We start from the raw sequence: 144179 nt of genomic DNA, 5'->3' as shown, positions 1-144179 counted from the left end.
AAATATATATAGTAGAGGAGATAAAACCCTTGTTGTGAAAAAATAGAAAAAATAATTATGAAATATGTCAAATTTTATCAATAAATTTTTGAAATCTAGATGAAATAGATGATTTTTCTAGCACAACATAAATTACCAAAATTGGCTTAAGAAAAAGTAGGCTATCTGAGTACATTAACCACTATGCAATACACTACCAAGGTTTTTTATCAATCCTCACTTTAAAAAGTCAACATACAAAAAAGCATTAGAACCTGGTTGTTTTAAAGGGAAGATCTAACTAAACTACCCATCAAGGAACATATAAACCTACTTAAACTACTCACACTGTTCCAGAATATATAAGTGGAAAGTTTCCCAAGTCGTTTTATAAATCTAACATAAGCTTAGTAACAAAACCTAATAAACAGTGTCCAAAGAAAATAAGCCATTTTTGTGAATGTCTATGAAAATTCTAAAGTAAATAATTTCAGTTGGCCTATTAAAAGAATAGTATGCATGATCAATGACAATTTATACCTCAATGAAGTACTATTAGCATTATAGTATAGTTAGTAATTTCACACACACACACACACACACACATACCTCTGCTACATTTTTTCCCATCAAGTTGAAATGTGTGTAGAACCAAGGGAATGTGTATATTTGGAGTCTCTGCCAAATGTCCTCAAAACATCTTACCTGGCCTGCACAAGCCTATTCCCCTGTCTGATTTCCCAAGGGTAGACTGTGTTGTTAGAGTGTCCATGCCTAGGCCTGAAGTGTGGTCAAGGATGGCTTCTTGTCAGGGGAATAAATGACGCTGAGCTCATGAGCTACAATGTGTGTGAAGATAAGAGGAACAGGCCATGGGCCAGGGACTAGCTGCTGCCATACTATACTTCTGGTCCAGAACTCTGAGGGATATAAAAGTTCTAAATCTGAACCTGGCCTTCCAGGTTATAATGAAGATAGAATCATTAGGGTGAAATGATAGGACATAATTTTTAAAACAGATTATTAGCTTGATTTATAGCTTTTAAATATTTAGTCATCAGTAAGTAAGCTTTCATTTTTACTCTTGCCTCAGGTCCCACAAAATTCAGCGTGAGGCAGCCTAACACTTCCATATTTGGCACAGGTGAAAAAACAATATCAGACTAATAAATATAGCATGAATAATATTAGTGGGTTATAGCATGTGTGTATATATATACCTGTGTGCGCACATACATGTACACACATGTATATATACACATGTCTATTGAGAGACAGAATATACATATGCATGCCTGTGTGCGAACAGACACACAAATATTCACACATTGCACACACATACATCAGTACAAACATGAGAAAAATTGAAACATCCTGTTACAGGCAAGATAGAAAACTAAGAAGTGCTGCTGTACCCCTTCCTCTTTACCAAACTTGGAAATGCCAGAAGAGATGTAAGGAGACCAACCAAATACAGAGCCAGTCCCCAAAATCTCATTCTTCACAGATTGGAGGTGGTCACATTTTCACATAGGACGGGAACAACATCCTGAAGTTAGCGTGGTCCAAAATCATGGGTGAATATTGGGGCAGATATAAAAGCGCTGCCCACTAGTAGAAGTTTCTAATTGCACATTCCAGCCCACACTGTGCTGGGCAATCCTGGCAGAAAACTGAGACTCATCAGGTTCTGCCCCACATCCCCAGTGCTGCTGCCTCTCCTCAAACATCTGTGCACTCTCTGGGCAGATGTGGCACCCAGGATGCCTCAACCTTTTGTATAGGGATTGTGTCAGGACAACTCCACAAGCACACTTACCAGGCTGACGCCCTAACTGATATCCACTGTCATTGTGCCAAGGGAAGAAAAGTAATGGCAGCAGCTGGAAGTGAGGGGACATAGGCCAGGCCAAGAGATCAGGAAAGCCTGTTGGAATATGTACAGACCAGCTGGCTAGGCCTTGGGCATCCATTCAATCATCGTCACAGAGAGTGGCTGTATTACTTAGTTCATGTTGTGTAAGAAATTCTTCAACACTATTGGGACCTTAAAACAATGGTTTATTTTTTATCATAGATCTGGAGTTGACTAGACTTTTGCTGATTAAGGCTAAGCTCTACTCCCTGCATTTTTCACTGGCCCCCTGAGCCAGCAGTCTATGCTGGCATGTTCTTTTCATGGGAATGATAAAAGTCTCCAGAAAGCAATTGGGAATATACAAGGACTTTTATGCCTACCACCTTGAAACTAGCATGCCATTGTTTCCACCTCATTCTATTGGCCACTGCAAGTCACGTAGTCAACTTGCAAGTCAAACAGTGGGCAAATGTGTTCTATCTCTTTTGCAGGAAAAATGGTGGAGTCACATGGCAAGACCAAAAAATAATTAGTAATAAATGTCAAAAGACTAGAATCTTACAGAGTGTGGTCTGTGGCCACAACAAACAAAACTGAATAGAAATCACCAACAATAAAATATCCAGAAAATTCCCCCAAATATTTGCAAATTAAATAACATACTTCTGAATAATCCATGTATAATGAAAGAAATCACAAGAGAAATTGGAAAATGCTTCAATGAATGAAAATGAAATCACAACAAGTTAAAATGTGTGGAGTGCACCAAAAAAGGATGCTTAGAGTCAAATTTATAGCTTTAATAACTAGAGTAAAAGAGGGAAAAGGCTTAAAATCAAAGATCAGAATTTTCACCTAAAAAACTAAATGAAAAAACAAACCCAAAGAAAGAATAAGGAAAGATATAATAAAGATTAAAGCAGAAAAAATAAAATAGAAAACAGATATTAGATAAAATTTTAAAAGCCAAAAGTTGATTTTTCTAAATATTATCAAAATTGATAAATGTATGGTAAGAGTAAAATGGAAAGAGAAAGTATTCAAATTGCCAATGAAAGAAAAAGGACTGATGAACATGGACAACAGGGTGATGATTGCTGGGGGGAGGGGGACATAAGGGGACTAACTGGAATGGAAAAAATATAATAAAGATTATATATATATAAAATATACAATATAATAATGAAACATTATGAACACATTTATGACAATAAATTTAGTAGCTTAGATAACATGGACAAATTACTTACAAAACACAACATACTAAAAGTGACTCAAGATGAAATTAAAAAATTGAATGGCCACATTTCTTCTAGGGAAATAGAATTTGTAATTTAAAATCTTCTAACAAAGAAAATTCTAATTCCAGAGGCTTCGCTGGGGACTTCTACCAAACATTTAAGGAAGATGTGTGCACTACCCACCTTGCACAAATTCTTCCAGAAAATAGAAGAGAACACTTATTAACTCATCTTATGAGGACAGCATTATTCTGATAACAAAACCAACAAAGATATTGTAAAAAAAATAACAATATAACCCATAAACACAGACATACAAACTCTTCAACTAAGTATGAGCAAATTACATTCAGGAATACATAAAAGGATAATACATTATGACTGAGTGGAGTTTATCCCAGGAATTCGAAGTGATTCAACATTTGAAAATCAGTTAATATAATCCACCGCATTAACCAAGTATATGGGAGAAATTATGATGATTGCAAAAGGTACAGAAAAACATTGAAAAAATCCAACATTTTGGTAGAATGTACATTTGACGTGATGTGATGAGAATAGTACTTTATCTGTATGATCTTCTTCTCCAAAATCTATAACCCTAATATCAGTCACATCCAACAGAGAGATACTTCCACAAAATATCTGACCGCTTCTCCTCAAAACTGTCAAAGTCATAAAAAGCAAAGTAGGTCGCAGAAACTGTCATAGCCAAGAGGAGCCTAAGGAGATATGGTGACTAGATGTACAGAGTATCCTGGATGGCGTGCTGGACAGTAAAAGCACACCAGGCAAAATGGAGGAAATCAGAATAAAGCAGAGACTTTAGATGATAATAATGTGTCAGTATTGGTTCATTAATTATGACATGTGCATGATACCAATATAAGATGTTAATAACTGAGGAAACTGAATGCGTAATACATAGGAACTCTCTGTATTATCTGTACAGTATTTCTGTGCATCTAAAACTCTTCTCAAATAAAAAGTTTATTTTAAAAAGAGCTGTATCTGGATATTCATCTCAACTTTACTCATAATAGCAAAAACTGGTAACAACCCAAAGGTCCATCAACAAATTAATAGCTAAACAAAACATGCCATATTCATATGATAGCATGATATCCTATAGTAAAGACTGTACTACTGACACATAAAACATGGAGGATAGAAAGTGATATTTAAAAAGATATATCAGAAGTCTCTAGAACCTTCTCAAAGGAGATAACACACTGTCAAGGACCATTATCTCAGTTACTATCTCCCTCCTGTCCTCAGGTGTCAAGCCATGGACTGGGAGCGAACAAAATAAGGTCCCTTCTCAGACACCCCCACTCACCACCACTGCCAGCAATGACCTTGGTTTCCTTCCTGAGTTGCTTCCTCAACACTTCAGCCCAGATACTTCTAGCTCCCTATGTGGAACAGAAGCCAATTTACTCTGTAAGTGTTTTTCCAAACTTATTATTGAAGTGCAAACTCAGCTTTAAAACTCTAAAGCCAAAAACAAAACAGATTTATTTTTATTTGTTTATGCATTTCTGCTGCAACCACCCAACAGTGAGAGTTGGGAATGTTGAGGTCTAATTTGAGATAAGTTAGGAAATAAAACAGGATGAGACTTCAAGGGTGGGGGGAGGAGTATTATTTAGTATTTTAAAATATTAACCCACCCCATTTACTTCTTGGAATACAACGTTTCTTTAACAGAGGCTTACAAAATAAATAATCGATGTTAGAAAGGAAATGTCTTTCTAAATGCTTTCCATTTTATGGCCAGACGTCAGTGGGAGATCCGTGGTCAGCACTCTGTGGGTCCCTACATGGTGCTGTCAGCACTTCCCATTAACCGTATTGGCTTCTCTTTCCCCCAAGAAATGCTGTGGCTCTGGGAACAGTCTCCTGGGCAGCCTCATGGTAACAGAAAAAGGCAGCAATGAAGTGTTGTTAATTGCTTCCCATAAACATCCCCCTGACCCTGAATATGTCAGACTTCTTAGGCATCCTAAGCAGTCAGGCCCTGATGGTAAGAAAGGGTGATGTCATTTCAAATAGTTCTCATTAAAAATATGGAAATCATTCTAGAACCAAAACAATCCAACACCTGAAACTAATTTTTTTGACATCCATGGGCTTTAATGACAGCTTCATTAAATGAAGGGAGTCTGGGGACAAAATCATGTTTTCCTTAATGACCTGCCAGATGATGGATTTGGGGGAGTTACATACTTTACTCTGAAAAACTTCAGAGGAAAGAAGGTTATTTCACAACTGAGATTGACCAAGAGGCCTCCTGGGGTCTTGATGGGGAGACAACATGAAAACGATGAGGTGAGCTTGGCGGGATAGGGAAGCACTATGGTATCATTGTTAGGAGCCTTACTTCTCAAAGTGAGGTTCATGGACCAGTAGCATTCGCATCACGGGGAAGCTTATTAGAAATGTAGCATCTCAGGCCCCACCCAGTTTTACTGAATAGGAATCAGCACTTAACAGGATCCCCTGATGATCCTCAGGGACATTAGAGTTTGGGAAGCGGTGGTTGGGGGCACAAGATTTGGAGTCCAATGAACTTAGGTGAGGATGCCAACTCCACTTACTGCTGACTGCGAATAGGATATATTATTTAGCCTGTCTCAGCCTCAATTTTTCATATGTAAAATAGATGTAATGGTTTCTACCTCATAAAATTGTGAGAATTAAACAAAAAAAGCAATTAGCATATGAGGTCTGTCCAGAAAAAGTCCAGCCATTGTTAATATAACAGGAATAGTTTGCACCACATTAATATATGGCAGCCAACCCTGATAAAACAGAGAACGGACTGGAATGCACATGTGTGTGAACAACGATGACTTCACTGTCCTAGTCGGTGGGGGCAGTAGACGCCCTTGGGTGAGCACGTGTGCTGTGTGGCCTGTGCATTCAAAATGACTGAGCAAGTAGGGCAAGGAATCTGCATCGAATTTTGCATTAAGTGTGAACATTCCTCTGTGCAAACTATTCGGATGATTCCAAAGGCTGCAGCTGTGGGCAACTGGTGATTGGCAGCTTCATCACGACAACATGCCCGCTCAAGTATCACCTCTCCTGCAGAGTTTTGTGGCGAAACATCAAATCATCCAGGTGACTCAGCCCCCCTACAGCCCAGACTTCTGGCTTTTCCCAAAACTAAAATCACCTTTGAAAGGGAAGAGATCTCAGAGTACGTAATTTCTAGGTATGTAATATGTGGTGGAAAATAACAGATAATAGTGCTATTATAGCTGCTCCCATCCATTCCATTTTGGAGAGGAAGTATTTTAGATCAGAACTGAGTTCAAATCCAAGTTTTACAACTTAATAGCTATGTGATCTAGGTCATGTTATCTAACTTTCTCAGCCTCAAATTCTCTGTAAAACGGGTATAATTTAAATGTCAGCTAGAGCCTCCCAAGTCTTTTTTCTTTTAAATATATTTTATTGATTATGCTATTACAGTTGTCCCATTTCCCCCCTTCATTCCCCTCCACCCTGCACACCCCCTCCGACCCACATTCTCCCCTTTTAGTTCATGTCCATAGGTCATAAGTTTTGTAGGTGTGGTCGTTAATAATTGTGAGTTTGCTGTCTTTTTACCGTTCATATTTTTTATCTTCTTTTTCTTAGGTAAGTCCCTTTAACATTTCATATAATAAGAGCTTGGTGATGATGAACTCCTTTAACTAGATCTTATCTGAGAAGCACTTTATCTGTCCTTCCATTCTAAATGAAAGCTTTGCTGAATAGAGCAATCTTGGATATAGGTCTTTGGATTTCATGACTTGGAATACTTCTCTCCAGCCCCTTCTTGCCTGTAAGGTCTCTTTTGAGAAGTCATCTGACACTCTGATAGGAACTCCTTTGTAGGTGACTGTCCCCTTATCTCTTACTGCTTCTAGAATTCTCTCCTTCATTTTAATCTTGGCTAATATAATGATGATGTGCCTTGGTGTGTTCCCTCTTGGGTCGAACTTCTTTGGGACTCTCTGAGTTTCCTGAACTTCCTGGAAGTCTATTTCCTTTTCCAGATTGGGGAAGTTCTCCTTTATTATTTGTTTTAATAAGTTTTCCACTTGTTGCTCCTCCTCTTCCCCTTCTGGTACCCCTATAATTTGGATGTTGGAACTTTTAGAGGTGTCCTGGAGGTTCCTAAGCCTCTCCTCATTTTTAAAAAATTCTTGTTTCTTCCTTCTTTTGTGTTTGGTTGTTTCTTTCTTCCTTTTGGTTCACTCACTCCATTGATTTGAGTCCAAGTTTTCTTCCCATCACTATTGGTTCCCTGTGCATTTTCCTTCATTTTTTTCATCTAATTTGCCACCAAAGTCAACCAATTCTGTGAGCATCCTGATTACCAGTGCTTTGAACTGTGTATCTGATAGGTTAGCTATCTCTTGGTCACTTAGATATATTGGCTCTAGGGCTTTGATCTGTTCTTCCATTTGAGCCAATTTTTTTTTTTTGGTCTGGTTGAGTGTGTTATGTATGAGGGGCGGAGCCTTAGATGTTCACCAGGGTGGGGAAACCTAGTTGCTAGGTTGTGAAGCTGTATGTGGGGGTGGGGTCAGGGAGGGAACAGTGGTGCTTGCTCCTCTCTCTCTTGGATTTCAGTCCCTTCTGCTGCTTCCTGCAAGCAAATTGGGCCATTCTGATGCTGGTTCCCAGGTGGGTGGACTTGTGTATGTTCTAGGACCCTGTGGGTCTCTCCATTGAATTCTCCTGTGAGGCTGGGAGTCTCTCCCAGCACCTCAACCTCCACAAGTGTTTTCAACTGGTGCTTTTAGGCTTTATTTCCCAGTGCTGGGGCCCTGGGTTGCATGGTCTGTCTCACTCCATTTTTGCCTGGTTTATCTGCACACAAATGTGTGACTGTGGTCAGCCAGCTGCCTTGCATGACTCTCTGGGTCTGCTCGTTGCCACCTCATGCCCATGGTCTGCCAACTGCCGCCTGTGTGCCTGGGTCACCAGCCACCACTTTTTCCTGCCACAAGCCTTCTCTGCAGGCTGCCGACTCCGTCCCTCTTACCGGTCTGGGTGAATGGTTGTCAGACTCTGTACAGTTAAATTTTCTGTCAGTTCTGGGTTTTTGTTTCTAAATTTTTGTTGTCCTTAATTTTGGTTGTGCGAGGAAGCACAGTGTGTCTACCTACACCTCTATCTTGGTCAGAAGTCCCCAAGTCTTAAGATATGGAGCAAACTGCATAGCCTAGAAAAGTCATAAAAGTTCCCAATATTTCTGCTACCAAAGGGCTTCCCCTCACTTACACTTGTGCTGCATCTACAGATGCTGTCCTTGTTCCTCTCCAAGTCTCTCCTGGTGCAAAGTTTGAACCCTTCAACAGTCTCTACAAGAAATCCACTTATTCCATATGTTTTGTGAGTTTGGTGGAATTTTCTAAAGATTGGGGGTGTGGGTCACAAGGAAGAATCATATCACATATAGCACAGCCTTATGCCACCTCCTGGCTTTTGCCTTTCCTCTCTCTTCTCTCCTCTCCTCACTGCCCCCCTCAGGAATAAGAAAGGGTGTCCCCCTGCCATCCAGGAGAAAGCTTAGCTTCAGCAGCTACAGTGGAACAGCCGTGAATGTGAAGTGAGATGTGCTCTCATCCCAGTACCATGGGTTCTATTTACTCTTCCTGGGCCCCTATTCCTCATCCATAAAATAGGCCAAGAATTCTTCAATTACAGGGGTGACACAAGAACCGAAGGAGATCTCATGTTTGAAAATATAGAGTGCTGGTTATTATTAAGCCATGGTGTCTTGGCTCTAATTTTCCCCTCCTCACCACTCTACTTTCTGATGCTGGGGCTGAGGCTCTGCAAACAGCAATTTTCCTGTGCCAGCTGTCTCCTTGTTAGGCTCTGCCTATCAGGGTTGCCACAGGAAGCTGGAAGGCTGAGGGAGGGCAGAGAGACTTTCTCCTTTGTTTGCTTTCTGTTCTATCAGCATTGCACCAGCAACATTCTTTACCTTGGCAGCAGCTGGTGGTTCCAGCAGTGCAGGTGGTTCTAGTTTGCTGTCCTTCCACAATCTTAGAACTGATCTCACTGAGCCCTGCAGACACACAGCATTAGCCTCTGACACCTCCTCCTCCCTGGAGCTCAGAGCCTCAGCTCCCAGGAGCCTCATCTCCAGGCTCCAAGCCCCCAGCACAAGTACCATTTGAGCAGCTCCTCCTCCTCAGGGGGGCTGAGTCCCAGCTCTGCAGGCCTCTTCTCCATGCTTCTAAATTTCAGTAATCCTGACATCTTCCCTCTGTTCCTCCGTCCCTAGGGGAGGCAGCTGCTTCCTGCAGCTAATACTTTTGTGATACCTTGGCACCTCTTTATGCCTCTTCAGTTCTATTTGGGAAACAGTTCTCTTGACATTAAATTCTCTCTGCTGAAGTAATAGCATGTTTCCTGGCCCCTGATAGAATCCTGTCTGATATGAAAAGTATGTAAAAGATACTAGTCTCCTCCCAAAACAAAATATAAATCTACCTTCTAAATAACAAGTTTTGCCACCAATAAAGAAATTGAAAAGAACATGCCAATGGCTTTGAAAACAATTTCCAAAGAAAAATTTCCAAATTATTTTGGGACCTGAGAACCTTATTAGAATAGAACACGAATCCTGAGCAGTTGGAACAAAGAATCAAAACATGTTTCTAGGGAAAAAAAGGCAGCCAGACACAACTCGTGGCAGAGCTGATGCCCAGTGTGGAGAGGGGTCACTGTGTGGATCCCAGGGTAGGCAAGGAAAGGAGGGAGGGGACAGGAGACAGGGAAGCGCCCCCTGAACCAGGTGCAGGATGTCACATGTCCAGAGAACAGGGAGGTCTCGAACCACAGTCGAAATAAATGGGATTTTAAAGAACTTGGAAAAAGCACTTTAGTTAATGGTGCTTGAAAAGTCTGAGCTTAGTTCTTAGTGCTTAAAAAAATCTGAGCTGATCATGCTTTAATAAGAAGTTGTACATTGAAGGTGTTGCCATGACTTAAATACAAATTGAAATGGCGGTGAAAATAGTACTTTATTTAATTAGTAAAGATAAATTGAAAGTCACAGCCCCGGAGTGGGTGATGTTGCCCCCCAAAAAGCACTACATGGAGTTGCTGCAGTGTATAGAACAGGAAAATAATAGCTCGAAGTCGTCATAGTGATACTCATCTCCTCTGACCCAGTCATTCCATACTGAAAATTAATCCTAAGGAAGTCAAAAGAACTTTTAAAAATCTATCTCTGTGAAACTATTCATTGAGGCTTTATGTACAAGACAGAAAAAACATCATATAAAGGGAGAATAATTAATTTGTATTTATATTCATTTGTTGAAATATTGTTATAACAATTGTGAAGATCATGTAAAAAATGAGAGATTTCTGTAGTGTGATCGTAATTGGGATAAAATCAGAATGCATAATGTAGAAGAGACTGTTGGAAAGAGTGGAAGAAAGGCATTCAGCAATGTTACTTTTGTTAGCGAAGGGATGAGCATGTGGAGCACTCTGGGAGTCTCACGCCAGCACAGTGTCAGGGAGAGATGGTTGGGGCAAGTCAGACGGGGTAAGAGCCATAAATGAGCCTTCGCTGCCCTGTGGATTCTGGACTGGAATGGATATCTTGATCCTAAAATGAAGAACCATTTTAATAATCCTCAGGATTGCATGTGTGTTTGACTAAAGATTAGACGATTTTGTTATAGTCTGCAGTCCCTCTGTTGTGTAATAAAGCAACAGAGTTTTAAGATCAGCACTGAGGATGGTTTTGCTCCAGAAGCAGGAGGAAGGAGAGAGGATAAAGGGCAGAATCGGAGCCAGACAGAGAAGACATCTGTGGAAGATTCGGTAGATCTGAAGTAGGGAAGGAAGAGATAGACCACTGAGTTAAACAAACAGCTGGTCAGTGAGGGAAAAACTGTAACAGTGGCCAGCCAATTAGTTCAAGAGACAATTGGCTGCAGGTGGTAAGCGAAGCGCCAAGGCTGGCCTCCGACCAAAGGGATTTTTCCAGGTCTTGTTACTTGACCTTCCAGGGGCCTTGGCTTGCTGTAGAAAGGCTTGGAGGACTGACTTCCTAGGAGCCTCAGAGACCCCAGAGTTGTAGAGGACATGTGGAGCTGGGTTGCTATATAATAAGGCATAGAAGGAGTTATTGCAGATAGAGGAAGGAATGAAGTGACGGCTTCCAAGAATAGAGAGAAGTGAGTTTTCCTGGGGATAGTTGCTATTACTGCAGAAAATCTATGGAAGTCAGTTTGTATCAGCCTGTATAGAGAGAGAACGACCAGGGTTGGAAGGCCCCAGAGGAATGGGCTGGCTTTCTTGATTGCTGAAGGATTAAGAAGATGAAGAGACCCAAATGAGTGAGGGACCTGCCACACAAAAAACAGTGGTTTGTTCAGCAAGTATTTGCTAAACTTCTGTCCTACCCGAGACCCACATTCCATTAGGGAAGATGAAAATGGAGACAATTCCGACAGAAGGTAACTGCCTTTTCTAATCACATTATCATGGCTTCACAAAGAAAAGAGGCAAATTTGTTTTAGCAGGGGTTTCTGGGGAAGATTCCTAGAAGAGCTACCATTTGAGCTGACTTTGGAAATAAGAATAGATATTTTCTCAATCAATATTGAAGTTTCGTGTAGCTGAAATGTTCAGTATGAGGAGAATAGAACAGGAGATGATGTTAGAGATGTGGTCCTGTCCAAGGCCATGAAGACTCTTAAATGCAGAGTTAAGAATTTGGACTTTATCTAGATGTTGAGAAACACTGAAGAGTTTTCAGACAGTAAACAGGTGATTAGACTTGCATTTTAGAAAAAGGACTCTGCTGCCTGTTCGTAGGATGGAATGGAGTGGGACTAAGCTAGAGGCAGAAAAAGTAACTGGTGGACTCCTGCGAGAGTCAAGACCAGAGCTAAGGAGCACCTACATTAGACGATGGCCATGGCGAGGGAAAACCTGCCTCCCCCACCCACCTCCGGACCTTCCTCCCCTGCTGCAGCTGCTCCGTACCTTCCTCCCAATTCTAGCAGTCACCCCAGGATCAGACACCTGCCTGCCTGCTCCAGGCTTTCTGCCAGTGGTCTGGCCCTGGCTCATGAGATGGATGCCAACACATCGAGGGTTGCGTGATGAGACCAAGAGAGACAGGCTTGTGAGTGAGAGGAGAGGAAGTCAAATCTCAGTACCACCATGTTAAAGACTGAATTGTTAAAGAGTCATACTTGTTGCCAATGTAGCTCTGTTTGGAGATAGGACCTGTAGGGAAGTAATTAAAGTTAAATGAAGTGCTTTGAAAAGGAAGGAAACATTGGAGAGACAACTGTGCTTATTCAATAAAGAAATTGCACAGAAGGACAAAAGGAAAGGGGACATTAAAAAAAAAAAAGGTCCGCCCTGGCTGGTGTGGCTCAGTGGATTGAGCGCTGGCCTGCAAACCAAAAGGTCGCTGGTTAGAGTCCCAGTCAGGGCACAAGCCTGGGTTGTGGGCCAGGTCCCCAGCTGCAGGTGTACAAGAGGCAACCAATCACTGCATCTCTCACACATTGATGTTTCTCTCCCTCTTTCTCCCTTCCTTCTCCTCTCTCTAAAAATAAATAAAATCTTTTTTATAAAAAGTTAAATGAGGTCAAGGGTGGGGCCCTAGTTTGATAGGATTAATGACCTTATAAGAAGAGGAAGGGTCACCAGAGATCTCTTCTTTCCCCACAAGTGCATGAAAGAAAGGCCATGTAAGGACGAAGTGAGAAGGTGGCCATCTGCCAGCCAGGAAGAGCAGCCTCACCAGGTACCAACCTGATAGCGCCTTGTTCTTGCACTTCTAGCCCCCAGAACTGTGAAAAGATAAATTTCTGTTGTTTAAGCCACTGTGGGTGGAAGAACATGTCACCCCAAAATACACCACTTTGGCATAAGGAGAGCTGAAGGCAATTGAGAAGAAGCAAATGTAAGACAAGATCTATCTGCTACCCCTATTTGCCTAAAAATAGGACATACATTTCCTCCCTTCTCCACCAGGAAACACAAAAGTTAATCACTGGAAACAGCTTTAGACCCTTATCAGCCTGGCAATGGCACCAGAGGAATCTATATAACATACTTAACTAACCAGCCTTTACCTACCGTTAGTTTCCCATATATTTGCCTTCCTCTTGCTGCCCCCAGAGACTCCAGGTGTTTTCCTTTGTCTTGCCATTTCTCTAGAAATGTGTTGTTTTCCCTTTGCTGCAATGCTATCTAAGCCCATGTTCTAATCAATACCTTGAGTTACTCATTTCTGAGTGCTCCCATGTGTAAGTGCACGTGACAATAAACTTCTGTTTTTCTCTTGTTAACCTGCCTTTGGGCAGCCCAATTATAGTCCCCAGGGAAGAGGACTAGGAGGGCAAAGGGAAAAACATTTCTCCTTCCCTACACCACCCAGTCTACAGTAATTTGTTCTGGTCACCTGAGCTAATATACACTGTTTGCAGCTAAGTCTTGAGCAAATCATTTAAACTGATGGAGCCTCAGTGCCCTCATCTCCAAAAGGAAAACAGTAAAATAACAATAATCCCTCCTTCACCCTGGTGAGGATCAAATAAGCTATGTAATTAGCAAATGGAGCTCGTTCGAATGCTCTTTTTAAATTGTGCTTGTAAAATAAAATAATAAATATTCCTTCCATGAATACCCTGGACCCATAAAAAGATTAAAATATTTTCAATCATAATATTAGTTTAATTATTACACTTAACTATAATATCTGTCTCTTGGATACATTTGAACGTGTATAATTAGGCAATAATCAAAAGCTAATTGGTCACAGATGTCTCAAGGGCTCTCAAATCCAGTTCAATTCAATGTTGGCAACCAGTGCCAATAAAACCATTTGGAGAATGTCTATGTTTTCATTTTTTAAAAACCCATAGAGTTCCAAATATATGAAGTACCCCAAATACAGCCTGTTTTAGAGACTTCCTTGAGATGTTTAGCATCTGTAGACATATTCAGAAAGAGGAATCTTGAACATTAATTTAGTTTTACTAATATTTCTGTTACATGGAAATCTATTAATCAGCATGGACAGAAAGATAATCACACAGAAAGTATATTTGTAATCAATATGAATATTCCTTTTATCTTAGGCTCAAAAGAGTAGCTTAAAAAAGTAGCCTTTTAGTTAATTTTTTATACCTCCATGAAATTTTAATACCATAGATATACTATAAAACACACAACCAAGAACTAATTATCATCCCCTCGGGGTGGCATTGCTCCTGTTGAGAATGGCCTTAAGGTGACTCATATAATAAAATGTCTAATTGTCTCCACAATAAAGCTGATGGAGAATGCATTCAACCTGAGAAATGAGCCTATTTCTCAGAGGGAAAACCTGGACATAAAGAAAAATGTGGCTGAAGGAGTCCAGCATGAGACCCAGCTCTGGTTACCCAAGGACAAGGCTAAACTTAGAGGGACGGTCTACTGAGGATTTATTTGCATGAGGAGCCCAGGAATCTTCTGGGAAGAAATCTACCCTGAAGGTAAAGAGCACAAGTTTGCTTCAGAGCCAGTGAGCCAGTAGCAGAGGCAAATAGAAGTCTGTTCATAGTGGGGGGTTTGTTGTATAAATTGTCTCTCTTCTCAGTGGACTCAGGCAGATTTCTAAGGTAAGATGCTGCAGTACTGCCAGAGAAAAGCTGACCTATCCTCCATGCTGCCCACTTGTTGTCTTCCGAGCTCACTTAGAAGCAAAGCAATAGCAGAAGCACCTGCACAAGGACCACACGTGTGCAACTCAGGTAGGCAAGAGTGACTTGCAGCTGTTGCCCTCACGTCAGTCTCCAACTCTTAGCTGTATGGCCTGGGAGCAATGGGTCAGAACCATACTACAGTGGGGGTTGTTATGCTGGCCCAACAGCACCCAAACATTTTAGCACATCATTCAGGGCTCTTTATGAGAGGGGCTGGGCCTAACTTTTGAGCTCTGGTTTTAGAATCAGTTAGACCCAGATGTGACTCCTTTTTCTCCCATCACCAAGTAGGCACATTGCTTAGCCTGAGTTCAGTGTTCACCTCTGTAAAATGGGGATAATAATAGTATGGAGAAGATCAAATTGCAATGTGCCCTGTGCACAAGGCTCAGCACACAGTAAGCGCTCAACAAATGTTATCTATTTTCAGCCCTTGACCATGATCATTCCACTCACTCTTCTAGCTGCGTGAAAATGGTGAAAAATTCTCAAATATGCTTCTGCGGCTTTATACATGTTTCTCCTGCCTGGAATGATTTTTAACGACATTTATCTGTCTAGAGAGTGCCTAGCCTCCCTTGAAGTCCCAACTCAAATGTCATCTCCTCTGAGAAGGAGATTTCAGAAAAATCAATGAGGCTCTCAGCAGCTCTTTACTAATCCTCGGTTAGAGCCCTAATCACACTGTAGGTTAATTCCCTTCTTCCCCTCCCCTCTACTGGACTGTGAGGCCCTTGAGAGAGCGAGTCTGCCTCATTCACTTTCACATCTCCAGGGCCCGGCACAAAGTCTGGACCAAGAAATAGTGCACAAGAATGCATGATGTTAATTCTATTTCTAGAGCAATACCAGACTCTGCTGCCCTCTCTTTGCATAGCCCACTTTTGGCTTCTCTCTGAAGCTTCATAGAGCCTAAGTCACTGGATTTTCTACTGACTTGAAGTCTTCTAGCCCATTTAAATGTTTCTCTTCTTTCAAACCAGGATGATACGCAGCCGCATGCTGCAGAAACAAGTCTGTGAATGTTAGACCGTGCCTTGACATAAACAGAGTGCAAATGCTGTATCTGATTTCTCAGACACTTACTAACCACTTGCTACAGTCCAGACCAGACACTGTGCCTTTTCAGAGTCCAGTTCAGAGCGCTGAGGCTCAGAGAGGTGAAGCAACTTCCCCAAGATCACTCCGCAGCAGAGTGGGGATTCACATCCTAGATCCTTGCCCTTCTGTTATGTCGCACTGTCTGCCTCTGACACTGAGGCCAACGTGAGGGCCGAGGAATGGTTGTGCCTCGCAGTTTTAGGAAGGCCTTTGAGGGGACGGCAGAGATGTTTTCTGCTCACAGGACTGGTGTTAGGGAGTGAAGACGTCATGGGGAGTTCCCCTCCGCGTGTCAGGAGAGCTGCCGTCCTTTCCAGAGGCAGGGGCCCCAAGATCTCCTTTGATCTCTCCCCACCAGCGTCCGCATCCTCCCCAGCCCCAGTGCAACATACACAAAATTCAGGTAAAACCAAAGAAAGAGCATACCTTTGAGCAAACACCAGCTATCAACTTGAATAGAGCAGAATGCACTTCCTAGCACAGGTCGTAAGGGTCCTACTTCCGTGAAAAGACCGGGTTTGTGATGAACAACAGACGTGTGTGTGATCAGGGGTGTCCTGAGAGTGAGGGAAGCAGTTTGGAAGCGGGGGCTCTCTGAAGCAGATCAGAGATCTTCCCACTTACTTCTCCTAGCGTATTTAATCAGTCCGGCAGTACCTTTAGCCAGAAGACACACCCAGTGGAGAGCCACTCTTTCCTGGTCAGTGGAGGCCCACAGTGATGGAGTGTGCGGGCGCCTCTCACAGTGATTCTGAAAGGGCCACCGCAGCTGTGAGATGCGAACCAGAGGGCTTCTCACAAAGCAGGCAGAGTGAGGCTAGCTGCACCCTCCAAGCCTCCCCACCCCCCCACCCCCTGGGCCCCTTTTCAGGCCGCTTAGCTCACAACCATATGCCTCTGGGAACTTCAGCTTTCTCTGTGGGCCTCAGATGGGCTGCTGATAAGACCTGGAATGGAGAACAGGCAGACCAAACCCCAAATCCTGGCAATGCTACTTACTAGCTGTGTGAGGTTGGCAAGTTACTTTACCCTCTGAGTCAGTTTTCTTGTGTCTAGAATAGGGATATTAATAGTATCAACTACTTGTAGTTATTATGACAAGGGCATGCTCTTTTATATGTGAAATTGCATAACACCCAGCGTGGCACATGGCAGCTGAAATTAAATAACATTAAAACCAGTGCAGTGCACTGTGAACATCTCCCGGCCTTCGTGACTCACCCACTCCACGTCAGTCCACAGGTCAGGAAGGCCTCAGTCTCCTCTGCCTGTGTGTGACTGTCCCCACACTGACACCGGAGGTCATTGCTCACAGGATTGGGATAAATTTCCACAAGCAGATGCTTTGTCCTGTGCTGTGGGCTTTGTCCTGTGCCCCTGGCTCAGGAGGGCTTGGCTTCCCCTGACTCCTCCGCTCCCCTCTGAGGAGTGAACATCAGACTCCACTGCAGCAGGAAAAACTGATGAGGAAGGAGGTGTCACTGAGCCACACCAGGGCCCCTAGGGAGGCCAGCATCCCCTTGAGACAGAGGCAGCAGCACAAACCACCCAGCCCTCCCATCCTAAGAACTCATGTACCTAGTGCCCACCACCTTCCAAGAACAGCTACCTTTCAGATCACCTCATTGTTTGCAGAAAACCTGGGAGGCGTTTCTGAAAAGGCTTCCCAGCTTATGATGCATGTCTTCGGCAAAGCATCTACCCTGAGCCGGGAGGATGCTGTTTTATTTGTTTGTTTAACTGTGGTAAAATATATGTAACACAAAATTTACCACCTTAGCCATTTTGAAGTGCACCATGCAGCGACACCAAGTGCATTCCCACTGTTTGCAACCATCACCACCACCACCTCCAGGACGCTTCCGTCTTCCCCTTAGGAAGCTCTGTGCACGTTAAACAGCAGCTCTCCACCCCTCCTGTTCCCAGGACCCTGCCAACCACATTCTACCTCCTGCCCTCCCTGGGTACCTGGGATAAGTGGAATCGTGTGGTATTTGCCCTTTGTGACCGGCTTATTTCACTCAGCATAGTGTTCTCAAGGTTCGTCCATGCTTGTGTGAGAAAGTCCTTCCATTAAGGAAGACTTCCGGAAAGACCTTCCGTTAAGGCGGAAGTGCACTCAGTCCCGTGCACATGCCACATTTTGTTTATCCAGCAGCCCATCACAGGACACTTGGGTTGTGTCCTCCTTTTGGCTATTGTGAATAATGCTGCTGTGAGCATCAGATTCCTGCTTTCAGTTCAATTCCAAAAGTGGAATGGTTGGATCAAATGGTAAGTCTATGTTTAATTGTTTGAGGAACCACCATACTGTTTTCTGAGGTTACTTTTTTCCCTCCTCATTTAGAAATTGTACCCTTTTATGCCTCTATCCTCTATGCCTGTCCCACACCTCAACGGGGCTTTCGGCGATGTCTGACAATACGCACAGGCGCATCCTCTCCATTGTGACCCAGCCCCTTGCATTTTGAGGATCCTAATCTCTAAGCCAGTTGCTTTTCTGCCCTTGGGCCACACCACCTACTTCATGTAAGTGAGCCCCAGGACTCCAACCCTAGACTTTCTGTGGAGAATAACACCCAGTACCTTCAGATTGGTGAACACACAGGTTTGGGGAGGTATTACTCAAATCCATGGCACAAACAAGGGCCCAATAAGAGCAGCTCCAAAGAAGCAACCATCCTGTTTGTCTCATTTGGGGAATGATGGGCAGTGACTTTTGAACTTCCCAAAAAATTTTTAAAAACTGAGTGTAAAGTAAATTTAGTCTATGTATTTTTTATAGAACTAGGTTCATTTATATTTGTTCTTTTTCATGATGATCCTTTTGCTTATCTTGGATTTCAAATGCCTTGCCTTTTTCGCACTGGTAATGTCCCCACCACCAGAATCTGCCTCCATTCTGGAGCAGCGATTAATTAAGAATTGACATAAATTCAGTGTTCAGGGAACTCAGCCTCAATTCCATCAAGTCAGACTAAAGCAAACCGAAAAGAGAAATGCACTTGGGGGAAGGAGCTTCTGACTGTGAAAAAGAAAGCATATTTCTTAACAAATGTCACAAAATAATGACCCAAGGCATGGAGCGCTTGTGCAAAGTGTGTCTTTGGAGACTTGGTAGGAAATGCTGACACCGCTCTAATACCAGCGGCAGGAATGGAAGCCCAGCGGTATTTCCTCCTGGAACAATTATCCACTTTCTTTGGATTTGTAGGAGACAGTTAAGCAAGAGCAGCAGAGAATGCCATCCTCAAGGGCTTCAAGATGGAAGAAATGGGGTCGAGGAAAGTCCCATGTGGAGTTTGTGTCAAAGGGGACGCCACCCCTAGTGGGCACAGACTGGTTAGACGCCCCTCTCTAGGAGAGTAGATGCTTCCGTTTGCCCCTCTGGGGCACCCAGAGTGTGATCCTACAGAGATACTGTGTTGTTCTTCTTAATGACACTTCTGTCAGTCATTGATTCAATAAGCACTTACCAAACATCTGCTCTGGGCCAGGGGCTGAGGCAGTCAGGGCCCGGCTAGTGTGTTCGTTAAAGCCAGGCCCTGGGTCCACACCTCACATTACCCAGTTAATCCTCAGGGCAACTCTGATTGGTTTCCATTGTCCCCATTTTACAGACAAGGTCTTTGAAGCCGGGAGAGTCTATGTAATTTGCTCAAGGTCACCGTGAGAGTAGAAGAGAGAATTTAACCCAGGTACCCACCTGGAGAACCCATGTTTTTAACTACTTTGCCAGCATGAGGACAACCATTTACCCTGCCCCCTGCCAGGGTGCTCAGGATACCATCAGGAAGAATCGAGCCATAGTATTTCAGTGCTGTCTGGTTGTTCAAGATACATGGTAGACACCAAAAGCACAACATAAGGAAAAAAGCAATCAGTTGGACTTCATCAACATTTCAGGCTTTTATACTTCAAAGGACACCATCAGGAAAGTAAAAAGACAATCTATAGAATGGGAGAAAAAATGCAGATCACGTATATTTGGAACTCATATCTAGATTATGGGAAGAACTCTTTATACCTGGAGTCCATACAGCCTAATGATTAAAATCATATATCAAGTAACAACAAGACGACCCAAGCAAAGTAGCGGATCAGGCAATTCTCCAAAGAAGGCACACAAATGGCAAAATAAACACATGAAACGAAGCTCGCCATCATTAGCCATCAAGGAAGTATGAACAAAACCGCAATGACACACCACTTCACACCCACCGGGATGGCTATAATAAAAAGGACCGAGGCCCCCGAGAAGTGTGGCTCAGTCGGTTGAGTGTCATCCCACAGATTGAAAGGTTGCTGGTTTGATTCCTGGTCAGGGCACATGCAACAGGCAGCTGATTGATGTTTCTCTCTCGCATCGATGTTTCTCTCCCTCTCTCCCTCCCTCTCTCTAAAAACAAACAAATAAATAAATTTTAAAAAATGGAACGAGTGATTGTGAGGATGTCGGGAAACTGGAGCCCTCCTACCCTGCTGGCAGGAATGTGAAGTGGGGCTGCTGCTTTGGGAAGCCATTTGGCAGTTTCTTGGAAGATTAAACTCGGAGCTGCCATCTGACCTGGTGGTCAGGCACGGAAACACTTAAACATGGATGTTCACAGCATGTGAACATTCATATTTATATGTTAATCTTCATGGAGCCCCAAAAGGGGAACAACCTAAATTTCCATCAAGCATCGAATAAATAAAATGTGTTTCATCCATAAAATGGAATATTATTTGGCAATAAAAAGAAATGAAGTACTGATACATGCTACAGCATGGATGAAATTTGAAAACATTATGCTAAGTGAAAGAAACCTGCCGTGCGCATCGTATAATTCCATTTGCTGCGAGAGGAACAGAAGAGGCAGGTCCGCGGGGTGCAAGGCAGGCTAGTGGTGGTGAGAGCTGGCGCCCGCTGGGAGGACTGGAGAGGCTGAGAACACGTAGAGTGCCTCTTTCTGGGGCGATGAAATGTTCTAAAATTAATTGTGGTGATGACTGCAAAACTCTGTGACGATACTAAAACTGGTCAAATTATATACTTTAATTAGGTACATGTATGGTTTGTGAGTTATTTCTCAACCAAGCTGTCATTTTAAAAATGTTGGTGACAAATGGAAGAGAGCAATTGGGAGAAGGCACATCCACTGGGAACATCTTTGTTCGGCAAATGTACTAAGGGGCGCCAGGGGCTGTGCTGGGCGACACACAAAGGAAGCAGATGCCGCGTCTGCCCTCTGGGTGGTCACATTCTGGCCAGAGGGCAAGGGGACTTCAGGGAGCTGTGAGAGGCTTTGTATTTGGCGGGGCAAAGGGTGCATGAGGGCACAGAGGATCCCGGGAGAGGCAAGCCCGACCCTGAGAGTTTGGAGTGAGGCGTGCAAGGTCGCCTCCTGGGACTGAAACTGGAGGTAGGCAACCACGTCCGAGAGCAGAGAGATGCCTTGGGGGCGTGGGGAGGGGGTGAGTCCGTGCCCCCGAGCCTCAGCTGGAGCTCAGTTCAGTGTGTTGCCATGTCCACAGCAGTGGTTCTCCAGGGGGTGAAATGGCTCCCCAGGGCACGTTTGGCAATGTCTGAAGACATTTTTGATTGTCACAACTCCAGGGGGAGGGCGGGGCAGAGTGCTACTGCCAGGGAGTGACAAGACACAGGACGGCGTCCCCACAAAAATGAATTATCTGGTCCAAAATGTCAGCGGTGCCAAGAGCTTTAGAAATCCTGGTCGAGAGCAAGTAAGCATTGATCAGTGGGGGATGGTCAGCCATACAAAAGCTTAGAAAATGGAGAAGCACAGCAGCCACCTTCAGGGAGACCATTTGTTACGGGTCGAATAGTTCCTCCTGCCAACCAGACATGTCCAAACCCTAATCCCCAGTACTTCAGAATATAATCTAAGTCATAAACAGAGTCATTGAAGGTGTATTTAGTTACTATGAGGTCACACTCAAGTAGGGTGGGCCCCTGACCCAACAAGACCTGCATCCTTGTAAAAAGAACGTCACGTGAAGAGACATGCGCAAATGAGGACGTCCTGTAAAGACAATAGTGGTTATCAGGGTGATGCATTGATGAGCCAGGGAAGGCTGAAGATTGGCAGCAAACCATCAGCCGCTAGACAGGAGCCACGCAATAGGGTTTTCTCATATCCTCAGGAACCGACACCTTGATCTCAGACTCCTGGCCTCCAGAAGTACGAGATAATAAATTTCTGCTGTCTAAGCCACCAAGCACGTGGGGCTTCCTTAGGTAGCCCGAGCAAACTGACACAGCATCTGAGCCAGCAGTGTTTGTTATGATTCTACTCTACAATATCACTCTCTGGGACAGCATGGCTCAGTGTCAGGTTCAGACCTCAAACAGCCACATTCTAGAACCAGCTCTTCAAGTATAGGTGGGAGCTGCCTAAAAAAGCAGTATTTGAAGATACAGAAAGGCTTTGGCTGCAAAAACTCCTGGTTTACTCAGCCCTGGGTATAATAGCTTTGGAGGCCTCTGATAACCTGCAAAGGCATGTCTGGGAGGGACAAGCCATTATACGTGGCCTTTCTGTACAAGATTTAAGTCCAGGCCTACCACACTGCAGTGCTTACTAAGCTGTCTTTTTTTCTAATGTGGTAAGCTTTAAATCTAGTTCCTCCTTAAACGCCTTATTTACTTATTTATTTATTTATTTATTTACTTATTTATTTATACTTCAAAGTATTATTACTTCTTGGCTTAACATCACAGCCTTGGGCCTGTGCCTGCCCCCATTGCTAATCAGCATTAATTGGATTTTGAAATCCAAATGAAAAAAAAATGGCAGGTAGTGTTATGTTTTTCACCACTCGACTTCTAGCAGGTTTGAAAATTGCTTCCCTCCCCACCTCAGAAAATCCAAAAGTCCTTTTCCCCAATTAGGAAGGAAGTGTGTGCAGGTGCTAAATTTGCTCTTGTAGCTGCGCCAAATTACATTCAAGGTCGCCATCTCCTGGACAAAGTTGAAAATGAAAAGGAAAGAATCAGCAGGTGCCTAAATGGTCTTGTGCATTTAATCAGGGGCTTAACTACTTAACCATGAAAATGAGCTTCCCAGGGTGAATGAGAGTTGCCCGATTTGCAGAAACTGGGTGTTTATTTTCGTAGCACAGTCTTCCAGATGCCTGCATCCTACGTCTTTTACCGTGTGTAGCATCTGCTTATACTGCATTGCTGGTGCATATGATTTGCTTAAAGACCCCTCTTGGATGCTGAGTGGTATGGCAAGGGCTAGGTCTCCCAGATTTGAAAATTGGATTCAGAAATCTAGGAAAGCTTCTGGGTCCAACCTATTAAGACACAGGAATCAGATACAAGTATGTTTTTATTTCAAAAATATACCCCCCAAAAAAAACAATCATAAAAAGACAAGTTTAACTTTGATGATACCATATAAAAGCAAGAAAATGAGTGAGAACTGAAGCAGTGTGGTCAGCACATCTATGGCTATCTATCACTATGCTATTTTTTTTTGTAACGCCAGTGTTTCTGCAATAATGAGATGTATGTGTTCCTGGGAGACTGGGGAAAAACACACGTTCTGCAAAGTGGAAAACTAAAAATAATAAGATTTATGGAGAAAGTATGATTTAGACAGACAATTCAAAGCATTGCAACTTTGTAACCACGGCACTAACAAAAGGAATAACAACCTTCATTTAAAAATACCAGCAGAGTTTCAAAAGACCGCTCAGCTCCTAATAAATAAAAATTCTGCAGCACACGAAAGCTTTGCTTTAACAAGAAAAAAAGAAGGAAAGGCTGATTGATGGGAGGCAATGTAAGAGAATCTGTGGTCCTGACTTGTGTGGGTGAGGAACCCAGGGAAGGTTCCGGAGCCCCGCCCAGCAGGAAGCACTCCTACCCTGGAGTTTACAGGGTTTAAGGCTCAGCTAAGGCAGCAAGGAGAAAGTGAGTGCTGTGACCGCTCTGCCTCCCTCCTCAGCCTGCTGTGTTCCTGCACTTCACCTTCACCTTCGGACAGGCTGGGAGCATCACACATGAGCCAGCGCAACTTCCACATCTCACTGACATTGTTCCCTCAGTTTTCAACCACATCTGAGCTAATTTACAGTAAAAATCACTCACAAACACACAAGTGTGACAGCAAAGCAGACTGAATGTGGGATGCGTCCCTGGCACACATTGAATGCCAACCCCTACTGAAAGGATGGATCTGTCAGCCCTGCTTCTTCCTCTGGCCTGCCTACCTGCAGCCTCAGTGTTGGATTCACAGACGTCCCCACCTCCCAGCCACAGAGGCCCTGTTAAGGCTCTGGGCTCCCAGGCCTCAGTTACCTCCAAGGTGCAACCAGGTAGTTAAGAAGACAGTATATATTTGACAAGCTTATTTGGGTTACTAGTGAGTGAGCCTAAATCAAAATTGTCTTAAGAAAAAACAATATTTTGCTAACCTACTAAGGCCAGATGTAGATGTGACTTGAGGCTTTGTGGAGTTGGGGGCCCCAGTTTAGTCCCTGTCTGTTTTTGCCACCTTCACTCTCCCCATTCTCTGCTTCCCTGGGTAATGGTGTAGTTCTTCGCCAGGCCCTCTCCCACTGAGGGCACCCGATTCCTCCCACTGCATAATCCGTGTAGCTAGCTAGCAATCCCAGAGGAAGGAGAGATTCTCTTTCCCAAGAATTTTTGGAAACAAACAAACAAAAACTCACAACCCAGGAATTGTCTCCTTTGCATGGCTTGACGCCCGTGCTCCCCACCCCCGACCTTGTCCACTGTGGTTAGAGGATGAAACCTCTGACTGGCCAGGCCAGGGCTGTGGGCTGACCTCAGGGGCAGAGTCTGCCCCATCCAAATGCAGGTAAGTGGAAAGAGAAGTCCCCAAAGGAGATGCCAGCCTGGCACCTGGAAAGGGGGAGCAGGGCAACCCAGACACCAGCCAGGCACCCATCTAGTAGCTTGAGAGGTTCAGAGAATCTGGTTTCTGACGAACATGACATCTGAGCAACACTATTTACCTTGGACTTAAAGGAACAGAAAGGGGTGGATCTGGCCTGCTTGTCCATTTTGTTTGGCTCAGTGGTGCCTTTTTTTTTTTAACTCGCTGCTAACAGTTTAGAACCTGGGAAATTTAGGACTTCTCTGAAATTGGAGCCACACTGCGTCCATATCCCACATGGCAACAATAGGCTGAGCTGAGTAGAGGCTTCCCCTTTACTGAATGGTCCTCTCCTGTTCCCAACCGGCCCCACTATTCCCTGTGCTCTTCCTTCCACCCCCAGTTCAGTCTTTTGTCCCCCACCTGGCCCCTGGACCCTTCTGAATTTGCAGTCAGCCATGTGAGTTTAGCTCCGGCCACCCAGGCTCTGCTATGGCACTTACTCTTGGCGAGTGTTCCCTGGTCAGGAAGAGCTGGGTGAGGTGCCTTCTGTCCTGCCAGGCTGTCCTATCATTACCATGCTTCTCACAGGCTTGAAAGTGAGCCGATGGCCAGGAAGTGAACTAGCAGGTAATTTATGGAGATAGTTATTCTAGATAGTCCCCCAGCTACAGGCAAATGAAGAAGTAAATTTTTCTCTCCCCTATTCCTGGAAGAACAGCTGAGCGTTTGTGCCCAAGAGATCTAAGGGACCTTCACTTGTGGGAGAATTAACAGGCTTTTGTTTTCAAGGGCCTCATCACATAGAACCTAGAGCTGGATTGTTCCAGAAAGTATTCCAAGGGCTGCCAAGAGGATCAATGCCCGAACCAGAAAATAATTACATTCTTTGAGACTCAAGGATAAAGGAAAAGAAGCTGGATTCATAAATGACCTTGACCTTCACCTCACCTAAAGTCCCCCGAGAGGAGCAGGATTCAGTATCTGTTAGTTTCCTTCTACTTCGAAAGACAGAAGACACAGCCAAACAGGCTTAAGGTGGTGAAAAAAGATGAAGAAAGTTGGGTAATTTATTGGTTAGGTACTAATTTCAGGTATGGTTTGATCTAGGGGTCTAACGTATATCCCAGGGACTATTTCTATCCATTTTCCACATTTCATGCCCCTCGCTCTGTTGGTTTCATTGTCAGGAGCTGCGTACTCTTCCCGTAGCAGCTGTCTCAAACTACAGCAAAACAGCGTCATGGCTTCGCGATAGAATGCACAGGGCGGAGCAAAAGTAGCTTTACAGCTGTTCATATGGAAAATCATACAATAATTAATAAGTAATACAAAAATAAACTCTACATTTTATATACTCACGACTGTAAACGTACTCTTGCCCTGCCCTGGATGTCAATTACTGACCGAGCCAGTCACTAAGGCCTTGAGACACAGAGCTCTGCTCCTTCTCTACATGCTCCTTTGAAACTGGGAGAGTCAGGCACTAGAACTAGAAGAGGAGGGGACAGATGCCGAATAGCAGAAACCTATTAGAGACTCCAAGGACACTAGGCACCAGGAACCAGAGCTTAGGAATCTTGGCAAAGATTTCTGTGTCTGAACTTGTTACAACATGCCTGGGGCCACTGCTTCTGAATGGATCCAGCAGAACGTGGACAAGGCCTGCCAAAAGCTGCATCCACCTGCAAAGAGCCTTCTCTGGGGGATGTCTTAGACAGTCAGTAGGCAGGAGAGGGGTGCATGCAGGCATCTGTACGTGCACACACGTGTGCAACACATGGGCACCGGCAATGATAGTCTTTGCTTTTCTTATAAATTTTTGCAGATCAAGAACTAAGCCGAATCTCTTTGTTTGGGAAAGTGATGTTTGTAACACCCAAATGACCATAGTCAATTCATTTCATCATACAGACTTTTTGCCTCTGATCTACTGTTTCCGTCCTGCAGTTTCTTAACACCCACAACTGTATTCCATTACAATCTCCTCTGACTTCTTTCATCTGCTCTACATCAACTCTCCCCAGGGCTCCTTCATCACCAGGCACTACATTTCACTGGCCACATCTGTCTTTGTTCTGCTGGCATTAAAGCTCGTACCCCATGCAGTCCTGGCTGATTTACAATCTCACCCTAACCCACAAAGTCAAAGGAGATAGTTATAGCCCTTCAAAAAGCCTCTTCATTTAGGTTAGAAAGAATTATGTTCATACTATGTTCATTTATGTTGGCCCCCTAACCAACACTATCTCCAATCAGAGAATTTTAATATGATAATAAATAAATATATGACAATTTCTGCAATGTGACACTTAAGAACAGTATTTTTAACTTTTTTTTTTTTTTTTTTTTTTTTTTTTTTGCTAAACCCCCAAATACCATGTCCTCTTGTTCTAAGTTAGTTTGACATTGTAAACCAAATATTTTGCCCTGGCTGGTGTGGCTCAGTGGATTGAGCACCAGCCTGTGAACCAAAGGGTCACCCATTGGATTCCCAGTCAGGGCACATGCCTGGGTTGCAGGCCAGGTTCCCAGTAGGGGGCAAGATGCAACCACACCTTGATGTTTCTCTTCCTCTCTTTCTCCCCCCTTCCCCTCCCTAAAAATAAATAAATAAAATTTTAAAAATAAATAAGAAAACCAAATATTTGACAAAAATTAAACCAAAGAAAAGATACTTTTAGTATCACACTCTCCCCAGAAAGATTCTGTACCAGTGGGCTGGAAGTACATGCCCAGCCCTTGCACTGGAGGCTTCAAAGCATCCCCTGGCTAGGAGGGAAATAGCACAGACTTCACATCAGGGCACACAAAGGTTTTATGGGTTTAACACTTTTTTAAGTCCTTTATGTACTTCAGTAAAATTCTACTGGCCAATCTTACATTAGAAAAACAAGGGTGGACACGGATCAGCTAAAGCCTCAGCCTTGGGCATATCCACATGTAGGTTGCATGTATGTCTGTAAATATACACCCACATGCATATGTACATATTCATATAATTTGTTCATTCATTCATTCATTCAACAGGTATGTATCCAGCACCTACTTGTGTCTGACACTGCTGAGTCAAACAGCAAAAACCTTTTAAATTCATCTCTTGGAAAGGAAGAAAACACTCACTCTGCAAGTTTGCACTGGAATATTCCATCGTGTGCTTAGACCAGCAACATTTTCTTTGCTTACAGTTGAATATCTGCAGGCTTTGTCCCCAGCTCCACAGTGGGGCTTTCTATCTAGAGCTTCAGACCTGGCAGGGAAGAGACCCGCAGGGTCCAGTGGAGGAAGTCAGTGAACACGGAGGAGGGTGGGGAGAAACACGCTCGGGAGCATTTGGAAACAAACATTAGGAAGGCCAGGATGGTGTAGGAGACCCAGTAATGGGAGACTCGTTTATGGGGAGTTAAGTGGGATTAAGTGGACTAACCCTGGAAGAGAGGATACCAGTTAGGTCATTAATGAGAGACCAGCAGTGCTGGGTGGATGGATCTGGGCTACATTTTGCAAGCAGCAGGATGGAGACTGATCCCTTGATTTCCACGGTGAGCACGCTGAGTGGGGAGCGGCGTCATTTGCTGAGATAAGCGATGCACAGAGAAGAACAAATCGGGGTGAGAGGGAAATGAAAGAGTGTTGACTTGAAGCAGCTGATTTCAGTATTTGATTTCTATCTGCTCATGGTCGCAGTGTGTGCTGTTAGAGGGAAGTGCAAAGGCAGGTCAGAATTTCAATCCTGGCTCTACCACATGCTACTTGTTGACCTTAAGCAAAGTGAGTGACCCCTTGGGATAATGCCTGCTTAATTTAAAGGGTTAAATGAAAGAAAGTGAACTGGATTGCTTGGCTGGGTCCACAGCCAGTACTTAGCAAGTGAAATTAGCTAACACTCTACCCCAGTATTTGTGTGCTGGAATCAATAATCCTTAGAAAATGAGAGCGTGTAGGTGGGGTACAGAGGCCCCTAGGGGTGGGGAGAGAGGACAGGGAAGATGAGGAGCAGGTGAGAGAAGAAAATGCTGGCAGGTCCCTGGTCAGTTTGAGGGACAAGTTTTGAGTCATCCCCAACTGGGGGTGGGGGATGGAGGGTAGGAAGTGGTGGGTGGGAAGGGGCAATAGAGTCACCTTGGGTGAGAAGAGGGTGAGGGTGGAGATAGGGAAAGGGTAGGATAAGACGTTGAGGACACTCTGTCCTCAAAGACCTGTGTGCTGCTACAGGAGCCAGGTGACCCAACATGACCCAGCACTGGGGCGGGGGACATTCACACCACACCTGAGCCCCCACTGAGGGTGTAGGGCACCACCAGTGGAGGACAGACAGCTGCACCTGACAGAGCAGCATATTCAGTCAAGGGCACCATTAGCAGGGACACGCAGGTTTGCAGGCACTGCACTGCATCAGGGATTAGAAAATCATGAATGGACTCATCCTGAGCACAGGTGAGCAGAAGTACCTGGGGTGACTTTGAGACCATCTGGAACTCCTTGGTGAACAGATGGGACTCACAGCAATCAAGTGTGAGTTTCAGTGCTAATTTGGTCGTATTTTAAACTCTCAGGCTGGCACAGCCAGAAGATTTGAGTGGCCAGCAAATAATAGGTATGGCCTCTGTGGTTCCCCCCACTCATTCCTTTGTCCTTTTTATAATAAAAGCCCCTCTAGCCCAGATTCTACACTTTGTGCACTTCAATAAGAGCCCTCATTATTTTGCCGATTGACATTATCTTGCCTATGGCTCCTCCACGTTACACTATGTATAATGTGCACATATGTACTCCGTTGCCTGGCAACATGAGGAAAAGATGATCTATGAGACCGAGTGAATGAGCAGATATAATGATGCACATTCGTTCATTCAGCAGGTATTTGTCAGATATGTGCCAGGCATTGTGTTGGTTCCAAATCAAAGGGTATATTTATTTCAAAATAAATCTAATAATAGAACTGGCACATCTAGAATACATTGTTCCTTCTGTATTATACTTTTTACCTCCTTTCCTATGAGATTTTACTGTTGGAATAACTAATATTTACCACTGACATTCCAGCACTCCCCCCCCCCCCCGCAAACCTTAGCCACTGCTGGCAATAGCAGGCTTTCCTACTTTCAAATGTCATTCACTCTTAAAATCATGGTTGGACAGGCGGTCCCTCGAGTGGGTAACTGAGGAGCAGGGTCTAGGTTCAGACACAATCCTGGGCTGAAGTGGTGCAAAAGTAACTCTTTCCCAGGACAGCTTTACCCCAGTCGGGAAGGTGAGAGATATACCTGAAATAACTACATTTCCCCAAAAGAGTCGGACCCCTCCCTGGCACTCAGTAGGACTACCCTTCTGGCCCCCTTGTGGAGAGGTGGGGCCTTGTGATCAGTTTGGTGTCAGTTTCAGCCCAACCACTTCGTTGTCCACACAAGACCTTCCAGAACCCTCTCTCCCTTTGGCACAATGACCAGCACTTTTGGGCTGTGGTAGCTCCACCGTTTTGGGTCCCTGAGTGTTCACCACGAGCAGAGACCCTGCCGACCCATCATGGACACGCAGCAGGAATGAGAAATAAACCTGTTTTTATTTTAAGCCACTGAGTGTTGGAGGTTGTTTCTTACCACAACGTAACCTGGGTCATTCTGACTGGGACACTGAAGGGATGAAATGGCCTAACCTCTGCAGCACTTTAGCGCGTGGGGGAGGGTAGTAAAGAACCTCTGAGACTAACAAACGCAGTGGTGGTTTTTTTTTTCATGGCATTCCCCAAACTATAGGCTGCCAAGCTTGACATTGACTCTCTACAAGAGTCTAAAAGGAATAGCTGAAGAGAGTGGTCTGCGAACACTTCAGAAAGAAAGAAGAGACCCTAAGGAGTCAGTGTGGTTCAATGACAATCGCAACCAACTCATTTTCAGTTGCTTTACAGACAGGTTTTGTATCAGTCAGGGTGTTGACAGGTAGCTGTGTACTCAAAAGCTGCCTTGGAAAGACGATGTCTTTCCAAGAGAGCTTTATAGAGAGACTATGCACAAAGACTATGCACGGGATGTAGGAAAACCACAGGGGATTGTACAGTGCCTGGGCTAGAGGATTGGAGACGTCACCACCCCTAAGCTTGAAGGGGTGAGAATGGAAACCTGGAGGCGGAGTGGCTGTATGCAAACCACACCTTCTTTGATGGAGGCCTGGGGCCAGTCTGAGGTAATCTTGTGTTAAGGGGCTTGGAAAATAAATATCCAGCTGAGGATTGTAAGAGAAATTAAATATGCATGATGTACCTGGATTTGGGTGGGGTATTTGACAAAGGTTGTTTGGAATTTCTTAAGGAAACAATATAGGTCACGGCCTCTCCTGTGCTCCCAAGGCACCTGGCGCAGGTGACCTGGAGTGGGCAGTGGTCAATGTAGTTTCCTTCGCATGCTTCTCCACCTCGCGTCTGGCTACAGCACCTTCACATTCTACCAGGAACATGCCCCACTCCTTGTGTTGGGGGTGTGGTCAATTGCCTTACCTCGTCTTCCCCAATGCCCAACTCTGAAGGGTGGGCACCTGACATAGTTAGACCAGAGCCCTGGGAACAGTATTACTGAAACTAGTGAAAAGATGCAATTTTGCCTTTGGTTTAAAGTGCTGAAAAGATGCAAGTTTGGAGCAACAGACAGCCATCTCCCCTAGCCCAGCAGAAGAAGCTATGTACAGTAGGAGTATTTGTGTTGGTCGTACAAATGGGAGCAGAAACAAGAGAAATCTAAAAGATGAAGACAGACTGGATAATACTGTGAGTTTCTGGATTAAACTGTTCCTGAGGTCAATCACCTCTAAATTTCTCACTTACGCCACTAGCTTTCTCACATTTGCTAGTTAGAACTAGGTTTCTTTTGCTTACAGCAGAGACCTCTGATTAATCTACCTGTATTATCAAGCTTCCAACATTAACCCCATAGTGTTACCAAGAGTTACTTGTTGTAATACATTTCAGTCTCATTAATAAAGGCTAGTATAGTGATAACATCAACTACTATTGTTGAGTGCTCAGTAAATGTCCATGAGATGAATGATTGTCACCAAAGTAAATGAGAGCCTTGTCAAAGGCAGGGCAGGGCCCAGCTGAGGCTACCTAGTCCTGTGTCCTCTGTAGCAATTTCAGTTCCTGCCTGCACCAGCCCCCCACATAACATCTGCCACCAGAGGAGAAAGGGCAGGAGGAACCCAAAGGTCATGTCGCTGTGTTCCCTTTGCCTCGCTCCATTGCCTCCTGCTCCTTCAAGCTGCAGTCATGGGCTTTCCTCCAGGTCCCATGCAGGGAGGAGCTATGAATATGAAGAAAAGGGCAAGGCTTTCCATAGATAAGGTTTTAATACAGCCTTAGGGACCCTCTGGGTTGCAGGGACCAAAGTACTGGTTCTTCCTTTCATGGAGTACTCTTGTGGGTTTCTCAAAAAGCAACCCTTCAGGGGGTCTCTCCCACTGCACACCCTCTTCTGTAAGTGATGCAGGCTCTGGCAGACTGCTCCCCACTGGCCCCTCGGCCCCTGCTCCTTCGGTACATTTCATGTGACCTCTCTGTACTGGAACGAGGTCCTCTGTGTTGGCTCCTTCAGGGTAATGAGTGTCCCTGGACAACATGCCCCTTGCCCTGCCCTAAGCACAACCCACCTTATTCACACTGCGGCCCTCACTCCTTGCTGTCTGACACCAGGCTCACTCCTTGGCTTCTCCAGGCCCTAGTCCAGCATCACAAGCTACCCTTACGTTGGCTCAAATTGGAGGAAGGAAACTACCCTCCTCTCCTCCATAGGTAGGGAAAGAATCACATGGCACTTCAATAACTCTTTTCCAAGAAATTCCCACCCCCAGTTCTTTTCCTCCAAACCCTACCTCCTCCCCAAAATGCTCTAGACATTGATAGTGGTCTAAGACTCACAAGCTGGTGGGAGACCCCCAGTTAGCAAGACCCACCTACACGGCCAAATTGCTGTCTGTAGAACCTCAGCACCCAGTGGGGCAGCCACTGGCCACACCTGGCTCTGGAGCACACAGAGCATGGCTGGTCTAAGCTGAGGTGTCAACGTCTTAGCATGAATAAAAGAACGTAGAATAGCTCAGTAACACTGATTTCACCTCTTCTTCCTTGTTTTAAAATGTGACTACTAGAAAATTTGAATTGCACGTGTGACTCATACTCCATTTCTTTATTTTAGTTTTAATTATTTTATTACGCTATTACAGTTGTCCCAATTTTTCCCCTTTGCCCCCCTCCACATAGCACATACCTTTCCCTTGAGCAATCGCCACACCATTGTTCATGTCCATGGGTCAACTCATACTCCATTTCTGATAGACAGGGATGCATTAAACAGCGCACGTGGCCTGAGGGCCTGGCCCAAACTCTGAGACAGGAAAAGTTCACTCAAGAGTGTTGAGTAATGTTTGTAAATCCCTTGGGCTTCTGCCTGGAACATGTCAAGCCCTTAAAGGTTAACGAGAGACTGGGGATGGAAGAAAAACTGATCCAATTCATCTCCCTTCACCCATCTGCACAATGAAAATAACTGCTGCTCTGCTGACATCACAAGATTGCAATGCAGTTTAAGTGCATTAGTGTGATTTAGAAGCTCTTTAAACTGTAAAGAGCCGCATAAACAGCGGTTGTCACGGTGGCAATAACCATGGTGGCTGCAGTAATATCCTTGGCTCATGCCAGGAGTGCCGCCAAAACCGGCCTCAGGAGCCCAGGTATCAAGGCCGAGCGCTGGGTCGCCGCCAGGTGGCAGTAGAAGCCAAGCTGCGGTCTCTGCCGGGTCCCCTGAAGCGCAGCCCCGCCCTGCCAAGGAAACGCTTTGCTTCCCTGAGGAGCTCCGGCAAAGCTCCTTTTGCATCTCAAGCTCGATGTTAGGCACCCGGATGCATACAAAAAAGCTTCTTAGACATAGTCCACCCCTTCGGGAGCTGCAACTTAAAGGAAAGAAATCGATTCCCAGACAACCTAATGGTGGAGATCCCTGCTTGCTGGAGAAAGGGATGGCTGCCCCGCTGGGCCAGAGATGTTTGAGCTGGGTTTTCTTGACCGAGGACTTCACATGGGGGAGTTGGGGTGGAGAGGGGCATTTCGGACAGAGGACCCAGCAAGTGCAAAGAGCACCAGTTTGGAAATGGATGGTGAGGGTGTGCCTGCTACTGGCATTTAGAGAGTGAGAGCCAGCGAGGTCGGATGTTCAGCAGTGTGCAGGACATAGTGGTCCTGTGTGATGAAGAATTGTCCTGCCCTGAAATGGCAGTAGCAGTCCCACTGAGGACTGACAGTCTGGGTGCGGCAGGGCAAGTGTGGATGTGAGATGTAAGGGGAAAGATAAAGTTGAGAAAGGCCTCATGGCTAGATGGCCTAGAACCCTCCTGCAGAAGACTCAAAGAGCCACTGAATGTCTTACCATCTGCAAGGAAAGAGCTCGCAGTTTCCGAAGCCCAGCAGGCTCCCCATGCAGGGCTCTGGAGGGAGAAGCTGGGTGGATGTGCTCGCACAGTGGCCAGGTGTGCTCTTGAGGCTCACTGCCTGGCCCCCCTTAGCCAGGGGCTCTCACTCAGATCCCAGCTGTCCTGTCCCTGGCCACAGCATGATGCCGTCCTCCTCAAGAAACTCCAGACTAGGTGTGGACACAAGCAGGTGCTTCCAAAACATGAGCCAAATTGTTTTCGCTTTCAAGACCTGGTGCATCGGCTCCCTGAAGGCCAACCCTCATTCCATGGTGCACTTGTATGTTAAGTAAAGGTGGTACCACTGGACTGTCAGAATCTTTGCTCTGAGTCTGGATGGGGCTCTTCATCCCAGGAGGGGACTGAAGACTTGTCTGTGAATGATTATAAGAGCTAGCATTTATTAAGCAAACTACTTTGAGTTGGGCACTGTCCTGGATACTTTATACCCCTGATTATACTTCATCTTCACAGTGAGTCATTTTACAGGTGAGAGAACGGAGGTCCCAGGGAGGGTAAATGAGCTGCCTAATGTGCCCAAGTGGCAGAGCCAGACTTTGAACCCAGATCTGTCTGACTGTAAAGGCCTTTGCTCTTGCCCCTACACCAGCCCGTTCCTCTCAGTCATGAGGACATGGTGGTCTCTGGAAAGGGGCCCAAGGCCAGGTAACCCCCAAGCAATAAAGACAGGCACCTCCTTTCAGCAACCTCGGCAGGGTGTCATCTGCAGAGGGCTGCAGTGGGTTCTCTACAGATGGCATGGGGGCTCCCACTCACTGGTCTCCAGGCCTCGGTTCAGATGGGGCCCAGGAGAGCTGTGGAATGGAGACAGGAAGTGGAAGAAAGTTTGGGCAAGGTGTCCTCCAAGGCTGCCCAAAGCTGCCTCTGGCCATTCCTAGCTTTGGGCTGGTGCCTTGGCCACAAGAGCGTGCATTGATTTATTGACCTTTCCACGGGGAAGAAGAGGTCCCCTGTGGAGGGAGGCAGCACCTCAGAGAGCTACTCTTCTCTCCTGGGGTACCAAAGAGGCCCATAGCTCACAGCCGTCAGAGCCATCGCACAAGCCAGATCCACCACTGGGGTGTGTGTGTGTGTGTGTGTGTGTGTGTGTGTGTCTGGGTGAGGGTCAAGTCTTTTGCTGTCAGAGGGCTAGTTCCCTGCAAAAAGAAACAACAGAGATCAATTGCTGTTGGGACTGGCCTGTGCACGTCTGCCGTGGCCCCTCAAATCCCCTGGACTTGGGCCGAGGAATCTACCAGTCTTTTCATGCATCCACCCACCCACCCATCCATCCATTTATCATCTGCTATGTCCAGGCACTGTGCTTAACCTCAGGGAGAAAAAAAGGAGTAACAATAGTCTCTGAAATTTTGGGGTTCAGTCATGGACAGACTGGAAATATAAACTCCATGTCCTCAGTCCTCTGCAGCTTGTGAATAAAAATGGGGACTCATTAATGTAGTTAACTTACTCAGAACATTGTACTCCCTGCACTGAGGGCCTGCAGTGTCCCTAAGTATTTCTTGAAGTTCCCAAGGAGTACTTGACATATAGTAATGATCCCATCCATCCATTTAACCACCCGTGACCCCTGCTCTACAGCTCGCCTTGGTTGTCCCTTGTTCTGTTCTCGTAACAATGAGGGAGCCTCCAATGCCCAGCAATGGTGGTGCCCTTTCTGAAAAAGCCATGGCCACCCACACAGCACTGCCACAAGACCATACACCTTCTGAGCAAAGCAGAGACAACTCTCCCTTGCTATGGGTGGACTTGAGTCCCACTCCCAGCCCTTTGTCCTGGTTCCCATGTGCAGATCACAGTCTGTGCAACCAGACATGGTAGGGCTGGTGCCAAGGAGGCCTCCCAAACCTCTAGGCCTTAGGGTGCCAGAGTGACACTGGGTGCCATGCCCAGGAGGACACAAAGGCCTTGCCTCAAAGTGCATTGGACTTTTGTCACCCAGGGACACTGAACTAGTGCTGCTTCAGTCCAGAGTCTCACAAAGTCTGTGACTCACCACATTTCAAAGGGCTTGGCAGAGAATGAACAGATGCCTCCTGTGAACAGCTGCAATGTTCTCCCATCTCCCATTTTGCTGTCTTCTAATCTTCTATTACTTCTCCCAAAACTACCAGCTCATGCAAATAGAATCAAAGAGGGTGCCCAGTCCTCCAATTCTGACTCCCTTTCCAGGCTCACCTAGAACACTCTCTTACATAAGTAACTACCATGCAGCAGTGAAAAAGCTATCATACTTGCAAGCATAGAGGAGGAACATGTAAACCAGACAAGTGTATCGTGGAGAAAGAACATCAGAATCGAGCCTCAAAGAGTGAGTAGGGAAAACTGAAGTATAGGGATGACATTCCAGACAGAAGAAACTGCATGAGCCAGATTTCAGAAGTGTCAGCTAGATGCTACTGGAGCGGGAAATGCAAGGGAGGAAGAGGGGGACCCAGAGGAGTCAGTGGGAACCAGGTCAAAGGTGGTTTGACAGACTATGCTGAGGAGACTGTACTTTACCTTAAGGCAATAGGGAGCCATTGAAGGAGTCTAGCTGAGGAGGGAGATGATCAGCTGGGTGCTCTGGAAAGATTGTTCTGGTTACATAGAATGAATATGAGGAGTCCCAGAAAGGAGGGAGTTGACCTACTCGAGCAAATGTTGGGGTGATTGGGCTAAGAGGTCAGAAGGACCAGAGTTCAGCAGTGGAAGAAGAGGAGGAGAGGGCAGAGGTAAAAGGGAGCCAAGGAGGAGGAGGACTGAAGCAACTTCATGAGTGGAGCAAAGATGCCCCAGGTTTGACTTGGGCAACCTCATGCATTGAGGTCGTTAGCTAAGCCAGGAGAAGGAAAAATTGGAAGTTGGGAAGGTGACCAGTTCCTTTTCTGAACTACGCACATCTTTGAGGGTTGACAGGCAGACCTGGAGATAGGGATCTGAAGCTCGGGAGAGGTGTCTGAGCTGAAGATGTAGATTTGGAATCAGAAGAGAGGAACCCATGCTTGTGTATGGATTGCTGCCAGAGAGCACCTGAAGGCAAGGAGTGCTGAAACAGAGCTTATGTAAAGAGAAGATAAAGAAAACACCAACTGTAAAGGAGATCAGGAAAACCCGGAGTGTGATTGTGTTAGGGAGAGCCAAGGGAGGGGAAGAGAGTGAAGGAGAGTGAGCAGTCAACAGTGCCAACTGGTGCAGAGAGGTTAAATGAGATAAGGACTTGTTGACGGGAATCCACCGGCTGTGACGAGCTGGAGTGCAACATGCTGATGTGTGGGTAACAGGGGAGATCACCGAGAGGGACAAGGACTCCTTTTTCCAGACTGGAGGGGACAGGAGAGAAACAAGAAGGCATTAGTGTGAGGAGCCAGTGAAGGGAGTTTCCCATCTCTGGATGGGGTGCATTTGAGCAGGTGACTAGGGGAGAGGGGAGGCAGAGCAAGAGGTTAGAGAGAATTATTGATAAATAGGCAACCTGGAACAGTCAAGGAGAGAAGGGGGTTGTTGAGGAGAGGTCCTTGCACGGGGGTATGAAGGGGGGAGATGTAGCTCCTGAGGCTCAAGGAAGGGGGGCAGCACCGAGGGGGAATCTAAGTAGAGGGCTTCCTGCTGGAGGCACCCCATTATTTGGGGGGAAGGAGTCCATACTTCTCTTTTCCCATGCAGGAACATGTGGGAAGAGAAGGCACCAGGTAACCACAGCAGGAATGGCCAAAGCAGTTCACCAGGGGTGCTCACAGGACTTGTGCTTTGATGTTTTTTCTCTGCAGCCTAAGTGCAAGCAAGTTTGCTGCGGGGAAATGCACCAGCCTGAGCAATCACACTAAGCCCTCCACTTTCTTTTTCCTTTCGCTTTTCTCCAAAAGGCAAGTATCTTGATGAACCTTAAACTGCCTTTTTCATATTCAGCAAGTGCTGGGGCTTTAATGGAAAACCTGCAATTAGCCGGAAATAATATTACTGCTGAGGCTTCCAAAACACCTGCTCAAAGGCCACCTTCTGCTCCACCTCCCTAGGCCTGTCAGGCAACGCCTACTGGAATACTGGCTGGAGACACTGGGCTTTCTGATGACTGTCTTTCCTCACAGCATGACCGGATCCACTTGCATGAGGTGGTGGCATAAGCAGGTATGTTTCAGAGATGGGAACTGTGTTCTACAACAAGCAGAAAAGGTTATTTCCAGGTTAAAGAGCTCTGTAGAAGAGTTTGGGGCTTGACTCAAGCTCCCAAAATAGCAGAGGCCTGGAAAACCATGGCTGCAGCCGCCTGGAAGGTCTGGGGCAGCTCCCTTCATTGGAAGCTGGTCGTTGGCTCTGCCAGCATCCCCTCTGTTGGCCAGACCAGCTGGATCACAGTTGTTCAAGTGAGAGCCTCCAGGGCAGATGCCCATTTCCCACTTATCTCCCTTTTTCTCATTTGGTGTGATTTTCTCTTTGAAGATACTGATGGGCAAGCCCCCAAGTCCATCCACCCCTTAATGCAGCTTCCTCCTGGGTTGGTAGGGGGGAGAGGGCAGGGGGCCATAGGAGCACAAGGGAATAAGGAACCACGAAGTAAGTTCGAAGTAAGTTCACCTGAGAAAGAACAGTTAGCAACAGTACCCTCGCACCCCAGGAGGAAGTCGATCTTCCCTCTCCACTGTCTGAATTCATGCCCCTCCTGACCTACCAGACACCCTCACCCCACTACACACCCAGCCTGTTTACTCTCCCCACCCCCATTTCTGCATTCACTTCGTTTTCTCCAGTCTCTCAAAGCTCCGCTGGAGCCTGTACTCAAACATCTCAGGACTTTGAACCAACAGGACTCCCACAAAGCCCCCTGCCTCACTTTCCTCTGCCCACCCAAACACCCCAGGCCCAGGCCCAGACTCTTCCTTTGGCAGCTATTGCTAGCCCGTTTTGCTCATGGCCTTGGGGCTGGTGCTTCCCCGAGGGGTTGACTTCTCAATGCCCCCCACTTGCCTGACATTGGCTCTGTGCCCAAAAGCAGTGGGAATGACTGGGCTACTAGTGGAAGCCCTCTTGCTGTGGGTCCAATCACCTGTGTCACACTGAGGGCTGCTGTACCCCCTGGATGTCATCCCCACTGACTCGAAGGTCCTTGAGGACAGAGGATGTTGGAGCCATAGTTACTTTCCCAACACCTGACCAGGAGCCTGGCACAAGGAGCATTTGGGAGTAGACACCAGGAGAGAGGACCAGATGGAAAGATATATGGGTCAATGCCCTTCCTGCCCACTGGAGTCCCCCCAGGTGAACCCTGCCTGGCTTGATGCCAGTGAGGCTCCATCACAGTCTGGGCCTCACTACTGTTATTTCAAAAGATGAATCCAGTTTGGTGCCAGAATTTCTAACTAGGAGCAGCCTAGGAAGGTGTTTATGCAAATCCTTGAGGGGTAACAGGTATACTCTTGAAATATAGATCTGAAGCTCAGGAGGTGTCTGAGGATAGGGATTTGGGATCATCATAGGTGAACTTGTGCTTGTGGATGGGTCGCTGCCAGCAAGTGCCTCCTGACTTCTTACATGACAAAAATCAGCTGCCACCTGGGTTTTGGGTATATGCAGGTTGAAAGCATTCCTGATACAAACCTCATGCCTGAACTGAAATGTGCAAGATGGGTGAGGGCAGACAAGAGTTTTGCAGGTAGAGGGACAGGGTGGTAAAGAGATTAGAATGATGGTAGAATAGCCAATGGTTGGGGCATGGGGAGTAGGAGAAATGTGAGGGATGGACAGTATAGACTGGATGCTGGAGACGGTGTGCAAGTGCGACGTCATTAAGGGGTTTGAAGTGTGGGGGCCTCACACAAGCAGGTGTGTGATTTAGGAAGGTCACCCTGGCTGCTGAAAAGGGCATGCTTTGGAGATTAACCAGACTGAAGCACGGGAATGAATTAGATGTCATCAAAATCCAGCCAAGAGTTGGTCTCAAGACCATAGTGGGAACCAACAAGGACGGAATTTAGTATATACCATTACTGATGGGATACGGGAAGAAAATTGGGGGGGGGTCGGTGAGAAAAGGGGGTGCGGGAATGAGATGATTTCAATTTTTGCAGTGTTGAACATTCTTTTCAAGCTGGTCTTAAGGAATGAATGCATTATATTAAAGTAGCACAACTTCACTCCACTATCTGACATACAACAGAACTATGTGTGATTTTTGGGCTGGGATGTACAAATAGAGGAAGACAGACTGGGCAGAAATGAGTGGAGTTTTGGGAGGCAAAGAATTTGCCTTCTGGATGTTAGTGAGCTGATTAAACCCATGAAGTGAACCACCTGCTCCATAGTGACACACATGTGAAAAGGCAGGATGATTCCCCTGGAGTAACGAACAGTGTGTCCACACCAGGTACCAGTGCAAGTAGCAGCCACCTTGCAAGAGAGAAAGGCATGCGTATTTTTCCAGGACCAGTCAACAGGCTTAACTCCACCACAGTTGGAGTCCTGAATTCTACCTGTGGAAGGTAGCAGCCTGCCAAGTTCTAGATAAGGAGCTGTATCTAAGTCCAGTTTCAGGAAGGGACTGCAAAAGCACAAGCAGGGCTGCGGTAGCCAAGAGACAGTGCAGCCCAGGCACGAGCAACAGTGGAGAGCTGCAGGTGAAGGGAGGAAGCAGATGCGAGGGCTCTGAGAAACGTGGAGCTGTCAGAGTGAGACCCATCTACAGAAGCAGTGCCATGTGGTAGATGGACACTATCACCATGTAACCAGAGCCCAGGACTAAGAAATAAATGCTCCAGCCTCATCCTCTTCCCTCCGGTCCTTGGGGCCTGCCAGTGCCTCTCACTGGCTGAACCCACCTGGAAACCAGAGCATCAGAACCAAATGTGTTATCCACAAAGGTCAGCTTGCTGTGGCAAAGAGCGGTGTGAAGAGAGGAGAGCGGGTCTGCAGGGGCAAAAGAGGTGCATTCAACACAGGAACCTCCCTCTTAGGGAGAATTGGGGAGGGGCACCTCCAAAGGGCAGGCTGAGTCAGAATTAGAAACTCAATTTAAATGGCACTAGAAAGTTCTAGCCAATGACAATTTTTTAAAGTATTTATTTTGTGAATGTATTGGCTTAAACTGCAATGGGAAAAATAATTTAAGCCTGGAAGAGCAGGAACCAGCAACTGAATGTGGAAACATTGTATGTTCTTTGAAAATAAGGGGGATGAAGCTGTGTGGAATGTTTGGAGCCACAAAGACCAGAATCTAGAGCTAAGAACCTGTGATTTAACAATTTTTCCAAACACATGTGGTTACTTACTACTTTGCAGTTTCTAGCTGTGAGACTCTTCTGAAGATTTTTGATCGTAGGAGCCTCGTTCATATAGGAAGATTTAAAATAAAAATGTATTGCATGTGAGGGTGAAATGGCTTCCCTTCCATTTCAGTTGAGTTTGTTCCTGGGCAGTTTAAAGCTCTTGTTACAGGTCACTGAGCGTCCTTGTGCCTTCACTTTGTCAGGGCTGAGAACTACAGCATAGGGCTAATGGAATGTGAAATGTTCTAGGAGTCAAGTTATAGAGTTAGAAAAACCAAGTCATACACTCATCTTTTAAGTACAAGCCAAGAAGAGGGAAACTTGCAAAATGTTCTTGGAACAAAAATGGAACCCGTCAAATGCTACAAATCTCTCAATGCCCTAAAGACAAACTAGTGTTTGCTTAACAACCAACTGAATGCAGATCACTGGGGTAGAGAAAGAGGGTGAGTTGTCTCAAGGTGTGGCTAACAAAAAGGTCTGTGAGGACGGATGATTTGGGAACTGGCCATCTTTAAAGAATTCTGCCCATGGGTGAAGTGAGAAAGAGGGGATTTTGTTCTTGGATGGGGAAGGTTTGAAGAATCCTCACTCCATCCTGGTGAGTAAGAGCTGTTGGTTGCAGAAAAGCCACAGTGGAGATGATGCTCAATTTAAGTGATAAATACTAGCATTGCAAGGGGAGAGAACTGATTTGTTTTATTCAAAATACTTAGAATTTGTACTTCTTGACAGAAATGTGATAGAAATATTAGAAATGGGAAATCACAGTGCAAAATCAGAGAATATAAATTGAGTCACATTAATATAATTCTAACGTAATTCACTGCACAGTTTGGGACTTATTGATTTTGAGGGCAGAGTTACTTAACATTTACTGTGTGCCACTCTTTGTATTCATTTCATCATTTAATCCTTACAACCGCCCTCACAGGTAGGCATTTTTTACAGACGTGGAACCTGAGGCTGAGAGGTTAACCGACTCATTCATGGTCACACTGCTGGTTAAGTGGCAGTCAGTTCATTCCTAGTCTCACAGAAAAACTAATGTTCTGCTTCTTTGTCCTTATGGACGAGTTTTGTTAAAATAGTATTTTTTCATTTTAGAAGTGACCAGGTCCTTGGGCTCTACAGTTACCATGGAATAGTATGTCAGAGCTGCAGATATGGAGTACTCACTAACAAAAACAATCAGAATATGCTTGTACTGTCAGTGGAATTTGCTGAAAATTGCTAAATTGCAATTTTGCACATTTCTGTCATCTACTTTTGTCTTATTGGGTAAAAATTCTAGGATGTTTTCTTCCAAGAGGTGCCCCGAGTTTGTCAAATCACCCATAAAGTTTGTTCATAAACGAGCCTTTGTTCATAAACACGTACCTGGTCCTCATCTCAGACCTCTGCTATTAAAAGGCCGTTGGGTGGGGCCCAGGCCTGCGTGTACAGAGCTCCTCAGATGATCCCGCTGCATACTACTGGCTTAGGGGAAAGAAAAGCAAACCTCAGTCATCATTAGAATCACTGGGGAGTGAATTTTCAAATCCTGATCCCCAGTCTTCTGAAATCTTAACTAATCAGAAAGTCTGGGGTTGGGTCCTGAGAATCTCTGTGTTTAAGTTACCCAGTTAATTTTGGTCACAGGCCAGACATGAAGGCTCTAGTTTGGAGGTTAGCAGAAATGAACTCTGCAGGTTATTTGCCAAGGGATATGCATCATCCAGGGAGAAACAGGATTTTCAGTTTGCTCGTGATTTATGACTCGATTCTTTGAAAACTCTAGCAAGACTCCAAAGAATGTGAGCTCACCTGAGAACTCATCTAATTTAAATAAGCATGTTTGACAATTTCTTCCTGATTACTTTTTTAACATTATTTATATTTCAGGTAAGGCTCTGCCCTCCCCCCACCCCCACCCCCCAAATATTCTTTCTCTAGTAGCAACCTTTACTTGCTGAATTACCTGGCTATATATAATATAAAAGATAAGCTAACTGAGATATTATTTACTATACACATCACTGTATGACATTTTCCTCATAAGTTCAGTTCATTTAGGGAAAAATGTAAGTGGTCAGGTCATTTACAGTTCAAAATCTACTCAAATCTAATAGGAATTGTGGGCACTTTTAGTTTTTGACAAGTGACTCCACAGCCTATAGTGCATTCTGAGCATGCAAAGGCCCAACTGTCCCCCAAACCTCATCTTTCCTTAGTCATTTTAGCTTTGAGCACCAAAAACTTTCCTTCCTAGGTGCCCCTCACGCCTCTTGGCCCTCACACGTCCTGTGGCTGGAACACTTCCCTATCCCCTCCCTCCTCCCAATCAGACATCAAACCACAACTCAGGTGTCATGTTTCTACAAGCCCTTCCCTGAAACACTAACGAGTAAATCAGTCCTCTCTGCTTTCAGTATGTTTTTAAAAATGTTTTATTAAAATTATATTTCCTTACCTACATTAAGTCATAAAATCCCAGTGGGTAGGCAGTTTCATATTTGGTTCTGGACCACCGAGAAGGTTAGTGTGGCGAGTGATAGAAACACACAGATCTTTGCAATACAAAAACACAGTGCCTAACCCATAATAGGTAGTATTTGTTGAATGGATGAATGATAGATTTTAGAAATGAAAAAACCAAATAAAGACATTTTAGAATATTTCAGAGAACAACTTGGAATAGTCCAGAAACAACTCTGTTTCCAAGTGAAATGCAGTACAGTGTGGTAGACAAGTGTAGCTTTGGAGTTAGGCTAATTTCAAATCTTGACTCTGCCACCGTAACATGGGTTAAATTATGTCATTTGAAGTTACCAACCTATTAAATACGGATAACAGAAGTACCCTCTTCAAAGGATTGCTGTAAGGCCTGAATGAGTGAATACACACAAAATGCTTACGTGGTGTCTGGCACATAAGTACTAAACAAAAGGTCTGTTAATGTTATTTCTACAGTGTACAAGGTACAAGGCTGGTTTTCCTCTCAAGAAACCCAAAACCAAGTGGGGAGAAGTAACAGAAATCTGTGAAAGATGTAACATACAGCAGAAAATTAGGTATTAAATGTCAAACAATTAAAAACTGATTAAATAAATACACAATCTCCTGGGACAACTATTTTAAATAAAAGTACATTCATCTGTATGTTTAAGTTCATGTGTTTGTTCAAAAATAAAGCTAAAACTGGGGGGTAGGAAATGGGAGGGAGGTGGGGAGCACGGGGCAGAGGGGGCTGGGATAGGAGAAATAGATGAAAAACTGTACTTGAAAAATAACTAAATAAATTTTTTTAAAAAAGAACAAAAATAAAGCTAAAAAAGCTGCTCTACCCCTAGCTGGTGTGGCTTAGTTGGTTGGAGCATCACCCAAAAGGTCATAGGTTCGATCCCCAGTCAGGGCACATACCCTGGTTGTGGGTTTGATCCCCTATCAGGGCCTATAGGAGAGGATACCCAATTGATGTTTCTTGCTCACATTGAAGTTTCTCTCCCTCCCCACTTCCCCTGTAAAAGCAATGAAAAAAAATGTCCTCAGATGAGGATAAAAAATAAAAACCAAAAAAGCAACTTTAACACTAGGTTGAGTTATATGGAACTGTCTACAGGTTAAAGACTATCAAATATTAGCACTTTCATTTGGTTCAAACCTAACATTTTCTAATCACACCTTGCTCACAAAAACCCAAGGTAAACTCTCCAAAGATGTATGAGAGAAAGAGAGAGGAGGAGGAGAGGGGCTGAGAGGGGCTGAGAGGGGAGGAGACCCTATCCCTCTCTTTTCTTTTATAAAATTACAGGTACTGTCTGTGATCTGTGACCAAAAAAAAGAGGAGGAGACACAGATTTATTCATTTGAGTTCAAGCCTACAGTCAAGATATTAAATTCATACTTACCACTTTGTTTTTCTAAATAAATTTATTTGAGAACCATCAACTTGCAAAGGAGCACGTCAAACTTAACTAATGTTACTCAAATATTTCTTTAATTAAGAAAAATCAAAGAAATTAGTTAACAATTTTGCACATCTATGCTCAATTGACAAAGATGATTTGTTTAAGAATCTTAAGGATAGCAGAGATTTTTTTTAAAAAGACAAATTCACTCTAAGCCTAGAAAATACTTGAAGATAAAAATATTAATTCAATAAGAAAATATTTCATACTTATTTTATCAGGATATTAATTTAATTAACCCATTCCTATATCAAATTATGCAGTACACATTTCTGTCTCTAGTCTTCCATGCAAAGAATTAGAGAGTTTTTCTCAAAATAGAGCAAGTCAGTACTACTGGTTTTAAGTCAGGGCTTGGAGTCAGCCCAGAAAAGCAAGCTGGCCATTTACACTCACCTGAACCTCAGCCTGATGCTTTCTCCTTTTATATGGGCTATCTCTATTCCTAATGAATGATCCTTACACTTACTCAATAGATAAATTGCTATTAAGTATATCTAAAAATTAAAAGGATATTCAATGTAGAGGAGAGTAGCTGGAGCCTAACAATATACTGGTAATCTCCCCATCTCAGCAAATACATAAAAATAATACTTCAACAAAAAGTATTCATCCTAACTATGTGTTTCCCCTAAAATGCTATGTAAGAAATTTGGGATTAAATGAAATTAGGATATAAGAAGTAATGAGTACACCTGAAAAGAGGTAAGAACTATAAGTGAGGACTGCTTCCTGTAATCCTAATCACATTATCTCACTGGTAATTTTCAGGATAATTATTGTAAAAACACCATAAGTATTATAATGAAAATATAGGGATTCATTTATTACTTTTTGGTTTACAAATAAAGGCACCCAATAATGCTACTATTTACTTCTTATAAAATCAATTTACATTTAAAACAAAAAGCAAACAAAGCCCTGAACCAGTTCCTATAGACAAACACAAAAAAAGGAGGGTGGGAGAAATAAGATTTTTTCCTCCCTGCTTCCAAGTTTTATTATACAGATTCAAAAAGCATTTATTTTATGCCATCCTTAAATCAAAGAATGTATTGCCATGCTTCTTGTGCTGAGTTTTAGGACACATTAATGTTGCCAAGTCACATTTAAATACAGTCACAATTGACAAATGCATGTGACAGAATTATAAGAATCAAAGTTAATGGGGTAAAAACAAATGTTTTACAACACAGCTTTATCAAGTAAGTTAAAGAAATACTGAATTTATTTAACTTAATAAGCTATCTTGTTAAAAATTGAGTAGGTCTAGAAATTATAATCAAATTGAACTGAAAGCCACTTCTGACAAATGACAATTATAAATAATTCCCAAAATCTTTTAAAATTTGAGTTAAGCTTGACGTCTAGTTAGTGGGAATTAACGATCTATGTGTGCTTTATACTAATTTTAGAACTTTAACTTCTGGAATGACATGTCAATTATTCATTAGCTTTCTTTGGACAACAGAATTTTGTTAAACACATACACAAAATTAATGCAGTGGCCTCAGCACCCTCCCAGATAGCATTTAAGTTAGACTGTAAGAACCAGGACTCAGTTCAAAAGACATACACCTCAAATGTATTATGTCACATGCCTGTTGAAGTTGTACCTGATTTTTTTCAAGATATAAAGACAATTCATCTGATTCTCAGTATATTTGGCAGGAGTATAAAAATCATACAACTGTGAGCATGTATTCAACACATTATGGAAACGTACTTAGGGAGATGGAGCACTCAATGTACAGAGCATCTATACGTGGGCCACTTTAAATCAAAGGCATCATCATTTATTCCATCTTTAGATGCTGTCATGGTCTCTCACACCTTAAACAAGGTATGGTCCTAGACCAGAGACTTCAGTGTCATTCCAAAGAATTCATGTGTGTGTGTATGTTCTCTCTCTCTCTCTCTCTCACACACACACACACACACACACACACACATACACCCATACTTCTTTTAAAATAATAATGCTTAGAAGTTTTACTACAGAAAAGCTCACTTCAACATGGAAGCATTTTTTCTTTTTAAGACTACACACCTGCATGTGAGAAGGTGATTTCCTTTACGCTTAGTTTTTTCACAACAAAATAAACTTATACGTTACATTCAAATTGACAAAGAAAATTAAGATGTAAAGTCCTATATAACTTTTTGTATTGTGAACTGACCTCATTAAATACATTCAAGATATACTGTTGATAATTTAAATATAGAGCAACTTGATCAGCTAAATTAAAACATGTTATAGTGATCAACCTGTTAAACCAACTATATGTTAAAACAGTAAGGAGAGTTAATTATATTAAGGTTTAAAGGGAATCATAATGTATCATTAAAATATACATTAATTTTCTTGCTATTACTTGTTTCTATAATGCATCTCTTTTAAAGCTAAAACTGCATGCAGAAAAAAATAAATGATTATCTTCAAACTAATTCAACAGCTTGCTACTTTATGTGGTATGTAAATAAAATCCTTTATTTAATTTTATACATGTTATTTTATGCATTTTATTTTTCTTGAATGAATTCAGCTCTCCAGGTCAAAAGTTAGTATGTGTTTACACACATGTGAAAACATTTTCTTAACACTATGTCTGTCTGCAAATATAGTCTTCCATAATAATGCAGTTTTCAGTTTTCACTGGAAAGACAGCATAAGCCTTTTGAAACTCTTATTAATTAATAAAATTATAAAGGAAGGAGAGTACAAGTATGGTGAATCCCTTTCCAACCCCTCATTTGCCCAAGTCTCAAGAAATCCTTCAGCTTCAAAACATGAATGACATCTCACACAGGACTGATTTCTATTTGGTTAAAACGTGGACAAGAATAATGTATTCTTATTTTTGGATGCTAATAGTCTTATTTAGTTCATTTTCATTTCCTTTTCCTTCAAAAAACACATAGCATACATTGTTATGGATTTATAAACCCATTTAGATCCAGCAGGATCTTTAGAATAATATATAGCCTTCTGATTATGAAAGCAACTGATTGCTTATAAAAAATGATATGCATCAGAACTTTAATCATAGAAAGAAAAATGGTAACATGTCTTTCGTGTCTGAGACCACTCAGTAACTTACAGGATGACGTGAAAATAATTTGGCTATAATTTTAACAAAACTTCGACTGATGAAAAAAAACACTGAAGAATCAAATACCTACCAACTTAGCTAGTATTCCTGTCCAAATAAATGCTTTCCATTGCACTAATTATTAAAATTAGAAATTCACTATATGTTAAGGCATATTTTAATTAATGTGTTCCAGAATTGCACAGTTATACTGGTCAGTGTTCCCATATCCCCACTCCTACCCTCACCCCACCCCTTTCCCAAGGGATCAAAATATTAAGTCATGGTTTTTGGTGGCTATTGCAGATCTGAGCTGGCATACCACAGTGTGTTCACTAGATTTTTATGAGCATAAACATTAAAATGTTACATAAAATGTACTATAATTTACTCCACACTCTGATCTAAGATGGTTTAATGTCTTGACAAAAGGTGAGATGACTTAAGTACATTTTACATTTTGTGCATTCAGACCACCATATATGCATAGATGTTCTAATGCTAAATTCTTTTCTTCAGTATCTCATAGTACTGGATGCTCGGAAGTATGACAGAAACTTGTAACACAGACTAACCACAAAGTACCAGATGTTTCTTGCCATTTGTGATCTTGCAATAAAAATGCGCCAGATCAGGATCACAAGGATAGTATTGAAACCATAACGTATGTTCCTCAACCTGAAAGCAAATCAAGAAATGTATTAGGCAATATTTTCTAGAATAAAATATTGTTAAATGGCACATAATGAATGCTCCATTTTTAACATAATCAAAGTTCAAATCCAAATTAATTTGAAATTTATTTAAAAACTATAAATCTTTAAGTTATAAAGTTAGCAAAAGTCACACCTGACTGCCCATACTCTGGACTGCAGTCCATTAAACAATATATTTCCCCTTTTAACAATAAATAACACAGAGCTTTTTTATCACAGCATATTTGAGATGCAAATTTGTTCATTCAGCAAGTACCAAACATCCATTCGTGTGCCCAGTACCGTGCTAGGCAGCAAGCACACTGCAGGTAAAACAGACATGTCCCTCAAATACTTGGAGCTTTTTCTTCCTAAAAATGTTTGTTCATTATGTACATCATCCTACAGACAAAATAAACATCTCTGTGACATCTGCTTACAAGTTGTCAAACAAGTGAACTTACTCCTCCTATTATAGCTGACAGTTACATGATCCAAGACCAACTGGACAAGAATACATTCATGAATGAAACATGGCACTAGCTCTATACAGGTTGACACTTCCATTCTCTAAGTAACATGTGTTTTATTTATCTCACTTGTGTTTCAAAACACTTTATGTTTTTTAATGGTGTTAGAAAAGAATGCAAACCTTGAGATATGCAGTAATGTTACATACAGTCCATTAACTTCAACAGGTGGTATAAGATAGGACTACAATATATGGACAACTGGTATAGACAAAAGAGCTTTGAATTACATGTCAAAGGCCACTGGTTTGTTTTGTCACTTAATACAATTCACTAGGCAAACACAACTTCCCTAAACCTCAATTCCTTACCTATACACACACCTAAGTGCCCTACAAAATCTCATAGGGTTGCAGACACAAGAATAATGTTGAAAGTCTTAAAAACTGTCATAAAAATCATATTATTAAACTATTAATAAAATAGATTACCACTAAAATTTAAATGGCATTTCTGAATGATAAATTAACAATGATTTTGCCTCTTCTATTTTCTGTGTTTTTTTAAATAATCCAAATGTATTACTTTTATAAGATACTAACAGAAATAATTATAACTCTTATAAACAAAGAAAAACTCCATATTAAATAATGTATTATTATATCTCTTTTCCTTTCAAAGATATATCAGATAGGGCAAAAAAAAACCCTTTAAATAAATAAATTACCTCCAGTTTAAAATATATATATATTTTTCCTAATATCTTTACTTCTTCAGGAACACTATAACGGAAGATAATGGTGATTTTTAAAACTGAATTATACCTGCACACTGTGCTAAGGAAGAGTGTAAGTTGATGAGGATATCAAGTTTCAATAATAGTAGGCTAAATCAATATTACCAAAGTTCTACTCCAAAGGTAAGCACTCTTCCCAAATGTAAGACATTATTAGCAGTATCTTTCATTCACTATAGCAGCTTATAAAAAAACCCTCTACTATTTCATTAGGAAGAAAAGAGAAAATCAAATCCATGTAAAACTTACTTGTTCAGATGTTTCCTAGCTGCAGGGAGGCCAGACATTTCTTCATTCAAAACATATTTCTTAGTTCCCATACAGTAGTTCTCTATGTACTCTGCCCAATGTAACTGCCGCACATCAATATTAAAGGTCTACATAAACAAAAATATTATTGGTTACTTTTTGAAATTTTTAACACTAGTCAAAACTTCATGTTTCTTCTAAAGGCTAATTTCAAAGGACATAACTATAAAATGTTTATTACTAATTTTTAAAATCTTACCGCTATTCACAAAAAAGTTTTTCTCCTATTCCACACCTTCCATTAAACCCAGAAACATCTGAGAAGATAATCTGAGAACTCATATTAGCATTTAAAGAGTACATGAAGTGTGAAGAAAAAGAAGCCTGCACCATCCAAGAAAGAACAAAATACAAAAGACAAAATCCCATTATCCAAATAGACCTATGTGTTCCTGACTACTTTATACATGTATTAATGCACTTATTTCCACTTTGTGTCTGCAGTATCTCCTCTCTTCTTGAACATCCTGTGTACCAGATAGATTAATTTTCCTACAGAATAGTATTGACATCAAGAGAAAGGATGTTATAAAGCTGGCGTAGAAGTTTAGACAACAGTAACTAGGCCATCTGCTGAAAAGGATAGACAAATCTAGAAATAAAAAGCCTTAACAAATGCTATTTCATGACAAAATAAGAGGGCCATGCACTACTCAGTGTTCCTCCACACATTTGGGTAAACAGATTACTCACTATATACCATCACTTATTTAAGCACAGTAAAGTTCTAGACACCCCCCAAAAAGCTGCCACAAATCAATCATTAAAGTTGTATCACCCTAAAATGGAGACTTAAAAAAGAACATATGAAGGGGACATACACATGTATGATTGGATCCCCACAGAAGAGTGAAAAAGAATGCAACGGAAGCAATATCTGAGAAGACTGGCTGGAAATTTTCAAAAATAATGAGACATCAAGGCATAAATTCAAAACTCACGTATACTCACACATGCACACACACATCTAGGAATATCAAATTGTCGAAAGTCAGTGAGAGGAATTTTAGAGGACTTCCAGCCAAGGTGGAGGCACAGGTAGATAGACTTGGCCTCTTCACACAACCAAAAAGAGGACAACAATAAATTTAAAAACAAGAAATAACCAGAAAGGCCAGAAAATCAAGCTCTATGGACATCGGACAACCAAAGAGTTGAAGAAGAAACATTCATCCAGACAGGTAAGAGGGGCAGAGACAGGCAGTGGAGGTGGGGAGAACTCAAGACAAGGTGGCAGCCAGAGGACCAGGCAGTCCCGTACTTGGGTATGGATAAGACTGAAGGAACAACCAGGGAGCCAGACAGACCATGCAACCTGAGGTACCAGCGTGAGAAAATAAAGCCTTAAAACCTCTGACCAAAAAAAAAAAATCCGTGTGGGCTGTGGTGGGAGAAACTCCCAGCCTCACAGGAAAGTTCACTGGAGAGACCCACAGGGTCCTAGAATGTACACAAACCCGCCCACCCAGGTATCAGCACCAGAAGGGCCCAACTTGCTTGTGGTTAACTGAGGAAGTGACTGAAAGCCCACTGAGAGCTGGGCATTGTTCCCTTTCGGACCCATCCCCTATATACAGCGCCACAGCATAGTGACAAGGGTTGCCCCACCCTAAAGAACATCTAAGGCTCTGTCCCGTACTATATACCCAGCAAAGCTATCATTTAGAATGGAAGGGCAAATAAAATGCTTCCCAGATAAGGTAAAGCTAAAGGAGTTCATCATCACCAAGCCCTTATTATATGAAATGTTAAAGGGACTTATCTAAGAAAAAGAAGATAAAAAATACAAAGAGTAAAATGTCAACAAACTCACAACTCAACAACCGAACCTAAAAAAACAAAAACAAAACAAACTAAGCAAACAACTAGAATTGGAACAGATTCACAGAAATGGAGATCACATGGAGGGTTATCAGTGGGGAGGGGGAGAGGGGAGAGTGGGGGAAAAGATAGAGGGAATAAGAAGCATAAATGGTAGGTACAAAATAGACAGGGGGCAGTTAAGATTAGTATGGGAAATGGAGAAGCCAAAGCACTTGTATGTATGACCCATGAACATGAACTAAGCTGGGGGAATGGTGGTGGAAGGGGGCGGTCAGGGCAGAGGGGAATAAAGGGAGAAAAAAATGGGACAAGTGTAATAGTATAATCAATATAATATATTTTTTAAAAGAAGAAAAGTTTGAAAGTCATCAGAAAAATACCACATAGATTACCTCCAAAGGAACTAAGTTGACTGCTCAAAAAAAGCAATGGGAAGTCAAAGATTACAAGATCTTCCAGTACTTGAAGAAACCAGCTGACACAGAATTCTACACCAGCACAAGTATCTTTGAAGAGTAATGATGTTTCCAGAAAAATAAAAACTGAGATGATCTAACATCAGTGGAAGACCCACACTAAAGAAATTATGCTAAAAGGCATTCTTTAGGCATAATAAAAATGATTCCATATTGAAGTCTGAGATTGAGAAGGCAAAAAGAATGACAATTATGCAGGTACATCTATATGAATACTTATTGCATAGACTGCAATTAGAATAATGGTTATGAGGCACATACACATACAGAATTAAATATGTAAAAACAATACAGATAGTTGTTAGCCCTTGTATTTTCCAGGAAAAGGTGGAATTTTCAATATTATACTTGATGCTGATAAATTAAGGAAAGATAGTATAATCTCTAGAGAAAACTACTAAAACAGAAAAAATATTTCTATGCAACTAATACATATGGGAAAATATGAAACTGCAAAAATAACCAAAGAAACCAAAAAAGAACTTAAAACAGGAGGAACCAATACGAAGCACTGAGTCAGATTTCAATCCCAAATTATCAGGAATTGTATTATGAATTAAATCCTCCAATTAAGGGTCAAAAATTGTGAGAATGAAAAAATCCATATGCTATTTATAAGAGGAATAACTAAAAGATAAGAAAACAGAAAAGGTGCAAATAAAAAAATGGGGCAAGATACACATTTCTAACAGCACTGTAAGAAAAAGCCCCTTTGCCCAAGGCCCCACCAGAGTATGCTGACAGTTTGCATTTTTTGCAAATCTGCTAAGTAGTAAATATCTCACTCCAGTTTTAATTTGTATTTCCCTTTTCATGAGTGTTGCTGATATCTTTTCACATGGTTAAGAATCATTTATGAATTATTTTTCTGTAAACTGTTCATTTCTCTACCACTTTTTCAATAGGATTATTGACATTTTGGCTATTTCTATACATTTTCATGTAATATGAAATGCACTGAGATACCATGACACACCACTAAAGTGGCTAAAATTAAAATGCCAAATGCTGGGGAGGATGTAGATTAAGAGTAAGTCTCATATACTGCCACCTGGAAGGTAAATTAAAACAACCGCTTTTGAAAATTGTTTGGCGTTATCTACTAAATTGAACATATAAATACCCTTTGATTCATCTACTCTATTCCTAGATATATATCCTACACAAATGTGTGCATATAGTTCACAGAATTATCCGCAATAACCAGAAACTGAAAATAACTCAAAATGTCTATCAACAAAAGAATTTTTTAAAATACTGTATGTATCATTTGTGTAAAGTCAAAAATGAGTAAAACAGTATTAGAATTCAAGACAGATTAGGAGAGACGAGGTAATGATTGGAGGGGTTATGAGGTGAATCTTTTCTGCAGGTAATGTCTATTTCTTCAGGTATTAATTTTCTAATCATCCATTGAGTAGTATACATTGTGCAGTAAAATGCAGGATGGGAGGGCAAAAGGGGTGGTGGAGGAAAGTATGGAATCAGCAGAAGCCATAAATCTTTCAACCTCAAATGATCTTCAAGACCCTGGTAATTAACTTAGACCTTCTGCTTTGAAGGCTACAGACAGGAAAGAAGACTGGTTATAAAGCCCCGTAAGTTAAGGAGTCATATCGAATATTCATGAAAAAAGCTTAGAATCCAAAGTTACATCCTCAGTGCAAGGTAAAACAAAAATAAGCCCACCACACACAGAGTGGGCAGAGGAACAGTACACTTGAGAACTTTTGCTATGCGGAACCAGAATGGTTATCTGCACTATCCAATACATTACCCACAAAATGCCATATCACCTCGTGGACACTTGAAATGTGGCCAGCCCCAAACTGACATTGCTGTGAAAATGCACACTGACTATCAAAGGTTCAGTGTGAAAACTACGAAGTCAAATATCCTTTAAATAATTTTTAAATTTTTAAGTAACTTTTAAATTTCTGCTCAAATTATATATTGTTATGGATATACTGGGTTAAATAAGACATATTATTTTAAAATGTTTTAAATGGGGAGAAAAAGGAAGCTGATATTAAAAAGATTTTTAAAAATCTCCTTTGAGAAACTGTAATCATGAGCCAGCCCTAGAGTCTATTTAAGGCCTGTATTTGCCTGAGTTATGCTAGAAATCTAATAGATATTTTAAAATCATCTTGGCTTGTTAATATCACCTACCTTGTTAATGCTAATAGTCACTAGGCTATTGGTGGAAACAAAGGTAAATCCTTACTGGAAAACTGCAATTTCAATGTAGGCCTCAAAAAATTCCCACAGAAATTTTTAAAGAATATGAATGTACAGTCAAACACCAAAAAAAAAAAAGAAACAAGGTGCCATGAGTAAGACCAGGCTTAAACAGCAGATCATAGACTGTACTGCCTGTAGATGTTTGAATGATCTGAAATCCAATTTAAAACAATGCTTAAGATGTTTCAAAAAAAAATTCTAAAAATTATTTAAGAAATATCTGTAAGATTTAAAATATAAATTGAACCTCTAAAAATAAAAATAAACTAAAAATTCAATTGGGTGGTTTAGACACAGCTGACAGACTGCGACAGAACTTTAATAAATAATAACTTTAGTAAATAATAAGTAATCTAGATTTAGGGCCAGAAACAAAAAGATAAAAATATGAAATTACAGGTATAAGACCCAGAGGAATGATCTAACATACACTAAAATTTCACAAGATAAAAAACAATGGTTAAGTATTTTCCTGAATTGCTAAAAAACATCAAACTTCAGATCTAGGAAGACCAACCACAAGATAAAATTTTTAAGTCTTTTCTTTTTATTTTGTTTATTTTTATTTTATTGTTGTTCAAGTAAAGTTAGTTGTCTGCATTTCCCTCCTACCCCAACCATCCTCACCTCCCTCCTCATTCCACCTCCGCCTTGGTTTTGTCCATGTGTCCTTTATGATTGCACAACAAGATAAAATTTTTAAAATTATACCCATATTCATAGTAAAACTGCAGAACATTAAGCACAGAGAAAAAAAAATCTCTTGAAAAAGAGCTAGGTTTGACAGATGACCTGAAAGGCAGCAGCAATTTAGACTGACTTTTCAACAGCAACAACATAAGACAGAATATGAAAAGAAAATTACCTTTAATGCTTAAATCATTTACAAAAACAAGGGTAAAATAAACATGTCATACAATCAAAAACCTAGAGTTCACTATTAACAGACACCCTGCTACACCATATTCTGTCACTCTGGGTATATACACATATGTTTTAAGATTTTATTTTTTTATTTTTACAGAGAATGTAAGGGAAGGAGAAAGGGAGAGAAACATCAATGTGTGGTTGCCTCTCAGGTGCCTCCCACTGGAAACCTGGCCCACAACCCAGGCATGTGGCCTGACTGGGAATTGAACCAGCCACCCTTTGGTTTGCAGACCCGTGCTCAATCCACTGGGCCACACCAGCCAGGGCTGATGTAGCTGCAGCCAGAGCTACTCTGGGTATATTCTTAAGGCAGAAAGAAAATGATCCAAAAGAGATCTGACAGCAAAGACATTGGTAACCATATAGTTAAATCTAAAGAAAACTGAACAAAAATAATCATTTAGTAGAAAACTAATGTATAACCATATAACTTAATGGAGGTTATAATCACACCTAAAACACTTTAAGGTCCTGAATATCACTGAGGAAGAGGCTACAGAAATTGCTTAATTTAGACTTTGTTAGGTATACACATTAAAATATATTAAGGTAAACTCAAAAAGAACACACACAAAAAGTTCAAGTTTCAAATTAACAGGAGAAATGTAGAATGATAAAAAGTAAAAGAGCATACAAAAAATAATTTCTGAGAAGAGGTTTTTCTCAAAACTCAAAGAAACCAAAGTATTTGGGGGGGGGAGTAATGCTAAAGAAGCTAACATTCTCTTTCAACCTGACATTAAAATAAATAAGAAAAACTGAACATTTCAATCATACTTTAAAAATAGCTCTGCCAGAGCCAAATACTTGCACCTTATAAATTCTAAGGTAAAGCAATTTTATTTCATCACCAACAATTATGATTGAAGCTCTTAATGAGAGACTATAAAAAGATCAATGACTTTCTTATTGCATAATGGTTGTGGAAAATATGCAATTACTTCTCAGCTTGTGGATGATTGTCTAATTAGTAAGCTATTTATTTACTAATATAAACCAGAAAATACTTGCCTTTTTATCTTCAGGATTTAGTTGATTCATTAACATAATGACATTGTCAGTATTCCAAACCCAAGAATTACTTGTGAAATATTCAAGAAACACCATAGCTTTGTGAAGACGAGTTATTGTTTTCATCATCCTGTATTGTAAGAAAATGAGATTCGTATTTTGCAAATATTAGAAAAAAGTCTCATCACCACCTGTGGCACCAGTTTCTAAACTGGAACATTAACAGTAAAATCATAATACATAATTCAACAAATGCACCAAACTGACAGGTAATGAGAATATTTCTGTATTTGGGAGAATATTACATAAGCACAAAATCTGAAAAAATTTTGAAGCGATGGTAAATGAATTTAATACCACCAAAATAAAGGTCTTTTGATATATGAAACTAATTTTGAAAGGAAATACAATGTTTTAAGATCAATTTTCTTAAAGCACATTATACTAAAATTTCCTGTGAATTTATAACATTGTATTACATTATACAGAAATATTCATTCTTTCTATCTATATACATATTAAGTAACTTTCTCTTTAACATTGACAAATACGAATCTTGGACTCTGGTTGTGTCCTGAAATCAATGACTCATCCTGAAAACTTTCTGAAATAGACATTTACTCATTTTCCCAAATCCCCAATATTCATCCTTATAGAAATAAGGGCACCTGATACTATCTTGTTCCTTTCTGAAAGGATGAAGGACCTTAATCTTTCAATTTGTCATTTTATATATCGCTGCTCACTGTAAGTCATTGATATCATAACACTAACCTGAGCAGTAACATCCATGTAATGATTACCTATGATAAGTAGCTAAAGAGGAAGAATTTTTTATAACAAAGCACACAGTAGAAATTCCTAACCTCTGATAAACAGAAAAATAATTTGTGAAGAAATACTCCCCAAGAAACCCTCAATTTATAGTCCCCCAATATGGATTAGCATTATATATAATTTAGAGAGTCCCAAAATCAAGAACTTTAGAAATGGAGAAAAACCAGACATTAGAAATGGGGGGCAAGGGGAGAATCAAAATAGTAACATAGTTAGATAAGCAAATCTTTTGACACATTCAGTACATCTACAAAGATACCCTTAATCCAGAAAATTGAGAAAAATGAGGTAACACAGAGTATGTAAAAAAAAAACAACCCTAACTTTATACAAGAAAGCAAGTACAAAACAAAACCTCCATTAAACATGAAAAGAATTATTGGGCCTCAAAAGGCTTTATTTGAACAAAATAGTTCATATGGACAGAAAGCCTTGGTGGAAAAATATAAGACATGCTACTTTTAGAAAAGAGATTAAATAATTTTTTCTAAAACAATGACAGAAAGATACAAGAAATTTGTTATTAAATCAATTATCAAATGTCACAGCCAGTGTAGGAGAAATTAATCACACATATACACATATTTGGCTAACATGGCTTTCCAACATACATCTTACTTAAGCTTTTCTTTTTAACTCCTTTTTCACTGACAATTCTCACCTAGTCTTCAGATTCAGTCATGTGACATAACTACCCTAAAACCAATCACTGTTTCAGCCATTCAATAACAATTACAGTAAAAAATTAGAATAGGAAAAGGAAATTTAAAAGGCCACATATGTGTCAAGTTCACAGACTATCAAACCTAAGAAGATAAAAAGAAACAAAACTTTGCACCATTATTCTTTAGTTAAATATGACGTAAGAGCAAATGCCTGGGATGATATTGCCATATATGTGTATATTTAAGTATTTATTTATTCTTTATTATGGCAACCCACAAAAATAATCAATCACAATCCTCTAAAGTAGGGCAAGATCTCAGTGGTCATCCAGTCCACGGTTTCTCAACCTCATCACCAGAGACATTTTGTGCCAGATTAATTCTTCATGGTGAGGGCTGTCCTGTGCATTCTAAGATACTTCACAGCATCGCTGGTCTCTACCAACTCAATGCCAGTAGCATTTCCCCAAGCTGTTGTGATAACTAAAAATATCTCCAAATATTGTCAAATGTCCCCTGAGGGGGCCAAAATTGTCCCCTGTTGAGAACCACACAAATTTAAAAAATATTAGGGCCATAGAATTTAAACTAGAAAGAGTTAAGCTAAATAACTAGAAAAACAAGACTATGGAATGATTTCTTATATGTCATTTTTGACAGTGATGAAATATCTACTATATTTTAAGAGCTGGAGTAAATAATTTATACTGTTTCTACATGTAATATCATGCATCCCAGTCCCTAAAGAGTATTACCCAGGAATCTGTATGATGCATATGGGTTGTACTTACAAATTTAGAATTATATTAAGATATAAAGCAAGCCAGATTTTTATCTAGCTGACACTCAGAACAAAGTAAATGAGTAAAATGGACACCATGAATGACTGACATTAGCTTAATGTAGAAGTAGGCATTATACTACAGCCCCAATATAAGGTATAAAGCCCAGTACCTTGCTCAGTAAATATCTGAATAATATAAATTATACAACTTTGTATTTAACATTTATAAAATTGACTAAACAAAAAACATTTATGTTTCTTTTTGCTTTTGGACTATAAACTCCCAGAGGTCAAAGATAATTCCTGATTTGAAAACCTCACTCAGGGCAAACCTCAGATAAGATTCTTTATTTAATGCTTCCTATTTGGAGTATATTTTAATTTCAAAGGTGGCTGCAGTATTATGATCCCATTCTACATATTCACCTATAATATCACCTTGACTATCTTCCCAACAAGAAGTGAAATGTAACTTACACCCAATAGAATGAGGTAGAAATGACACTGATTTTCAAGGGTAGGTAAAAAAAAGTGAAAGAGCTTTCTGCCTTGCTTACTGTAAGACTCACCCTTGAATCCTTCAGTAGCCATGTATGTTGTCCAACTCCCCTAGAAGCTGTAACATTGTGAGGAAGCCCAAGCTAATCCACGTGGAGAGAGCACATGAAGAGGCTCTGACACTACATGAAGAGAAAGGCCACCCCAGCTACTCCCTTCTTCTCCTTTTCCCTTCCCTCCAGTGTACTTTCTCCAGTTCCTATCTGACTACAAACACTTGAAAGACTCTGGGACAGAACCGCACAGCCAAATCTTTCTAGAATTCCTGTCCCACAGAAATCATAAGAGATAAAGAAAATGATTGCTGTTTTAAGATACTAAGTTTGAGTGATTTGCCACGCAGCACAGATAAAAGGAACAGATCTTAGTACTGGGAGTGTGGGGATGCTATAATAAAAATCTAAAACATGTAGTATTGGCTTTAGGATCAGGTGGTAGACAGAATCTAAAAGGTTGTTGAGGAGACCACTGGCAAAACCTAGTAAACCAAGAAAAGAATTTTAGTAGAAGTCTTAAAGGGCTTTAATGAACCTGTTGGTAAGGCCTTAAAGAAAATTGACAAAAAAATGTACGGAGTTGGAAGAACAAAAACTGTCACCTGTGGTAACATGAAAAATAGAAACTGCACTAACTTGATGATCTAGCCAAAAAGATTTCCTCAAAGAGGATGAATTTGAAGAAGATCTTTAAAAGTTGAACTATTTGTCTAAGTCGAATTTAGAGACAATGTAAAACATCAGCTGGGAATTCTTTTAAAAAGTGTCTTCTGTGCATAGGTCAAATCCAGAATGGATTTGTAAGACTGGAGATGGAGATTTGTAAGAATGGAGATGTAAGACTTTTGGCTTAAGACCTCAAAAAGATCTAAGGTAGTATCTGAAGAAAACAGAAGAAATAAAATGGAATCACTATAGTCAAGCAACTAAATCACTAATATCAACTATGCAGAGGCATGAGGAAAGAACACTATTCCTGTTTTAACTAGTCTGAGAACTTAAACTTTGAACTTTTCAGTCCTGTGTCAATGCCTGAATATACATCAATTTATTGTTTGCAAATACATGGATATATACCAGACCTCCAGACAACCCTCTGATAACCCCGTAAAGGACTCACATATATCCAGAGCACCTGACATCCATTATCCATATGACTGGATATAACCAGACCTCCTGATACCCATCCTCCAGATTCCGGACCAACCAACATCTGACAAATAACTGTCCTGGCCCTATCCCAGGACTGCAGGACCGATTCTTCTGAAGAAGTACTTTTTACTATAAAATCTCTTAACTTTTCTTTCTTCTTTGGAATATTTTCGGTATTGCCTAGTTGTTTCCAGTTTGCAAACCCTAAAACCCTTGAAAAAGTCTTTATCATTTATTTCTAGCCAAAGTCTCCAGACTCTGAATTCTTTCAAAAAGAACTTCATAGAACCTTTCAAACAAAAGGCTTACTCCAGATCCTAAAGAAGTGTCTCACAGAAACCACACTATTGCCCTGGCTGGTATAGCTCAGTGGATGAGCACCGACCTGCGAACCAAAAGGTCACCAGTTCAATTCCCAGTCAGGCCACATGCCTGGGTTGTGGGCCAGGTCCCCAGTGGGAGGCACCTGAGAGGCAACCACACATTGATGTTTCTCTCTATCCCTCCCTTCCCCTCTCTCTAAAAATAAATAAATTCTTTTTAAAAAAGATTAAAAAAAAAGAAACCCTACTATTTAAGAAGCAGGATCTAAGAGACTAGTTTAAGGATCTAAGAGACAAGTACCTAAGATCTAAAGGTGTTACTCATAAGTAATCTCATAAAGAACCCAAGACAGAGAAGGACATGTCTCAAAGAGAGTTATGGGTATGGTTTTGGTCTAATGGAAACTGTTTTAAAATGAATACCTGGGAAACCCAGAGTTTTAAAAGGAATCATCAAGAAGCCCCAGTGGCCTGATGAATAAGGCATTGGCCTCCTAAAAAGAATCATTTCAGCTTACACTTAAAGGGAAAAGGACAGTACAAACTGAAAAGAGGCCTCTGAAAAGAGGCCTCTGGATCAAGGATTAACAAACCAGAGCCTTAGGGCCAAATCCACCAAGTTTTTTTGGAACACAGTCATGCTTATTCAATCACATATTGTCCATGGATGTCAAGGTGAGTGATTGCAAGGTGAAATCTACAATTAGGAACAGAGTTAAGTAGATGCAACAAAACCATACAGGCCTTTAAAGAAGCTGATCCCTGTGCCCTGGGGACTCCAGCCTTTTCTGGGCAAGAATTAGGATAAGAAGGCTACTTGGTTACCAACACAAGAGGAAACACATTGAAAGAAGTAATCAAATCACTGCTGCTGTTTTAAGCTACTCAATTTGAAATGATTTGTTATGAGGTAACATCTAATATAAATTATTTAATAAAGTTTAGTTACTCTCTCATTTTTTAAGTTTACTACTTATCCTTCCATTCTTTTTTCTGTAAGGCGTTGTGATATATTTAACCTGTTTTCCTATTTGATCTAGTTTTGACTTTTCTGTTCTAAGTTACAACAATTTTATTAATATCAAAGAAACATGCATTGTCATCACTCATAAATTACAGCTGTGTTTTAGCCACACAGAATGCTGCTAGGGACAAACATTGTACTTTTCAGATCATTCTAGAAAACCTGAAAATAACCTGCATATATTGGCAATCTTTTTTCCATTAAGCATTTCTTTACTAAAGTTCTTCAACACCCCTCACATTCAATACTACACATATAGAGTTAAGAAACAATGCACAACTGAATCAACAGAAAATCCCTCCAAGTAACTCAGGTCCTGATATGTTATAAATGGTAGATATCTGACTTTTATTTTTTAAGCAGTTGATGAAAGTTCTGGAATCAGCATCTTCTTGATACATAAATATTCAATTTCTGAACTCCCCAATTAAAGAGCCTACTGTAATGCCAATGTAGTCCAAAACTATTTTATGAGACATTTCATTGTAATTGTGGTAAAAACAGGAGGCCTTTATGTAAGTTTGTGGTGTTTTGATAAAAAATAAAAGAAAGCAAAAAGAAAGCCTATAACAACTATAAGAAAATAGAAAGTTTTTCATCTGTTAACTTTTTTAAAAAATACAGTATTTTCAACTTGGAAATTAGTCAAAAACTATATCATATTATAAGCTGAATGGGCAACTGAGATAATTCGAGCAATCAATTTTCTAGAAGAATCCTATGTTTTTCATATAAAACTGCAGAGTCTACTTAAAGCAAAACATTTTACCCATAATCCCCTAAAAAACTACCCCTATATTTTTAAGGGGAAGAGGATAAGGGCTCAATTTCAGCTTATAATAACAATGACAACCTTGATGTTGGACATTTCTAACTGGGATTTTGGAGGATCAATAAGCTGAGATCCACAGTTAGTCTCCTCGAATATCCCCAATTTCTAAGAAATGTCCTAGCATCCTGATTGTGTGATTAATCAGGTTAGTAATTCTAAAGGTAAAGCTCATGCTAGCGACTTTTTGTCTCTCCAGCAAGCTTCCACCACCTTACCAATACATAGTGTATTTATTTCTATTCTTCTTACCACGGTTTCTGACCTGTCAACCTGAGTGCAAGATCGAGCAATAATGCAGGTACTGTATGTTTGACACCCTTCCAATAATGAAGCAATAAGTTGTTGGAATAAAAGTTAATTTTGGGGCGCCTGTATACTTGGTTTAAAGGATTCATCTTGAAGGAATGAGCTAGATAACATCCTGTAGGAAAAATAAGCATCAAAGCATTTTGAATGTTATTTGTTATTCAGCAAAAAATACCTAAAGTTAAACCTAGAATTCAGCACATGACAGTAATTATCATCCAAAATTTAGAATATATTAAGAGTGAATCACAACACTACCTTTGCTTTTCTGGCAAAGTCTTAAACTCAAGAGTCTTCTCATTCATAAAAGGCCATTAAGCCTTGTCATATGCATAAACAAATAGAAAGTTAATATGCATTTTAGTGTAAGCACGGGTTGTTTAACAGTCAGAGGAACAGATAAGACAGAGCTAGTCACCATTACCTTGGGCTTCTTCCAGTCATCCTGAGGTAGGTATCATACAGGAATGCTGGGGCCTTATGGCTTACAGCAATCCAGTAATGATATAAAAGGTGATTGGAGGTTAGATTTACATTGGGCCGTCTGAAGGCCTGTTCGAGAGGATTCCTCTTGAAAGTGGAAATTACATGGTATTCTGAGGAAGAAAAGTTGTGCAACAGCTTTGATAATAACCATGTAATAAAGTTTTGAAAAAAATCATGATTTTACAAAGCAAAATATTTTACCAAAGATGTCAGAGTTTGCTCATTTAAAAAAAAACTTTTCTACTCTCTATAGTAGCTAAGAGAATATGGGTATTAGACTGCTGAACTCAAGTGGTTTTAGAACTGCCACTATTTAGGAATTTTATTTAGATGAATTTTTGCTAAAATTCACTCTTAAAAATCCTTTTAATATTTTACCTATGTCAGTTTACAATGTCACTTTCTATTTCACTTCTCATGATAGCTTCTTTCTTTCTGTTCCTCTTTCCAGATTCTTATTATTGTACTTACTTAAAAAAGAAAAGGAAAATCATCATCCTTTGCTTATGAATAATTAAGTCATACATAACTTAATTATGAAGCTCAAATTATGGAAGCTCAATTAACAAACATCAGCAACTTAAAACAACCCAAATTAACTTACGCTGTAATTTATTTAGGTTACGCAATGTCAACACAATCAAATCTATAATCACCTATTAATAATTTAATGGAAATGTATATTGAGATATTCACTAAAAATAATGTTCAACTTAATTTTTGCTGAACTTTATATCACAATGAAAGATTACAAAAACCCCTCTCGTTTAAAGTGTCTTAAGATTTTAAATATTGTAATTATCATAAAAGTAAAATCTTCCCAGATTTTTTCCCCTTATATGCTCCAAAGGTCAATCCTTAAATTGAAATAAAAATGTCCCAGAAAAAATCTTAGAATAAAGGACATAAAAGGTTTACTTTAACATCAAAGTTGCTCTACAACATTAAGAAAAATTGTTCAAGTAGAGGTAAAATAAGACTATTGCTAAATCAATGTTATAAATATATTTTACTTTAAATTTGAAAACATAAACCAACAACTTAAAAAAATTTCAGTAGGGCTATACTATTCCCATTTTAGAGCAAGTAACACAGCCTACACACTACCTGATGAGAATTTTAAATTTAAATTGATTAATAGAAAAAATTCTAGCAAAATACATCCTATACGCTAACTGCTTCATTTATTACTCTTTGGACCACTAACCATTTCCTGTGATATACCAGCTCTTGTAGTTGGAAGTGCTATTGCCTAAGGAGAGGCACCCATAGCACTGAAAGTGCCCATGACAGAAAAATAGCACTGTTTCCATGCCACAGGTATTATGACTGCTGCCACAAATGGCAGCAGAAAAACAGTAAGGGTCAAACAAGTACAGCGGGGTATTTTTAAATTTGTAAAAACAGTACTAAGTGTAAGGCAGTAGTGGTAGATATTCCTATTGGGACAATGCTCCAACCAACTAAACTACCCAGCCAGAGCCTAGTAGATATTCTTGAGATAGCAATTAAAATAAGAATAAATTGGGAACTCGGTGGCCTTAATGTCTCATGGATTCTTCTGACATAAAAACTCAGAGAATATTTTAAGTTCTTTAAGATTTATTCTAACATTCAAAAACACAAGTAAAATCATACCAACTTCACCCCAGTGGAAAGGATTAGTGCTGCCTGTTGTACAATTATACACCATGATGTTCCTTGGTCTGGAAAAAAAAAAAAAATCAAAGCAATGAAACATAAAAAGAGGCCAAACTTGTCCAATCTAAATCTTACATGATATTCAAGTAGGAAAAATGAGAATGGGTACCTTTGTTACATTATTTTTTAAATTTTCCTTAAAAAACTGATTTTTGCCATCTAGATAATTATTTACACCCTTTTCCCCTCTCCTAGTAACAGTATTACTTATTTAAAACATACAGACTTTTCTTTTTATATTTTTCTTCTTTGTATCAGTAGAAGTGTCAGTCTTTAAATGTAAGAAAAACAACAAATAGTCTCAGCTCTTCCTGTCTCCTTTCCAGGTTCACAGGCTCTAGCTGAAAATATGAACCACATTCCCTTTTACCAGAAACCGTAGTCATATAATCATATTCTTCCTTTTTTAAAATATAAAAAATATTGACTTCAAAAATAAAGGCAGTCTATTACCATATTTTTCAGACCATAAGACGCATAACTCAGTTTTAGGAGGAAAATAGGAAAAAAATTTTGAAGCAAAAAATGTGGTAAAATATTTAATAACATAAATAATATAATATTTCACCAATGTAAATGTAAACAGAACTCAACAGCAGCATTAACAACCATTATTCCTCCCCGATTGCGGGGGGGTGTCTTATAGTCCAAGAAATCTGGGTTAGTAGAAAACAAAAGTCACCGAGACTCTTAAAGTTTAGGTTGTTACCTGTAAATGCTATTATTCCCCTTTAAAAGGAAGCCCTTGACTTGATTAATGCTGCTCTACTGTGACATTTGCTGTATGTAAGTCATTCTCTGTGGATTTTTAGCCCTTTATGCCAAGTTCATATCAAGCTTTAGTCTGGATTAAAAAAATCATCGGGAGTAGGGGTTCATTTTCACTGCCTAATGAACTTGTCTATCCTGTAGGTAGTACATGAGAATTAATATTAACTCTTAATTACTGCTGATGATGGAACCACCTGATATTATTGCCTGTAATAAGCCAACTCTTACAGTTGGAAGTAATAATGCCTATACATATTAGCATGGGAGTATTAGGACTGAGGGATTAACATTAGTCAATAGCTCTGTTTTCCCTTCTCAGTTACCGTGTATTTACCAAGCGACACTGTCACCTCATATACCTATTAACTCCGGAGTACCAGGCTGCCGCAAGACTTGTGTTGACAACTACATCTACAGGAACAAGATCTGCAAGGGCACTGTTGGAGGCACGCATTGTTCGAAGAATTCCTTTCCCTGCCTTTGTTAAAATTAAAAACAATACCTTAAGATATACAAGCCAGAGTACATATATAATATAAAGATATATAGAAAACAGAAAAAATATATAGAATATTAAATAAATCAAAAGGTTTACTTACCGCAATAAAAAGACCACTCGGTCCATTAAAGTTATCAATCCATCCCTAATACCAAAAATAAAAAAGGTAAGCAGTTTATAAATATTATGAAACTAGAGATTTATTATGTGACATCTACAATTTCACATATATACTTGGTAATTTTCTTTTAAAAACTAAGAATTAGATTAGATTCTGGCCAGACTATTTCTCTTCATCCCAAATAGAAGCACTCCTTCTCTGGGATTGCAAGTGGCTAGGTAAAATCATTTTCAGGGGTTACCTACTTCAAACTTCCATTAACTCTCTACAAGGAGATTTTATAAAAAGGAATTTATAGCTGTCAAAAATTTTTGCTAAATGAAGCCTGTTCAAGTTTGCTTTTATGTGATTTACTGATGCAGTATCCTACGGGAAATGGTAAATTACCATCAAAATTACTGAATAAAACAGAGGAAAATAGAATTGTCAAAGGTACACAAGGCACGCTATTACTTACTACCATTACAGAAACCTAGATTTTTCCTAAATCAATTTATCTATTAGTTTATATATTTATGTTTCCTCTTATTCCAGGAAACTGAAATGCCTTCTTTTTCTAGAGCAAATTCTCATAGAAATCTCATATCTTTCTTAGCTTGTGACCTACACAGGAAAGTCTACAACTTGGAAGACTTGCCTCTTTTTGGCTGTAAAAAGCAAATGAAATAAGATCCTGAATATTCTCATCTCTATTCCCTTCACTTCTGCAAGGGAAGATAATCAGCAAATAATCTTAAAAGTCAACAAATGGTGGAGTGTCAAAAGACCAAGCTTGGCAATCACAATAAATAATATCATTCACATCACAACTATGATGTTGATCAAGACTACATCACAGTCTTCAGCTTTCAAATAAGATTTTAAAATGTTAATGGTGAGAGTATATGGTATTTGTCTTTCATCGTCTGGCTTATTTCACTGAGCATAATGCTCTCCATTCCTAAACACACAGCATTAAATTAGAAATAAAAGTACCAATGAAAGTGTCTCAGTCTATGAATGGAAACAGCTTTGTCATCTTCTACCATACTTAGTGAAAAACATTTACTCTTAACTACCAACTCCTTAAATATGGAGTTATGACTAAAAATTTTCAATTTCAATTATTTGAAAGATTTCCAACAACTTACTGGAAAAGGTTCTTTCCAACTGGCACCAACAATTGATGGCCTTACAATTGCCACATTTAGCTTTGCTCCTTCTTGTTGTACAACATATTCTGCCAATGCTTTTGTGTATATGTATGTATTAGGTCTGTCACCTATTAATTTGGGCGTGATATCATTTACTAGGCCATCATCCATCCACCTGGTAAACAAAGAAATTACATGCAAAAAATTTTCAGATATTTTACTATTAAAAAAACCCACTTACTTTGCACAAACATATGTGTTGCTGACTCTGATTTAACTTTTACTAAAAATATGGAAGTTAGTCTTCCTTTCATTACACATCAACTTTAAGTCCACATCTCTTATACCAGTCTCTATAACCAAAAAGGTATGAAAACCTAGTGTTCTTTCATAAATCATATGGTAGGGAGCAAAGCTGATCTGAACTGATTTATGAAAAATTTTAATACCACCTTGTGTAAATATTCATATACGTCATATGTACTTGATCAGGGTTGCTACCCCAGTTCTAATTACATTTATTTTATATTATACAGTACATAGAATCTATATTCTATTCTTTCCTAAAGTCCCAAAAATTCCAAAAATACATCTGGCCCCATGAGTTTCAGATTAGAAATTGTAGTTCTATATATATCCATGGAACACTATCACATATTAATTATATACTTTTGCAATGAACTTACAATTAATAGAAAAGGTCTAGTGACCTCAGTATTTAAGGTGAAGCACTGGAAACTGTATGCTCTGACTGGCGAGACTACCAAAAACTAGGTAAACGATGAAAATAAATTGCACCATGCTATAAAAATTCAATTAGAGAATCATTTCCATCTGCAGTTATTCCTCTGGAATGTTCTCAGTAGTTTACATGCCTGTGGTATTATGTGCAGTATTCTAGTTGACACTTGTAGTCACCTCCTTCTACCCCAAACAAACCTGCCAAGTGGGGTGTAAGGGATTTGGCTATTTTTATTCCACCGCTCAAAAAACTTCCATTCTGTGGTCCCAGCCCTGTCACTCTTTTGTGCTGGAATTATCCCATCCCAGTCACCCCTCCTTTCACACCTCACAGCGGCAGTCCAAAAGTTCCTGAGCAATAAATACCTAGTGTGAACTAGAAAGTCCACCTGTGAGCTGGTCCTGTTGGTAATGTGGTAATTACAGAAAGAGGAGAAAAGGGACTTTTCAGTACCATTTGCTTTCAGAAACAGGGAATTTCTATTCTAAGGCCTTGAATTGATTTTTTCCCCCATAAAAGTTTGATAAGCTAATTTTTTAAAAGAAATGCCGTAAGTATATTGCACTATAGTTTAAAATTGTTAATGAAAGAAAAAAATTTCATTTTGAGTGTTACATGTTTTTAAAAATTAGATGTGAATGGGCACAAAGTATGAATATTTTGTTTCTTTAGGGAGGACATATGGAATGGGTTTGAGGATTTGGGATAGAAGTATTTTGCAGAGCTATCAATATCCAAGTAATTTTTTAAAAAAATAATAAAGGCATTTAAGCAATAAAAAAGTTCAATTTGAAACCTACATAAATAAAATTGCTCCAATTTTCTTAGTGTCTCTTAAGAAAAGGTCTACACTGAGAATCTGTAAAAGGAAGGGTGTATACTAGGTGACATCTATGGTCTTTCCCAATCTGAATATCTGATTCCAATATATTATGCACTTGTTTTCAGATACTTCTCCCTTACTGTCTATAAGGCTATGTATACATAATTATATACTCAGTGTATTGTCACTCTAATGACAGCCATACTAACTGATGACAAGCGTAAAAGAGATTATCAAGATAAATATTTTTCTGTTTGTGGAAGTACTTTTATGTGTGAAAGGAAAAGAATACTTATAAAACTGAAGAGCAGCTGCTAATCAACTTAGGAAAAACTCCATTATGGAGACAACTTTGAGAAATGGAAGAGATATTGCTATATTAAAAGAAAAAACAACAAACTACCTAATTGGAGGAAAGACTTTTTAGCCAGTAAGCCTCATCACTAAAGTGTGTTTATAGAGCCAATCCATGAGTTATCCTAAAATTATCTGTTAGTTAGATTTCTTTGAAAGCAAGGAAAGAAGAAATAAAATTATAAGGTTACATGCTTGCTCTCTCTCAGTAACTTAAATATTTGGATATCCTAGCCATCAATAAGAGAAAAATTAAAAGCTTTATTAACTTCTACTCAACTTTTTCTAAAGATATTAAAAAGTTCTGCCTACTAACCTGTGGAAAAAATGAGGTATTCAGGACCATCTAAGAAATGGAGTCAGAAAACAGAAACTAGGAAATTATCCTAAGAATTATCTTAGTAAACCTGTATACTTATTAATTTTATTATTATAATCTGCTTCCTCGTGAGTCACAAGAAAATCATAAAGAAAAGGGCCCGTGTGCTTATTTTAGGAGAAAACTTGAAGAAAGAGCTAAGTATACTCTGTAGCACCCTTAGGAAGAAAAGAATTGGACTGAGAAAGCAAAGAATGATAACTAAGGAGATTAAAGTGGATAGAATCTTTGGGAAGAAAGAAGACCTGAGGGGAAATAGATAAGGATAAAGGGGTAAAAAGACTACAGGTATATTATATGAGGATTAACAAATATGAAGATATGATGGATACTGAAAGGTTTTTATAATTGCAGTCTATGAAAACAGAAAGATTATTTTTGCTGATTCTTTGTTGTTTCACTTGACAAGAAAGCACAGGCTGAATGAAGCAAATGAAATCCTGGCCATGATATAAGCATACTTCACCCACTCCATATCCAAATATGTCTCATGCAATTAATTGTTAATAGGATCCAAGTCCTTGGAAAGATGACAAACAAGTAACACTCAAAATATCAATCAAAGGATCATGATTCCTCTGATTCTCTCATAATTAAAGGTACCTCTACAGATATATTCCAGTGGGCAAAATAAAAAGGATAATCTCTTAATAAATTACAACCTTTCTAATCAATAGGTAGTCATTAGTCTCCATGGGTATGAAGTACTTAGTCACTAGGATTGATTGCCTGGGAAACAGAGTCCCTAATATCATGAATAAATTTGTTCAAAGGCCTTCTTCCAACCACCACACCTGGTCAAAAGTGAAAGCTCCACACTAAATAACACCAACAGTTGTTTAGGTATAAATCTATACAATAAAAAAACTTAGTAGGTAAGTAATAATTTTGTTGAATGAGATAAATGTGTGTATATATATGCATATATATAGATATAGATATAGATATATACATGTGTGTATATGGGTGGAAAAAAGTGAAGGAGAAACTGAAATTGACCAACAGATACATATCTATATACACTTGGATCCAAAGTTTCAGGATCAAAGCAAATGTATATAAATTTCATCAAACAAACATACTCTAAAGAATCAATCAGCTTCTTGGGATCCACAGGAGGTGGGTAGACTACTTCATCAATATGCTTTCGATTGCAGTAGGCATATGCTGTTGACACATGCATGAACACTTCCAGATTCTTCATTTGTTGTGCAAGGAGAATAAGCTGTTGTGTAGCAATCACATTTAACTGAACAGCATCTCTGTAAAAAAAAAGTGACAACAAAAAAATTGGAAAGCTATGTCATTTATTTCACTTGCTTAAAACCAAATCTTACTTCCATTAGAGATAGAGATAAGAGACGGACATTGTTTCTTTACAACTAATCCCTTAGCTCAAATTTTGTGTATTTTATTTGAACCTGATATACACCATTCTATCAGAAATGTTTAAAAAGAAGTATTTTCTGATTATAAAATAAATCTCATTAGAATTAAATGAAAGTACAAATTAAGTTTTTTAAATTACCCACAAATAAACATAGATCATTTCTGCATCTTTGGCTTTTTTGTATCCATTTTGAAGTCATGTTAAACTTCTTTTGCATCTTGATTTCATGATATGAAGGTATTAGAATGTTTAAGTAATTTTAAAATGCTAATGCAGAGTCACCAATAAGTAAAACAAAGAAAACTCAGAAACATTAAATTGTAACATATAACCAAATAAGAGCATGTTTATTTCCTTCTTTGTAGCAATTAATCCAAACATCTTTTTAACACTAGTTAAAAAGAGATGTTATAATAAAACAGATCACATGTTAAAAGTTACATGCAAGAACCCAAAGTGATCTATATATTCCTTTCTTGAAATTTATTAGAAATACTTCCACAAATACAAAAGTAAGCATACAGAGAAAATATCAATGATGTATCATCTTGTAATAGCAATAGCCTAGAGAGCCCATACTCACTATGAATAAAATGATTTAATACAGTTGGTGTTTTATCACAATGAAAGAATACAGCCATTATAGTACTTATGACAACCATAAAACATGGAACACCTACATGAATATTTTAAAAATACATATATTACTAAGTGAAGCAAGATTAAGAACAAGACTCTGGAATAAGACCTGGGTTCAAGTCCTAGCTTGGCCTACCTATCAGCTAGGATCAGGTGAACTGGTGAATTCACTCAAGCACCAAGGCCTCAATTTCCCCATCCTTAAATGGGAACAATAATGGAATCTATCTAACAGGATTTGTAGAAAATAAAATGAAATCAATAATTTGCATGTATTTAGCATTATTGCTAACAGAGTCCCCAAACAGGCATTCAATACATTTTATAAAAGGTAATGAGATGGTGAATACTTGTTGCTTTCTATTAAACTTTTGTTTACAGCTTGATATTTGAAGGGGGAAAAGGTTGAAATACGCAATACCAATAACGGTTCGATAAAACTGGCATGGTACTATATTGTTATTGACTCTTTACCTGATAGTAACTGATCTAAAAGAGACTACGACAAAGTATTAGATGTCACAGAAATGATCGTTTTTAATCTAGTTAACATACTAAAATTAACTCAGAAGAAAAACTTGTTCTAACCCAAATTTTTCAAACAGAAATTAAAATTACCTAAATTTGCTGTACTAAGGTGAACATTACATAAATTCTACTACATCAACATGATGGATTATCACATTATGAAAATTGTAACTATGGAAAAAACTGAAATAGAGGATTATTTCTACAAGTTGAAATTCTATGTTTATATTTTATGTAAAACCATATATGTTCAAAGATGGATCACAACAAAAATTTTTTAAAAGTAAAAAGTTTTTAATACTTTCTAAAATTCTTACATTTGCTTAACAAAAACATCCAGCCATCCTTTTAAGTGGCCAGGATATGTCACAGACAGAATCTGGTCCACTTGACTATAAAGCAGTGCTTTGAAGTCTACTGCATTTGCAAAACAATGTTTTGGAAGAGGTATACAGAGAATACTCTGTTACAGGTTCCTAAGGATAGTACAGCAAGTTCTGGGTCACCAGGAAAAAGAAATAATTCACAAAAGGAAAAATTCCTGTGTCTTATTTTTCTCTTAATTTAATAGTATCCAAGAGCCTATGAAAACATACCAGAAGGAAATTTTTAAAAAATGAAGTAACTGGGTTAGGGTCTTACAATCATGAGTGTATTCTTTTTTCTTTCTTATCTCAACTGAGGAGGGAAATCTGTTCAAATGGAAATCCAGCCGAAAAGAGATTTGACAGAGAGGATACTATCCACTAGACTGCAAGGCAAAGTGTTATTTTCTCTTTCATTTGCAAAACAATAGGGGTAAGGACAGTAATGTTTTAGGATCAGAACACAAAGGATATTCTGTTCCTGCGGATGGTGACAGAGTTTCTGGGTCACTGAAAATAAGGAATAACTTGAGAGAAGAAACACATCCGGAGCCTTTCTACCCTCCACTCCCACCCGCCCACCCCAATCTGTACCTGAGAGCCCAAACCTGAAGGCATTTTGTGCCAACATTAGTAACTCTTACTATCACTGCCAGGCTAGTCACCTCACTATTTTACCACCATCCAATTTCTACTCTACTGAAATTCAGGCTAAGACCCTGACATGTCAGACCAGAAAGCACTTAGTACTAAATGAAAATAATATTTTCATTATGTTCGGTTACTTGGTAAATACATACTCAATAATAGTGGCTCTGGGGTGGGGGTTGGGGGTACATGAACACATTTTTGTAATTATGGTCCATCATTAACATAGAAACTACTTTTAGAAAGAAAGAGGGGGGAAGGAAGGAGAGAAGGAAAAGGAAGGAAAGGAAAACTTGAGCTGCCAGTAAATTTTCTTGCTCATCTGTCTTTTACAGATATGCTGGGTTGTTCAAAATCTGTGTTGATAATACTTCTAAGACTTTTAAATCTGAGATCTCACATTTTGTATGACACTCACCTGAGAGTTTATTAAAAATGCAGATTGTTGGACCTTATCCTCAGACACTTTTTAAGGTCTGAGGTGAAGCCTGTGAAACTTCATTTTCAGTAAGTTCCCCAGGCCATTCTGATCTCTCCTTCCCCTCTTCCCTATCTCAGAAAATACTACCTAGATGACACTTCATCAATAATTGCTGATTTTTAAAAACTTAACAAAGATATAGACACAGATGCCTAGGGACCAATTAATCTTAGGATAGGGGACTCACACACCTGTAATTTAAACCATGCCCAAGACTCTTGCTAAAAAAGTTACTTTTCAGTAATTCCTTATTTTCTATTCTATATTATGGTTATTTAAACATATTCTATTTCCTCTATTAGACCGTATAGATTTGTAAATAAAATCTGTGGGCAATTTATCTTGGTTTTTCCCAAAATAATGGTTATAGTGTGCCATTTTTAATTTGTGGCTTAACTTAAAAAAGTGGTTATAAAGAGTAACTGTTTTATAAGTAGTTATTACTGCCAATCTACAGACAGTATTTTAGACTGTCTAGCCCAAATCTAATGCTGTAGTATCACCACTAAAATTGCTTCATTAGCAAACAACAATTTCAATGATGAGGCTTTGGTCAGCAAACATACATGCCTTGACAAGAAAACAAAAATAATAAATTTCTTGTTTACTTGTCTACCCCATCCTCTATGGTATCTCTAGTAAAAGAAAAAAGAATAATCATGAAAAGGTTTCCTTCTCATTAATAAGTAAGCCTTGTTTACTTCAGGGGAACAGAAAGAAAGAAGGGACCTTGAAAGTATTGTAGTTTGGTCCTCCTCATAAAGGTTACTTTGATGAGTTTCACACTAATTAATGTTGTCTACTCCAATGAAGACTATGCATGCCACAATTATCTGGTAGCTATATATTTTTTTCTTGAAAACAGTTTCTAAAGGCTGTGTGAACTCTTTCTTTTGATTATGAAAAAAATTAAAAATCATAAAAGCTAGAACTGTGGGGGGAAAAATACCTGTTAGATTGACTATTTCATCCTAAAAGCCTACCTGGAATTACACTACCCAAAGATAATTGGCAAATATAGAAAGACATGTCTATAAATACACATATATATACACACATACATTTTATGAAAATGTGATTATACAATAGTTCTTACAAGGTTCTTTTGTCACTTTTCAATCATGAATACATAATAGCTGCATAAAAAGAACTAAAAAATAATAACAAAGATTACTAAATAATAAAATCAAGATCAGAATTAAGGTATGTGATTCCAAAGCTCACTACCTTTCGATTACACAATGCTGCCTCAGCTTCCTTAAGCATAATATAGATTTGCCTATACTATTACAGTTGGTAACATTAGCATGGAATAAAATAATGAATGAGAAAATACCAAATACATGAAAAACTATAAAGCACTATTACAGAAAAGTAAGGAACTATTTTGCAGTACCCTCACCTGGAATATAGGCAAAACACATTGTAAGCTTTGGCATTTAAACTATCACACTGTATAATGTCAATTAAGGTTTATACTTCTATATTAAAGACAATGTAGGGGATAATCTCAATTTAACTAATCAGAATTTAATTAAAAATCATTTAAAGAAAAAGGCCTTCAAGTGATTGTGAAACCTAAAGAAGTCTGCACCAATTTAACTGGCATAAGATCATACAATTAGATTAACATAACACTGCATTTTTTAACATACCATTAAAAAGAATGCTCTGAATTAAACACCATTATTTGAAACGCATATTTGTTAAATGTTTTCAAAATAGTAAGCATTTGGAATGTTTTTTTCTTAAAACAGATACCTTGAAGTTCAAATTATTTTTTAAATTACGTTCGATTTACCTTGCCCCTAACACTGCTGACAGTTTTAAAACAAAAACAAGGTATGACTTAAAATTTACAAGTTGTTTTATCTTCTACAAACCTGAGCCTAATTTTAAAAAATTTTCAGATGGACATATGTGGAGTAGAAAAATAAAGGTGCTGAAAGAATGGAGGGAAGAAGAAACTAACACTATTAGCTATTAAGACTAACACTCCTACCCAAGGGGAACTTTTCTTTCTTCTACTCTGTAACTCCCATTTCTCGCCTTCCCCGTCCCATAATTACGTGTGATAATTTCTAATAAATATATACTAGCTATCCAATATTTTTAAACTGATAACAAGGGAAATTCTTTTCTCACCATGTAGGACACTGAAAGCTACAAGTGACAGTTTTAAATCACTATCAAAACAACTTGACTGAAAAATAGAGTTCAAATTAAATCTTTTAACCATGCTGAAGTTCAAATATCAGAGAAATATCTTTACTTACCTTAAATTTTCATTAAACCTTACTGTAGCTGCACAGTGGAATATAATATTGGTAGACTCTATGATGATCTCTTTATCTTCTTCACTAAGAGCCAGTTTAGGCTGGGTAAGTTCACTGTTGATTGCTACAATTTTCTCCCTAAAATCTGGATTTTCATCTCTCAATCTGTCAAAAAGCTATCAAAGGGGAAAAAACAGTTTAGGGCAGCATTTTTGAACCTTCTAAAACCCATTATCATCTCCCTTCTCCCCACAGAGTATCATTAGTTTTAAAACTTCAACTATACAACCCCTAAGGTTCCCATTCTTAACTTATCATTCTGTATCGAAAACACCCTATGAGGCCCACATTACTGTCCCCATTTCATAGATGAGGAATCTGAGCAATCAGAGAGGTTAAGTAACTTGCTCAAGATACAGAGCTGGTAATTTGTAGAGATAAATTTGAACTGTCTACACCTTTGTTGATTATATTATCCCTCAGAACAGACTTAAGCAGTACAAACATCAGGACAGTGTTTAAAAAGCTCATTCAGATTTCTAAAATCCAGACTTTACAAGGTAAAACTAAATAAGTAAATAATCAAATATAATTTTTTAAGTAATAAAATAGGGGTAAATATTACTGTGCTATGGGACTGCCTAGGAAGATAGCACTAACCCAACTTGGTAAAGACCTGAGATTATGAAGAAGAAAAAATTAGTGTTCCTGGCATAGGAAATACCATGTACAACCACTTAGAAGTGAGAGAGGACTGACATATTTGAGAAACTAAAAACAATTCAGTAGGCTTGGCCAATGACTGGAGATGGAGGATAAGGAATGCGAACTCCATGAGGATTGGGACAACATCTATTTGCTTAGCATGCAGGCCCTAAATAGCAAAACATAGATATTTGTTACGGAAATAAATTCACTAAGTGGAAAACACTGGAAGTAAAAGAAGTACAGTTATGAAGATTCAAGTTTTTGAAGGTTTTTCAAAAACTGTTTTGTGAATGTTGAATATAAAGTGCCTATATTATACCCCAGAAGACAGGTCTAGTACAGGTAACTGGTTCTGTCAGTCTGGAGTTCAGGGAAGAGAGAGCCAGACTGATACAGATTTTACTAACCACACACAGGCAGCCGTGGAAGTAGCAGTGACAGGTACAGACTACATAAAGCTTTTTCCAAATCTAATTTAAGACACAACCACTCATCTGACATAAAACAGTGCTCAGTAATCACCAAACTGGACCTACTCTGAAGAAATCAAGGCCTAGAACCAAACTTTGAAGAATATCAATATTTAAGGGGCAAACAGAGAAAAAAGAACCCAAGGAATGACCAGAAAAGTACTTTTAACACCTTGAATACACTTTTTTATTTCATCTTTTCATTCTTCCAGATTGCCAATGACCTTAAATTCCCCTTCTTACTTACCAGGTATCTCCACCAAGACATGATCATGCTGCTTCACAAGTTACATCAAGAGTAAGATTCCTTACATGTAGCAAATCTGAGCTTAAAGCATTCTAGTAAGTTTTGTTTCTAACCCCAACTTCATTCTCTAAGTCTTTACTGCCAAGTTTAGGTTCAAATTAATTTTGGATGTCCATAAAAGTCAACTCTCTCCTGAAAATACGAACATTTGTCCCTATCAAGTATATCCATAAAAATGTACCAGCAGGCTGTCCCCAAATGGTCTAAACACCACTGTACACTCTTAATGGCAGTTCTCAAGTGTGGTCTAAGCATCCTAGGAGTCCCCAAGACTATTTTAGGTAGTTCATAAGGTCAAAACTATTTTCACACTAACACTAAGACATTATTTGCATTTTTCACTTTTGTTCTCTTGCAAGTATAGACAGGAATTTTCCAAAGGCTACATGTGTCATGACAACCTCACTCTGATGGCTGATGGAATATGTGCTTGTATATTCTTTAAAATTTTGTTTTAATTTCTATTAGGATAAATATCAATAAGATATTTGAAGCAAAACTTAACAAAACAAAACCTCTTTGAAGCCCCCAATAATTTTTAAGAGTGCTTTAGGGGTCCAGAAACCTAAGGTTTGAGAATCACACTGCCTTCAATAAATAAACAATCTTTTAACCTATTTGGCCAATATAAAAAAGTAACCATAAGGTAATGATATCAATCTGCATTAAGCTGTCCTCAATTTACCAATTCAAATAATGTTCTTAAAAGGTATAATTAAAAGTCCCTGGGCGAAAGAAAGGAAGTCCCTAGAAAATAAGCTAGAAATTATATCATGTTTTTAAAACATGTCCTTACACTATTTTACCAAATAGTTTTCATTTTAAAATCATAGGGAACAGAGATTGGTCCATCTTCTCACTTGGGGAAAAAACTGAAAATGAACTTTGTACTTACCACATTTTAAGATGGCAAATTATTCAAACACAGTTATTTTGTTTATGTTGGTAAACATTGAAATATTAACTCCCATCTTACTTTTAAAAATAAGTACCTAGAAACTTCGAGTGATAATTCTTTGAGTTTAAAGTTAGTATCAGCTACACTTTTCTCATGTGTAAGTATAAATATTTGTCTGAAGCCCTCTTTCTCAAGTCAAATAAGCAAAAAAATTAAAAGGATAATAAACTAGCAATTTTATTGTATTTTAGGAGGCAGAAAGTGCACCTGGAGAGGAGTGCTGGTAGGGAATACTTTAGTACTTAATAGTTGACATGCTTTATACACTCCCAGTAAAATAAAAATCAGTGTTTGTCCTGATGCTCTTTCCACCTATCAAGCATTTCCCATCTCAGAGCCTTTGCCCCTACCATCTCCTCTACCTTGAACAATCTTCCTTCACATTCCCACAAGGATTCTTCTTCACTTCATTCAGGTCTCTGCCCAAATGTCATCTCAGAGAACTTTTCTGATCATCAAATCTAAAGTAGCACCTCTATCACTTTCTATCCCCTTTATCCACTTTCCTTTTCTGCAGAGTACATATCATTGTTCAACATGTTATTTATTCATTAATCTGTCTCCCAAACTAGGATGTAAATTCCCCAAATGCTAGAACTTAATTTTGTTCACTGCTATAGCTCTGGTAACCTGAACAGCCCCTGGTACATAGCAGGACTCCACATATCTTTGTGACGGGAGGAAGGAACACAAGTGCATGAGAGTGTGGGACAATGGGGAAGAATGTTACAAATGTTTTAGTAGCTATTTGAGTTATACTATCACTGAGTAACTCTCAAAAGAGTAGATGGTTTAAAAAAAAATCCAGAGAAAATTCATTTTTCCAGAAGAATTATTTATAAAGTTTTCATGAGGGGACAAACTGAATTAATAAAGAGTAAAGACAAAGGTAAATATTTTTATTTAATTCCATATTAATAGTATCAAATAATTTATTTTTATACTTCACTGTTAAAACCATGTGGGTCTAAGATTACCTCTTTATGAGAAAAGGAAAATATAAACAAGAAAAACAGATGCTCTGAACATAAGTGAAGTTTACCTTTGTGAACCAAAGTTATTTTTGAATGGAAATCATTCCCAATCAATAAATACCTCAGTAAACATTCTAAATACAGTTTAGTCTTTTAATTCATTCCAAGTCACCACAATATTTTATTATATTTTTATATATTTTTATTATAATGCTGTGATATTAAGATCATTAAAAATTGTATTTAAACACCCAAAAACTTCTATATAGGTCTGGTTTTTTTCTTCCTTTTTTCTCATAACTGTTCTTCCATTATCATACTTTATCACTCTTAGGAGATACACTTCTCATTAATGCCCTAACCCATAACTTGACTCTGCCTCCTGCTGTGTGTTACCTCTGTTAATTCTCCTACCTTCACACTCTTTTCTGCTCTTTGTCATCTCCTCTTCTAATTTTGTCAACTTGGACATCAACTACCATTAGCTTTGGGAAATTAGGCTAATATTACTCAGTGTACCAGCTACTCTTGCAACTAGTAAGCTATGCAATTCTAAAGACTACTTCCCCCATTGTACCACAAAGCCTTCTATCATGTTTCCCTTATTTTCTTTTTTTTTTTTTGAGAAGTAATGTTACAAAGTAGAAAAGTAATAGGGATTTGTTACCAAGTCATCTGTGTTATCTCCAATATCTATAAGCTACGTAACTTCAAATAAAATTATAACCTCTAAGACTCACTGTCCATATTTGTAAAATGGGATCTATCATCTGCCAGAGTCCAGACATTGGCCCAAATATATGTATGACCTTATAAATGGGAATAACATCAGACCAACCTTAGAGTTACTGTGATAAATACATGAGGTGCTTTGCACACAGCTCCCGACACAAGTATTCAACATTCTCTATTAACTACTTTATAGATTTCTACTAAAAGATCAAAACATACTGAAAAATAAATCTTGTCTAACATTTATTTATTAACTATAGAGAAGTGTTAATCTATAATTAATTATAATCTTTTGACACTTTTCAGTAATCTTTCATTGATTCAGAGGTCTCTGAATACTGTTTTTGTTTTTTAAACATAAATCACTGAATATTAAAAGGCACCACATATCTACCCAGTAGCTACAAAATTACATAGCTAATTACACTAAACTTACTATGAATCAGTGTCAGATAAATTAATTCATTTTGAGAGAATTTAAAACCTTATGATTATAAAATAACTTTACTCCAGCTTATTTCCATTTCTTCTTAGCAATACAGGGATAAGCAAAGGTAGGTTTGCAGTTATTTGTATGTAAAATAATATAATTAATAAATAATAATACAAGAATAAACTTTCATATACTCACTAATGTAAACCTACTTTTGCCTACCCCTGTATTTTCTAGTTTCAAAATATATGACATATTCTTGTATCATATTTGACCCTTCTGTCATCATGTTCTTGTTTGTCAAATGGGAATAGGTGACTCTGCTACCCTCTAATACTGTTCTAGGGAGCAATCAGTGCTAACAAATTTTTAAGTGTCATGAAAGCACGGAGTCTCAGCATAGGAGGTCACTAGAAACTACCTCTTAATTATTATTTTCTGAAGTCTACTTGAAATACCTAGTAATCACAAACAACTTGCCTCAAATTTTCTAAAAACACAGTATATATCTACCATAAAAGCAATTTAGAACTTGTTATAAAATTCTGGCCATCATAAAGAAAAGTTTTTTTCTCCTACTGATTACAAGTCATATCCAGTTCACTGCCATTCTGTAGGGTACCTTTATTAATTTTTTCAGGATACTGAAGATATATGCACACAAACACCACACTTTTTTCTCTCCTTCAAATGATTATTTTCCACTTACCTTGCCACTAATGACTTCTTCTACTCGCTCTTGGGATGTCTGTCCAGCTTTCTGCCTCACCAAAACATACACTAAATTCACCTTAGGACAAGACCTCAGCAACTTTTCCAGAAGTACTTTCCCTAGGAAACCGGTAGCTCCAGTAAGGAGAACATTCTTGCCTTCATAGTATTCTGGGATTGAAACCATTCTGATCCTAAGGAAAACAAAATACGTAAACATTAATTCAAAGATTTACACTCATTCTTATGTATAAAAATCTCTTGGAATTCAAATAAACATTTTAAAGGACAGGCAAAAATCAAAGTTCAGTGTTAACAAAAAGGAGACTTTATCCTTTGGTTTGCTGCAATAGAGTGGAAAATAAGGAACTGTAACAACAGCTTCCAATCCGTGTTTTCCCCCTGGATCACCTCAGACAAGTCACTCACCTACTCTGGGTCTAGGTTTCTCTAGTACACTTTGTACTAAATGGCGCATAAAAAGCCCTTCCAGCAATAAGAACTCAAACCCTCATTTAAACCTCAGTTAAACCCTAAAACGAATGAATGGTGTCTTTCTGTCTCCAAAAGGATTTATAACACCAAATAGAGGTCAGCAGCAAGACTCAATTGCCTAGCTTGTGAGACACAGCGAGGTGTCATATTCACCTATCATCATCAGTTGAAACAAGAAGAGGTAACACCACATCCTTTCTCCTACACGTTAATAGTGACATATCCAAAAGGTGCTTCAATCTCCTTTTTAAAAAGCCATACTAGAAATACATGGTTGATTTCTCCTCCTTACCCAAATTCCACTGCAATAACAGAAAAGATAGTATGCTAAGAGAATGAAGAACCATGATAAGTGGAAAAAAACAAGATGCAGAAGTATTCATGCAGTATGTCACTATGCAAAGCTCAAACACATTCAAAACAATGCTCTTTCTTGTTTAGAAATACACACAATATCAATAGACGCATAAAAGGGAGTGCAATACAATCAGAGAAAAGAATAAGGAACTTCAATTATATTTGTTTTATTTAAGTTGTGGAGTAGATACATGTGTTTTATGTCCAAATTTTTCATATTATAAGAATAAATTTATGAGAATTGAAAAATAAGAAATAGCCCATCATCAAGTTGGGGGGGGGAGGCAAGGGAATAAGTTCTAAAAGAAACAGATGAGACTAAATTAATAAAAAAGCCATAGCAGAAGAAATAACAACCCAATCAAAACAAGTATAAGCAAGGACTATAAGGAGGCAGGAGCTGTCCCAACCTCCTAAATAGAAAACACCGAACCCAGGAAAATAAGGTGAATTAAGGGAAATCAAGGTAATTAAAGGACTGCTCATGCACTCATGACAGTCTTACTTCCTGTATAATCTTTTGTTCCCCAGTCTCAGTATCCAGATCTGGGCAGAAGAAAATTCAGCATGAGGGTGTGCTAGGTATAAAAGAGATAAAAGAGAAGTATGGCTGAGCCTGAGGGTATTCCAGACATAAGTGGGGGATCAGGAGGAAGGAAACAAAAACAACTAAAAGAAAAGTCTTCACAGCACTGGAGCCCCAGAATAAGTTTTAGGTCCCCAGCCTAACTGGCTGCTACTGGCCCTTAAACTCATGCAGAGCTCTCAATCAGTAATCCCATTTGGAGAAAAGTTCTTTTGGAAAAACAGACCTCAAAACACTGAGAAGAAGTCGAATCAGCTACCAAAACCAAACCATCTTAGTCCTTTGTAAACATGAACAGATAACCAAAGATCACTAGATATCTGTGAAATACTTACCAAATAAGAGGGGCCAAAGTGAAAAGTGATAGAATTGACCACAAAGGAAACTAAGGTAATGAAAAATTTAAAGAGAATTTAAATTCTAATAAATATCCTTCAAGCTATTCCCAAGAATATCGCATGCATACAATAAACAACTACTATGAAAAAGAAAAAAATAATAAGATAGCACTTAGAAATCAGAAATTCAGATGTACATAGAAAACTTGATAAATATACAAACTATTAGAATTATCGAGTGAATCTGAGGTCACTAGATACAAGATTTACATAGTGAAAAAAACATTTCTGTACTCCTGCAACACAGAAAACAAAGAAAAAAAAACAATTATACCACCTATAATACCGTCCAAAACATCAGGAAATTATGAAAAATAGCAAGTATTGATAAGGATGTGGAAAAATTGGAACCCAAGGACACTGCTGGTGAAAATGAATATAAAATGGTTCAGCTGCTGTGGGAGTTTGGTAGTTTCTCAAAAAGTTCAACACAATTATCATTTAACCATGCAATTCTACTCCTAGGTTCATACCCCAAAAGAACTGCAAACAGGTACTCAAACAAGTATATATACATAATACTTATAGTAGAATTGTTCACAACAGACATCTATCTTGGGTTGCGCCTATGTACCTATTTGGTTCTGTGGTTTCCTCATCTGTAATATATAAGTAGCATACCCACCTGCTCCCCACACTTTAACAGCGTTTGAGGACTAAATGTAATAACACACACGAGAATGGGCACACAACTACACTTCCTTATTCTTCTTCCCCTTACATCTTTGACAGTGATTATTAGTATGATCCCTAGGTAGTCAGTCTAATTTGTAATATTTCAGTCTAAAAATATGTATTTGTCCTTTTTTCATCTAGAATCATTTACTTACAATTTTTAGATTAGAAAAGAAAAAGGTATTACCAAAGACTAATAGCTAGATATTAGTCTATTTTGTCTCTGGATATATACTGCTATATTTACATGGATATATACTCATTTTTTAATTTGGAGGGAAAATTAACGATTTTAGTAACAGCAGGCTTAAACCAAACTTCTGAGTGCTTGAGAAAAGAACTGATGAGCAATACCTACTAACTAGCTGAAAGAAGGGTTAACAACCCTTTGAATGCTTCCTAACATAAAATGCAATTTTCCAAAATACTCCAATTGACCAGAAAACAAAGTACATTATATCAAAAGAGAAAGGACCGCCTATTAATATATAAATAGCATCTGCAATCTCATTTTTTAAAGATCAACAATTAATTACAAGCAAAAGATATAAATGGAAATTAAACAGAAAAATTACAAATGGCTCTTAATCACTAGTAAAGATGATCAACCTCACACAGAAAAATGCAAATTAAATTGCCAAGATTCCTTTTTTCACTTAATGAGACAAAGACTAGAAAACAATTGATAGATATACAAGGGAATAAAGATTCATATTGTTGGTGGGGCTATAAATCAGTACAACATCTATGGGGATTGGGTGGAGAGGGGCTGGCAACATCTACCAAATTTTAAATGCCCATTACATTTGACCATGCGATTCTATTTCTAAAAATTTATCTTGAAGCTAATCTTTCACATGTGCAAAATGATGTGTTCATTGTCACACTGATAGCAAAACACAGAAAGCCTAAATGTCCACCAACAGGAGACTGGACAAACAAACTCTGCATCTAAAAAAAAAAATGAAGTGGTTTAATATATACTGTTATGGAACAACATTCAGAATAAAATTTTTTAAAGATTTAATTGTTTTATGTTTAGAGAGAAGGGAAGGAAGGAAGAGAAGGAAAGAAATATCAACGTGTGGTTGCCTCTCATGCTCCCCCTACTGGAGACCTGGCCTGCAACCCAGGCATGTGCCCTGACTGGGAATCGAACTGGAGACCCACTGGTTCATAGGCCAACACTCAATCCAATGAGCCACACCAGGCAGGACACATTCATGATAAATTTTTAAAAGCAACCTGTAATAGTCTGATAATACCACCTTTTATAGAAAAGGAATAAAAAAGATAGTAAGAAAAATAAGTATGCTTATAATACATTGATTATTTCTGGCAAAAAAAAAAAAAGCCAAAAAATTGGTAATGTGGTTTCCTCTAGAAGGGAGAAATGAATAATGAAGGAACAAAAATGAGGGGCAGGTACTCTTCATTCATTATATATCCTTTTGTACATTTTTAAATTATGTACTACATGCATGTTTTATACATTTTTTAAAATCACTATATTTGTAAAATACAAAAATCAGAAGGTACTAAAAGAATATTTAAAAGGACAAATGTTCCCCTCAATTAGCCAGTCTCCATTATCTTTTGTTTAAAACTCTGAATATCCTTAAAAGGAAGAATTCCAACATCTTCTAAACCAAAATTTGGCAAAAAATTTCTGTGAAGGGTCAGGTAGTAAACACTTTCAACTTTGTGGGCCATACTCTGTTCTGCCATTTGAGGCACAAAATCAGCCATAGATAGTAATTGAATGGGAACAGTTATGTTTCAATAAAACTTTATTCCTAATAGGAAGATAACTTATAGCACATAACTTGCTTCCCTTGTCTAAATAATGATTCCCAATATTCTACATTCTGAAAATGAACTACAAATGAGAAAAGCATCAATGGGAAACCAGTATGGTCTAAAATTTCATTGCCTATGATTTCAGTATTACTAGAGTTAACTGCACATACCATTATAAAATGGACAATAAATATTTACTTAAATAAATAGCTTCAAAAACAAGCCAGCAAATGATTTCCAGGCTTCAGAAATATAGATATGCCACAGACTACATACAAAATGAAGACATGACCTATAGCCTTTTCAAGGTATGTAAAATCTGTTTTCAAAGAAAAGCACATTAAGATGCTCAGGAGTAAGACCTGGAAAATGTTTCGGAGAAAAGGATATAAATGAAGAAGAGCAGAGAATATAATCCTCTTACAGACTCAGAAACCCTAAACCACTACCATGTTCAAAAAAAAGTCTTGAAACAACAATCAAAACATAACAGAATTTAAAGAGGTCAATTTATAAAGGTCTGTTTATATACTGCATACAGGTCTACATTATTCTTCTCTACTGAAAAGTATGTTATTTACAATTTTGTAAATTACAAGTTTATATTTACAAAGATTATATATGAGGGATGGGGTGGGAACAGAGTAAATATCACATAAATATAAAAATCACCAAGAAAACTGCATTGAATTATAGCAACCATGAAGGAATTCTATGTACAAGGTCTGTCCAGAAGGTATCCAGCTATGTAATATGAAAAATAGAGATATTTATGGAAGAAGATACAAGATACAAGAAACACTGAACTTAGGACAATGATGCCTCAGTCCCCTTCAAAGTAGGCACCTCACACAGTTCTCCCAATTGCCATCACCTGCCCCTTCATATTTTCCTCAATCTCATCCCTTTCAAAGGTGATTTTAGTTTTGGGAGAAGCCAGAAGTTTCAGGGTGCCAAATCTGGGGGGCTGAGTCACCTGGGTCATTTGATGTTTGGCATAAAAAACTCTGCACAAGACATGATGCGGGAGTGAGCATGCTGTCCTGATGAAGCTGCCTATCACCTGATTAGTTGCCTATAGCTATGGCCTTCTGAATCACCTGGATAGTTTTCGCAGGGGAATGTTCAAGCTTAACACAAAATTTGATGCAGACTCATTGCTCTCCTGTCATTTTGAATGTGATAGGCACACAGTATACATGCATCATTCAATAGCATCTACCAACCCCACTGACTAGTACAGTGAAGTCATCATTGTGCATGCATGTGCATTCCAATCCACTCTCCTTGGTTGCCAGGTTATATCGATGTCGAATAAACTGTTCTCACTATATTAACAATGGCTGGAACTTTTCCAGACAGACCTCATATATATATCTCTCCTTCCTCCTTTCTCCCCCCTCTTTTGTATGTTTTTCTACTGCAAGGGAAATGGGGATTAGGTATCTCAAACCCATGGCAAGTAATAACTGTCTAATCCAGAAGTTCATGAACAGGTGGGGTGTGCCTCCAAGAAAATCTCAAAAACTTCATCCAAAATATTATTGAGAGTTTGTATGTATATATTTATAATCTGTATGTACATGTGTCCCCACCCAGGCTTGCAGCTCACCCTTATTCTAGGGAAAGAATCTACCGCTTTTATCCAATTCTCAAAGGGGTCAATGAGCCTTAATACTTTAAAACTACTATCAAATTTTTATGTGTATTGTGTGTGTGCTGGAGGGAAGGGGGACAACATGAAGAGCACAGTGCATCATGGGCACTGATTAAAACCTCATTTGCATCTAATCTGGAGTAAAAATGTATAAATAGTAAAAACATAATTATACCCACTTCTCTTGAGGCCTATTATGGGTTGAACTGTTGTCCCCCTTAAAAAATATATTGACCTGTGAACCAGACAATCGCGGTTCGATTCCCAGTCAGGGCACATGCCTGGGTTGCAGGCCGGTTCCCTGCAGGCCAGTTCCCAGCAGGGGATGCCATACATTGGGTTGCCATACAAAAGGCAACCATACACTGATGTTTCTCTCCCTTTCTCCTTCCCTTCCCCTCTAAAGATAAATAAATAAATTTAAAAAAAAAAGATATATTGAAATTCTAACCCCCTACACCTCAGAATGTGAGATTTTCGAAGATGTAATTAGTTAAGGTAAATGATGTCACACTAGAGTAGGTGTCCTTATAAGAGGGCCACATGAAGGCACAGAGATAAAAGAGGAGAACTCCATGTCACACAAAAGCACACATTGGAGGTAGATATTGGAGTGGCACAGATAGAGGCCAAGGAATGCCAAATTTGCCTACAAAAAAAGGTAGGAAGAAATAAGGAAGGATTCCCTAACAGGTTTCAGCAGGAGCATGGGTTTTTTACTTCTAGCCTCCAGAACTGTGAAACAATGTTTTTCTGTTGTTTTTAGCTACCCATTTTGTGGTGCTTTGCTACAGCAGCCCTAAGGAACTAATAGAGGGCCAAATAGCACAGTAACTAAAAGTAAGGCACTGAGCAAAAGGTGTTCTAAATATGATGCATATGCTCTCATGCCACAGTAAATATATCACACTTTCCAATATACATGACACAGTTTCAGTTACCAAAAGGCCCTCTTACTAAATACCTAAGATGGAATGGCTTTTCCAATTGAATGCAAGAAAAAATGGTAGAAAAGGCTGATATATAAAGGTAGAAGATCAAAATAAGGTTAATGTTCAGATCCCAGAACAGACCATTGGGGTGTACTGTCAAATCTCAATAGTTACAGATTCGGGGGGGAAGGGGGGGTGGGGGAGGTTCTGATTATCTATTGCTATGTACCAAAAATCACTCTAAAATTCAGTGTCTTAAAACAACAATAATCACATTATTCTCTCTCAAAATATCTGTAAATTAGAATTTAGGAAGGATTTGACTAAGCAGTTCTAGCTGAAGTTTCTAGCTCCTGATCCTAGATCCACATGAGGTTGTTTCTGGGTTTCCCTAGAGAATGATGATCTCAAACTAGACTGCTTAAAGCTGCTAAGAGTTTCAAGACCAGTACTCTAGTGAGCTATGTAAGTCTTTTCTTTTCTGACCCCACTTTGAAAGTCACACAGTACAGTTTCTGCCTCATTCTACTGGTTACAAATGATTCCAAAGACCATTCAAATTCAAGGAAAGGGAACATAAGCGTCACCTCAGCGTAAGAATGTCAAGGGCACCCTGAAAGAATGTGTGAAATGGGAGGTATTGTTCTAAAGATACAGGCATCTTTAGAAAATACAATCTGCCACTAAAGGCATGGTAAAGTATTACTCCTGAAACTGTCAACTATTTAAATCCATGGGTCTAGGAAATAAGTTCTTCCTGACCACATACTTTTAGTCACTAAAAATGTCTTTCAAAAATAAGGACCCATGGGTCTCACACCTGGAAATATTGTGCCTACCAAATAACCTCATTTACCTAATAAAAATGTAATCTTCTCATGTTCACTTAATTATGTGCTTCAAATCAGTAAGATACTACTTGGAACTGACACACTTCTAGACAAAAGAAAACCAACTCATTTTAGACTATGAAGAGTTCTCACTTTGTAGGTAAGTATATACTTTCCTTTTCTTTTTAGGATTTTATTTATTTATTTTTTAGACAGAGGGGAAGGGAGGGAGAAAGAGAAGGAGAGAAACAATGTGTGGTTGCCTCTCCTACAACCCCCACTAGAAACCTGGCCTGCAACCCAGGTATGTGCCCTGACTGGGAATCAAACCGGTGACCCTTTGTTTCACAGGCTGGTGCTCAATCCACTGAGCCACAGCAGCCAGGGCAATATATACTTTCTTTTTAAGATTTTTGATAGACTCCCATGTGGAAGCATACTGGGAACCACAGATCTAGTGGTTCTAATAACTCTGGAAGCTTTAGTATTTTGATTAAGACTTAAAGTAAAAGAAAACATCTTCTGCAAGTTGTAAGCAGGAAATAAAGGGCCAAAATTTAAACTCAAAATGTACAAACTACTGTTGTCAGTCTAATAAGAATAAAACCGTTCCTTTTTCAAAAGTTAAGGCTTATAAAGCATTTTTTCACAAACAAAAGAATAGCTGTAAAAACTTAGTTAACATTTCTTTCTCAATAAAAGAGGCTAGTGTCCAACCCTGTTGTAAGCACTTATTGAAGTAGATATAATGGCCACTCTGTTTGCCTACACAGATCCTGATACCAGTATTTAACTCTCTGTATCCTATTTTCCTCAATGTGGAGGTACTTCTTGATAAGAAGGAATCTCAATAGGTTCATTAATTCTTAAGACACTATACAAGTATTTTGTACATTGATATTGCTCCGTAAAAATGCCACTCCAGCACGAGTTAAAAATGCCTCCACAGGCTCATTATTCTGGAAAATATTAGACACTCAGAATTCCTGTGACTGATATAAAAATCAAATACAAAGACATCTTAAGGAGCCAAGTTCTCCATCAAAGAGGAAATGTCCATTCTACAGCATTAAAATTATCTTCTGACAAGAAAACAAGTTTTTCAGAAATATCCATTTTTCTTTGTTTCTGTCCTCAATGCCTGTACCAGTAAGGTAGCTTCTCTACTTTAAAGCCTACAGAAAGGCTATGCTCTTGTTAACAGTTTGGTAATAAACTATTCCACTGCTTACAAAACATAACACAATGACATTTTAAGAGAAAACAATTTTTACAAGTAATTTCCATAAGTCACACATCATTTTTTTAGACAAACTATTATACTATAGTCTCTCTTTACCATAATAAAAATGTTTTCATGCTAAGACATGAAATTTTTATCCTAATATTTTCAGACTCAGAACACTGACATACAATATTTCAAAATACATCAGATTACCTCCTAAGGTAATGATCTGAAAATGGACCAGACCACACATGGACTACAAATTATTTGATGTAGAAAGCATGACCTTCCTTTGATCCATAAAGCTCCTATGAATAAACTTAAGTCAGGTTACAAAAATGAGCATGTTACCAGACGTACCAAAGGCTTTAATTTGTATACAATTAATAACTGGTTGCTGCAACCCACAATGCTGCAAAGCTCCTACCCCACCTATGCACACTTAAAAGCTTGAATTCTTTAATTTTCTTTTTTTTTAAATTAATTTATTTATTTAAATTGATTATGCTGTTACAGTTGTTCTATTCCCCCCCTCATTCCCCTCCACCCTGCCCCCCCAACCCCACCATTACCCCCCTTTAGTTTATGACCATGTGTCTCAAGTCCTTTAGATTCTATATTTCCCATGCTATTCTTGCCCCCCCCATCTATTTTCTATCTACTGTCTATGCTACTTATTTTCTGTACCTTCTCCCCCCTTCTCCTCCTCCCACTCCCCTGTTGCTAACCCTCCTTGAGATCTTCATTTCTATGTTTCCACTCCTGATCCAGCTGACCTTTTAGTCTGCTTTCGTTTTAGATGTGGTTGTTAATAACTGTGAGTTTGTTGTCCTTTCACTATTCATGTTTCTTTAACTTCTTCTTCTTCGATAAGTCCCTTTAACATTTCATATAATAAGGGCTTGGTGATGATGAACTCCTTGAATTTGGTCTTATCTGAGAAGCACCTTATCTGTCCTTCCGTTCTAAATGAAAGTTTTGCTGGGTAGAGCAATCTTGGTTGTAGGTCTTTAGATTTCATGACTTGGAATATTTCTTTCCAGCCCCTTCTTGCCTGTAAGGTCTCTTTTGAGAAATCTGCTGACAGCCTGATGGGGACTCCTTTGTAGGTGATTGTCCCCTTAGCTCTTGCTGCTTCCAGGATTCTCTCCTTCATTTTAATTTTGGCTAATGTAATTATGATATGCCTTGGTGTGTTTCTTCTTGAGTCCAACTTTTTTGGTACTCTCTGGGCTTCTTGGATTTCCTGGAAGTCTATTTCCTTTGCCATCTTGGGGAAATTTTCTTTTATTATTTGTTCAAATAGTTTTTCCATTGGTGGCTGTGTCTTTCCCCCTTCTGGCACCCCTATAATTTGGATATTGGAGCGTTTAAAGATGTCCTGGAGGTTCCTAAGACTCTCCTCATTTCTTTGAATTCTTGCTCCTTGACTCTTTTCTGTTTGGCCATTATTTGGTTTCTTCTGGTCCACTCCATTGATTTGAGTCCCAGTTTCCTTTTCATCTCTATGGGTTTCCTGTGGAATTCCATTCATTTCCCTTAATTTAGCCTTCATATGTTTCTCTTAATTTGTGGCTATAATCCACCAGATCTGTGAGGAAGCTGATGACCAGTGTTTTAAACTGTGCGTCTGAGAGTTTTGCTACCTCCTCGTCACTCAGATTTATCTCTGGGGCTTTGAGTTCTCCCTGCGACATTTTTGGTCTGTTCTGGCCCTTTAAGTGGGAGAAGCGGGGCCTTGGAGTCCAGGTCACTGGGTTGTGACGCTGTATGTGGGGGCGTGGTCAGAGCGGGGAAATGGCAGCGCCCGCTATCGCCGCTGGCCGCCGTCTATCGACGCCGCCGGTCCAACCGCTCACTCCCTCACTCGCGCGCAATTAGGCAACCACAGTCAACACGCTGCACCGCCTCCCCACTGTCTCCTCTGCAGTCGCTCACCCAGTGGGTTGCTCGGTCGCTCACTAGGTCCAATCCTGGGTTTGGAACCCGTGCGACTGGATTCGCGCGTCTGGATTCCGTGCCCGGGTCTGACCGAGCCCTCCTTTGTAACTCCTCACCCGACGCCGGTTTCGCCCCTTACTGGTCGGGCTGAAGAATTTGTTGTTAGCGGACTTCCGAAAAGTTCAGTTTTCCGTGTTCTGGTTGTGTTTTCTGATGCTAATATTTAGTTGTCCCTAAACTTGGTTGTGTGAGGAGGCACGGTACATCCACCTATACCTCCATCTTGGCGGAAGTCTCGAATTCTTTAATTTTCAAAAGGGACACTCACTGCCAGCTGGATTGTCTTTAGAAGGTCATGATTTTCAATTACCACTATTCTTACTTATTTAAAAATTACCATTAGTTGAACTATTACCATTTTAATTGTTTTATTCAAACTGCAGAATGACACAATTATATCACTAGGATTTTAGGCCTAGTCTTCTAACTAGTCTAGACTTTAAGAGAGGTAGTATATTTTTTGTGTGATTCAATTAGGAACCATCCAAATCCCTAATTGCTGAAGAAAATCCTTCTCCCCCCAAAATGCTTGTACCTTGACAATTAGTTGTTAATATTCTAGTAGAAGGCTGAATATGGAGCTAAAGAATGATCCAGCTAAAGGACCAGGATTAAAACAGCTTGAGAGTCACTGTTTTAAGGGTTCTTACCCTGGCTAATGGGGGAAGGTCACTAATTGTAGGGGCAGGTATTCTCCCTGGCCACCAGGTCTACACCAACTAAATGTGACATAAGGACTTGGAATCAGGGCCTTTCATAGAAGTACTAACTTCTGTACACTTGCAATAAGCCCTCCAGTCTCTAGTTCTGAATGAGAAGCTTCCAGAAATGTCTTTAGATCTTGTAACAAACCCTCTCCTCAAAAATCATTTCCTGGCTTATCTTTAAAACACTGCCAGGTATCACAGATACAGCTTCAGACAAAATGCTGCCAGGCAGGGATCATCAGCCCAGAAAGGTATAGAAAATGTAAGGAAAGAGTTTGGTGACTTTTTGGTTTCTTAGTATCTGTTCCCAGCTGTGAAACTGACTTAGGCTCCCTAAGAAGCCTACCCCAATAAGTCTTGTAACCATGGGTTATTGTGCTGAAGGTGGGATGAGAACGTGCATAACAAAGTAAAAACATTACAGGATAAACATTCAGGGAATTCTTAGTCAATTTAGCAATTGAGAATCAAAGTCGCAATGCTAAAAACCCTAGAGTTAAGATACTTATTTCTCCAGAAACTGAGATCCAAAATGAAAAGACAGACAAAATATATAACCATGACAGAGTTGAAAAAACCAGATAGGGTAATGAATTAACTACACTATTGGGAATGTCACTAATCACCTGACCTTGGACAAGTTCATTAACTGCTCTGATCATTTGTAAAATTCACTGAAAGGGAGAACAAATCACTGATGGTTAAGTCCTCTTCTAGCTCTCAAAGTCTATATATCTATTACTTATTAGATATAGTAAGTTTGTTACTAATAGTACACTAGATACTCAGAGAATTATTAACTCTAATAGGTCACATGGGTTATCACTTTAAAGCAATACACCTAATATTCACTGATCTTCAAACAGCCTATGCACTGCTCTGCAGCTGCATAGCAGCTAATTCACTTGTTCCTATCTTCTGAGGATTTGCATATGCTAATAACCATTATTTTGCTTATATTTTAGGTACAGTCCACAAGTTTTTAAAATAACGTATTTCTAGGAAACTTATTTGGGACCCAACTAGATGGATGTTAAACACTCAAGCTCTCTGGGCTCCACTGAGAATCAACCCTTTGTTGGCCCCCAATACATGTTTCTAAACCCCTGTATCACACCCAGGGGTTATTTTAATGTATCAAAATATTTTAACAGATCCTTTCCTCCACAGATTTTAACTATGTAAGGACAAGAGAGGTCAAAGAAGTTTTCCCTTTACCTCTAAACAAATGGTCTTTATGTAGTACTTATTCATTCTTATGTCATATATTCCATTTTCTGTTAATTCACAATAAATGGCAGCCATTATATAAAGTACCAACCATTTATTACAAAATCTTTGGTAAAATCATCCCAACATACTCATTAAACTTGGCTACAGTATGTTTTCCCATAAGAATCTAATTAAGAAGTGGTATACTTTTTGCCCTGGCTGGTGTGGCTCAGTGGACTGAGTGCTGGTCTGCGAACCAGAGTCACTGGTTCGATTGTCAGTCAGGGCACATCCCTGGGTTGCAGGCCAAGTTCCCAGTAGGGGGTGTGTGAGAGGTAACCATACACTGATGTTTTTCTCTTTTTCTCCCTCCCCTTCCCTCTCTCTAAAAATAAATAAAATCTCCTTTTAAAAAAAGTGATTTTTTAAAATTAAGCATTTGCATAATGAGTTTTAGAATTTTATGGCTCAATAATGAAAAAAACTATAAAAAGTGAGTACACCTAGAAATGTATTTGAGTTGGATTTTAGTAGTAGGCTTTCTGTCTATACGTTAAAGAATGGCTTATTAAACCAGAATCTGTATGCCCTCAAAGATATCTGAGTAGGTTCTGAGTCTTATTAACGCCCTGAAATGATGAAAAACTAAGTGTATATGTACATTTTTCTGAAGAGACAGCACAAAGCTTTGAGGAGGTATTCAAAACAGGTTCATGACCTTTGACTAAGAATCTCTGCATTATGCACATACTTTAAGATTTTATTTCTAGTTAATATTTCAAAGTATCTGTCAACACTCCAAAATAATAAGATATAATAATAGTAAGAATTCCTTAAATTCAAGGATGGCTCACGTGACTAGCAAGAATTCCATAAAAGATAATAATATAAACTAGATATTTTGAAGTAATTCTTATACTTTCAAATAGTTAACATTTAAATACACACGTCACCCTCTAAAATCTCAAAATGACGCATACACACAAGCATTCTAGACAAAACAAATCCATTAATACATGTGGTACTAAGATATTTAGAAGGCTTTTTAATAGAATGTGTCAGATAATTCACCATGGACAGTGACACGTTCACAAAACAGTGTGTCCTAATTTGTAATACAGCACTTGGCTCCTGTCAAGTGTACAGTATGTCAATAACACCTTGCAGGGGCCTAAAAGATATAAATACAGATTTAGCTAGAACTTATTCTATAAAGCTAAAATTGTATTTTTCTACTTGCTTTCTCCATGTGATCACCCTCACCTCCCCCCTTAAATGTTCTTTCCCCCTGTCTAAATCCTACTTTCATTCAGAAATAATGTTATTTCTCACTTGCAATCTCTATAACCAATTCTGGCACATGATCTCACTACATTCTATTTTATATATATTACACAGTCTCTCCAATTACATTATCCTCACCCTACAGATTATGTTTAATTTCTCTTGCCATGCAGAGTATAACCCATACTCTTTAATATATATTTTATTTTAAAAATTTCCACTTCACTTAAATTAGCATGTCTATTGTCACATTTACCATGCCATCTGGTAATAATTGGTAAAAATGTCTAGGGCTTTGCTTCAAAATAAAATAATGGGGAAGTGGGCGGAGCTACAGATGAAACCAGATTGATCACAAGCTAGTTGTTAAAGCTTATGTTATAGCCCTGACTGGTGTGGCTCAGTTGGCTGGGTGTCGTCCTGCAAAGAGCAAAGGGTCGCAGGTTGGATTTCTAGTCAGAGCACATGCCTAGGTTGTGGGTTCGGTTCTCAGTCAGGGTGCTTATGAGGGGCAACCAATCAATGTTTCTCTCCTGTTTTCTCTCTTTCTCCCTCCCTTCTCCTCTCTCTAAAAATAAATAAATTAGGTCTTTAAAATAAATAAAGTTGGTGATATTAATATTATGTATATTATTATATTTTTCTGTTGGCAATTTCCCATATGAAGTTTAAAGCAGTTTGCCTCTTCTACCAGAACAGAGAACTTATAGACATGCCCAGTAGTTTTCTTCTGTATATACCTATAGAGGGCAGATAAATTTACTTTACAAAACACATTTCATTGTTTAGGCAGAATTACCTTTCAGTGAAAGTTCAACAGCTTTTTGGATGGCATTGTATTCATAGATTCTTTTGTTAACTCAGATAAAACATATTTATTCATTCATTAACTATTTATTAGGTACCTACTTTCTCAGGTACCCTGACCTGATAAGTGTAGTATACCAAAAATAATTCACCATTCTAATAAATTAAAAATCTAACAGTACCCTCAAGGATCCACGAATAAAAGGGACAAGGAGGGAAGACAGGGAGATAAAGAGAAAGAAAAAATAGTAAAAAGCAATAAATACAATTTTTAAGAAAGTGATAAAATTTTTAAGGCATTCACATTTTTCATTAGAAAGAGGGCAAATAGTTTGTTCAAGCTAGACAGGTCTAAAAGTTTTCCCTCCCCACTCCATTTTTCAGATGAAAAAACTAAAGTTCTGAGAGGGGAAGTGACTTGCCTCAAGTCACACATCAAATTGCTAGCAAAACCAAAATTAAAACTCAGATCTGCTGATTCACAGTGCAATGTGGATTTTCTACATCGAAGTCTTTTTTTCTATACTATAATATTCAGTAGCTAAAGAAAGTAACCATTTTATTATTAATACATACTTCAGTTCTATATTATGCCATACTAAAAAAGAAAGTATTTGGCTAAGTAAAGGGGGGGATGCACACAACAAATTGTTTAGACAGTACAAACTATATGCAAATATCATGCTACCTCAATTCTGAGACACGTCAAGCTTTAAGACATAGTATCTATTTCACAAACATTTTAAAATAAATACAGCACTGCAGATTCATTTTCATTTCAAAAAACACCAAAATGTGTAAACACACCTTTAAATGCACTGTGTGGGCCAAAAAGTTCACTTAGTTTTCTCCGTATGATGGCTCTAATAGTGCTTAGCTGTCTTTAACTTCATTTAAAACAATTTTATTAGATTGTATTGTGACAGCTGTCATATCTGCATGCATTTTAAAAAACTTAGCAAAACTGGTGAATTTTTGTACAGCTATTTTAATACTGAAGATGAAAGATAAATAACAGTTTAGGTGTATTATGGTTTATTATTTTAAGAAAGGTAAAAAAAACCAACTGAGACACACAAAAAAAAGATTTGTGCAGTACACGGAGAAAGGGCTACAGCTAATGCAACATGTCAAAAGTGGTTTGTGAAGTTTCTTGGTATATTAACATTTTGGCCAAATAATTCTTTGCTGTGGGGCTGTCTTATGCATTGGAAGATGTTTAGCAGCACTCCTGGCCTCTGTACATTTAGAAGCCAATAGTGGGAGATAGCCAATATACTCAAAATATCCAAATCAATAGTTATTGGTAAAAATGAAAAATGTGTCCTTTATTTTATAAGGAAAAAAATGGACTTTTTGGCCAACCCATTAATATAATGCACTGTATGAGACACAAAAATCACTATCATTTAAGAGCCAGTATCACAAGGCACAACCACACAAGGCAAGAACCCTCATCTTCTAAGGCACAAGTGGCAAACAGAAGGCCCATGAGCCAATTCCAGCCCTGCACCTTGTTTTATCCAGCAGGCACATTGTTCCTTGTTTCTACCCAGCAGCAGGAACTCTCACTTAACTGTGAAGGAGTAGTTACACTTACATAGCCCTAAATTACATTCAGCCCTCTGAAGGCAACTACCAGGTTGATGTGGCTGATGTGGCTGAAGTGGCCCCAGGTGAAAATAAGTGTAACACCCTGCTCTAAGGTAACAAACAGTTACTAAATACCTAAAGCTCCTTAGCATTTCTTTAAATTGTGGGCATTCACATAAAGTTCTTCTTGCCATTTGTCTTATATTGCAAATGTTTTGAAATTTGACAAAACAAGGTTTGAATCTCAGCTCTGTTCCTTAGCTATTCAACCTTTGCAAAGTTACTACTGAGCCCCATTCTCTTCATCTATAAAATGGGAGAGCCAACTTACAGAACAGTATGAAAATTAAATGTGATAATTTAAGGAAAAAAGTACAGTACCAAGATGAAATATTATTTTCTCTCATAATTCCTATGAGTCAAATGAAATTAAATGAAAAACTAGAGCCTATTCCTGACTTAATACAATTCCTCTTCCTCTCCTTTAGAGATCAGAATAAATCCATACTATATCCTAAGGGCAAATCCTACTAGTCTCCTTTGGAAAATTTTGCTTAAGAAAAAGCTTACTTTCTTGCAATTTGTCTTTCTTCTTCAAATTGGGAACAGAAAACAATGACAAATTTTAAGTGTTTCAGTTAGTTTTGTGTAAAACCAGCACTTTCATATCACCACACAAAACTGTGAGGCTCTAAGCCCATTAAAAACTCACTGAAGAGAGGAACCCTAGAACCCAATGTGTGGGAAGAAGGAAGAGTGTAAGACCAAAAGACAAAGTTAAAATGTTACCACTCAACTGTATGGGTGGCTTGGCTTCTTAACCTTAAATTCATTTATTAAATGAAAAGGAAATAATGTTCAGAATAGCCGAGACTGTATCTTCATGACTCAGGGTGCTTTAGAAACCTGAGCTCTCAGATTAAGCACATGCTATCTTTTAACATGTAATTTCAGCATGTTTCTACCCGTAACAATCCAGTCATTCTGAGATGAGAATGTGTACCTACCAAAGTGGCTCATATGCAGTAGGCACTGTAGCAAGACCATCCTTTCTCTGATCCCCAAAATAATTCAGATTAGCATTAATCTATCCACCTATTTCCCATTAGCTCATTTCAGTTGAATGACTGTTTTCCTCGCTAATTATAAAAATAATAAGGCTTGGCCCTGGCTGGTGTGGCTCAGTGGATTGAGTGCTGGTTGCAAAGCAAAGAGTTGCTGGTTCAATCCCCAGTCAGGGTACATGCATGGGTTGCCTTCCAGGTCTCCTGTGGGGGGCACGCAAGAGGCAATCCCACACTAATGTTTCTCTCCCTTTCTTTCTCCCTCCCATCCCCTCTAGAAATAAACAAACATTTTTTAAATAATAATAAGGCTTGTTTTTTTTATTTGAAAAATATAAAAAGTACAAGTACTTTTAAACCACCCATGCATGAGCTTACCAGTCACAGATTAAAATACTGCAGAGGGACATGCCAACATAGTTTTCTATGAATTTAACCATAACTGTGATCCTACCAAATTTTAAATTTGTATACAGCACTTGCCACCAAACATGATTAACTATTGTCCTGTATTTTAATATCTTCACTCTAGCTTTCTTGAGACTAATCTCCCATTAACTTTTTTCCTTACTTAATGTAATGGATTCTTCTGAGTCTCTCAGCTATGTATCTTACTGCTGACCACTTCCTCTTTCCTAAATCTTTCTATTCTTAGTTTCCCTAAATAATATATTCCTCAGTGTCTACAAAAATCCTTCCAACTAATCTTTTTCTCTTTCTTCACTGGCTCTCTTCTGTTAATTTGTGACAATCTCTAAAAAAATGGCTCAGACTTGATCTATGGATTTGCTCTCAACTTTGAATCTCTAGCACTTAACACAGTGGATGACATGAAACAGATACTCAATTAACATTTACTGACTGACTTTGCCTATCCTGACCTTATTAGCCATGTGATTTTGGGCAAATCAATTCCCTCTGAATCCCAGTTCCTTCATCTATAAAATAAGGATAATCAAAAGAAGATGATGCTTAGAAAGTTCAAAATAGTGTCTGGCACAAAGTAGTACCCAATAAATTATACTAATATTATTAATATTATCTAGCACAGGACACAAAATGTTTGAGCGCCAAATCTACCTCTCAACAACCCAACTTACTTTCACCATATTCCTTTATAACTATCAAAAATATGTTTATGCTCTCTCCCTTACTGCCTATTAACCACTCTAAATCTCTCATAGTCACCATACAGAATCATCATTTATCAACTAAGCTGCAACTGACTTAGTTGGTGGCCACACCCTTAAACCTTCATTCAAACCTTCAATCCTACTTTAAAGCCACTTTTTAATCTGTCACTCATTGTAATCCTCAAATCTTCCAACTGTCCATACCCAACTCCTAATTCAAAAGATGACTCGTAACTCACCTCTTCCCGGAAACCTTCCCTGATTAACTCCACACCACTTGAATTACTTCTTTGTTCTGAGTCGCCTCAGCACCTCAGCTGTTATATTAAGAGTAAAATGTGATCAGTGAGTAGCATTACCACGAAATTATTTCTACAAAATTACTTCTACATTTTAAAGAATAGTCCATTAGCTATAATGCTTTGTTGATTTAGTTAATAAGGAAGCATTCTATACAATGAATGTCCTCTTTGGTTTCTGTCCTTGACCCTATACTATTTTATATTGGTCAAAAGTGATAAACACTTCACAATCTTTTTGTCTTATCCTCAGGCAGAAATTACGCCTCAGTACCTATCACCTCCTCCCATTTAAATCCACCAAAAATTTCTCAGTGGGCCACTTCTTTTTTACTACCCCTTCTCTGCCCCCAACCTCTGTCCTCACCCCACAAATAAAATTTCCAGAAGCTTGAAACAGAAAGGCAGCAGCAGTGATAGCCACATACCATACTTGTCTTTACATGAAAAGAAATTTGAATTTGAGTTATAAAGTTTCCCAAGGCTGAAAGTTTTCCCAGCAAGCATGATATATAACCAAATTCTACAACAACAAAATAGTGGATACTATATAATAACAGGATTGTACTCATACGTTAACTTTCACTTGTGTTACTGTAAGAGATCTTACATAATTTTTATGCGTATTACACATGCCTAACAAGATAGTTGCGAAATTCCCCTATAGGGCAGATTTTCTAAGAGTATCTTCTGACACTGCCTTTCTACTTTTTTTTTAATATAAAGAATTAAGCGATTCTTCACTGCCATCCAATCAAAAGCAAACAACACTTGTGCCATTACTTCTGAGAGATGAACTCAGATTAATTTCGGGGGAGAAAGGTCGATCAGCCTCAGTAGCGAGTTACAAAGTCTCCGTGTTTAAGCCCTCGATGCACTCAGTGAATGAACCTGTGAACCTGTCCGACTCCTTCCTGAAATGTTTGGTTCCCTTGTCTCTGCCAAAACCGACAGTTATTATTACTCACTCCTAAAAGATCCACACCCTTCAGCTACCATACATAAGTCTATCTCGTGTGCTCCCCGTATACATGCCCCTTAACCGGTCACCTGACGCCTTCTAGTTAAACAGCCTCCATCCACGTCTCATTCACATAAAACCTTTTCCTCTCAAGTCACCTTCCGGTTTCAGTAGGTGCCTCTTACTTCAGATCCACGTGTCCCCATTTGTTCAGATCTGTTAGCCTTCAAAACCCAAGCCTGCCCTCCCTCCGCTGCCAGCTAATTTTCCCCACCCTCTATCAATGCCTACTTCCAAGAGGCCTCCGGTACCTTTTTTTCTGAGCATCACCCTTTTCCCATCACTTTCTTCCTCCCCAGACCTGCAATCCTTCAATCACAGGCCTCCTTTTACTGCAACCCTCAAGTGCACCAGCCCGCTCCTCCGGTAACTAACCCACACCGCCTTCGCCACCTCTTCACGGCCTCCCCATCCCAGGCAGCGCCCCCAGGCTCCGCAGCAGCAACCCAGGCCACTCCCTACATCCCCGCTAGCGGTCCCCGCCCTCCGGAGGGCGGCGCAACCAAAGCGAACAGAGACCCTACGGACGGAGGAAGCGCCCCCAGCTCTGGGAGTCCAGGGCCGAGGGCGTGGGCGGGATGGCGGGTGTAACCCCCGCCTCCGCTTGGCCTGCTGTCCTGGTGCCGGCAGCTGCGGCCCAGGCCAGGCACGTAAGGGCCTGCAGCTGGCCTCTCCCACCCGGCGTCCAGCCTCTCACCTAGACGCAGAGGCTCGGGCCTCGCTTTCCCCGGAGCCGTCCAGCGATGGCTCCGCCACCGTCGCGCTCTCTTCTTGGGCTCGTCCACCGCCCCCGACCGGCTGCTGAGGAGCGGACGGGTAGCGGCACGCCCATTGGCTGCGATCCGCACTCGCGTCAGCCGGCCCCTACCCGGACCGCAGGTCTGACTGGCTAGCGCGGCGCCTCTTTTCCACGTCTTGTCCTGATTGGCCGTCTTGCGCCCCCTAACCGAGAAGACCGCTCACCCGCCTCACGGCTCCGACCTCCCACCCCCAACCCATTTTTTATCCTGCCGGGAGGGGTACGGAGCAGGCGCGTGTAGAACTCGAACAGCCAATGGGAGCGCTGAAAGAGGGCCTGGGGGCGGAGGGTGGTGCTGCGGCCCGCAGGCCCGCGGGGAAAGTTCGGCCAATGCGGGAGCCTCCACATCCCCAACTCCGGAGCGCCTCCCCTGGCCACTCGCGTTCCGGCGGGTCCCGCCCAAAGCCACACCCGGCTCTCTTGGTGCGCGGGAGGGGCGCCCACTAGAAGGGTGGGGAGGCTGCGGCGAGGCTGGCTTGGGAAACGGCGGGAGGCTATTGTGGCGTGCTCTGACATTACCTACGTGGTCCCGGAGCGCTTTCTGGTGGGGCCGATTCCGGTCAGTGGAAGCAAAGCCGTCGCACGGCGGATTCCTTGGAACCTCCTCAGGATGCCCTTCAGGGAGGGAGCCGAACGTTTGTCTCGTCTAGCCCCGAGGAGCTGTGGGCCAGTTTCCACTTCCTCCAGAGTAATTTCGTACAAAACTTGTATGTGGTGTAAGAATTTAGAATAATGATTACCTCTGGGTGGGAGGTTCGAAAGTGGCACAAGGGAACTTTATGAAAGCTTAAAAAGCTGTCTTGATCTGAGCGGTAGTTACACAGGTGTATACATGTGTAAAAATTCACCGAGCCTTACACTTAATATTAGTGCACTCAACGCACTTTGTGTATATCTCAGTTTTTTAAATAAAGGGATTGTGAAAATAACATTACCATAACCTTAGCCTCCATGGGACTCCCAGGATATAAACGATCCCACTAGGATTTACCTATCATTCCAAAACGACAAACTAGGAAGAAAAAATGAATTGTGAGAATTTAAAATGAGTGAGAGCTCTTGACACGGTTAATAAAACACGCAGGGTGGTACTTTAAGGATGAGCTAAAATGATTCAAAGTGATTTTCTTAGATTCGGTGTGTGGCTCTGTTAGCAGCACAGAAGCATACAGGGTGTTACACCCAGTTGGAATCTACATAAAGATTATTGAGCTCCCTAGTTTGTGGCAACATAAGTCTGAACAACAGAAACTTTTGTTTTAATACCATGACTTTTGCCCTGAAGGAGCTCACAGTCCAGTACCAAGTATAAGCTATTCCTGGAGGAGGGAGCAGAAACAAAGCACCACTTAGGCAAGGTGTGTGTGCCTAGAAACCAGTCCAGTAGCTATTCTGAAATAGCCAGGGGCAGGTGAAACAGTCTTAGAAATGGGTCAGTAATACTCTTCCCCAAACAGACATAACTCTGAACCAAATTCCAGTAAGACACCAGCAACAAAACAGTTCAAAATGACAGGATTCATATTTAGTAATTTTGTCATTAAGTTGTTCAATTCAGATAAATACCCTTGTTTAAAGTACTTGTCCCTGAACTAGGCTTATAAAATTAGAATGACATTTTTCATAAAGCAAAGGGTGTAATAGGGAGACAGACATAAACATAATTCCAATACAATGCAGAATGAGGTAATACATACAAAAAGTATTTAATCCAGCTTAGGGAATGTAAGGGCATCTTCTTAGAATACACTTCTAAGGTTTATCCACATAATGTGTAAATAGGCACTATTTCTGGAGAATACTTTCATTACAAATTTTTATTTTTTATGCAGGTATCTTGATTTTTTCAATGGCTATAAGTACAAATGCAAATTAGTTCTAAAGAAACCACATTAAGAAATTAAGTAATTGCTTAGTGAATACATTGTGATTTAAAAAAAATAACTTCAGAGTTGAGAGCATAAAGTCATCTCATTTGATTCATCAGTGTGTATGTAGCATGCACCTCGAGCAGAGACCCTCACAGATGGACAGCTAGTCCATCTAGCATGCTGTCTAGAGGAGAACTTAATGGTTCACTCTTAAGGATGGTCCAGTTTCTTGGGGAGAGCAGGTTGTATGACCAATGTCCCTCATAATACACCGCCATTCTTAAGTGAATTCAAAGAATTCATATATCTACGAAACATGAGTAATGAATCATCTTTACAAAAGGCAATGAAGAAATTCGCCCACAGTCTAGCCTATAAAATGTTAGTAATACAAAAAAGTAATTATTCATTCAAATGCTTTTCCCATTTTTCTTAAACAACAGCCCTAAAAATTGGGCAGCCATATATTGGAATCAATTTCATTGTAATTTTATTCAAATATACAGCACTCATATGATTTTGATCTTTGCTATAGAAACACAGGTCTATAAGTAAAGATAAATTACACTGAACCAAAAATGTGCTATTATAGTTTATACCCTAAGGAAAGATATATATTACTGAGAAATACATAGGAATAAGCACTAAAACATACATGCTACATATAATGTAGTTTTAACTATTTATGAATCCCTCAGTATTGCTATACTGTGAGTTTATTCTTCATTTAACTTTTAAAATGCTAGATGAATATTTAAACAATAGCAAGTAGTGAGCATATCATGATTATACTCCTTCACTCATTCAGTACTGTATATAAAATGCCAGCAGTAAATGTTGTTCACTGACATATGACTACCCCTACGATGGCGTTCATCATCCTTAAACGCCTCTCCATGTAATGGCACTGTCTTTCTTGATTTGGATCAAAGTCTACCAGTTGTACTTCATCCATTTCATCAGTCTCTTCTACAATACTTCCTTCCTTTAGGGTAGTTTTTCCAGCAAAGAAAGTTCATCAGGAGAGAGGAAGCCATTCTCAGGAAAGTTTACCTTAAATTCAGTGATTAGGCAAGCCTTTTCATATGTTCTGTAAATTGGCATGCCTTCATTAGCACACACTTGAAATCTCCATGTTTGACGATCTGACCCGATGATAGGTGATTACTATGGTTTGGTTATCAAAAGTAGCTATTGGCCTTTGGAAGCCACACAATGCTTCAACCAGCTTTGTATCCATACACATGAAAAGGTCTTCTCATCAAGTGAAAACAGTGTAAACAGTATGGTCCTTCTGATCTAAAACAATGATAGTATCTCCTGTCCCAGTCCTGGTTCTTGGTTTCCTTTCACTATGGAAAATTATCTTCTGGCCATCTTTCATGCCTTTGTCTAATGAACTTCTAGAATCTTCTCTCAAACTATCTTCCTACCATTGCAACTTTTGCCTCTATCTTTAGGACTGGTCCATTCTTTGTGACCCTGACACTCCTTGCACATAGGACCATTCCAGGTCCTATCTGATGAATTCTTATTTGCATCCCAGTACCTCTGCAACTGGGACAGCACTCTACTGCTCCTTTCTTACCACCTCAGCCTTCACATTGTCACAAATCACATTCTTTTGTAGAGCTAGTTTTCTTCTTGCACCATTATACAAATGAATCTTCTAAGGTTACTGAGCACTGATGCACAATATTTTTACCTCCCCTTTCTCTCTGTACCCTTCCTCCTCCTCCAAAAAGCATATCAAAGATGTCCATGGGGGAGCCAAAACCACCACCTGTTCCACCTTCTTTAATTGCCTGTTCTTCTCTTTGTCATATAATTCCCTTTTCTCTGCATCTTTTCTTTTCTCAGAATTCCTGAGAAATCTGTTTAAACTTCTTTCCTTCCTTTGGATACTTATCGGGGTGATAATTCAAGGCCAGCTTCCTATAAGCCTTTTATTCAATTTTTCTTGGGTGGCATTGGGTTTGACCCCCCCAAACATCATAGTAAGTGCTTTTCTTTCACCATTTTTGACAGCCAGTGAGGGGGCCGAGGCAGGTATGGAGGAGTGGCAAAGAGCATGTTGCTGCATGTAGCTCAAAAAGCCCCACTCAGCCTCTCACTGAGTGTTCTGGAAAGTTCCTCAATCCCTCAGAATTTTATAATATCTTTAAAAACAGAAATACTACCTCTTCCTACTCCAAGAAAACACATTTCTTGTAACATGTATCATTTTCTAATTCATATTTTTCTGTTAATGTCTTATTAAACACAGTCCTAAGGAGGTTCTTCATTCTGTTAAAAAAGAGATAGCAGGCCCTTGATGAGGTCGCCTTTGCAAAGCCCTCATCACCAAACTGATAGTTAATACCAAACCTAAATGTAATCCCGGCCTTCCCCAGGAATGTTACCTTTAACCAGTTAAACTATAATTTCCTTGTCAGCACTAGTGAGGTAATCCATCTGACAGACACCCCAAAGGAAAGTGCTTTGCCTGAAATGACGAACTCTTTGCTTAGAAACTTCATTTTCCTGCCCCCTTCTCCCTATAAAAAGCCTTTCATTTGGTATAGGTTCTTGGCACTCCTCCATGGAGCTTTGCTAGATGGAATGTTGCCTGTAACATTGGATAATGCTAATTAGATCTTTAAACTTAGTTGAATTTTTTAACAGCTCTATCTTCACAAAAACAACACAATGCAAGTATTTATCTATGTATCTGAATTTCATAGAAGAGAAAACCTGCCCAAAGTCACACAACTGTTAGATGGCAGAAGTATGATGGAAACCTAGTTCTCTTTGATGGCAAACTCCATAATCTTTCTACTATGCCACATCCGCCTCCTCTAGAGCAAGATCAAGTTATTTTGACTGGCTCTTTTACATCTTTTTATTCCCCACAATGAGTCTCACAGAATGTGTCTGGGAACTCACAGAATTAATTACCTTCACCATACTTTTCTTTATATTTACTGATTTCATGACAATGGAGAGTGTGAACTATGAAAAGCAACCATTTTACATTAAAAATGTTTGTTTTGACAAAACTAAAGGGAACACAATTTTCTTTGAAGTGGTAGTAGAGAACCCATCAGAGCTACTGGGAATGCATCAAAGTTGCTCACTTTCATAGTATATAAGGAGTTTCAGAAGAGGGGATAGGAGGGATAGATGGTAATGAAAGAAGACTTAGCATGGTGAATGCACAATACAATATACAGATGATGATGTACAGAACTGTACACATGAAACGTATATAATTTTATTAACCAATGTTACCCCACTACAATTCAAAAAAAGTTTCAGGCAACTCAAGTGAGCCAAATTTCTAGTAAGGGTAGTTCTCCTCTGCAATGCATTTGGTGATTTTTATCTTGCCCTGTACTCAATTATGACATCCAGAATTGGTCTGCTTTGAACATATTTTTAAAGCTTGTTATTAGAAAAACAAAAAAAGTCTACCAAGTTTCTAACATTTCTACTGATACGTCAGTTGACAGTCTGAGCAAGCACTCACAGGCCCCTGGGGCTTAATTTCCTCATCTCTGAAAGGAAGGTGAAACTTAATGCCCACTGTCTGATCTGAGTGTTTTCAGATATCTGTGAAACAAGTCTGATTTTCACCTGAAAATGAATAATCTAACCCTCAGTTATTCAACAGCTTTAATCTATGTGGAACAAAAATGGAGCTGTTATAATCTTAGCTGATCTAAATCATTCCTTGTGTCCTAGCCATTGTCCTTCTGGTTCTTGAAAGGTGGCAGAATATGCCACCTCAAGATATGCTGATACAGGGTATAGCCAAGGGGGGGCCCCAGAAAAGATTTGGAATGGTGTCTAGAATTCAAAGTATATAGGAATATTGGAGAGACATATAAGATGTCCTCACACCACCACCACCACCACCACCACCACCACCACCACCACCCCGCCCCCCCCCCCCCCCCACAGGGGGAAGAGACAAATAGAGTCCAGGCCATTGAGAGCTGTTTTACATAGCAACGGTTTTGCAGCTAACCTCTGGAATGATTATTTAACATATCTATAACCTTTAACTGGTTTTATAGACATATTAAATAGCTGTGGCCAAGTTTTGAGCCAGGAAGAAGGGAGTGGCTTCTACCCAAGATGTAACTAGGGACTGTGCCCTGAGTGAGGGTGCCTGTGTGAGAGCTTGGAAAAGATTGGCTCCAGGACATGAGGTGATAACTACCCAGGTGAGGGAGCCACGCAGTTTCAGCAAAGTAAGGATCCCCTCTTGGCCGGGTGAGGGGAGAGCCAAGCGGTTTGGGGCAGAGTGAGGACCCCTGCAATCATGTAGGAGAGAGCTACACGGTTTCAGCAGAGCGAGGACCCCCTCTTTCCCAGGTGAAAGGGAAAACCATGCGGCTTTGCCAGAATGGAGATCCCTGCAGCCAGGTGAAGAAAAAAGCCACATGCTTTTGGTGGAGTACAAACCCCTGCAGCTTTGGTAGAAGAGGCCCACGTGGCTTTGGGGTGCCCCCTTTGGCCACGTGGCCTAGAAAGCAAGAGACTTTGACTAGAACTTGGTACAAAAGAACTCTTACCAGTGGACCGTGAGAGAGTGCCACATAACTTTGGATTAACTCGAGAGCCTGCACAGTGACACAGCTGACGGTGCCAGCGGCCAGAAACACAGATGTGTGCTCTTTTCCTGATTTATGGTACCCGGAGTTGGGACAGTGGGAGAAGGGAGCGCTGTGTGGGTGTAGGAGTATACCCTAAAGGACTTTGATATTTTAGTGGAGGAATTAAGCCTAAATAACATTAAATAAACATTTTGTTTCCTTTTCACAAATCTCTGGCATTGAGAGATGTCTTTCCAATTGGCGGCGGACAGAAGAGCCCAGTAGATATTAGTATTCTGTCCTTGGGAGGGGCCCCTTGTTCTGTAGCAGTTTTTGGCATCCCTGGGTGGGCCAAATATTGCCCCCCCTCGGACCTCTTGTTCAGTAACAATGCCACTTTGGTACAAGGATTATTTAGAGATAGAGATACTTAAAAAACAGTAGGTGCAAAAAGGGTATTCTAATCCGCATTTTGCTTCCTGAAAAGAGGAGATAAAAACTCCCATGTAAAGATGCCCTCTTTATACTTGGAGAAGAGAAACATTTGACAAAAAATTCTGAGGTGTCCTAAATTAAATTACAGCAGGCCAGAGGGTAGGAGGAAGAGACTAGAAAGGTTAATCAGTTAAAAACCTCGAGGAGAAAGCAACAAGATTGCTTATTTTCCTAAATGTATGTTGAAATTTTGAATTAATTTCCAGGTAGCTGTTTCCGAGGTTCTTTAGGTAGAAAAACCAAAGCATGAACTTTCCAGACTATTGTCCACAACCAATTCTGAAAGAGCAAATACTTCCTTACACACTATACACCTAACCCAGGACTAGTTCTGCTTTGCTTTTTCATGCACTCTCTATCTATATCCAATGTAAATTCTTTCGAAAGAACTTATATCTTTCTTCCCCAAACTCATTGCAAGAAAGAGCCCCGTCAACCTCAGGATGTCAGACATGTTTGTTGTCTCCACCTAGCTCTGCGGTTGGCGGTTTAGACTTCGTACCCCGGAACCTGGTTCTTTTCCTGGCTAGCATGTGGCTCAATATGCCCTTGCTTTCAGGAACACTTTTGGCCTCAAAGGTTTTTGTTTAACTTATGCTTCAGCAGGATATCAAAGGAAGAGAATCTTGTATTAAATAGACCTTGTTAAAGTAATTCATATCTTCCTTTATCATCGTCATAAAGTTTAATGACTTTTCCACAGTTGCCTCTCTTTGTTCAATCTAATGTAAAAGCCTGTAGATTTTGCTATTTTTAGGGCTTCATTTTTTTTTTATGAGAGCTCTTGTGTCATGTAAAACATGTAATTTGTATACTCTCCTATATTCTCAACTGTCTCCTTTAGAACCTGTTCGTAGATAAAAGTGTCCTGGTGTTACCTAGCTCACAGGTGTTAAGAGGAAGATGAACAGTATTTGTAACATTTCTTTAAATACCATCTGTTGTTTATTTCCCAAGCATCATTGTGAAAAGAAGAAACCATCTTGCTGGCCAATTTCTTCTGACATCTGATTGGATGGTCATTTTGCCTATCTTTTGTGAGTAGTATTATCATTGTTTAGACCTCTTTGTCAGGCAACAGTAATTCAACAGAACCCTGAGGCCTAGAGGTTATTCTTTTCTTTTTCCTATCTCCTTTCCTTTTTTTCTTTTCTTTCTTTCTTTCTTTTTTTTTTTTTTAAGGAATTTACTCTCTTAGCACAGGCATGAGAACAGGGTTGCTGCAGATGCTCAGAAACGGGAATTGCTAGTGGATCATCTGTATTCAAATATCAAAACCTGTTTAAGGTGTAAGCCACAGACACTGACCCACTGGTTTCCTGCTCTTTGGGTGGTATTGTTTGAGAACTGCACCTAAAGTCTCTAACATCAGTGTCATCACACCTTTGAACTTCTAGGGAAAGGCTGCATCCTGGAAATATTTGCAAACAAAGGCCCTGAGGGGAGAGAATTTGAGGCAGCAAACCACACCATATGTATAAAATTGTCAGTAAATGCAAAAGTATGATTCTTTAAGAAAGTAAAACTTATATTTGACTCAGCTGTTAATCTCTTATTTTCTAGACCAGAGAACAGGACACAAATTAGAGTTTCTCCATGAACAAAGCCACTTAATTACTATAACAATATTTACTAATTGTAGGGTTTGTTTTTTTTTTAATGAATTGGGCAATGTTTGGCTTGAGAAATAGAGTAGAGTGATTAATAGTCCTAACTCTAGAACTGAACTCCTGGGTGTAGAATCTGTCAATGTAAGAAACATCCAAACCTGTAAGAATTTTTATGGGTTTGTGCGAGTCAAACTGACAATTGCCAGGAAGCAAAACCTCAAAGGATTGAGAAAATGCTCTGGAAAATGGCAGTTTTTCACCTTATATTACCTATCACAATCAAAAGAGGAGGCATAAGTGGGTTACACGAAAGCCATTGGTGATATATTAGGGAGGCGGGAGAAGGCAAAGCAGAGAAACCTCTGGGACTGGATAAAAAATAAAATGATAGGCACATACTTCTTTTACACAGGTGGGTAAACGATAGTTAATAGTCAACAATTCACATGATAAGAATAACAATCAGGGGATTTGTGAGCTTCGAGGGGTCAGGAAAAAGAAAATTTGATACTCTAAATGTATGTTATCATAGATGCAGAAAGACAATAAACAGGCTCAGGTGAGGTAAAGATTGGCTTTTATCAGGGAAGATTCCAATCTAGGACATGACTGCCCACCATGACCTGCCCTTGGTTAGAAAGGTTTTTTTTGTTGTTTTTTTTAAACCTAAATGGCCATTTTTTTAAAGATTTTATTTATTTATCTTTAGAGGGGAAGGGAAGGAGAGAGAGGGAGAGAAACATCAATGTGTGGTTGTCTTTCATGCATCCCCTGCTGGGAACTGGCCTGCAGGGAACCAGCCTGCAGCCCAGGCATGTGCCCTGACTGGGTATCGAACCTCGATTGCCTGGTTCGAAGGCCCGCACTCAATCCACTGAGCTACACCAGCCAGGGCAGAAAGTTTTTAATTTCAGCCCATCCTATGTGGTTACTGTAGGTCTCTAAGTCTGTAAGGCTACCAAGCAGGCCTCCCCTGAGCTTGTCAGGTTTAGTACGTGGCCCTGTTTTGTCCACAAATTTGAAACTACCACTTATTGTCTCTGTGACCTAGGGCAAGTTATTCATCCTCGTGCCTCAGTTTCCCAGGCATAAAATGGAAGTGTCAATAATACCACCTACCTCACAAAGGTGCTATGAGCCTTAATGAGTTAATATTTTAAAGCTCTTAGCATAGTTTCTGGCCCATGATAATGCCCATCTTAAAGGCTTACCTCTCAGGTTGTTAAATCTTAAGAAAAAATAATAAAATGAAATGTGTGGGCGACTTTCCTCACAAGTCCCCCAGTGTGCCACGGATGAGAGTAAACATGACTGAGACATGATGTGATCTGCTTGGGGAGGAGAGGTGGCCAGTTTCCCAGAGGAAGAAGGCCTTGAGCAGTGGCCAGTTTCTCAGGGGGAAAAGGCATTGAGTCCCTTCCTCCAAAGGCTTTTATTGGGTTGTAATACACAGGAATACAGGGCTGAAAGGATCAACAGTAGATAACATTTCAAAGAAATCTGAGGGCTTAGTCTGAGTCAGAGTCTGTCAGGAACAGAGTTTTAGGGTTTCCTGCTTGAACCCTTAACATACAAATGAAAGTACTCAGCAGAGCAGATTTCACAGGTTTATCAGGAAATCTTTGTGATGCCAGATTTTTCCCCAGGACATTCTCTAGCAAGGCAAGGAGCTGCATCCCTCCCCATCAGGTATTCAGGCTTAAGGGGATTAGAGCCAGGAAGCACTTCTCCCAGAGACCATGGTGACTCAGGCTATGTCAAAGCCAGGGGGTGAGAGTCCATTGCTCCCTGTTGCAGCCCCCCAGTCCTTGCATGAGGCCTCCCAAGTGATTGTGTCTGGCCTAGGTTGCCCCTCTCTGAGGGGTTGTACCCATCAAGGACTTCTGACCATGCTTTGGGGGCAGGGAGGAAACTGAGGCAGCGTTTGCTACCAGAGACAAGCTTTGTCTCCTGTGGCTCACATTCCACAGGTCATTCGTTCATCCTTAGCCACAGGGGGTAGAGTTACAATTCCTAGAATCAGGCAGAGCGGTCCACAACAGTGAAAGACTTCCCAGAACCAATAATAATACCTACCTTCTAATTTTGAAGATATACTAATAAACCAAATACTTTATACATATTATTTTCAAACCTGACAATAAGATATTAATGTCTCCATTTTACAGATGAGGAAGTGGAAGATTGGGGAATTTAATTAAATTGCCTAAGAACACATAACTGAGTAATGGAGTTGGGAATTCTAACCCAGTGTGTCTAATTCCAAAACATGCCCTTCCACTGTGCAACATTATTTCCTAAATCTTCTTATTCATCCTCTATGTATATATCTACACTACTTTACAACAGGACTTAAGAATCATTTGGCATCACTTCTTGGCCTTTGGACTAAGATCAAGTGTAGTATCTATTCTCAGTGCTGCTGTACAAGGACAGTATATTCATGGACAGACCTAGAGGGTATTATACTAAATGAACTAAGTCAAAGACAGATATCATATGATTGAATTTACAAGTGGAATCTAAATGAACAAAACAGAACTCTTAGATGCAGAGAACAAACTGATAAAAGTTGGCAGATGGAAGAGTGGATGGAGGCTAAGTGAAAAAGCTGAAAGGATTAAAAAGTACAAATTGGAAGTTACAAAGTATTTGTGGGGATGTAAAGCATCAGAGATATAGTCAATAATATCATAATAACTGTATATGATGTAATAACTATGTATGGATACTAGACTTATGGGGGAGGAATCACTTCATAAGTTATATAGATAATCTAACTATAACAGGGTGGGTTTGGCCAGATCACTGGGGAGCAGAGGAGAGGGACCCCAGAAGTGGCACAAGAGTCAGCACCTGACCCCCAGAAGGGAAGGCATTTCAGGAATCACAGAATGCAGAAATAGACACTGGAGCTGGGGTGTGATAGGCTTCCATGTGCCCAGGCAACTGTAAACAAAGCCAACGTGGCTGAGCAGCTCTTGACACAGGCTGCAAGAGCCTGTGCAGGCTGTGGGGTGCAGATACCCCACCTTGGGCTGAGAGGCTTGTGCCCCTGTGCATGGTTGGGAAACTCCTGCCCGCTTCTGAAAAATTATGGCTGGAACATGGGCAAAACACTGCGTGGCTGATGAACATGGCAGACATTAGCCCACATTGGTTGAAAAGCCAGACACTCTGTTGTACAAGGGTTTCTGGGCCAAGATTTTAAAAACAAAATGCATGGGAAAATGTGCTCTTTCCATTTCCCTTGCTAGCTGATCAGCCTCAGGGGGCCCAAGTTCATGGGCCAGTGGGCCCTGGAGGCCACATGGTCTGGGAGCATTCCTAGCGCCCCTCCCTCACAGCATGACAGTGCTGGCTGTATTGCATGGCTCAGCTTGGCCAGGTCCACACGGATGTGTGAAAGATACTTGAGACCAGACCTTGACTGGGACCCACCTGGGCCACCTGAATGGTTGGCCACCTGAATGCAGACATCTGGGTTTCTTGAAGGATGGTACTTTTAATTGAAAGAAAGGATTCCAGATGCTTCCTTGGACTGATCTGGTCTGGCAGAGGGTGGCAGGGTTATTTGCTGTTGGATGTTTTAAGGGGAGCACAGCTCTGAGGCAGAAACTTGCCGTTACTCCAAAACTGTATAGCCTTTAAACAAACAACCCCTTTTCTTTTTCACCAAACTTTTGTTTCCAGACTTTATCTATTAGGCAGAAAGCAGCAGAACCCCACTAATTGTTCTGTAATATAACCACTATGCTGTATAGCTGGAATGGATATAATATTTATAGTCAGCTGTATTTAAATATTTTTAAATTTAACAAAAATAAAACAAAAACAGACTCATAGAAACAGAGACCAAAGAAATAGTTACCAGAAGGAAGGGGTGGGGATGGGTGAAAAAGAAAAGAGAAATATAGTCAGTACTGTATTTTGCCATGTATAATGCACACCCACATTTGTGCATTAGACACGGGATTATTGCACCCATTATTATACCCATGGCATGTAATCATTATACCCATGTATAATGTGCATTCTTATTTTTCCCTCAAAAATTTGGACTGAAAAGTGTGCATTATACACAGCAAAATATGGTGAAATAGTGATAAATATACACACTGATAGATGATTACAAGAATTAGTGGGTTGATCACACTGTAAGATATAAAAATGTTAAATCACTATATTGTACACCTGAAATTAATATAACCAATGTAAAATTATATACCAACCATACATAAATAAAAATAAGTAAATAAAAGTGAAATAAGGATAAAAGATAGAAAAAGGAAAAAAATAAAGGTTCTGGCTGGAAATAAAGTCACTTTGCCCAATGCCTCTGTCTTTTCACAAATAGGTAAACTGAGATCATTAGAAGTTAAGTGAGTCCCAAGACTACCTAACTACTGAATGTCCGTTACCTAACAGATATTTAATCTGTTACTACCTAACAGATTTAATATCTGTTCAGTAGCTATTGAATGCCAACCAACTATTTGAGGGTAGGGAAAGAAATAGACAGTTATGTATATTGCTTATTACAGTGATTTTCACATGATAAGTAACCAATTCTAGCTATTTTTGTCATTGTTTGTTTATTAACTCATTCACTTAACATTCATTTACTGGGCATATTTTACAAGTTTGGCACCTGGGAATACAAAAATGAACAAGATATGAACCCTTCTGAAGCTTACACAAGCTGTCAAATATGAAAGCCACAAATATCACATATGTGGCAATTGAGCCCTTGATATGTAGCATATTGGAATGTACTGTGAGTATAAAAAATACATAGGATTTTGAAAACTTACAAAAAATAAGATAAATGTTATATTAGTTACATATTGAAATGACAATATTTGGGATATATTGTGTTAAGTAAAAGTATTAAAAATCTTTTTATCTGTTTCATTTTACTTTATTATGACTACCAAAAAAAGTCAAAATTACATGCCGTTTTTATTTCTATTAGACAGTATTGGTCAAGATAGCAAAAAGATGAATGAAGTAAAATATAAGTGCTATGAAAAAAGTGGATAGAATGTTTCATGGGAGCATAAATGTCAAACTTTATATGGGAGTCCAAAAAGGCTTCACAGAGGAGGAAATACTTGAATCCTCCGAAATGAGTAAGAATATTGTCAGGTGAGTATTTTCCAGCCAGAAGATGAGCATGTAGAATGTGTCACTAAACATGAAAATAACAAGTTGAAATGTGATAGATTGACTCTTCTCAAGTCAAAGAGGACCAGGTTACATGATGAGAAGTAGTAAGAGATGAAGCTGGAAAACACATTGAAGAAAGATTATGAAAAGATTTGCAAGCCATGTACTATTGAAATTTTAGATGAAGAGGACTGGAGTTATTTTATTTGAACTTTAGAAGGGTAACTCTAGTGGCCATATGGAGGTTGGACTGGAAGTAGGAAAAGGACTTGGGATGGGAAAATGGGAAACAAAGACAGGAGATTTTGATGGCCATAATTTGGTCAATGGTAGTGGGAATTCAGAAGAGGCGAGGGCCGCAAAAGATATCTCAGTACAGCAGAACTGATTAAACCTGGCAACTTATGTTGGGCGAGCAAAGACAAGAGGGTGATTAAGAAACACACCCAGATGTATTTGTACATGGCTAGTAGTGACATTTCTTTCTGTTAAACAAATATTTATTGAAGGCCTACTTATGTTCCAGGTAGTAGGTAATAGTGCTTAATGGACTTCTGGTGACAATGTCTTAACATTATATGATTAGGTTTAAAACATTTACTAGACATCAGAAAAGAATAAGTGATTAAATCTATATTTAATTATAGGCTCACTAATAAAACTTTTATTTTACCTCTATGGAATCGTATCTTATTCTCAGGGAACTTCATGGGTCAAAATTCTTGTGCCAAGGTGAGAGGGGGGTCCCTCATCTAATGAGGTAGCCAGTTAGAGCAGGAATCTGATCCCTAAGGGGAGAGGTCAACCCACAAACTGACAGATACAAAATATTTGCTGTCAAGTTTGGGAAAGGGCTGTCACTTTAGTGAAGAAACATGAATTCCTTCGTAAATTGCTTGTAAACTAGTGCATTGCATTTTGAAAAGCAATTTGGCAATTTGTAGTAAAATTGAAAATGTGCATTTCATGGAACTCAGTCATTGGATTTCTGTAACCCTGAACAGCGCCCTGTAAAGCAAGCACTAAGTCCAGATTTCTCTGTGGCAGAAAGACAAAAATTTTAACAGTCAAAATTTCTTTTAAGTCAAGTGTTTATTTACTGTAACAATCACCAAAAAATTAAAATTATGTTAGTAATGTTTGAGCAATGAAGAGGAAACAAGTATAAAGGAACCTGAGTTTTCTTTCTGGATTAAAAGAACATGCTCTGCGTGCATTATGCTTGACTCACTAAGCCATTGTCATTTTCAGTATAGGGTTTGGTAAACTTTGAGTGGTAAAGGAAGGCCATCAGTTACAAAAGTTACTAAGAATTATTAACAACCAGGTTAGAGTCATGTTGGCCAGAAGAACTTGAAGTTCAAGCCAAAGTTTTAGAAACTATAAAAAGTGAGAAAGGGGAAGGACCTAAGACTTAAAATGAAAATGACATGAGTATTTCTCTCTTGATCTCTGAAAAAAAAAAAGGCAGCAATTCAGGTTACACAGGCTTCAAACAGAATGATAAGGAATGTACACAAAGGTTAAAGAACAATTAATGTAACAGGAGGGAGAGAATTAAGTTCTTGTCTTTCAACACAGTAAAAACCTCGTGGAAGCTGGATTCTAGAGTCACTGTGTATTGGTATTATGCCCTATTTTTCCAGAACACGGCCACAACTTTTACTAAATAAAAACATCAAGGGGGCTGAAGGAGTATCACTTTTGAATCCGGTATTCATATTACCAATTTTTCCACTAATGTCCTTTTTCTATTCAAGGATCCAACCTAGGGTACCATATTGCATTTAGTCATCGTGTTTCCTTGCTCCTGTCCAGCCTTTGACAGTTTCTCAGTCTCTCCTTGTTTTTCTCGACTTTGACAGTTTTGAGGAGTGCAGGTCAGATATTTTTTAGACTGTCCAGTTTGGGTTGTTCTCAGAATTACACCAAAGTTACCAGTTTGGGCAGCACTTGCTGCAAAGGCGAATTGCCTTTTCCTCACATATTATCCGAGGGTACATGGTATCAACATGACTTATCACTGGTGATGTCAACCTTAGCCATTTGGTTCAGGGAGTGCCTGCCAGTTTTCTCCTGTTTTTCTTTACCATAATTTGTTCTTTGGAAGCAAGTTACTAAAAACAGCCCACACTCAAGGAGAGGGGAATTAAGCTCTACCTCCTGGAGTGGGAAGTATCTATAAATATTGTTCAGAATTCTTCCATAGGGAAAATTTGTTCTTTGTTCTTTCTCCAGCACTTATCTGTTGACAGGTTAAAGAAACGTTAAGAATCCGTGCCCTGGCTGGAGTAGCTCAGTGGACCGAGCACAGGCCTGTGAACCAAAGGATCTTGGTTTGATTCCCAGTCAGGGCACATGCCTGGGTTGCAGGCCAGTTCCCAGCAGGGGACACATGAGAAGCAACCATACATTGATACTTCTCTCCCTCTCTCCTTCCCTTCCTTTCTAAAGATAAATAAATAAAATATTTTAAAATTTTTTGAAAAAAAAAAAAAGAATCCTCTCTATTTATGCCCAAGCCTTGACCTTTTATTGTAATATTGAAATATAGGGGTGCTGTATCCTGGAGGGAACAGTTAGTCAATCAAGTCACAAGAGGCCCGTGGCGTGTAGTCATTTCTGTCTAAAAGATATTTAAGCAGAGGCCCCAAAGTGGGACTTTGGAATTCTACCCGAGGAACGGATGCTTTACTCGGAACTGTTCCCAGACAAACCCCAGATATGTCTGTCTCTGGGATTCCCCAGTGTCTGTGTTTGGGTGCTGGTGTTTTTCCCGTCTGGTGATGTATGCTCTTAATTCTTGCTTTCTCTTTGCTCTTGCTTAATAAATTGCTTTACTATTCATTTTTGACTTGGTATTTTTATTGTCTGCAAATCTGAACCTCCAAATTAAGTGGCCACAATCTCATAGGTGCCCCTTAAGGGTACACCTGTCTACTTATTTATTCAATTGTTTATATCAGTGCGGGCTCATAGATATTTATTTTATTCTCTGGGTTATAATATTTGTTTTTCAAATTGCTCCAGCTTTGGTCAGATTTTTCCAGCTTTGAGGCCTCTTTCAGGTTAACTCCTTTGTCCCTTATTAGGATTTCTTCTAGCTTTCTCTCCTTGATTAGTTTTTAACTTTATTCTCTGACAGTGAAGCAGTTTCAAAAATTCTCACTCATACCAAGTAGAGTATAAAGTATATGTATGTTGTTTTTTTGTCTTTAACCTTAAAGTATCCAATCCAGATATGGTTTTCCACAGTTACTTAGGTTAGCTCCTGTTTTCCACACTTCCTTTAGTGAAGTTACACATTCGTAATATAATTAAATTCATCTGTAACTGTCTGCATTCCATCCTAGGAACATCTTGCATGCAGAAAAGTTTATTTGTGATGCATAATTCTATGGGTTTTAACAAGTATCATACAGAATATTTTTATCACCCTAGCAATTACTCTGTCCAACCCCTTTATATTCTGAACTCCTTTAAAATACTAGTTCCCCCTAAAAATTGATTCATTCACTTTAACTATAGCTGTTCTGAGGGCCTAGGTCCATCCCTGGGAGACATTTTGCTGACTTCTCATATGTGCTGTGTTGTTAAGTTTAGGGTTCAGGGGGCAGCATTCTTTCTCATTTCTAAGGTTTTGAAAGGCTCCTCGCTGCTGTTCACTCCACTGCCACATAATAACTGAATAGCTTGTCCACAAAATTATGACCAAAAACGTGCATCTGAAAGATTCACTGAGGATAGCATTATGTGACTGTTCCATCTCCTTCATTGTATCCTGTCACAGTAAGACATGAAAAACTTTGTGGGGCCCTGGCTGGTGTGACTCAGTGGATTGAGTGCCAGCCTGCAAACCAAGAGGTCGCAGTTTCAATTCCCAATTGGCACATGCCTGTGTTTTGGGCCAGGTCCCCAGTTGGGGGCACATAAGAGGCAACCACACATCAATGTTTATCTCCCTCGCTTTCTCTCTCCCTTCACCTCTCTCTAAAAAATAAATAAAATCTTTTTTAAAAACTTTGCTGGGAAGCAAAGGTGTATATTTAATACATTATTTGCAGTTACTGAGGCCTAGGTATTTGTGAAATGAGTAACTCCCAGAGCAGCCCGTAAGGGTCCCATTTGTTCAGACATCAGAACCCAGCCTTCAAATGTCGAAAATGGTTCACTATAGATGTCTGTCTATAGTGGCTCCTTAACCTTTCTTGGCCACTTTTAGATCCTTCTAGACTCTTTTGAGAATATGGTGATAGCTATAGCTCTTTTGCTCAGAAAAATGTATGAACATTTATCCACTCAAAATGCTACATGTAATTGGAAAGTCTTCATGAACCGTCTGCGTGCCACCCCTCCAGAAGATGGGAGGTCCTCTAGAGGTCAATAAATCCCACAATAGGAATCTTGTTCTAAACACTAAGACAGGTGGATAAAACACAACTAAGGATTTGTTAATAATGAGTGTGTTTTACTATAGAGTTAAATGTACATACGTGCATTACAATGGGTAATTTTATGTGTCAGCTTGGCTAGGATGCGATGTCCAGTTGTTTGGTCAAAGTATCTAGATGTTCTGTAAGGATATTTTTACATGTTATTAACATGGAAATCAGTGGACTTTGAGTAGAGCATATTACCCTCTGTAATATGAGTAAGCTTCATTCAACCTGTTGAAACCCTTATAAGGAAAGACAGGTTTCCTGAGGTACAAAGAATTCTCAAGACTGCAACATCAGTTCTTACTCGAATTGCCTGCTTACCCTACGGATTTCAGACTTGCCAGCCCTGCCCTCCCCCATTGCATGAGACAATTTCTTTAAAATACACACACGACCTCCTATTGTTTCTGTTTCTGTGGAAAACCTTGACTAAGACATATATCAAACTGTAACAAATGCACAGTAAATGTCCAGTTTCCTTCTCACTATGAAAAATGATGAAAACTCTTACTTAGTGTTCAGCCAGGCACTGCCTCTCTTTGGTTCAGTTTTTGATTCCTCTTGTCTTTGCATTGTCCAAGTCCAGCTGATTGTCACTGCTGTGTCTCACGCTGTTCTTATTTATGTCAGTCTGCATTTGGATGTCCTACTGCTGCTGTAACAAATTAACACAAACTTAATTGCTTAAAACAACACAAATTTGTTCTCTTACAGCACTGGAAATCGACAAAAAATGGGTGTCAGCAGAGCTACATTCCTTCCGGGTACTTTAGAAAAGAATCTGTTCCCTTGTCCTTCTTAGTTTGCAGAAGTCATCTGAATTCCTAGGCTAACAGCCCTTCTTTCATCATTTCAACTTCTACTTTCATTGTCAAATTTCTTATCCTGATTCTGATCTTCCCAGCACCCTTTTATAATAACTTTTGTGATTACATTGGGCCTACCAGGATAACCTAAAAATAATCTCATGGAAACTTAATCACATCTTTAAAAAAACCAAAGTAACATTCACGGATTTCAGAGGTTGGAACTTAGTATCTTTGAGAACTCGTTATTTTTTCTCTATCACAGATGTCCTTTTTTTTCTATAATAATTATTCTCTGTTTTACTTAATCCTTTATTTACAAACTAATTAACAAAGTTCACTCAAGGGACTATATTGATTGGTTTATTTTTTAATTTATTTTTATTGATTATGCTGTTATAGTTGTTCTATTCCCCCCTTCATTCCCCTCCACCCTACCCCCCGTCCCCACAATTACCCCCCGATTAGTTTATGACCATGTGTCTCAAGTTCTTTAGATTCTATATTTCCCATACTATTCTTGCCCCCCCATCTATTTTCTATCTACTGTCTATGCTACTTATTTTCTGTACCTTCTCCCCCCTTCTCCTCCTCCCATTCCCCTGTTGCTAACCCTCCAGGTGATCTTCATTTCTATGTTTCCACTCCTGATCTAGCTGTCCTTTTAGTTTGCTTTTGTTTTAGGTGTAGTTGTTAATAACTGTGAGTTTGCTGTCCTTTCACTGTTCATGTTTTTTTAACTTCTTTTTCTTAGATAAGTCCCTTTAACATTTCATATAATAAGGGCTTGGTGATGATGAACTCCTTGAATTTGATCTTATCTGAGAAGCACTTTATCTGTCCTTCCATTCTAAATGAAAGTTTTGCTGGATAGAGCAATCTTGGTTGTAGGTCTTTGGATTTCATGACTTGGAATACTTCTCTCCAGCCCCTTCTTGCCTGTAAGGTCTCTTTTGGGAAATCTGCTGACAGTCTGATGGGGACTCCTTTGTAGGTGACTGTCCCCTTATCTCTTACTGCTTCTAGAATTCTCTCCTTCATTTTAATCTTGGCTAATGTAATTATGATATGCCTTGATGTGTTCCTTCTTGGGTCTAACTTCTTTGGGACTCTCTGAGCTTCCTGGATTTCCTGGAAGTCTATTTCCTTTGCCAGATTGGGGAAATTCTCCTTTATTATTTGTTCAGATAAGTTTTCCACTGGTGGCTGTTCCTTTCCCCCTTCTGGTACCCCTATAATTCAGATGTTGGAGCGGTTAAAGATGTCCTGGAAGTTCCTAAGCCTCTCTTCATTTTTTTGAATCCTTGTTTCTTCATATTTTCCTATTTGGTCATTTTTTCCTTCTTTCTGGTCCGCTCCATTGATTTGAGACCCAGTTTCCTTTTCATCACTATTGGTTTCCTGTGCAATTCCATTCATTTCAGTTAGTTTCGCCTTCATATGTTTGTCTAATTTGTGGCTATAATCAACCAGTTCTGCGAGGATCCTGATCACCAGTGTTTTAAACTGTGCGTGAGAGATTTGCTATTTCTTCATCGCTTAGATTTATAGGCTCTGGGGCTTTGAGATCTTCTTGAGCCATTTTTGGTCTGTTTGCGCCCGTTAAGTATGAGGAGCGGAGCCTTGGACTCCCAGGTTGCTGGGTTGTGACGCTGTAGTGGAGGCGGGGGTCAGAGCAGGGAAATGGCGGTCCCCTCTGCTGTTTCTCGCAGCTGGGTGAAGAGCAGAGCCTTAGGTCGTTCACCGGGGAAGGGCCACTTAGGTCGCTGGATTATGACACTGTATGTGGAGGCGGGGTTAGAGCAGGAAATGGCGGCGCCCTCCGCAGCTGATTGCCACTGGGGCTGCTGGCTTTCGTCTAATCACCCACTCCCTCGCTTGTCTATCCACACGTGAATGCGACACCACAGTCAACCCTCAGCCCTGCTCCCTTGCTGTTTCCCCGTGATTGCTTGCTGAGTTGCCTGCCGGGTCCAACCCTGCGCCTGGATTTTGTGCTCCTGAGTCTGTCTGACCGAGTTTTCCTGTGCTACCTCGCTCTACCAGCTGCTGGTTTCACCCCTCTTACCGGTCAGGCTGAAGAATTTGTTGTTATCAGACTTCCGAAAAGTTCAATTTTCTGTGTTCTGGCTGTGTTTTCTGTTGCTAATATTTAGTTGTCTCTAAACTTGGTTGTGTGAGGAAGCACTGCGTCTCCACCTATGCCTCCATCTTGGCGGAAGTCCTGATTAGTTTATTTTTCATAGGTGTATTCCTCTAATACTCTGCAAAAGTATTTTTCATTTGTTAAACACCAGTTCCTTTTCTCTTTTGATTGCATGATTCTGAAGCATTTCTCTCTCTGTATATGAGAAATCTACATTCTCTCTGAGTTCTATTTTGCTCTTTGCATGTCAAAGAAAGGACAGTTTGACAATTCTTTTGGTAAGAAAAATAAATTATTGATTTATATGCTAGCTGAAAATGGGTTTTCTCCCTTTATATAATGGTATATACATAGATAGTACATATACTCAATATTCTCCCCTTCATTCTTGCCAATAGAACCCTGATTTTGGTTTGAAATTCTGACAACCAAAAATCTTTCTAGATATTGCCAAAAGTCCCCTGGAGGGACTTTTGAGGATCACTATCCTAGACCAGTCAGGACAATCCAGTTCTCCTTTATCAGGGATTTATTTTGGGAAGGACATATGATCCTGTTCTGACAAGATGGAACAAAAAGTCTCTTTAGGGTTTGAGGGTGCAAGGAAGAGAGGTTCTGAGTAAGATTTTCTTTTATGAAAAAAGGAAAAAACTAAAAAATGATAAGGCCTTTTTAGTCCCTTCTCCTTCTTTGCTACCTTGGATGCTGGTGTGTATGGACTTAAATCTTGAAATTATGGCAGCCATCTTGTCATTTTGAGGTATGGCAGAGCAGAAGAAACTAGACCCCTGATGACGTAATTAAACTGTGGAACCAAACCTCACTGGTGTGGGTTGGTGGACTGAGCACCCACCTGCAAACCAAAAGGTCACAAGTTAAATTCTGGGTCAGGGCACATGCCAAGGTTCCCGGCTGGGTCCCCAGTTGGGGACATGTGGGAGGCAACTGATTGATTTTTAAAAACTATGGAACCAACACTGGAGCTGACTACTTCTAGAGTAGTTATGTGAGGTAATAGAATGTCTTTATTGCTTAAACATAGCTAAAGATTCTATTATTTGCAACCCAAAGCAACCTAACTTCCAGGATTAAAACATGATAAAATAGGAAGTCACACGAAACATTCTCCCTGTCCCTGCAAAGTTTAAAGGTATGTGAGATGTTTAAGAATAAACATATGTAGCTTTTTAAATATTATGCATATTCAGTACATAGAAACAGTATAAAATATTCAAGAGTGCTTTTACACCTAAAAAATTAATAAAGCCATTAATTCAATGAAGCAAGAGTTTGAATACTAGATAAAGCAATAACAGGAGATGGAAAGGGAAATTACAGAATTAAAAAAATATATCCAAGTGCCAAAATAACACCAGATGTTAGCTAACAGATTAACATGAAATAGCAAAAAAAAAAAAAAATGGAATCCACTGAAATGAGATTTTACATAAGAAAGCCTAGTAATGACAGAGGAGAAGAAAACAAAGGTTAAAGCAGTTAGAAGTTAATCATGGCAGAGGACAAACATTATTCAACTAAGATTAATTTTTCCTAAAAGAGTAAACTTAAAAATTGCAGCAGAAGAAAAAGTATTAAATGAAAGTGAATCTATGAATTAAAAGACCCATCTTGTTCTAGAAAAAAGTGATACGAAATGATTGATCTGATGTCAGATGGGTTACTAGACTTACCTGGATGACCACGCTGTAAGTTATATAAATATCTAATTGATATACTGTACTCCTAAAACTAATATAATATTCTATGTCAATTGTATTGAAAAATTATTATTTTTTTAATTATCAACCTGGGATGGAAAATATAAAATTCGGTTGAATTTCAAAGACTAAAGAATGTTCTTTACACACAAAAGAAAAGTCATCTGTAAGAGGGAAACATCAAATTATGGTGATGTTCCCCTGTTAAATATTGTCTCACAACAATATTTAATGCCAAAAGATAGCACAGCAATATCTAGAAAGTTAAAATGTGAAGCAAGACTATTACACAGCCCAGATCTTGGCCTGTAAGGAAGTGTATTTACCTTCCTAAGTATGAAGAAACTCAGGAATCACATTACCCAGGAGTACTAGAAAAAAACTACTTAAACAAAATTTTATAGTTCCCGCCAAGATGGAGGCGTAGGTAGAAACTCTTCGCTTCCTTGAACAACCAAAAGGAGAATAATAACCAATCTAAAATCAATAAACAACCAAAAGTGCCAGAAAATCAAACTGCATGGATCTCCAACAACTAAGGAATTACAGAAAAATTAACCAGAACAACCAGACTGGTAAGGCAGTAGACAGTGTGGGCAGGGCTGGCTGGAGGTGAAACTGAGACTCAGAGCTGGTTGTGGACTACTGTGGCTGACACAGTGGGAGAAACACCAAGTCTCACTTGAGAGTTCATTGAAAAGTGGGCTAGAGATAAGCAGGGGAGCTGCATTATTCCCTCTCTGGCCCCTCCCTCACATGCAGCACTGCAGCACAGCAAGAAAGGTTGCCCTACCCACGTGAATACCTAAGTCCTGGTCCCCTTATAACTTTTTAAAAATTTTTATTTAGTTGTTTTTCAAGTTCAGTTTTTTGTCTATTTCTCCCATCCCAGCTCCCCCCACCCCATGCTCCCCACCTGCCTCCCATTTCCTCCCCCCAGTCCTCATCCCTGTGTCCTTCATACCTGTTCCTCTAAATTGCTCCCCTTTTTCTCCCTTAAATTCCCTTCCCAAGGGAATTTCCCTTCTCCCTCTCCCCTCTGGTCACTGTCCCCTTGTTCTCTATTTCAGTATCTTTGTTTTTATTCTGCTTGCTTGTTTGTTTTGTTGTTTAGCTTCCTGTTAAAGGTGAGATCATATGGTATTTGTCTTTCAACACCTGGCCTATTTCACTCAGCATAATGCTTTCCAGTTCCATCCATGTTGTTGCAAAGGGTAGTAGCTCCTTCTTTCTCTCTGCTGCATAGAATTCCATTGTGTATATGTACCACAATTTTTTGATCCATTCATTTACTGATGGACCTAGGTTGCTTCCAACTCTTGGCTATTGTAAATTGTGCTGCTATGAACATTGTGGTGCATAGCTTCTTTGATATTGATGTTTTAGGATTCTTGGGATATAATCCTAGCAGTGGAATTGCTGGGTCAAAAGGCAGGTCGATTTTTATTTTTCTGAGAAAATTCCATACTGTTTTCCATAATGGTTGTACCAGTCTGCAATCCCACCAACAGTGGACTAAGGACCCCTTTCCCCCCACACCCTCTCCAACATTTGTTGTTTGTTGCTTTGTTTATGATAGCCATCCTGACTGGTGTAAAGTGGTATCTCATTGTGGTTTTAATTTGCATCTCTCTGATAGCTAATGATATTGAGCATCTCTTCATGTGTCTCTGGATATTCTGTATATCCCCCTTGAAGAAGTGTCTGTTCAAGTCCTTTTCCCATTTTTTAATTGGGTTAGATGTCTTCTTAGAGTGGAGTCGTGTTCTTTGTATATTTTGGAGATTGAATCTTTGTCTGAGGTATCATAGGCAAATATGTTTTCCCACACAGTTGGTTGTCTTTAATTTAGTACTGTTTTCTTTAGCCACACAGAAGCTTTTTATTTTGATGAGATCCCATTTGTTTGTTCTTTCCTTTATATTCCTTGCTCTAGGGGACATATCGGTAAAAATGTTGCTTCGTGGAATATCTGAGATTTTTCTTGCCAATGTTCTCCTCTAGGACTTTAACGGTGTCAAGGCTTATATGTAAGTCTTTTATCCACCTTGAATTTATTTTGGTGTATGGTGTAAGTTGGTGCTCAAGTTTCATTTTTTTGCATGTAGCTGTCCAGTTCTCCCAACACCATTTGTTGAAGAGGCTATCTTTACTCCATTTTATGTTATTGCCCCCTTTGTCGAATATTAATTGATTGTAGAGAGTTGAGATTATTTCTGGGCTCTCTGTTCTGTTCCAGTGGTCTATGTGCCTGTTTTTATGCCTGTACCAGGCTGTTTTGATTACAGTGGCTTTGTAATACAGTTTGATATCAGGTATTGTGATCCCTCCTACTTTGTTCTTCTTTCTCAAAAGAGCAGCTGCTATTCGGGGTCATTTATGGTTCCATATAAATTTTTGAAGTGTTCGTTCTATGTCTGTGAAATATGCCATTGGTACTTTAATAGGTATTGCATTGAATCTGTATATTGCTTTGGATAGTATGGACATTTTGATGATGTTAATTCTTCCAATCCAATGAACACAGTATATGTTTCCATTTGTTTGTGTCTTCCCTGATTTCTTTCTTCAGTGCTGTGTAGTTTTCTGCATACAGGTCTTTTACATCCTTGGTTAGGTTTATTCCCAGATATTTTATTTTTCTTTTTGCTATATTGAATGGGATTTTTTTTTGATTTCTGCTTCTGCTGATTCATTGTTGGTATACATAAATGCCTTTGATTTCTGGATATTGACTTTGTATCCTGCTGTTTTGCCAAATTCATTAATTAGTTTGAGCAGTTTTTGGGTAGAGTCTATAGGATTTTCCATGTATACTATCATGTCATCTGCAAACAGTGACAGTTTTGCTTCCTCCTTTCCTATTTGGATGCCTTTTATTTCCTTTTCCTGCCTGATCGCTGTGGCCAAAACTTCCAAAACTATATTGAATAGAAGTGGTGAAAGTGGACATCCTTGTCTTGTTCCTGATCTTGGTGGAAAAGCTTTTAGTTTTTGCCCATTGAGTATGATATTGGCTGTAGGTCTCTCATATATGGCCTTTATTATATTGAGGAATGCTCCCTCTATTCCCACTTTGCTGAGTGTTTTTATCATAAATGGGTGTTGTACCTTATCAAAAGCTTTTTCCACATCTATTGATATGATCATGTGGTTTTTGTCTTTGCTTTTGTTTATGTGATGAATTACATGTACTGATTTGCGAATGTTGAACCATCCTTGCATCCCTGGGATGAATCCCACTTGGTCATGGTGTATAATCTTTTGGATATATTGTTGGATGCGATTTGCTAGTATTTTTTTGAGGATTTTAGCATCTATGTTCATCAGTGATATTGGCCTGAAGTTTCCTATCTTTGTTGTATCTCTATCAGGTTTTGGAATTAGGATGATGCTGGCTTCATAAAAGGAGTTTGGGAGTTTTCCATCCTTTTGGATTTTTTTTTGGAATAGTCTGTGAAGAATAGGGGTTAGCTCTTCCTTAAATTCTTTCTAGAATTCTCCTGTGAAACCATCTGGTCCAGGGTTTGTGTGATGGGAGTTTTTTGATTACTGCTTCAATTTCTTTTGCTGTTATTGGTCTATTCAGGTTTTCTACTTCTTTTTCATTGAGTTTTGGGAGATTATATTTTTCTAGAAATGTGTCCATTTTCCCTAGGTTTTCAAATTTCTTGGCATACAGTTCTTCATAGTGATTTCTTACAATCCTTTCTATTTCTGTGGTGTCAGTTGTAATCTCTCCTGTTTCATTTCTGATTGTGTTTATTTGTGTCTGTGCCCTTCTTTTCTTGATGAGCCTACTTAAAGGCTTGTCTATTTTGTTTATCTTTTCAAAGAACCAACTCCTGGATTCATTGATCCTTAGAATTGTGCTTTTAGTCTCTATGTCATTTAGTTCTGCTCTGATCTTGGTTATTTCCTTCCTTCTACTTGCTTTGGGCTGTTTTTGTTGTTGTTCCTCGAGTTCTTGCAGGCATAGAGTAAGGTTGTTTGTTTGAAATGTTTCTATCTTCTTTAGGTAGGCCTGTATTGCTATAAACTTCCTTCACTGTGTCCCATAAGTTTTGGGTTGTGAGATCATTTTCATTTGTTTCAGAAACTTTTTGATTTCTTCCCTAATTTCATTCTTGACCCATTTGTTGTTTAATAGCATACCATTCAGTCTCCATGATTTTGGGTGTTTTGGATTTTTTCCTTTGGGGTTGGTTTCCAGTTTCAGTCCCTTGTGGTCAGAGAAAATGCTTGGTATGATTTCAATTTTCTTGAATTTGTTGAGGCTCGTTTTGTGTCCTATCATGTGGTCTATCTTTGAGAATGTTCCATGTGCATTTGAAAAGAATCTGTATTTAGCTTCTTTGGGATGAAGGGCTCTGTATATATCAGTTAGGTCCATTTCCTCTAGGGTGTTGTTTAATGCCGCAATGTCTTTGTTGATATTTTGTTTGGAAGATCTGTCCATTTTTGATAGTGGGGTGTTAAAATGCCCTACTGTAATTGTGTTGCTGTCTATATCTTTCTTGAATTCCTCTAAGATTTTCTTGATATATTTTGGTGCTCCTATGTTGGGTGCATATATATTTATGATGTTAATGTCTTCTTGGTGGATTCTTCCCTTGAGTATAATGAAGTGACCTTCTGGGTCTCTCTTTATGGCCCTTTTTTGAAGTCTATTTTGTCTGATATGAGAATTGCTACCCCAGCTTTTTTTTCTTGTCCATTTGCTTGGAAAATTTGTTTCCAGCCTTTCACTTTTAGTCTGTGATGGTCTTTTGTCCTGAGGTGGGTCTCTTGTAGGCAGCATATGTGTGGGTCATGCTTTCTTATCCATGCAGCTATTCTGTGTCTTTTGATTGGAGCATTTAATCCATTTACGTTTAAGGTTATTATTGATAGGTACTTATTCATTGCCATTTTTGTACCTGTGTTCCTCTCTGTCTGTCTCTTTTCCTTCCTTTCCTTAAAGCAGTCCTTTTAGTATTTCTTGTAGAGCTGGCTTGGTGGCAGCATATTCTTTTAGATGTCTTTTGTCTTGGAAGCTCTTTATTTGGCCTTCTATCTTGATTGAGAGCCTTGCTGGGTAAAGTAGCCTTGGTTGTAGGCCTCTGGAATTCTCATTACTTGGAATATTTCTTGCCATTATCTTCTTGCTTGAAGTGTTTCCATTGAGAAGTCAGTAGCTAACCTTATTGGGGCTCCCTTGTATGTTACTTCTTTTTTCTCCCTTGCTGCCTTTAAGTTTCTCTCTTTGTCTTGGAATTTTGCCATTTTAATGATGATGTGCCTTGAAGTGGGCCTCCTTGGGTTCCTCTTGATTGGGACTCTGTATGATTCCTGGATTTGTGTGACTTTTTCTCTCATCAGATTAGGGAAATTTTCTCTCATTACTCTTTCGAATGCGTTTTCTATCCCTTGTTCTTCTTCTCCTTCTGGTATTCCTATTATTCGGATATTATTACATTTCATATTGTCTTGTATTTCTCTTAATCCCTCTTCATTCTTTCTGAGCCTCTTTTCCCTTTCCTGTTCTTTCTGTGAGATGCTTTCTACTTTGTCCTCCAACTCACTAATCCAATATTCTGTCTCATCTACCCTATTTTTAATGCTTTCTACTATGTTTTTCAATTCAGAAATTGTATTCTTCATTTTCTCTTGGTCCTTGTTAATGGTTTCCATTTCCTTTTTCATGTTGATATAGTTCACGGCGAGATCATTATGGCTCCCCTGTAGTTTCTGGTAGCTGATTGTGAGCTCTTTGAACTTCCTGATAACCAGTGCTTTGAATTCAGTATCTGATAGTTGACTTGCCTCTATTTCATCTAACATTCTTTCTGAGGGTTCCTCCTTTCCTTTCATTTGGGGATTGTTTCTTTGTCTTCCCATTGTTTGTGAGACTCTTCTTGTTATCCTCAGCTTCTTAGATTAATCTGTTTTGACACCCTGGGTTTATGGTGTAAACTTTTGTGGTTGAATGCCTGTGAATTTCAGTGGTGCAGTCTCTTTCGGTTATCCTGTTGTTCTCTGCTTCCACCTACTCAAATATGCAGCAACTTTTGGCTTCTCTCCCACTGCAAAGTGCAATTTGTCTCTCTGACTCTACTATTGGGAGGCCTCTTCTATGGGTCCAGCTCTGGTCTTTTTGTATTTTCAAGTTGATTGTGACTCGTCTGGTTCCTCCATGACTGTCGAGGTTTCTGGTCCCTTATTTCCATATATGCTTGGCAACTGCTGGCTTTCTGGCTTCTCCTCCTCCAATCTGACAGGTTTCTCTCCCTTTTGTACTAGGAACTGGTATCTGCTCTGTCCTACTCCATCACCATCTTGAAAGCCCCTCCCATCCCCTTATAACTTAACGGGGGCTCCAAACAAAGAAATAGGGCCAAAATGAAATGGCAGAGCAAATCTTCAAAAAGAGAGCTAAGTGATGAGGAGATAGCCAAACTATCTGATGAAGAATTTAAAGCCCCGGTAATCAAAATGCTAACAGAACTGATTAAGCTTGGTTGAAAAATGAATGAACAAATGAAAAATACCCAAAATGAAATCAAGCAAAATACTCAGGGAACCAACAGTGACAGGAAGGAAACCAGCACTCAAATCAACGATTTGAAACAAAAGGAAGAAATAAACATCCAACCAGAACAGAATGAAGAAACAAGAATTCAAAATAAATGAAGAGAGACTTTTGAACCTCTTTGACAACTTGAAACATTCCAATATCCAAATTATAGGGGTGCCAGAAGGAGAACAACAGCAAGAAATTTAAAATTTATTTGAACAAATGATGAAGGAAAAATTCCCCAAGCCAGCAAAGGAAATAGACTTTGAGGAAGTCCAGGAAGCTCAGAGAGTCCCAAAGAAGTTGGACCCAAAGAGGAACACACCAAAGCACATCATCACTAAGTTACCCAAGATTAAAGACAAAGAGAGAATCTTAAAAGCAGCAAGAGGAAAGGAAAGAGTTACCTACATAGGAGTTCCCATAAGGCTATCAGCTGATTTCTCAAAAGAAACCTCACAGGCAAGAAGGGGCTGGAAATAAGTATTCCAAGTCATGAAAGGCAAAGACCTACATCCAAGAATACTCTATCCAGCAAAGCTATTAAATGGAGGGGCAGATAAAGTGCTTTCCAGATAATGTCAAATTAAAGGAATTCATCATCGCCAAGCCCTTATTATATGAAATGTTAAAGGGACTTATGTAAGAAAAGGAAGATAAAAAATATAAACAGTAAAATGACAACAAACTCACAACTATCAACAAATGAACCTAAAAAAATAAAAGAAAGAACACAACAAAAACAACTAGAACTTGAACAGAACCAGAGAAATGGACATCGCAAGGAGGGTTTTCAGTGGGGAGGGGGAAGGGAGGAATGGGGGGGAGGCACTAGGAAAAAGAAGTGTAATTGGTAGGCATAAAATAGGTGGGGAAAGGTCAAAAATGGTGTAGGAAACAGAGAACTCAAAGGACTTATATATATGACCCATGGACATAAACTAAGGGCGGGGGAAAGCTGAGAGTTGGGAGGCACAAGGTGGAGAGGGGATAAAGGGGAGAAATTGAGAAAACTGTAATAGCATAATCAATAAAATATACTTTATAAATAAATAAATAAATAAATAAATATATATTTTATTTATTTATTTTTAGAGAGAGGGGAAGGGAGGAAGAAAGAGGGAGAGAAACACCAATGTGTGGTGTCCTCTTGCACACCCCCAACTGGAGACCTACCCCACAACCCAGAAATGTGCCTTGAAAGGAAATCAAACTGGTGACCCTTTGGTTTGCAGGCTGGCACTCAATCCACTGAGCCACACCAGCTGGGGCATAAAACCACTTTTTAATAAAATGTATATATTCATGGGATCTAAGTAAAGAGAAGATAAAATAAAAATATTAGTGGTAAACAATGAATACATTTAAATATGGAATTAAATATCTAGAGTGGTGTCCACTAAATATTTGTGATGATTTTTTCTGGGTGATACAACTTAAATATTTTTTAACTTTCTTATTAATATGCTTTGTGTTATTTGAAAGTTTTTCAAAGAATATATACTCTGGTTTCTCTTCAGATTGTATGAATTGCCTTTTACAAAAAATATGCCATATTTTTATATTAACAAACATAATCACTAGTCTAAATATAAATTCATGATACAGCTTAAGTAAATTACCTCTAGAAAGTTTAGGAGAAGACAAACTTTATCTGGGACAAAATTTAGGTTGATTTTTATTTTTTAAATATTAAGTAACTTGTTCATAAGTCTACCTTTGTATGTAATATTTTGTATTCTTATAACTCAGATGTGTAGAATTATTCAGCACAAAGCAGACTTTAATTTTCTTGGCTTTAGTGCATTACTAAGGCCTTTCTAAGTTCTTTAAAAAAAAATAGAAGAGGAGGGAACACTTCCTAACTCATTATATAAAGTCAGTATTACCCTAATACCAAAACCAGACAGACATCACGAGGAAAAAAAAAAACAAAATTACAGACCACTATTCCTTGTATACATAGTCACAAAAAACTTCAGCGAAATAATAGCTGCATATTTGTGCATTTGCAAACCAAATATAGCAGCACATAGAAAGGATTACACACTATGAACAAGTGGGACTTATCCCAAGAATGCAAGGTTGGTTCAACATACAAAGTCAATCAGTACAGTACAACATATTAACAGAACAAAATTAAAAGCCACACCATCATCGAAATATTTCTGATAAAAACATTCAATAAACTAAGAGTAGACAGAAACTTTTTTAGTCTTCCCAGCGTCCTTAGCAGTAGAAATGCAAAAACAATCTCTCACCCTGGCTGGTGTGGCTCAATGCACTGAGCTTTGGCCCTGGTCACCAGTTTGATTCCTGGTCATTTTGATTCCTGGTTGAGGCACATGCCTGGGTTGCAGGGCCAAGTCTATGGTTGGGGGTGGGCAAGAGGCAACCACAAACTGATGTTTCTCTTACACATCAGTGTTTCTCACCCTCTTTTTCTTCCCCTCTTTCCTCTCTCTAAAAAATAAAATTTTAAACAATCTAACAATAACCATAAGGGAGTGGGGAGGAGACAATGGGGAGGAAGGGTTTTCAGGAACTACCGTAAAGGACACATGGAAAAACCAAGGGGGAGGGTGGAAGCAAGGGAGGGAGGTGGGTTTGGCTGGCGTGGGGGGGAGTAGTGGGGGTAAAATGCAGACAACGGTAATTGAACAACAATAAAAATAATTTTTTAAAATAAATAAAAAAAATTTTTAAGTTTAAAAGAAAGAACTCTCAAGTGTGACACGATCAACTACTCTCTGCCTATCTTTTACTGTCGAGAATCTGCTTTTCTCCCTATTACCAATTGACTTCCTCACTTTTGTCTTATGTCTGGCTCATAGTGGCTATGTACTCAAACTTTCAGTTATTCTCTTCAATATACTCATAGCTCCTGTAGAAGAGGGAAGATTTATTTCCTACCTACCTAGAGTCTGAGACCAGGCTTAAGAATTAGCCCTCACTGGTGTAGCTCAGTGGATTGAGTGCGGTCCTGCAAACCAAAGGATTGTGGTTTGATTCTCAGTCAGGGCACATGCATGCCTGGGTTGCAGGCCAGTTCCCAGCAGGGAATGCATGAGAGGCAACTATACATTGATATTTCTCTCCCTCTCTCCCTCACTTCCCCCTCTAAAGATAAATGAACAAAATCTTTTAAAAAAAGAATCACCTATTTAAAAAAAAAAAATAATTAAACCGACATGACATATTCATAGGAAAACTGAAGACCTAAAGAAGCGGTTGGGACTAACTGCTTATCTACTGTTTTTAATGCAAAGAATGATACATTTGTGGCAAAGTGAGAAGGCAAAGAGTTTAAGCCTCTTAAGAGTTTAAGAGTTCAAAAAGCCGTAAATTATGAGGAACTGACTAGGAAATCTGTGGAGTAAACGAATGGAAAATAACGGTTGTTCTCACAGTTTTGTTTGTACACATGCATTTTGGCATTCACACCCCTCTGATGATAATAATGCTCTTCTCACCCTGGCTGGTATGGCTCAGTGGATTGAGTGCTGGCCTGCAGACTGAAAGGTTGCCAGTTCAGTTCTTAGTCAGGGCACAAGCCTTGGTTGCAGGCCAAGTCCCCAGTTGGGGGCATGAGAGAGGCAACCAATCATTATTTCTCTCCCTCTCTCCCTCCTTTCTTCCTCTCTAAAGAATAAATAAGTAAATTTTTAAAAATCTTAAAAAAAAAAAAAGAATGTTCTTCTCTTTCTGTATTAGTAGGGCAACTTTCTCATAGGAAATTCTGTGATTTCTTAGGCAGAAAGAGGGAGGTCAGAGAGCTCTTCCTGCATGTTTCTCCAGAGTCCTCAGCTCGAAAAATAAATATGCCACAGCATTATATTTTGGGGCTGGCAGGTCCCAATCCCCTCAGGGATCTGACTTCTGACCTGCTGCTCTCATCTTTATTTACTGAAATCTGCAGTTAAACTCCTGTGAATGAGAATCTGTTTGCCACGGCTCATTCTCCAATACCGCAGATTGCCACACTGGGCCAGAATTAGGCTAAAGCAAGCAAGATGCTCAGCACATAAAATTTCAAAAGCTACTTTCCTTACTTATGATGCACACCCAGCAGTTGCACAACCCTGAAAGAGAGTACTTCTTGAAATGTTGCACCCTGGGCACCTTCTTGCCTCACCCCAGTGCTATCCGGAACTGCCGCCACACAGTGTTTTGAAACTATGCCTTCTCCTATTTTCATGTGAGGGCCTAATTCTTGCCAGAGGATCCTTGAGCAAATGTCTTCTCCCTAAAGTCCATTTCTCAAATTTCCAGCGCTCAGAGCAGGGAGGTTGTTTTATCTTTCCCACAGAATCCTCATTTTATGCTACAGAATTTCCTCTTCCCAGGATAAAGAGTACAGACAGAAGCAGGCATTCTCTTCATCCCCCAAACTTTCTGTAGTGTAGGCTCTCACCAAAGTGTGCCTCTGAAAATGATGAGCAGTATGTTTTTCAAAATAGGAATAGTTCAGTTTTTAAAAACATCACGTATAGGCTTACAACCAAACAGTAAAGTTTGTTTTGGGTAATTGTGGTTTGTCTTCAGTTCTCATTTTCTATTTTTACTTACTTAGACAAAGTCACATTTATATCTCTAAAAGAGCAATTTTTAGGTATAAGCTATTCTAATATCAGACTAGGGGAAATGTCTTTAATGTCATGATCAGGGATGTGGTTCTGCTGAAAGATATTCCAGTTTACTTTTCTAAATAGGACACACGTTTTCAACATAAATCTTCTATATTTGGGCACCTTCATTGAATTTCCCAAGAAAAGTTTACATAGACACTTAATTTAAATCCATATAACTAAAAAATTATGCAAAAATAATACTTCTCGGAACACAGGGAGCATCTGCTCCCCAAAACAAGTTATTTTTTTTATCCTGGGTGGCAGAAGGTGCTTATAATATGTTGGGTTGGTCAAATATCCATTTTGGTTCTTTCCATAAAATAAAGGACACATTTTTCGTCTTAACCAATAACTTTATTGATTTGAATATTTTGAGTATGTCAGCTATTTCTTACTATTGGATTCCAGTGGGTAAAGGCCACGACTAAACATCTTCCAATGCACGGGACAGCACTACAGCAAAGAATTGTTTGGCCAAAATGTCAATAGTACCCAGAAATTTCATAAATTACTATTGACACGTTTGATCAGCCACAGAACCTTCTCCATACACTGCAAAACTTTTTTTGCTGTCACATTACAATGTAATAAAATTGTTTTGAATTAAGTTAAAAATAACTAAGCACTACTAGGAAAAAACTAAATGAACTTGTATAGTTCATTTAGTATAGAAAAAACTAAATGAACTTTTAGGCCAACCCAACAGAAATTGAAAATCTTTATACCTCTACATTTTTTGTAAGGTTCCATCTGTTTTTTAAATTGTATTTTACTGGTTATGCTATTATAGTTGTCCTGATTTTTCCCCCTTTGCCCCTCCGGCACACAGCACTCCCAACTCCCTCAGGCAATCCACCCAATGTTGCTCATGTCCATAAGTCATGCATATAAGTTCTTTGGATACTTCATTTCCTATACTGGACTTCACAACCCCATGGCAATTCTGTAACTATCTATTTGTACATCTTTTTTAAAATAAAGTCTTTTTAAAATTTTTTAATTTTATTTATTTATCTTTAGAGGGGATGGGAAGGAAAGGAGAGAAATATCAATGTATGGTTGCCTCTCACGCATCCCCTGGTGGGAACTGGCCTGCAACCCAGTCATGTGCCCTGACTGCGAATCCTCTGGTTCACAGGCCCGCACTCAATCCCCTGAGCTATACCAGCAAGGGCTATTTATACTTTTTAATCCCTCACCTCTTCACCCACTCCCCTACACCTCCCTCCCATCTAGCTACCATCAAAATGCTCTCTGTATTCATGATTCTGTCTCTGTTCTTGTTTGCTTAGTTTGTTTGTTAGACTTAACTGTTGATAGATTTATATTTTTACCATTTTATTGTTCAGAGTTTTGATCTTTTTCTTAACATTTCATAAAAGAATGCTTTGGTGATGATGAACTTCTTTGTTTTTTTCTTGTCAGGAAGCTCTTTATCTGTCCTTTGATTTTAAATGATAGCTTTGATGGGTATAGCAATCTTACTTGAAGGTTCCTGCTTTTCATGACTTTGAATATTTCTTAACAATCTCTTCTAGCCTTCAAAGTTTCTTTTGAGAAATCTTATGGGAATTGTCAGCTGACAATCTTATGGGAACTCCCCTGAAGGTAATTGTCTGCTTTTCTCTTGCTGCTTTTAAGATTCTCTGTTTGTCTTTAACCTTTAGCATTTTAATTATGATGTATCTTGAAGTGGGCCTCTTTGCATCCATCTTGTTTGGGACTCTCTGCTTCCTGAAATTGTGTGTCTATTTCCTTCACTGAAATAGGGAAGCGTTCTTTCATTATTTTTTCAAATAGATTTACACTTTGTTGCTCTTCTTTTTCCCCTTCTGGCATACTTATCATATGATAGTTGGAACATTTGAAGTTGACCCAGAGGCTGCTTATACTATCCTAATTTTTTGTGGGTTCTTTTTCTCTTGTTGTTCTGATTGGTTGTTTTTGCTTTCTTATGTTCCAAGTCATTAATTTGATTCTCAGCTTTATCCACTCTCTCCTGTAAATTGTTCTTTATTTCAATTAGTATCCTTTATTTCTATCTGGATCTTTTTTATGCTATTAAGGTCCTCACTAAGTTCCTTGAGCATCCTTGTAACCATCCACATCTGACAGATTGCTTATCTCCATTTCATTTAGCCCTTTTTCTGAAGTTTTGCTCTGTTCTTTCATTTGGGCCATATTTCTTTGTCTCCTCGTTTTGGCAGCCTCCCTGCGTTTGCTTTTATGTATTAAGTAGAGCTGCTTTTACTCTGCATATTGGTAGTGTGGCCTAATGTAGTAGGTGTCCTGTAGGGTCCAGGGGCACAACAACCTCTATCACCCAAGCTGGGTACTCAAAGTATGCCCTTTGTGTGGGTTGAATACACCCTCCTCTTGTAGTTGAGCCTTGGTGGGTGTTGGCATTCCAATGGGAGGAACTTATCCAGGCCAGTCAGCTTCAAGGACTGGCTGTGACCACTAACAACAAACCTCCACCCTTCATGGAGGATCAGCTGTACAGGGGTAAGGTGGCATGGTGGTACTCCAATGTGGTCTGTACTAGTCCACTGGGAACACAGGCTCTGGGTTTTCCCAGGTGGTGAAGGTCAAGGTAATCCCTTACCTGTGTGTTGCCTGGGGCCAACCTGCATGAGCTATAAAGCAATCTGAAATGGCTGCTACTTGTGCAGGGCTTGGAGATTGTCAGGCAAAGTCAAGCTGTGAATATAGGTTGACTGAGGGCCAGCTGTTGCTTATTTGCCAGGATTTACAAAGTTGTGAAGCATGAGCCAAGACCAGATGTTCGTATAGAAAAGCAGCTTGTGTGGGTCTGTACGTTGGTGGGGCAGAGTCTCTGGGGATCTCCAAGGTCGATCAAACAATGTTAGCCAGCTTGCTGGCTCTGTTGGGGAAGGGTTTAGAAAAGGGACAATGGCCTCTGCTGGCCATGATGCGAGACACTTCAGTTTGGGTACTTCAACAGCATGGAAAAGATCTAGGCAGAAATGAAGGATACACTAAGTAAAATAAAGAAATATTTACAGATAACCAACAGTGGAGTGGGTGAAGCTGAGAATCAAATCAATGATTTGGAACCCAAGGAAGAAAAAAATTCAATCAAAACAACAAGAAGAAAAAAGAATCCTCCCACACCCAAAAAATGAGTGCCTAGGATAAGGAGCCTCTGGGAAAATTTAAAACATACCAACAACATTTGAATCAGAGGGGTGCCAGAAGGAGAAGAGAAAGAATAAGAAATTGAAAACTTATTTGCAAGAAATAATGAAAGAACCCTTCCCTATTTTGGTGAAGGAAATAGACACACAATTTCAGGAAGCAGAGAGAGTCCCAAACAAGATGGATGCAAAGAGGCCCACTTCAAGATACATCATAATTAAAATGCCAAAGGTTAAAGACAAAGAGAGAATCTTAAAAGCAGCAAGAGAAAAGCAGACAGTTACCTACAGGGGAGTTCCCATAAGATTGTCAGCTGATTTCTCAAAAGAAACTTTGCAAGCTAGGAGAGACTAGCAAGAAATATTCAAAGTCATGAAAAGCAGGGACCTACAAGCTAGATTATGCTATCCAGCAAAACGATCATTCAGAATAGCAGGGCAGATAAAGTGCTTCCTAGACAAGGTAAAGCTAAAGAAGTTCATCACCAAGTCATTACTATATGAAATGCTAAAGGGATCTATTTAAGAAAAAGAAGAATATCAAAACTATCAACTTTAGACTTCCAGCCAAGATGGAGGCATAGGTGGAAACATTGTACCTCCTTGCACAGCCAAGTTTAAAGACAACAAAGTTTTAGTGACAAAAACACAGCCAAAACACAGAAAATTGAACTGTATAGAAGTCCGACAACAACGCACCATTCAGCCAGACTGGTAAGAGGGGCGGAGTCAGCAGTGGAGCAGGGTCAGGCAGGAAAGATCCGCCAGACCAACCCAGGAGCACAGGCAGTGGCTGGTGGATATCAGGGGTGAGGTGGCAACTGGTGGACCCAGTGAAGGCGCAAGGCAGCTGGCTGACCACGATCACACATTCTAGTGCAGATAAAACAAGTGAAGGAGCGAGCAGTGAGACAGACCGCGCAGACTAGGGGCCCAGCAATGAGAATTAGAGCCTGAAAGCACCAACTGGAGAGACTCTCAGGGTTTAGGTGCCAGGAGAGGCTCCCAGGCTCACAGAGACTTTGTTAGAGAGACCCACAGGGTCCTGGAGGGTGCACAGGCCCATACGCCTGGGAGCCAGCACCAAGGGGGCCAGGTTTGTTTGTGGGAAGCAGCAGAGGAGAAGGAAATCTGAGAGAGCGGAACAAATGCCATTGCCCCTCTCTGACCCCGCCCCCACATACAGCCTCACAACCCAGCAACTGGGTTGCCCCACCCTCATGAACACCTAAGACTCTGCCCCTCATACATAACAGGCACCACCAGACCAAAAAATTATGGCTCAAGAACAGCTCAAAGCCCCAGAGCCAATAATTCTAAGTGACCAAGAGATAGCCAAACTTTTAGATGCACAGTTCAAAACACTGGTGATCAGGATGCTCATAGAACTGGTTGATTTTAGTCACAAATTAGAGGAACATATGAAGTCTAAACTAATTGAAATGCACAGGAAACCAATAGTGATGGAAAGGAAACTGGGAATCAAATCAAGGGAGTGGACCAAAAGGAAGAAAAAAATGACCAAACAGAAAAGAATGAAGAAACAAGAATTCAAAAAAATGAGGAAAGGCTTAGGAACCTCCAGGACATCTTTAAACATTCCAACATCCAAATTATAGGGGTACCAGAAAGGGAAGAAGAAGAGTGACAAGTAGAAAACTTATCTGAACAAATAATAAAGGAGACCTTCCCCAATCTGGCAAAGGAAATAGACTTCCAGGAAATCCAGGAAGCTCAGAGAGTCCCAAAGAAGTTGGACCCAAGAAGGAACACACCAAGGCACATCATCATTACATTACCCAAGATTAAAATGAAGGAGAGAATTCTAGAAGGAGCAGAGATAAGGGGACAGTCACCTACAAAGGAGTTCCCATCAGACTGTCAGAGGATTTCTCAAAAGAGACCTTACAGGCAAGAAGGGGCTGGAAAGAGGTATTCCAAGCAAGTCATGAAATCCAAAGACCTACATCCAAGATTGCTCTAGTCAGCAAAGCTTTCATTTAGAATGGAAGGGCAGATAAAGTGCTTCTCAGATAAGATCAAATTCAAGGAGTTCATCATCACCAAGCCCTTATTATATGAAATGTTAAAGGGACTTACCCACGAAAAAGAAGATAAAAAATATGAACAGTGAAAGGACAGCAAACTCACAGTTATTAAGAACCACACCTAAAACAAAAGCAAACTAAGAGGACAGCTGGATCAGGAGCGGAACCACAGAAATGTAGACCACCTGGAGGGTTAGCAACAGGGGAGTGGGAGGAGGAGAAGGCGGGAAAAGGTACAGAGAATAAGTAGCATAGATGGTAGGTAGAAAATAGATAGGGGGGAGGGCCAGAATAGTAGGGGAAATACAGAATCTAAAGAACTTGTGACACTCGGACATAAACGAAAGGGGGGAAATGGTGGGGAAGGGGTGTACAGGGTGGAGGGGAATGAGGGGGAGAATAGGACAACTGTAATGGCATAATCAATAAAATATATTTTTTTAAAAAAACTATCAACTTTAAAATGGCAATAAATTCTCAGCTATCAATAGTTAAATCTAAGGAACAAACTAAGAAAATAAGCAGAACAGAATCAGATATGGAGATCATTTGGAAGGTTATCAGTTGGGAGTGAGAAGGAGGAGAATGGGGTAAAAGATGCAGGGATTAAGAAGTACAAATTGGTAGGTACAGAATAGAAGGGGGATGTTAAGAATAATATAGGAAATGGAGAAGCCAAAGAAGTTAATGCATGACCCATGGACATAAACCATGGGGGTCACAATACTGGAGGGAAGTGGGGTGCCAGGTGGAGGGGGGTAAAGGGGAAAAATTGGGGCAACTGTAGTAACATAATCAATAAAATATATTAAAATTTTCATATCTTTAAATAACATTTTAAAGGTTATTGTATAAAATGGGTGAAAATTTGACAAGAAACAGGATTATTTACATGTTCTCATAATAAATTCCCACAAGGTGCTTAATAACTGAAGAGAATAATAACAACTTCAAAGAAGAGAAAGTGAAGATACTACGTTAACATAGATCAAAATGAGAATCATTAATAATGTGACAAACTGACATCATGTTCCTCATAATAGGATGCATCAAGGATACAATATCACCTCTGAGATATTCCTGCCAAAAATGCATAACTTGAATCTAATCATGGGGAACCATCAGACAAACCCAAACTGAGATATCTGACAAAATAAATGATCAGTATTCTTCAAAAACATAAATGTTGTGGGGCTTTTAATGTTCCCTGGTCTGTATTGTGATTGCATTCCACTCACCAAATGCCATTACACTATTACCTGTGTGGCATTGGTGGCTTAGAGGAAAAGTACTGGGTTTTGTACATTTTTCTCCTGTGCCCCCATTTTACTTATTGTGAATTAATGTTAAGAGCTTTCAGCTGATTCCTTTGCAGTTTTTTAAAGATATATAACCATATTTTTTGCACTTAGCAGTAATTTTAACTCTTCTTTTTCAATAATTTTACCTTTTATTCCTGTCTAATGTCTTACTGCATCAGATAGAATTTCCAGAAGAATGCTACATAATAATGAAGACATCTAACATCTCTGCCTCTTCCTAATTTAATGGGAATATTTCTGGTATTTCAATGTTAAGGATGATACAGGCTGTCAATATAAGATGTTATATGTTACAGGGAGTATTTTCCTATTCCTATATTTCTATGAAAAAAAAACTTTTTAATCAGATAAAAATATTGAATTTA

At 39.4% G+C, this 144179-nt stretch overlaps 1 protein-coding gene across 4 annotated transcripts; it reads right to left on the bottom strand.

The window, feature by feature from the left end:
* Window positions 1–45444: 45444 nt before the first annotated feature.
* Window positions 45445–103425, bottom strand: FAR1 (fatty acyl-CoA reductase 1). 4 transcript variants are annotated; one of them, XM_037156992.2, is made up of 13 exons: window positions 103164–103425; window positions 101386–101463; window positions 82389–82584; window positions 77098–77273; window positions 71853–72032; window positions 68470–68647; window positions 67319–67363; window positions 67079–67197; window positions 65886–65953; window positions 63705–63876; window positions 57285–57414; window positions 50740–50867; window positions 45445–49207 (listed from the first exon to the last, which is right to left on the bottom strand). In XM_037156992.2, exons 3-13 carry the CDS (start codon window positions 82575–82577, stop codon window positions 49045–49047), a joined length of 1548 nt encoding a protein of 515 aa, XP_037012887.2. In that variant the 5' UTR covers window positions 82578–82584; window positions 101386–101463; window positions 103164–103425; the 3' UTR covers window positions 45445–49044. The 4 variants fall into 4 exon arrangements, with proteins under 4 accessions (XP_037012887.2, XP_037012885.1, XP_037012886.1 ...); XM_037156990.2 differs by lacking the exon at window positions 63705–63876 and adding an exon at window positions 64186–64357 and having other exon boundaries at window positions 103164–103419; XM_037156991.2 differs by lacking the exons at window positions 63705–63876; window positions 103164–103425 and adding exons at window positions 64186–64357; window positions 102842–102908.
* Between the last annotated feature and the right edge of the window lie 40754 nt (window positions 103426–144179).

Source organism: Artibeus jamaicensis, unplaced genomic scaffold (genome assembly GCF_021234435.1).
Source record: "Artibeus jamaicensis isolate MK-2021 breed Jamaican fruit bat unplaced genomic scaffold, CSHL_Jam_final contig_797, whole genome shotgun sequence".
In the NCBI taxonomy this organism is placed as follows: domain Eukaryota; kingdom Metazoa; phylum Chordata; class Mammalia; order Chiroptera; family Phyllostomidae; genus Artibeus; species Artibeus jamaicensis.
This window is presented reverse-complemented; position numbering and strand designations above follow the sequence as displayed.

Bases quoted from the DNA above. Each gene is read 5' to 3' on its own strand.
- FAR1 (XM_037156992.2), bottom strand. From the start codon at position 82,577: ATGGTTTCAATCCCAGAATACTATGAAGGCAAGAATGTTCTCCTTACT. The intron at 65,954-67,078 runs GTATATGAGGTG...TTTTTTTTCCAG, and splicing joins TGGTACTCCGGAGTTAATAG to ACCAAGGAACATCATGGTGT. The intron at 57,415-63,704 runs GTAAGAAGAATA...CTTACAATACAG, and splicing joins TTGACAGGTCAGAAACCGTG to GATGATGAAAACAATAACTC.